Source organism: Girardinichthys multiradiatus, chromosome 13 (genome assembly GCF_021462225.1).
Source record: "Girardinichthys multiradiatus isolate DD_20200921_A chromosome 13, DD_fGirMul_XY1, whole genome shotgun sequence".
Taxonomy (NCBI): domain Eukaryota; kingdom Metazoa; phylum Chordata; class Actinopteri; order Cyprinodontiformes; family Goodeidae; genus Girardinichthys; species Girardinichthys multiradiatus.
The window spans coordinates 20,400,200-20,501,759 of NC_061806.1; the positions used below are offsets into that span (position 1 = coordinate 20,400,200).

A 101,560-nucleotide genomic window follows, 5' to 3' on the forward strand; every position below is an offset into this window, starting at 1 on the left:
ACTTTGCTCGATTTTGATCAGCACCCTTGATGCACAGGGGCCCCAGCTCTCCCATTACTCTCAACAACTGTATCACCAGGATGCCTTATATTTGCAGTAGTTGTGCAAAACAGTACTGCTGTGAATGGAAGAAGCTTAAAGTCTCACTTTTCCACGCACAATCAGTTTTTGGTGCTGTGTTTAATTTGTTTGGGCTGGAAATGGCATCACACCCAAGTTTAGAGCGTAGTAGTTGCAAGTCAGAGAACACTGGAATTTGTTATTTGTCTTAGTGCTAACTAACTTCAGGCCACTGACCTGCCAGACAGAGTCACATTGATATCTTTGATTTGGCTTGTTATATGCAACTAATACTGATAGTTGAAGTTATAGGAATATTTAGCTTTATAAAATAAAAAGATGAAAATTACAATTTTCTCAGTGTTTAAGCCAAATGAACAACAATTGTAGCGTATCAGTGTTGTGACCTCCCTTTCAGCCACTATAAATGCAGGATTAGCTTGATGCCACTTCTTAGGGCCAAATGAAATATTATTGTGAGAAAAGTAACTGCAGACAAACTTATAGAGATTGAGTGGATTGATAGACTGTTTGAAGCAGGTTTGGACATGTACAGGAGTTGGACAATGAAACTGAAACACCTGTCATTTTAGTGTGGGAGGTTTCATGGCTAAATTGGACCAGCCTGGTAGCCAGTCTTCATTGATTGCACATTGCACCAGTAAGAGCAGAGTGTGAAGGTTCAATTAGCAGGGTAAGAGCACAGTTTTGCTCAAAATATTGAAATACACACAACATTATGGGTGACATACCAGAGTTCAAAAGAGGACAAATTGTTGGTGCACGTCTTGCTGGAGCATCTGTGACCAAGACAGCAAGTCTTTGTGATGTATCAAGAGCCACGGTATCCAGGGTAATGTCAGCAAACCACCAAGAAGGACGAACCACATCCAACAGGATTAACTGTGGATGCAAGAGGAAGCTGTCTGAAAGGGATGTTCGGGTGCTAACCCGGATTGTATCCAAAAAACATAAAACCACAGCTGCCCAAATCACGGCAGTATTAAATGTGCACCTCAACTCTCCTGTTTCCACCAGAACTGTCTGTCTGGAGCTCCACAGGGTCAGTATACACGGCCGGGCTGCTATAGCCAAACCTTTGGTCAATCATGCCAATGCCAAACGTTGGTTTCAATGGTGCAAGGAGCGCAAATCTTGGTCTGTGGACAATGTGAAACATGTATTGTTCTCTGATGAGTCCACCTTTACTGTTTTCCCCACATCCGGGAGAGTTACGGTGTGGAGAAGCCCCAAAGAAGCGTACCACCCAGACTGTTGCATGCCCAGAGTGAAGCATGGGGGTGGATCAGTGATGGTTTGGGCTGCCATATCATGGCATTCCCTTGGCCCAATACTTGTGCTAGATGGGCGTGTCACTGCCAAGGACTACCGAACCATTCTTGAGGACCATGTGTATCCAATGGTTCAAACATTGTATCCTGAAGGCGGTGCCGTGTATCAGGATGACAATGCACCAATACACACAGCAAGACTGGTGAAAGATTGGTTTGATGAACATGAAAGTGAAGTTGAACATCTCCCATGGCCTGCACAGTCACCAGATCTAAATATTATTGAGCCACTTTGGGGTGTTTTGGAGGAGCGAGTCAGGAAACGTTTTCCTCCACCAGTATCACGTAGTGACCTGGCCACTATCCTGCAAGAAGAATGGCTTAAAATCCCTCTGACCACTGTGCAGGACTTGTATATGTCATTCCCAAGACAAATTGATGCTGTATTGGCCACAAAAGGAGTCCCTACACCATACTAATAAATTATTGTGGTCTAAAACCAGGTGTTTCAGTTTCATTGTCCAACCCCTGTATATTTCTGTGGTGCAGCTAAACCCTCGGGAGTAATGGTGTGCTCTTGTTTATTTGAGTGCCCAGTTGGAAAAACACAATAACGCCTCCTAAAGTCAGAAATCCAACTGGGAAAGTCAGATCTTGCCTACTGACCCCTAGTTTTGTACCCAATATGTAGCGAGAGGTACAGCTATAAATTATGAGTACTTCCAGTGGTTTGTATCATGTTAATCTAGTAGCAAACATAGTGATGTAAAAACCCTATTTATGAACATGCTTCTTTAGTGTTTGAACACATAAAATGGAGAAAATATATTGCTATGATGTCATTGTGTTTGGAGAGCCTGTGCAGTCACGCACCATCCTTATTTAAAAGGAACAATGAATACGATGGTCAATGGGGCAGGGAGATCTGAACCATCTGAACCACACTTTAATGCCTTTAAAATGAAAAGTTCTTTAGTTTCTATCATAATGATATCATAAGGGGAGTAGCACTGACCCGTGTCAGTCAAGCTCTGAAGTTTTACACTATAATAAAGTGCAACTAATGATTTTTAGCTAAGCGATTAATCTGTCTGGTATTTTTCGATTACAAAAGGGGCTGAATACAAGATTTTTTACAGAATTTAAACCAGTTGGAGCTAAAATTATGCCACTTGAGGAGTTCTGAATAGAACATATTTACAGACGTATAAGATGTTTCATCTTAAATGTGAAATGTATATATTTTTTATAACATTTTGGCCTAATTACTACTCTTAGAGGGTTGTTCTTTCATCAAACGGCATGTTTTAAAGGTCTGTATATTCCAGTTAACGTTTGCTAAATTAGATGACAATTATTTCAATAATCGATAAAGCACGATTAATCCGATTAACTGTTTCAGCCCTACTATAGAGAAAAGCAAATTCTAAAATTATTTGTGAAAATAATGAAATTAAAAGTTTAAAATAGATTCCAGTTCAAACTACAAACTATTTTTGAAATACTTCTTGCCTTTGACTTTTATGATCCAAATAAATTTGGCTCAATAGCATTCAAAGGTGTATTGTTCTTTTAGCAGCTGTAAAACAAAGCTCTTCAGTAATTTAGAGGTGGTACGCGTGGTTTTGAACTTTCTGTGAGACCCAACAGTAAAAAACTCCAATATTGTAAAACATTGCAGTCAGTCAGGCTTTTAGTATCCAAAACGTCCTCTTTCTGCAGCTTCATTTCGACTTTTATTCCTCCCACAGGATGAACCCCAGAAGAAAGGGAGAAGTGATTTATTTGGATCCTTCTTCCCTTCCATCTAATGTTGCACTTTTTACCCCAGCTTCACGTCAAGTCTTCTCTCACTACTCGAGGCTGTTGTTGGCTTGTGTCTGTGTTATTGCATGCAGACTTCAATGACCCTGATGTCTATGGGCCTCATATTAAAGTTGAAACTGTCATAGGATGATGGCTACACAGGTAATAGTGAATTAAAGGTAACATTGATTTCAGAAATGATTTTTCCTTTCAATGTAAATGTATAAACTAGAGGAATTCAAAGATTAATTCTGGTTTTAGCCTTTGCATATATGAAACTGAAATTAACTATAGGCCTGTGTTTTAGGTTCAAACCTAAACTAGTTTTTAAATGTTTCAGATATACAGTAATGCATACTCAGACTGTTCGCATGTTTTGCATCTAACAGGTTCAGACTTGCCACAAACCTCACAGTTTCAGTTTTTCAGAAATGAACAACAACTTGCAAAAGTAAAGTGATCTGTGTTTCACAAGGGAAGTGAAAGTAATGAACAAAAAAAATCCACTAATAGAAGACCAAATGAAAAAGCTTGGGTGGTTCAATATATATATATATATATATATATATATATATATATATATATATATAAATCAGCACTGAAGGGCTCTAATCTTCAGGCTTTAGGTGGTTATTGCATTAGAAACAAACTGGTTCCTGAAATCTAAACCCCTGCACTGGCTTGAGCCTGTTATAAAATGTCTAGAAACTTCACGGTGTTTCTCTAAGACTTTAAACACCCATCTTGTGGCTGAAACATTGCATGCTTGTGCGTATGTAGACATGTACAATGTTTACAATCCACATCTTCACTGTCAGCCTGAAAAGGTTAATCTTGACTGCTTCAAGTAGGAGTGTCTAATTTCTGCTATAAAGAGCAGAGTGTGTGGTGTTCAGTTTAGGGGAAGTAAGAACCTTGAGACAGGAAGCTTTTCAATCACTTCTTTGGCAGAAGGTAAGAATCAATACATTTTGACATTTTCCCTACATATAACTGTTTAATTCACCATAATTTACAGTTAGGGTGAAAGATTTATATAATAACATCAGTGCTGTGAATGTCCTGTTATTTTCTGGCTTTCAATTCTTTTATCAGGTTGACCTGAAACACAACATACAACGTTCATTCATTTTTAACAGCAAGAACTGGATCTACAAGGTTGAATTTATTGTGAATTTACTCTGTACATGTTTAAAACTGTACTTACACCCCTGTGTACATATACCCCCTATATGTGGTTAAATGTCTCTTGGCAAGTTTCACTTTGACTGCATGTTTTTTAGTAGCCATAAGAAAGCTTCTGGCATATTTCTGCCTGGATATTTAACCACTCATCTTAGCAGGGGGTACATTTAAACTGGTTGACACAGACCTGGCTCTTATGGCTTTAAAGTATATTCAAGTAATTATCAGCTGGCATGAAGCCAGGATCACTCCAGAAGCTTAATGTCAGCCTGTTTTATATGTTTCAAACCATGTTTGGGATCACTTTACAGTTGGAACTCCATTGTTCAATAAACCAGTACCACTAGCAGCAAAACAGAACCTAAACACGCTGCTACCACCACCATGCTTAACAGTCGGTGCAATGTTCAGAGATTTGAAAGCCTTGCCACGGCTCCTTCGAACATAAGGTAGCTCAATCTTTGACTCATCTGGCCATGAAACATTTCTACAGATATAGTTGGATTGTTGATGTGGAGTGTTAAGTCGAGTTCAGAGTGGATGATTTTGGTGCAGGTGCTTCTTTCTTGTCTCACATCCTCTTAGTTTATAACACTTGGAAACTGGCATTAAAGTGGACAGTGACAGTAGTTTTCCTGCAGTCTATTTGCATTTTAGACATTAACTCATTCTTGGAATTTCTTTTTATTTAAGGGTGATAGTTTGGTGTAGTTTGGCTAGTTGGGTAAACCTTGGAAACCTTGGACAAATGATCCCAAACACTAATGAAAACTGGCTTCTGGAATGACCATCTTAAAGCCCTGAACTAAACCCTACAGAAGATTTATAGTCAGTGCTTTAATGTTGAGTTCTTCTTCATCCGGGAGGCAAGCAAGTAAACCATTCCTTTCTGAGCAGGTCATGTATCATAACTTTGTAACATGGCTAGAAGCAGGGTCTGCAAGGATCTCTGACATGTTTAGGAATAGGAAATAATTTAAACCATTTGAGTCATTATGAGCTGAACACCACAAACCAAATATCAGCAGACCCACTTCTGTGTTGGGTTGAGAAGGTTTCTGTTGCTCTGAAAATGAGGATGTGATTCAGCTCCTTTTAATGCTAGCGAGGAATACATGAAAGTGTAATGGGTCAGAAATGGGTTTTTGCAGTTAAGGAGCTGGATCCTAATAGGGATACACGTTGATCTAAATACAAAATGAAAAAACAGGAGCAAGAAAATAGCAGAGTAAGCAATTTCTTTAGAACCACCTTTAAACTCAAACGGGCACCTATCACCCGTGCCCGCTAAAGTACCTCAAACAGATGTCATTAAGAAAACTGAATAATGAGTAAAATTTAGTTTAGACCTGCTTTATGTGAGTGACCTTGGTAAAGAATGTTGGAAATATTGTGTCATATGGTGAATATGATGGTTTCCAGAAGGACATAGGTGGTGTGGAACTGATTTCCATTTTGTAAACCTTACTTCCCATCCATCCCCAATGTTTTAGTTTAATTTAGATCAGGGGAACATGCAGGATGGCCCAAAAAAAGAGTTATTGTCCTGCGAGGAAGTCTTTGTCAGACAGGTGTTTTGCAGCTTTGTCCTGTTGAAAAAGAGAAACAGACTAATTTCTTAAAACCTGCAGCTGAGCGTGCTTAAAAATGAATACTGACTCTCTCTCCATTAGATGTTGAGGATCGCTGTATGGCTGTGTGCAGGAGTGTCTCTGTGGGGCTCTGCATTTTGCTCCATGAGATGTCCTGATGAATCTTCATGCTCTGATCTGGAAACATGTTGCCTCACTGCTCATGGATATAGTTGCTGTCCATACCCAAAGGTACATCTCATTTCTTTTACCACTAAAACATTTAAGTCACCAGTCAGGTGATATCATGAGTAAAAAAAAAAAACATACAGTTCGATGAAGGAAAACTGTCAGTTTTACCGATTCTCTCTCACTGTTTTTGTCTGGGTAAGGCTGTGTGCTGCTCTGACCTGGCCAACTGCTGTCCCTCCAAGTATCGCTGTGACCAGGCCACACAGATGTGCGTAAAACAATACCAGCCATGGATCACCATACCAATGGTGAAGAAAGTGGCTGCAGAGGTGCCAAACACCCCTGATCTGTCTCTAACCCCCTTTGAGGAGGTTGAGAACAACAATTTCCCAGAGAAATTAAAAAGCTCAGTTGTGCACTGTGACAACTTTAATGTGTGTCCTGATGGCACCACCTGCTGCAAACACCCACAAGGTGACTGGATCTGCTGCCCCTTCTCCCCTGTGAGTAGACCTGCAAACTGATGAGCGATTAATTACTTAATTTAGGAGAAATTCCTTTCAACCTGCTTCTTTGAAACACATTGACTGTTTTTTGAACACATTTCTATATACATACATTGTTTTTTGTTTTGTAGGGAAAATGTTGTCTGGATGGCTTCAACTGTTGTCCTTATGGTTATAACTGTGATCACTCTTACACTCACTGTGTCAGGGAAGGACTGGAGTATCTGTTCACCAAAAAACAATCTCTGACTTCAGTCCCAGCTTCTTATGTTTCAAAGACTAAGCACAGAAGCAGCAGGAAAGAGGTAGGACATTATAGTATGTGTGCTAAATATGGCCATTGTTTATATTGCTCCTCCACCTGGTGGCAGCAAATTCATGTAACATTGTTGAGCAAAGAATGTATTTTGAAATTCATTTATATTTAAAATAAAAAGAATAGGCAAAAAATAAAAGTCAGCTTGTATGTTTTGTTTTTTCTCATTGTTTTATCTTATTTTTGCAGAAACCAATGACAGCTCTGACAGAAGCCAGTGGCAGCTCCTTTAATCAGGGTATCATTCGCTGTGATGACAAATTTTACTGCCCAAGTGGCTCAAGCTGCTGCAAGGGAGCAAAGGGCCAGTGGAACTGCTGTAGCTACCCACTGGTATGTCTTGTGCATCTGTTCAGCTGTTTGAAAACCACTGGCTTGCACTTAAATAACCTTAGAGTTGAAGATGCAATGGTACCAGTATCAACACAGTAAAATATAATTTGGGAAATAGAAACTCTATCTGTTCTTTCCAGAAATATATAACTTAATCCGCTGATCATTTGTCACTATTTTTGTTCTAACACTGTGAATGATTTTCAGGGCGTGTGCTGTGCAGATGGTCAGCACTGCTGTGAGTACGGATACCAATGTGACCCCTCTTCAGCCAAATGCACAATGTAGACCACCTGAGGACTGCTGTGACACACCAAAAGCACTGAAATTGGATTATTCAACTGTTCTTTGACTGTTTTACACTAATTTATGGTCAGCATTTCCAGTAAAATCATCAAATTCCTTATTATCTCATTTAGGTTGTAGACTGGGTAAAACCTGTCTCCAGAACAGTTAATGGGTAATTGATTTGTTCAGAACTACATGAGATTATTTTTACTATAAAGGGTCTATCTGCCTTTAGGTTCAGGTTAAAGTTTTTGATTGCAAATATGGAAATATGATATATATTGAGAATGTTATACCAGCTTCTTATTTTCATTCATAACTGTTTTTAAGCTTTATCCTTCTCATAATGATCTGCTTTTTGAATTGGATTGACATTAGAAATTTACAATTGAATTTAGTTCATTTTTAAATAAAGTTAAAATAAATAACTTTTTCCCTGGAACAGGTAAAGCAGAGGGATGTTTATTTTGGTTCATAAGGTAGTGAACTTTATTGAGACAAAAGTAATAGTGGACCAAAGGGAGATACATCTTGGTTCATGGACAGATACTAGATACACCAGTGATTTTTGCAATGTTTATGCTCCCATTGCAGATGATTTTTTTTCGTAATTTATCCCAGCTTCTCTTGATTGTAGATAGGACACAAATAATAGTGGGTGGGGACTTCAACCAAATACTGGACCGAGATCTCAATAGATCACTTCCTAGGTGCGGCACAGAGAGCAAGTCTGCAGTTGCCATAAGGCAGTTGGCCTCTGACATGTAACCTGCAGGATATTTGGCGGATAATGCATCCAGTCAGCAGGGAATATTCTTTTTTCTCCTCTCCCTATAATGTTAATACTAGAATTGACTACTTTCTTGTATCAGAAGCATTACTGAATTATTTTGTACACTCAAGTATTGGTAACATAGTAATCTCGGATCGTGCACCAATTTTTCTTTGGATGAAAAACATCTTACACACCCCTAAAAGCCGTAGATGGCGCCTGAATGTAGTCCATGCTTTGGGACACAACATTTACTAAAATGATTAGTGATGAAATAAATTTTTTTAAGCAGTCAAATAATCCAGAGGACACTACATTCGCTACTTGGTGGGATGCTATGAAAGTATATTTGCGAGGGAGGATTGGACCTTTCATTATCACACCAAGGATAGGTCTGCATTAAATACATTTATCACAGTTAAATATAAGTTAAACACACTGTATAATAAAAAGGCAAAATATTTTTGCTTAAATCAGACATATTGGGAAATGGTGAGAAGCAAGGCCGGCTTTTAGCATGTCGTCTCGAACAGTTAAACAGTAGCAATCATATTCCAGGTATTCAAAAATCTGAAGAAACTATTTTAACCTCATCTAGGCAGATAAATAATGGATTTCAAGCTTTCTACAATAACCTTTGTTCTTCACAAGGTGATTTAGATTAACAAAATTTTAAAACATTTTTCACTGATCTAAATTTGCCAAAAATTTCAGGTAATGATCCTAAGTTTTTGGAGGCTCCAATAAAGCTAGAGGAAATCTTTTGGGCTATTAAGAGCTTGCCACTAAGTAAGGCTCTGGGATTAGATGGGCTACCGCTGGACTTTTATAGAGTATTTGAAGATGTGTTGAGCCCTTTATTGCTTGAAGTTTATAATAATGCTTTCAAGGCGGGTTCCCTACCTCAGTCAATGCACTCTGCACTTAAAAATGTATTCACAAATCAGGGAAAGATGCTTTGGATCCGTGTGGCTATAGGCCTATTTCTATGCTAAACTGTGACAAAACAATTTGGCGAAGGTACAAGCAGGTCGATTGAGAACAGTAATAGCAAAAACAATTAATGCGGATCAATCTGGCTTTATCCAAAAAGATTTTGGATCTGATAATATTAGACGTTTGGTTAACCTACAACACTATGTATATGATTCAACACATCCCACAATTGCTTTATCACTTGATGCTGCTAAAGCCTTTGATTGTGTTGAAAAGGGATATCTGTTTAAGACATTAGAAAAGTTTGACTTTGGTAATCATTTTGTCAGATGGATAAGAACCTTATATGATACACCCTTGGCTTGTGTACTGACAAATGACTACAAGACAAGGTTGCCCGCTAAGTCCTGGACTATTAATGACTGCTTTAGAACCTTTGGCAGAAAAGTTGAGAAACGATACAGAAATTCACGGGATCACTGTTGGCGATAGTCACCATAAACTTCTATTATATGCTGATGACATGTTGGTGTCTCACATAGCTTGTAAAGTCAATTCCAGCCCTGTTAAAATGTAGAGAAGATTTTACAGTCTTATCAGGATATTGTGTTAATTGGGACAAATAGCAGGTGATGCCCATGTCAGGACACTGTGCTTCTACATTGTTTAAACAGTGGACATCTTGGTGGTCCTCAAGTGGTCTTAAATACTTAGGTATTCAAATAACTTCTGATTATAACAATATAGTTAGAGCAAACACTGGGCCAGTGCTTGGAAAAATAAAAACAGATTTCAGTAGATGGTTCAGGATATGTCTCTCCTTATGGGGTAAAATCAATTGTATTAAGAAGATGACTGGACCTGTGTTTTACTACTTGATATCTAATATCCACTTATATAGTCAAGATTCTTATTTTAAGGAACTAGATGCTTTAATTTGACACTTTCTGTGGGGCAATTCACCGTCCCGCCTGAGTCTTGAGAAGCTCCAAACATGTGTAAAGAGAGGGGGGTTCTCTCTACCTAACTTTAAATGGTATTACTGGGCAATGCATGTAAAGCAGCTGAAAGCATGGTTGCTCAGTAAATGAGATAAACCTACTTAGTTGCAAATAGAGAAAGAGGTGAATAACAACATCTCTGTTTGGCTAAGGTTGTTTGGTCCCAACCATAGACTTAACAACCCTTTAATTACAACTGCAAAATTAATATGGTGTAAAATACACAGGGAAGGTCGCTGGGACTTTATTAAATCAACCTTTGGCACCTTTGGTGACTAATAAAAAAACTTGATTGGAGGGACAGTGGTTGACTGTGTGCAGTGGCGTAAAGCTTGTATCTTTCTTATATCTCACTTATTCAATGGTAAGACCAAACACTTAGCTTTGATCGGATTGTTGAAATATATAATCTACCACATAACCACTTCTGGAGATATGTCTTTATCTAAATGGCTAAGAAGCCCTCTCAGTTGTCTTGCATATAATGCCCAAAGTCCAACTGCAGCATGTCTGCAGGCATTCATGTAAAAAATCGTACACACACAAACCAGTCAGGTATTTCTGCACCAAACTCACTCATCTATGTCTTTATGGACTTTGCACTGTGCACTGGTGCACAGTTATGACAGAACAAGAAGGGCGCATTCCCAAAAATGTATTGGTATGTTGGAGCATTAATATTTCCTAATCCTGAAGAACCGCCTCACACTATAGGCCCCCCTGCACCAAACTATACATTTGACACAATGCAGTCTGGTATGCGACATTTACTTGGGGAGACGCATGACTGGTCACTCCAGAGAAATAAATGTCTATAGCACCTTTTATGAATAAAAATCTAAATGTGGTACACAAAAACCAAGCATGCATGTTAAAACATGACTAAAAAGGCCAAAAAAAAACTAAATTATACAGTGAATTTTCCAAAGAATATAAAATATTTACATAGATCTTTAGGAAAGGTACATTTGAGTAGGAATGAATTCAGCTGCCTTTTGATTGAGTCAAGACTCTAAAAACAATATAAAAATAAAGGAATCTTGTTCTTCAGTTGCAACAGTCTGAAAAGAGAAATCTGCTCATGTCAAAATGAATAGGTAACCAGTGCAAAAACATTAAAACGGGAGTGATATAAGGTAGGTTTCTGTTTGTTCCAGGTAAGAGTCATCCTGCATAGCTTTGGATCAAGTGAAGGTCATCAAAGGCATAGTTGGTATGTAAAAACTGCTTTACATTAATCTAGACCAGAGGAAATAAAAACATGAATATTATCTCAAGTACATTTTTTGATATAAACCTGTTTATTTTGAAAATATTTCAGATTTTTTTCCTCCAAGCCTTACTTGATGATTTGAGGCTTGAATGCAACTGCTCTGCCATGGAAACCCATTCTGTGCATTGTGCTTGTGCTAATTTGAAGGTTATATGAAATCAGGAGGTATGTATATGTTGAATCTGCAGAAAGTTGGTCTTTAGGATCTACCAACTCTTCCACTTCAAGGCTGAGTTGCTGTCATTCCCCATTGCTTCCACTGTATTATAATACCACTAACCATTAGTTGACTGTGGAGTCTTTTGTAGCAAGGAAATATCATGTGACAGGAGGCATCCTGTCACGGTACCACACTGGATGTCGCTGAGCTCCTGAGCACGACATATTCTTTTACATATGTTTGTTGAAGCAGTCTGTATCCTTAGGCGGTTGATTTTATACACCAGTGGTCATAGAAATGTCTGATACACCTGAACCCAATGATTTGGACCCATGTACGTTTAGCATTATAGTGTACAAATGTGTGTATTTGGGCCTTAAGAGTGCTTGACTGGCCTAACCTTCAGTAACATAGACTGCTTTAACAGGCTGCAACTCATCAATACTTGGCACATCTGCTTTATGTGGGAAGGACTCTCAGCTATAAAGGTAAAGTTATCAGATGTCTTGATAATACTTCCTGCTCTGACTCAGCCACATGTTGCCTGATAGCTTAACTATATGGCTGCTGTCCAAATGCTAAAGTAAGTCGCGCACCTTCAGCCTTTGAGCCGAGATTGTTGAAACTCTGGTTCTTGAGGGCTGGCATCCTGTAACTTTTAGATGTATCCCATGCTTGAATCAAAGGCTAAAAAACCTTTTCAGCAAGCACTTAAGTTTGTCCCATGACCTAATTATTTGATTCAGGAGTGTTGAAGCAGAGCGATTTAACGGTTGCAGGATACTGGCCCCCTTGAGCGCTGAAGTTTGACATGTGTGCTTTAAGCCTTCAGTATGATGTAATGCTAAACTGCCTTCAGGCTGTGTGCTGTGCTGGCCTGGCCCAATGCAGCCAATCAGGATTTCATTGTAGCCTGGCCACAAAGACATACATGAAAAGCCAGCCTGGGATGAATATATCAGTAGTAAAAGAGGCTGCAGAGACTCTACAGAGACCCCTAAGCTGCCTCTAACCTAATCTGAAGGGGTCAAAAATGATTTCCCTGACCAGATAAGAAGTAAAGTCTACTGTGAACACAAAAATTATTCTCCTGGACGTACTAAATTTTGCAGACACCCAAAAGGTGCCTGGTTTTGCTGCTATTATTTTCCTGTGAGTAGACCTGCAAACTTGTACCAGATTTGTTTTTCACCTTTTAAACTTTATTGCTCCCCTACAGGGAAACTGTTGCCTGGATGGCTACCACTGTTGTCCATATGGTTATGACTGTGATTTCACTTACGCTTGCTGTATCAGGGAAGGCTTCAAGTATCCATTTTCCTACAAACCTGCTCTGACCTCAGTTCCTGCAGCTCTGCTTTCAGTGAATAAGAACAAAGGCAACATGCTGGAGGTAGAATACCCTGTTTAATACATCTATGATAATAGGTTGTCTTATGCTTTTCATTAACCTCACTAATTGATCAAATGTTCAATTAAGAAATAAAAATAAAAAAAACTATGCAAAAGTGGCAACTGGGTGCAAGCAACATGTTACATTTTAGAAAAACATGCAGGCCACATTGGTGGTTTGCCTTTCTCCTAGTGTGTACAGACTAATGTGTTGCTTTAAGATTTATGACAAATGTACTAATTGATAAATTGGTGTACTTGAAATTAATAAAAATTGTTCTAGTTTTGCAGACACTACTGATCATGCTAGCAGAAGCCAGTGGGAGTTCCTTTGAGGAGTGAGTCTTCTCTTGATGGACCCCCAGAACACCCAAGTTGACCGGCTCACTCATTGGTCAACATTTCCAGTGCAATTTTACAATGCCCTTCTGTGTCTCATCCTGCTTGTAGACTGGCAGTCAAAGCACTTTGGGTTAGCTTTTCAGGGCACTTTTAAGTGAAATGGAACAAGCTAAACTTCACAAAGATTTGACTCGCAAACATTATCAGCTTAAAACATTCTGAAAGCATTTTAATCAATTAGAAAAATGCAGTTGATCCAAATGACTAAACAGAAGTATTGCAAATAGTGTTTCAGCCAGCCACACACATCCTTGATGTGTGTGGCTGGCTGAAACACTAACTGAAGCGGCAATCTTTTTAAAATTCCCAAGAAGGCTGTGGTTCACTTTCAATATACACTTGACTTTAGATAATGCTGGGATACAACACCCTTAAGAGCTTTTGTTGCTTACCCTCCTTGTGAAGAATCTAAAGTGTCTAAATTTGTCTGATTTTTGTAGGCCATAAAACAGCAATGTCTCTGAATTGAGTTTCAACGGTCATGTTGCTTTTCTGAAGCTGAATTTGGTTTTCACTACCTGCAAAGTTCACCTGAAAGTTTTGGTGATGGAGGTTAGAGCTGTTGGATTTGGAAAATGGTGACTTGTATTAGTTTTGTAAATATATAAAGTGTCAATCATTTAGCTGACTTGCAATCAATTAATAAAGAATAGAAAAACTTTGGATTCCAAAACATTCAGCAACAGGACGATAACTGTGCTTTAAATTAAAAATTGAATAGTTTACAGTTAAACATCGGGATAGAAGGGTTGATTCTGAAAAGTGCTCTCATCCTAACTTTGTTAAACCTAGTAAGGCTTCATGTAATGCTGAAAATTACATTAGTTTGACTAGTTTGTGTAAATTCAAGTCAAAAAGCAAAGTGTACTGGCTCAGACAAATTATTTATCACCATATCAAACTGGTCCTAGAAAAAAATCAAACGTGGATCTTAAAGTATGAGATGTGAATTTAAAATGGTGTTCTAAAAAAATAAGTCTTTCTATAGAGAAGTGTAATAAGCCCTATATCATTTAATATCTCTAGTGACTTTTGGATTTAAAGGAGGCATGTTCATGATATGAAGATGACAGGGTTGGATGACGTTAGGAGGAAAACAAATGTAATCAGAAATAAGGAACCTCTTCTCAAAGAACTGATTGTTTTTTTTTAATGCAATTTAAGAATAGTATATTTTTCCTGAAAAAATTTTACTCAAATGACATGTTTCCTCAAGGAGTCATAGACGGTGATGGCCAGGATCTCATGCAGTGGCTTGTTTCAATGTGCCTCTGATTAGACCCACTATTTTTGTAACCTTGTGAAGAGGATTCTTAGGGTTCTGTTATATTTAATTTAAGAAGCATCCTTCTCTCTACAATCAGCTCCAGAATAGAGCGAGCCTTCTTTATTGGCTTAACTTTTTTAAGTTACTTGTGATTGGGCATTTAATTTGTCAGCGTTAAAATCTTGTTGCATGCTTGCTACAAAGAGGGGTAAAAACTAACATCCTTTGAACTGATATGGACGGTATAAGAAGATGGTTAAAGGATTTCATTACTTTGGATCATGGCTTGAATAGACTATTTGGAACTTGCATATACATTTGAAATTCAGGGCTGTAGCAGGATATAACAAGGGTGCAAATAAACATTCCTTTGGTTATGAAGTATCGATCTGTAACTAAATCCAGTGAAATCTGTACAAAAAAGGATTTGGATGGAAAATTTAAAGTAATTCAAGACATGCTGTCAACTATTTTTGAGATTTTAGGAGGTGTGGATTTGGTGTGTGACAGACATAGTGGCTAATAACTCAGGCCTTGAGTGTGTTTTGTTGAAGAAAAACTTTTAACACCTCTTTTAACAAAAATGAACTCAAATGGAATTGATGTATGGTTTTGCTGCAAAGGCAGTAGGAGAAATGAGAACTGAAAAGAGCAGAAAGGAGGATTTATAAGACTAAGATTTAGACATACAAGATTTAATTATACTTTGTTTTTTGTATACATAATCTTAATACAGAAAATGGGACCATGGGGGGGGGGATGAAAAAAGAAGAACATCTCATGCTGTCAGAAGTATGAGCAAGAAAAGATTTGAGAGTTTAAAAGGATTAAAGTGTGATTTAGGAAACGCATTACAAAGGAACTTGGAGATCAAATTGATTGACGGGCTGGTCTGAGTATTTTAGAAACTGCTGATCTACTGGGATTTTCACGCACTACCATCTCTAGGGTTTACAGAGAATTGTCTGAAAAAGAGAAAATATCCAGTGTGCGGCAGTTGTGTGGGTGTAAATGTCCTGTTGATGCCAGAGGTCAGAGGAGAATGGCCAGACTGGTTCAAGCTGATAGAAAGGCAACAGTAACTCAAATAACCAATTGTTACAATCAAGGCATGCAGAAGACCATCTCTGAACACACAACATGTCAAACCTTGAGGCAGATGGGCTACAGCAGCAGAAGACCACACAGGTTGCCGTTCCTGTCAGCCAAGAACAGGAAACTGAGGCTTAGTACCAATTGAGCATCATGTCAACGCCACAGCCTACCTGAGTATTGTTGCTGACCATGTCCATCCCTTTATGACCACAGTGTACCCATCTTCTGATGGTTACTTCCAGCAGGATAACGTTCCATGTCATAAAGCACGAATCATCTCAGACTGGTTTCTTGAACATGACAATGAGTTCAGTGTACTCAAATGGCCTCCACAGTCACCAGATGTCAGTCCAATAGAGCACCTTTGGGATGTGGTGGAACAGGAGATTCGCATCATGGATGTTCAGCCGACAAATCTGCAGCATCTGTGTGATGCTATCATGTCAATATGGACCAAACTCTTTGAGGAATGTTTCCAGTACCTTGTTGAATCTATGCAATGAAGGATTAAGGCAGTTCTGAAGGCAAAAGGGAGTCCAACTCAGTACTAGGAAGGTGTACCTAATAAAGTATACACACACACTTGAGAAATTACCATGATGAACCACACTCCATACCAGTGGGTGGCGGCAAGGAGCAACTTAAGTTCTTTTTCAGTTTTTTTTTTTTTTTTTTGCCAACCGCCTATAAAAAAGAAGAAAAGCAGAAATAGTTTGTGGCGTGACATACTCTTGTACAGTAGGTGGCGGTATGCACCTTAAGCTGTTTGCAATACGCCAGTAAAATAAAGGAAGAAGAAAAACAGAAGCGCTCCTGCTTCAGCCGCTGCAGAAACATTCTTGCTGCGTCCCAACAAAAGTTTAAGTGTAAAAACTCTGGGGAAAATGAGCCATGTGGAAGAGCTGAAGTTGTTTGTGGCTGCGCGGCTACATGCTGCCGCCTCTGAAATCCTGTCTGTTATCGTGAAAACAATAAACAATTACGAGGAAGAGACCGCCCGGCTGAAAGAGGAGAATAAGCGTCACTCGTCTCTGTTGGAGATTAAACTAAAAAAAAAGTTGCCGAAGAAAAAAGGTGATATTTTTTTCCTTCCAAGGGTAAAACAGGAAGTATGATTTTCAGGATAAAGTAGTTTTGAAGCATTTAGCTTAACATAACCATTCCATCGTCTCGTTTCAGCAAAAATCATTTTCGCATTCTGTAGAATGAAGCAAAGAATCAGATGTGATCCAATCAATATTTCTGTCACTCATTTCACAGAAAGGGAAACTCGTTTATGGATTTAGTACACACGGAGTGAAATATTTCAAGCCTTTTTTGTAATTTAGACGATTATGTCTTACAGATATTAAACTCTAAATTTAAGTTATCGTAAAATTAGCTTATTGAGGAAAAAGTGAAATATTGGAAACTTATGATGTCCCGCCCTAATAGGCTCCAAACACCTACAAAGGTTTCCTGAGCTATTAAATGACGTCAGCAGCGCAATGCATTTCGGATTTTTAGACGCAAGAGGTGGCGGGCATCTACAGGTCCTTCTCAAAATATTAGCATATTGTGATAAAGTTCATTATTTTCCATAATGTCATGATGAAAATTTAACATTCATATATTTTAGATTCATTGCACACTAACTGAAATATTTCAGGTCTTTTATTGTCTTAATACGGATGATTTTGGCATACAGCTCATGAAAACCCAAAATTCCTATCTCTCAAAACTAGCATATCATTAAAAGGGTCTCTAAACGAGTTATGAACCTAATCATCTGAATCAACGAGTTAACTCTAAACACCTGCAAAAGATTCCTGAGGCTTTTAAAACTCCCAGCCTGGTTCATCACTCAAAACCCCAATCATGGGTAAGACTGCTGACCTGACTGCTGTCCAGAAGGCCTCTATTGACACCCTCAAGCAAGAGGGTAAGACACAGAAAGAAATTTCTGAATGAATAGGCTGTTCCCAGAGTGTTGTATCAAGGCACCTCAGTGGGAAGTCTGTGGGAAGGAAAAAGTGTGGCAGAAAACGCTACACAACGAGAAGAGGTGACCGGACCCTGAGGAAGATTGTGAAGAAGGGCCGATTCCAGACCTTGGGGGACCTGCGGAAGCAGTGACTGAGTCTGGAGTAGAAACATCCAGAGCCACCGTGCACAGGCGTGTGCAGGAAATGGGGTACAGGTGCCGCATTCCCCAGGTCAAGCCACTTTTGAACCAGAAACAGCAGCAGAAGCGCCTGACCTGGGCTACAGGGAAGCAGCACCTGACTGTTGCTCAGTGGTCCAAAGTACTTTTTTCGGATGAAAGCAAATTCTGCATGTCATTCGGAAATCAAGGTGCCAGAGTCTGGAGGAAGACTGGGGAGAAGGAAATGCCAGAAGTCCAGTGTCAAGTACCCACAGTCAGTGATGGTTTGGGGTGCCGTGTCAGCTGCTGGTGTTGGTCCACTGTGTTTTATCAAGGGCAGGGTCAATGCAGCTAGCTATCAGGAGATTTTGGAGCACTTCATGCTTCCATCTGCTGAAAAGCTTTATGGAGATGAAGATTTCATTTTTCAGCACAACCTGGCACCTGCACACAGTGCCAAAACCACTGGTAAATGGTTTACTGACCATGGTATCACTGTGCTCAATTGGCCTGCCAACTCTCCTGACCTGAACCCCATAGAGAATCTGTGGGATATTGTGAAGAGAACGTTGAGAGACTCAAGACCCAACACTCTGGATGAGCTAAAGGCCGCTATCGAAGCATCCTGGGCCTCCACAAGACCTCAGCAGTGCCACAGGCTGATTGCCTCCATGCCACGCCGCATTGAAGCAGTCATTTCTGCAAAAGGATTCCCGACCAAGTATTGAGTGCATAACTGTACATGATTATTTGAAGATTGACGTTTTTTGTATTAAAAACACTTTTCTTTTATTGGTCGGATGAAATATGCTAATTTTGTGAGATAGGAATTTTGGGTTTTCATGAGCTGTATGCCAAAATCATCCGTATTAAGACAATAAAAGACCTGAAATATTTCAGTTAGTGTGCAATGAATCTAAAATATATGAATGTTAAATTTTCATCATGACATTATGGAAAATAATGAACTTTATCACAATATGCTAATATTTTGAGAAGGACCTATAGTTGGAGTTGCGATTTTGTTTTGGATAAACATTCTTAAAAAAAGATACAATGGCAAGTCTCATGACCAATTGTGGCAGTGTATTAAACTTTAAATGTTATAAAGAAATGTGATAGTAATAGGAATTGCACATCAAACATAGATGGGAACAAATGTAGAAAACCTTGACAGTTTCAATGCAGTGCACTTAAAGATCACCAGTAAATAAGGAATACTCAAGAGGCATTAAGTGCACAAGTGAAAATGTGGCCCTGTAACTTCAAAAGTAAAACTTCAAAACAAAAAATTAAACTGTAACAGCATTACTGTGCAAAACATTGGTGGTCTGAGGTAAACATGTACCAAAGAGTGGCACTGCAACAAAGTCTAACTTCAAAAGAACGTCCCCAAGTGTATAAACTCTATCAGCTACGGCAGAATTACTGAGCCAGATCATCATATATATATATATATATATATATATATATAATATTATATTATTATTAATAGTGACCTATATGCATAAGTGTAATGTATACATATAGGATGCACAAATAGATTTTATATAAATCTGGAAAGACTGCTCCACTGGAGAAGTCAATACTGTGTCCAATCTCTGCGTGAACTTTGTTGACATTACTGGTCATCATCCAGTAGGTTGGAGCATCAGTCACAGTTTTAGTCCCCCTTCAATTTTTAACAGGAGAAAGCCAACATGTGTATATGACTCTGCGATGCCAGCCATGCAGGTGCAGAGTGCAGAGTCCACTTGTCCAGAAGTACTGATGACAACCCATGGTTTCAGTGGAGTTGCATTCTGGTGCAGAGAGCGCAAAACCTAAGACAACAATGTGCAAAGTTAATACTACAATTAAAATAAAAGACGGGAATGTTGATGCTAATAGCAACAATATTAACAAAGTAATACAATAATGACATGAAATTATGCTTTTCTGTCTGCGGCATGGGAATGTGGCAGATAGTGTGAAGTTTAAATCTAAAGATCACATCTAGTGAATGCTATTAACATAACACAGTGTACTCTGTCATATTCAACATAATATTGCAAACAAAAATCATAATGTTTTTCATTGTTTGCACTTGTCATGAGAAACAACACATAACAGTACTGGCACCAAACGTGTAATGGGCTTAGAAACGTTTGAGAGAGACATGTTTTTGCTCTGCTCACGATCCATTGTTGTTAAATGGAGCTTCTGTTAGCGACGCTGGTGTTACCACAGAAAAAATGGCTGCGGCAATCCCAACATGCAGTGCGGTGTCATTGACACTCTCCACAAGGAGCATAAGCCCCAAACATTGCTGATCATTGCTAAAGAACCTGGTTTGGTCACACAGTGCTGTATCTAAACATTCATAGAAAGTTGAGTGGAAGGAAGAAGCGTGGTAGGAAAAGATGCAACTGAGATAACTGGAGCCCTGATTCAAGAATTCTGAGGAGCTTCAGAAAGAGTGGACTGAGCCTGGAGTCAGTGCATCAAGAGCCCCTACACTATTACACATCTGACTCAGAATAAAACTTTATTGCCATGTAATGTTTCACACGTATGAGGTATTTGCTTTGGTGGTAAGGTGCTACACATAGACAAACATACAGCTGACATAAATAAATTTGTAAATATGTAGTTAGATGAATCCTATCCTGAAGCAGGAGACAACTTCAGAAGCAACTTACCTTACAGAACTGGACAGTTGCTCAGCGATCAAAAGTCCTCTTTTTAAATGAAAGTGGGATCTTGATTTCCAAATGAAATGCAAACTTTAGAGTCTGGAGGAAGAGTGGAGAGGCACAGACTCTACTTTGCTTGAAGTCCCGTGTGACGTTTCAACAGTCTGTGATGATTTGAGGTGCCATGTCATTTGCAGGTGTTGGTCCACGGGTTGCGAGATTTTAGAAAATGTGATAGCGATAATATTGGTAAATATTGCAATGACAACATAAGTTGTGATATTTGCGTATTTTCTTTTTTCTCTTTCTCATCTGTGCTTCTGTCACTCTGTGACCTTTGGTTTTTTGGGCAATGCCTTTTGTATACAGTGTGAGCGTCTGCTAGTGGGAGATTCTGTCCAGCTGGCTAAACATTACATCTGCATGTAAAATACAAGTTCATAACTGATGGAACATATTAACCAAATCTTCTGCACTCCAAACAGTTCTTTGTGATATGAATATTGCACACACTAATATTGCCATGAAAACATAGTCCACTGTATTTTCTGAAGTGTAATATTATTGTATCAACATGTCACCCAATATTGTGCTTGTGGGTGAAAGAGATGCATAACCTATATTCCAGTACTCTCTTTTGATCCTTTTCCCTCTATTAATACAAACCCCAAAGACGAGACCTAATCTAGTTGGACCTTGTTTATGTTATTTTGTAAAGTCAGATCGAAACAAAACAAAACGGCAGCTTCAACATAAAAGTTGTTTAAACCTTTTTGTATGACTATTGCAGGTTTTTTTGTTGTTGTTGTAGGTACACTGGTTTAGGGTTGGAATAATTAATCAAATCAATTGTGATTAATCGATTATTAAATAATTGTCACTACTGGAGTATACACTCTAAAATATGCCATTTGCTGGAAGAACTCAGAGCAATAATTATGCCCAAACTGCAACAAAATATATGAAATTTGGATTTAAGATGAAAAGCATTATTAGTCTGTAAATATGCTCTATCCATAACTCCTCAGGAGGCATAGTTTTAGCTTCACCTGGTTCAAATTTTGTCACAAAACAAATCTTCTATTAAACACATTTTGCTATTAATCAGTTAATTGAAAAATAGTCAAGAGATTAATCTATTAGCAAAATAATCGTTGGCTGCTGCCCTTCTCTGGTTTCCTCTCACAGTCTGAAAACTTCAGGTAAGGTCAATTAATTGGGATTCTGTGATGGCAAAGCAAGGCACACCTTCTGCCTGCTACTGCTTAGTTTCAGTCCAGAACATACTTAAAAGTGTACTCTTCTGTTCTCATCTCTTCCTTACAGCTTGTCATGTAACCAACAGTACCACTGCTGAGGTCGCTGCTAAGCCCACCATTGACCCCACCGCTGACCCCAGGAACAATCCAGATGCTGAAGATTCTGCTGCTGGCCCTTCTGCTCTGGACTTAGGAGATATTTGCAAGACCAAAAAACTCATCTTCAACTCCAACATTGGTGAGAATTGTGCTAATTCTGCCTAATTTCTTTTAATTTGAGTAAATAAATTTAAAAAAAGCAAACTCTTAACACCTTGTTAATACTTTAATTATTCCAACACCTGTGTGTACCTCACTTGGTTCCTTTTTGGTGTACCCTAAATTGGAAATGGTTTTTCCACTTCATGTTTCTAAGCATCAAAAATGTATTTGCGCCTCTATTTCTGGGGGGCAATAAATAAATCTGTTCTGTTCTCGAAAGAACACTTCCTCAAGTTTTCAAACGTGAGGAACTGTTTGTTCTGTTTCAAGCAAGTGCTCGCCACAGAGGAACACCTGATGAAAAGGCATTATGATATAGCCGTTCATTTTATTAAAGATGGCATTGGTAGGTTTTTTTTTTGTTTTTTTAATATCCAACATCCAAACATCACATTGGAGAACACTGTTCTCTCTGAGAGACCTTTTTTATATAATGCTAATTGCTTGCTGGTTGCTTGGGACAGAGTATGAAAAACTCATGCTGTACTAATATTATTCATCTCGAGCATCATTTCCATGTAATTTTCAAAACATTTTAGTTTTTTTATGGACTAATTGATATATTTTCGTAAGCGATGCATGTTTTAATTATTCACTCTAATAAATGAAACTGATTAAACATCCTTACCACAGAGTTCTGTTATTTTTATAAGAACGTTGTATGACTGTTAGATAATGGATTTGTTTTCCTTAAACTGGGCGTTCGCCCTCATCAGCAGACCTTTTTTTTGTCTATTTGCAGAACAATTTGTGATCCCCTGTATGTGTTCAGAAAAAATCCAGGACAGAAGTCATTGGCACTGCCCGTGCTGCGAGAAGATCATTTATCGAAGATGCACCTTGAAAGTCCACCTATCAAAACAACACAGTAGGTGTAGTTAGAAATGTGTATTTTTACTTCAGCATCTCTTATAGGGATGCAACTAAATGTGTGTATAATGTTTAATACTGTTTTTACATAGAATTGTTTTTGGCTTGCAGATTTTACTGTACTGCATCCAGACCAAGTGACAGGTCTGTATTGACTTACTTAAATGATATGTTCCTTTGTCTTTCCTGTGTTGAAGACTGGCTAAGAGACATTGGCCTCGGTGTCGTTTCATATTTCTTACCCAGAAAAACAGGAAGTCTCTGATTACTAAATAAACGTTCCCTGACATTCAGATCAATTTGAAAAATATCAATTTAAAAAATTGTTTAGAGGCATTTATTTCCTTGGGGTTGGCAGGGGTACCAATAACTGACAGATCATTTCCTAACCTGGAGCTTTTGTCCTACAGAACAGATGTACTCTAATAAATGACAAGGTTTCCATAGATTTTTCAGTGTAAGATTTGGGTGCTGTAGCGAAATATGACATTCTTTGAAGGATTTTTACACATTCTCTCTAGGAGTGCCATATCTCTTGATTTACTTCTGTACCGGTTGTTGAATGTATCTTTATTGCATTTTCTTAATGGATACAAATTTAAAAGCCTCTATTTGAATTGGATTGTTTTTATCTTAATAAAAGACCTGTTTAGTTACAATTGTAACTTATATCGGTGAACAAACACTTTGAATGAGATATAATGTGGTGTAGCTTTCATTCTGAGATGAGATAAACCTCTTTTTGTTCTGTATCTTCAAGGTTCTAAATGACAGCGAAATGTCATAAGTTATACTGATAACAATATTCATAAATCAGATAAACAAAAAACATGGATCATAAGATTGCCCATAGTTGGTAATCTCACATTTTTAGTTTTAATGGTAAAATGTGAAGTCAAAACCAGACAAATCTTCAATTCTTTGTTTACTATTTCTTTCAATTAAAGGAAATATGTCATCCCAGCTGACTAATATGAAAAGACTATAATCATGTTTTTTGTTTTTTTTATTATTATTGATTATTAATTTAGTTTCTCTTCTGCCCAGACAAATGATGGTGTTTACAATTTGAATTTATCTAAATAATTATCCATATCTGTATTTTGTCAAATAATGAAATATTTAAATATTCAAAAATGTATTTACACATTCTTTGAAAGTGCAGCAGGCTGGATTCTAGGTGTACTGGTACATTGTGTTCCCTTTGTTCCTGCTCTCTTGAAGCTGAAATTTGTTACTACCGCTAATAGCCCTTTAGTTTTATTGGGCACTACAAAAATTGCATAATTGGCTGTTTGTTGATATAATGAGCAATATTGCAATGCTTTTCACTCTAGGGAACCATCATATGCCTTTCAATATCTCATTTGAAGAAGAGCCTTTCAGTCTTGAAGACTTGCGTCAGGAAGAGTTTAGCAGTCCAGAACAGCAGGAAAAAACAGCTTCACTGCTGCTTCCAATGCAAAAAAAAGCAGCAACAGGTATCAAATATAAAATATGTCAAGGGCAAAGCTGCATGAACACTCCATGTAAATTTTTTCCTTTCTTCATTTCCTCAGGGAGATGTCTAAACGTGGTGGATGCCAAACATAACAGTCAACCAGAACAATACAGTTTTCACCAAAATCAAGCGCCAGAAGCTGGAACAGACATCTGTTTGGACACCCGCATCCAAGATATGAGGGAAGTTATCATTATGGAAAATAATACCACTCAGGTTATGGAAACTCGTCAGAATAGTGGGGTTGGTAAGGTGCTGGACTCAGCTGGCAAAATGCAGCACCCAAATTTAACCAGTGTTGTGACAAAGGGCAAATGCTTCAGCAACACTGGAGAATCTATGGCAATCCAAGCTGCTTCCTCAAGTTCAGATGGTCTTTGTCCACCAAGCAAAAAGCATGCAAAAAATCGATCAGCAGACCTGAATTTGAATACGGTGAAAACAGAGTTACCTGCCAGTCAGGACTGCATAGAATCTTATTACTGTACGGCATGTGGAGAGATTTTCCATTACATGCACAAACTGAAGATGCACGTTCAGAAACATGTAAGGGACAAAATCTGTATTTGTGGGATTTGTGGAGAAAGTCTGGAGCGCAGCAAAAGTCTACATAAACACCTGCAGAACCATAACAAAAACATTTGTGGCACATTTGGTAGGCAGTTTTCAAGCAACTCCCGTCTGCAGCAGCATAAGAGCTTTCATCAACCAAAGACACGAAATACAAAGTCAACGGCATGACCACACAGATGGGTGAAATTCTGCAGGAATCAAATCTACCGTGATTGTAGTCTTTCAGCAGTAAAATCTTCTCAAATGTATCTTGTGTTGTACTGATGGAACTGATATCAAACTGTTGCAGTGTCTCGTTCAGCAGTAGCCATCCGTCCAAATAAAACGTTTAATTAACAAATGTTTTATCTTTTTTTCTTAAGTGTAGATTCATTTAATCCTGATGCTATGTTGTGTAGAAAACAATGTGCACTCTGTTTACCTAGTTCTGTGTGGTGTAACTCTCAGATGCTGATTTGTGCTGTTGATTCATTATTCATCAGAAAAGTGAGAGTACCTTTTTAGAAAACTGCTAGTTTTACCTGTATTTTTGGGTTGAGGCATACAGCTGTGTTAAAACAATGCCAAGACTGAGATATCAGTAATAACCACAGCCAAGTGTTGCTACCCATTAAACCAGTGGGGTTATTAATAACTGGAAGTCTGTCGTTCTGCAATGAGAACAGTTATTTTCTAGTGGGAAACATTTAGGACAGTTGCCAGTCTTTCCAGGAGTGGACGTCCCAACATATTCGCTCAAAGTTTAGACCGCTTTGCTCAGAAAAATGCAAAAAACCACCCAGAATTCTCTTTTATTCTACGGGCTTCGGTTAGCATTTTAAGTATTGAAGTTCATGATTGTACAATTAGAAAAATATATACGACAAAACATCCAGTTAGAGGCTTTGTTCGGACGCATTGCCAACACGTGAATTTTGGGTGGAGGTTTTCACAGAGATAGTCAGTTATGGGGGATAACCTAAATTATTTCCGGTGAAGACATGTAAATAAAATCAGTAAAATTAATATCAGGATAGTATCGATTGGATCCCCTTCAGGCCAGTCTGCTGGGGCTCCGGGCTGACTGGTACGTAGCGTGTTCCCGTTCTGTCATTTGCTATAATAATGTGGCGAGTTTATTCCTGACAGGAAGAGGGGGTTAGCTGCTCCGCTCCAGAGACTTTTCCCTTTCACTTCTCCTCCGACGGGAAGTCAATTTACAGTAACTCCTCTGTCAGTTCCTCTCCTTTTTTTTTTTTTTTTACTTTCAGTCTGGGAAATATGGCTGTGTTAAAGATACACGACCAGGTAAGCTCACACGTCGAGCTAACATCTGGTTAGCTAACGCGAAGTCGTCTGGAAGTGATACAGCAGTTTATTCGAGTATTTACACACACATTGTTCCTTACCATCATGTCCAGTATATTTAGCTTATTTTAATCATGGCGTCAATTAATCGACATTATACATTTTCGTTAGTTCGTTTAAATTAATTTAAAAACATTAACGTGTAGCGGCTAAGCTAATGTACCGCTTCTATCATTTAACTTTAATATCTGACATGTTAGCTAACTAGCTAGCGGTAAAATGATCATTGCAATCATTTGGAGGTGAGCTAACATATCACCTGTTGCCTTAAGTTAGCCGGACTTTCAGAGCATGTTTATATATATCGTGGGCTATTTTATACTTTTGATTGTTCGGAGTGCGTATTTGTTCTGTGTGTGGTGGCGATGCACCAGTGAACACAGCTGGATAGCTATGACTGAGAGGTTATCTGTGTGGCTAACCCTCCTCTCATATTAAAGCAAGTATGCCACGTATTTCTTAGTTATTAACGCAAATTAACTCGATTAAAGCCGGTTCTTTGTCTGCCCCAGGAGTTTGCTTTGTCAGCTGCCTTGCTTCTTCTCTGGGCAGCTACATGGCCAGTCGGTCACCTGTTGCTGCAGATAAGAAAGGCTGTCAGACTGAAATAGCAGGTGAAGTTCATCCAAAGACTGCAGCTGCGTTCACAATTCAGGCACAATCCACGGGGTCAGCAGCTGCTGCTATGAGAGCAACGGTTGCCTGGTTCATCTAGAGTTATAATGGTGGATTTCTGTTTTATTTACTCAAATCAAAAGATTCTTATAATTGGATCTTGAGCATAGTGAAGGATGCGTGATGTTTTGGGCTTACTTTGGTGTATTTTTATTTTAGGTTATATCTGATTTAAAACCTTTTCTTCGACAATTTATTTAGGAGATTAGAAGGGCTAACTGCACAAATATACCAAATACAAAGTAGTCATTGCAGTCACCTAAAAATTAGGGGAAACTTGAATAGAAAAGAATAACGTTGTAACATTGCATAAATTGACAAGATGAAGGATCCTGAAAAAAAGAGACAAAAAGTAACTTTTAGCTTCCGTTACTGAAAATGTAAGTTGACAGCTGTGACTGAGCTTGGGATTTTTCAAGAGGATAGCTGTTGTTTTTAAAACAATGTTGCTGCATGAACCTTGACTGTGTGTAATTAACTGGTGACTATTGATGTAGAACATTAAATACCACAAGACCATGACCAGTGAGTCAAGAGGGTCCTTGATCTAAGCATTCTGTATTTCTTTCTTCTTTTTTTTTAATGCAGAGTGATCAGCAGCATTTCTGTTTATATCCTCTTCCTTCGTATGTTATTTAGGGATAATGGCATAGTTTAGAACTGAATTCAAAGGAGAGATTCGCCTTTCCATGCTGTTCATTTTGGCCAGCGGGCAATTAGGGGAGCTGTACCACAGTGGTTCTGAAAGGAAGATAGGTTTGCCTTAGATCAGCTGGAGTAACTCTGTTGTGGTCACCCAAAAAAAACAACATTATTTTGGCCTGTGGAGTTGAGCACAATATTATGCTGATGATCAGGTTTAATCAGACACTAACTTGAGGGTTTAAATAATTTTCAGCAGTTACGCTATTAACACATTCCACAAGATGTAGTATAGTACATTTTCTGCTTTGTTAGAGTCAATAATGTTTTTATTTTTGTGGCAGTAGTGATCTTTATTTCACAGTCCACAGTGTTTAAGTTTCTGCAGTTAAATCTCGGTTAATCTCATAAAATAATACTGTAGCACTGACAACACGGTTACCAAAGAGCAATTAGCTTAGAAACGGGCAGTCGGTTGTTAATCAAGGAATAAATTATTAATCCCGGGTCCTGTATCAGATCTGTGATAGATTGGGTTTCCCCTTATTTCTATTTCATTATATGCGTTTGTAGACAGAGTTTTAGACCTAAAATGTCTTCTATTTTCTCCCACTTGTTCACTTCCATAATAGGGTTTGGCACATGGTCAGGTAGTAGAAAACTTTGAAAAACCTTTCGAGAATCTGCAGAGTTAAGACCACTTGGAGGGATAACAATAAGCTCTGTCTTCTTGACAGCAAAGTAGAAAGAAACCATGGGTCATTTAACGGTTTTGCAAAGTACAGTAGGTTTTTATTTTATCAGTCGTTTAACAAAGACCATCTTCTTTCCTCTTTGTTGGGTCTACCACTAGGTGGTGTACAAGGGGAGAGTAGAGAGAAAAAGAGGGAAGATGGAGGAATGTAATAAACGATGTTACTGTACTGCTCAGTGAGATATGAATAAACGCGGTTAAGAGTTCTTTGTCTGCTTGAGCTTCTACCTTGTCCTACCTACCAAACTTAACACTCTTCACCTTCTAATATTCTATTTTAATGTAATAAATCAGTAAATTGAGCGTGTGTTAAATTAAAAGTAGTTAAGTTCCCAATAGAAAGAGAAAATTCTTGAAGTATTTATAGTATTTATACACTATGACATCCATGACTTAGAATTCCTATGCTGATGGTTAATACTTGATATACAGGGGTTGAACAATGAAACTGAAACCCCTGTCATTTTAGTGTGGGAGGTTTCATGGCTAAATTGGACCAGCCTGGTAGCCAGTCTTCATTGATTGCACATTGCACCAGTAAGAGCAGAGTGTGAAGGTTCAATTAACAGGGTAAGAGCACAGTTTTGCTCAAAATATTGAAATGCACACAACATTATAGGTGACATACCAGAGTTCAAAAGAGGACAAATTGTTGGTGCACGTCTTGCTGGCGCATCTGTGACCAAGACAGCAAGTCTTTGTGATGTATCAAGAGCCACGGTATCCAGGGTAATGTCAGCATACCACCAAGAAGGACGAACCACATCCAACAGGATTAACTGTGGACGCAAGAGGAAGCTGTCTGAAAGGGATGTTCGGGTGTTAACCCGGATTGTATCCAAAAAACATAAAACCACGGCTGCCCAAATAACGGCAGCATTAAATGTGCACCTCAACTCTCCTGTTTCCACCAGAACTGTCCGTCGGGAGCTCCACAGGGTCAATATACATGGCCGGGCTGCTATAGCCAAACCTTTGGTCACTCATGCCAATGCCAAACGTTGGTTTCAATGGTGCAAGGAGCATAAATCTTGGGCTGTGGACAATGTGAAACATGTATTGTTCTCTGATGAGTCCACCTTTACTGTTTTCCCCACATCCGGGAGAGTTACGGTGTGGAGAAGCCCCAAAGAAGCGTACCACCCAGACTGTTGCATGCCCAGAGTGAAGCATGGGGGTGGATCAGTGATGGTTTGGGCTGCCATATCATGGCATTCCCTTGGCCCAATACTTGTGCTAGATGGGCGCATCACTGCCAAGGACTACTGAACCATTCTTGAGGACCATGTGCATCCAATGGTTCAAACATTGTATCCTGAAGGTGGTGCCGTGTATCAGGATGACCATGCACCAATACACATAGCAAGACTGGTGAAAGATTGGTTTGATGAACATGAAAGTGAAGTTGAACATCTCCCATGGCCTGCACAGTCACCAGATCTAAATATTATTGAGCCACTTTGGGGTGTTTTGGAGGAGTGAGTCAGGAAACGTTTTCCTCCACCAGGATCACGTAGTGACCTGGCCACTATCCTGCAAGAAGAATGGCTTAAAATCCCTCTGACCACTGTGCAGGACTTGTATATGTCATTCTCAAGACGAATTGATGCTGTATTGGACGCAAAAGGAGGCCCTAAACCATACTAATAAATTATTGTGGTCTAAAACCAGGTGTTTCAGTTTCATTGTCCAACCCCTGTAAGATTTGGGAAAAAAAATCAAAGGTCTGCTTTTCTGTTTTCTTTGCATTTTCTAACCTTTATCAGCATTTTTTATTAAACACAGAACATAGTTCATCAAACATACAGTCTTGATGTGTTTACAGACAGAAAAAACATGTCAACAGAAATCTGAAAATTTTAGCCTTTGTCCGGTTTTGCTCACTGGCTGATTTGATTGGTGCATCACTAATAAGTATTGCTGCCTAGTAGGTCATTGATTTTGGAGCCTTGCTTCCTGTCCTGAACTGACCAGTTTTAATTGTCAGAGATCATGCAACATGCCGAAGGCTTTTTATGATCAGTTTCCACTTTCTATTCTTCACTGTTCTCGGTGTTGCTTGCTGACAGAGAATTGGACATGGGGACAACGATTTTGGAGATGTTGGTGACTTTTTGAAAAGCTTAGATTTGTTTTGGCCTCTAGAGGGCATCCTATTATAAAAAAAAAAAACATACTTTAATGTCTTGAATGAGAGGAAATGCTTTTAACATTTAAAGAACCCATTGTCATCACATTATTTGCCACACAGTAGTTGGGGCTTCTGAGATGTCTGTCATTCATGCATCTGCAACATGAATCATAACCAAATAATTTCTAAGTGCCTAACACTATTTTGGTTTTGGTTTATTATATATATTTTTTTACTGTCCGGAGTATTTGCTGCTTTATTCACGCTTAAAATAGTCGATCATCTTTTCTTTATAGTTAGTTGTCTGGATAATCTCCTAAAAAGAAAATGAGATTTATTTAATTTTATCTACTTTGGTCATTTGCTATCTCATGTGTATCCATTGTTGGGAGTTTTACTGACAGATTACGGGACTGCGGTACTAGTGTGAACATAGTTATAAACATAGTGGGTCAGCTAAGGGGCTACTACGATGAAGTTGCCCCTGCATGGTGCTACCCGTCTGCTATGGAGCTGAGTGTTTTCAGGGCCTATTTTCATTTCCACGGCTTGAAAAACTAATGACCGAATCTCGTCTAAGTGTTTTTCACACAATGATGTTCATGTACCCGTGTGTGTGTGTGTGCTCAACTGTATCCTTATGAAGCAGGAGAAGAAGTTTTTCTGTAAGTTTGTCCACATGCTATTGACTGAAACTACTTTGAAATATGATAAGAGCCAAATAGTGAAAGAGTCATATTAAAAAATTTTTTAACAGTTGCACCCCCCCCCAAAAAAACAAAAAAAAACCCCAGTTTTTTTCCAGCATACTGTAGATTAAACGTCGCTTTGTTTACAAGCTCTGCCTAAAAACCGTATTAGCATAGTTGCTCTATGATTCTATCAGATAATACAGCTGATATTAAGTTGTCCTTTTAAACAAGTGAAGGTGCTGGTTAGTTGGATGGAGTCCAATTGTCTACTTTCCAGCATCTGTGTTGCTTTTGTCTTTGAGACTGTGTGGACCAGCCCAGACAAAACACGCTGGCCGACACGTGCTGGCTTTTGTGTTTCTGTTGTAGGATTGCATTTTACACACACACACACACACACACACATAATACTGCATCATGTGGCAGGGGCAGAGCAGAGGTCAGGGAGAGCCTGCAGGCTTTCTGTTACACATGCTCTCTGTCACGTAAAGCTTTGCGCGAAGTTGTCAGTGAGTTGATTGCATTTGCTTTGTCCGATGAAATGCTTTGTGCCATTTATAGGAATCTATACTATCAGCTTGAATGGTTTAGAAACATGAGGGTTTTAGGCTTGGTTTGTAAATGGGGAGTTTAGGCCTACAAAAAACGATCCAATTCACCTCGCTCTTTATTTGCCCTCGTTTTTGCTGTCCCTCCCTCTGAGTTAATGGGGTTGTGTGGCCTGGCAAGATGGCTCCTTTTAGGATCTGGTCTGAATGAGAAGAAGACCGAGACACACACACACACTCACAGCCAGGCACACACAGAATGGTCTTGTTAGCTACCCTCACATTCCCTGGAAAAGCCTGTTTGTTCCAGTTTTATAATGAGATGGGGAGTTTTGAAGCTGTGCCACCGATACACCAAAAAGGATACTGAACCACACATACATGAACACGCTCCTACTGTGTATCCATTGGTATTCATAAGTCCTATAATATTTAAAGAGAGCCTCTTTATTTGGACCAAGTTTTAAATCTGTAAACGTTATATAAATGTTGTACCATACCAAACTATACAACTTTATTATAAAGCACATTAAAACAGCAGCAAGGCCAACCAAAGGGCTGTACAATAAAATGAACATGTTTGTTTACCACATTGTTGTGTAACTTTTATTTAAAAGCCAAGCTTTGTTGGTTATAGCTTTTTAAATGCCATAAGTGTGTCGAGCTAAAGTATAAAAAGCATTTTAGGGCTTCATATCTGACTTTAGTGTATAATAACGAGAGTTTGATCCATGCTGGTTTGGCACTAAACTCATAAAACAAGGGTCAGAAGAATCATGTTCTAGTTGCAGAGATTTTAACATCTGTATAGCTCAGCGAAAAACATCTTGGTTGGTAGATTTTCAAAGCATTGTTTTTGACAAAACAAATTGTTACAGTGAAAATGCGGGCAATACCCCTAGATCATTACTACAAACCTTGGTCTATCACATAAAAACACATTAAAATAAACTAACACAAAGTGGTGCTAAATTATAAAGTGAAAGGAGGATACATGGTTTTCAAATTATTTTCCAAATGAAAATCTCACCTTGTAAAACAGTTGTTTTTTTTGCTGTTGTTGCAGCTGCAAGTCTTTTGGGGAACAACTGTGCTTGTAAACAATAATGGGTTTCAATTGTCTTTCAAAACATAAACACAGCATGCTCAAGATCTCTTGGAACCAGCAGTTGAAAAATAAATCGGACAGTAAAAATAATCGTCCCAAATCACACCATCAGTTTCTCAGGATTGCAAACAATTCATGTTTTTAATATTACACCATGGCCAATTTCAGTCTCTCTGTCTTAATTCTGTTATAATAATGTTAAACAATTGCAAAATTTGCCAATCCTACTTCCCTCAGCATGATACCATCTCCACCAAACACTGGTGATGTTGTATTCAGATTGCTCTGCATTGTTTTTGACCTCACAAAAAGTACAGTTTTGGGCTCTTCTGACCAGAGCACTTTCCTTCATATGTTTGCTGTGTCTCCTACATGGGTTGTTGCAAACGTTAAGTGGGACTTCTTATGACTCTTCTTCAGCAATGACTTTCTTCTTGCCACTTCTTTAGAAAAAGTTAGATTTGTGGAGAATGGCTAATAGTTGTGCTGCCAAGACTTCTCCTTATCTTTATCCTGAGCTGTCTGCTGTGTTCCTTGGTCTTCATGATGCTGTTTTTTCACTAATGTTCTCTAAAGAAAACCTCTGAGGCCTTCACAGAACAGCTGGATTTATGTTGAGATGACATTACATACAGGGGAACTATGTGTACTTATTGGGTGACTAATTGCTTGCATTTTATTTGTAAAAAAAAAGGAAAATCAAACCATGTATAATTGTCCAATTCTAGACTATTTTGTTATAAGTTATCTCATATAATCCCCTCAAAAGTGCATTGAAATATGTGGATTTGAAGTGAAACATGCAGAAACGTTCAAGGGGTGTGAATACTTTTGGAAGGTACTGTATATTCAGTAATCTAAGCAGAGATATATTTATCATTTTTCTGCTAGAGTTAAAATAACTTTTAGGGTTCACCCTTCTCTTCTTTCTGTTGCTTTCCTTTAGATGTTAGTATTAGCCTGTCAACCAGATTGCACCCTTTATTGTCTTCTGCTCCAGTCATTGTTACATTTCTTTGTGTTTTGTAGAGCTCCAAGCACCTGCCTACGATTATCTCTCTGTCTGTCTTTCGTTTTCTCTAACTCTTTGATTCCCCTCCCCCCCCTCCCTCTCTTCTGAAAGAGCTGGCTTCAGCAGTCTGAGCGAACTGAGCGATGCATTCCCACTTATACGCCGGGTGCCGCTGCCCAGTCCGAGCTAATCGCAGGGTCTGTGTGCGTGTGTGTTCCTGGCTGCGGCTCAGCACAGAGGACATAGAGCTTCCTGCGTGCTGCTAGGCAGCCCGGACTCATTCTGCCGCATTCATGCCTCGTACCGCCACCATTACGCAGAGGAATTCCCTACTGTCTCCTCCACTGCTCCTCACAGGCAGAGTGAGTGTGGTTTAGAGAGAGAGAGATAGAGGGGAGGAGAGGAGACGGGCTGCAAAGCGACACTGACAGATAGAGGACAGAGCTGGATTTTGTGTTGGATGTTTACATGACGGTGCGCGGCGTTTGTTTATGTGGAGGAGACTTTTTATAGGCTTTACTGCTGACCTCTGTGCCATGGGACTGCGCGCATATTTAAGAAGGAAGAACACTGTGTATTTAAGCATGCAAGTGAGCGTGTGAGTGTTTGTTCCTGATGCGGTCAAAACGGGCCAGCCGTGTGTGTATCGTGGTGCTGGAGGAGGTGGAGGAGGACGAGCCCTCTCCTTCATCCCCACCTCCTCGGCCCAAATCGTCTCTTGAGCTGAGGTCTCATCAAGTCTCTCGAAGGGCTGCTCTGCAGGATGTTAAGGTGAGATGGGAGCTTCTACTCAGTTTTCTTTAGAGTTTGACTATTTTTGTTGTTGTTGTTTTTGTTTTTTACAGGTTCAGGCTTCACATCGTTAAAGATTCATCCTCAGTTTTATATGCAAACCAGTGCACTTTTCATACTTGCACGTCCCATTGCATAAATCTACAATGGACTGCCAGCACCTGTCATCCAGCACTAAAATAGCACAAGTATATTCCGGGCCCATGAGAACAACATGGGTTTGAATGAATGATCAGCAAAGCCTGGTCTTTGTAGTCTCTTGTGCTCTGTGTATAAAGGGCAAGGCCACTGCTGAAAGTAGGGGAAGAGCCTTTTTAAGCTGCGATAGCTGCTCTATGAACTATGCGCTGAGAGAGGGAGGAAGACAGAAAAGATGTGCTGTCTCTAATGACAGCATTGGTGTGTCGCATCATTGTATAGCAGCATGTCTGCCGTTGCTTTTGTTGTAATCAGTTGAAAACGCAGCAAGCAGATCCTTACATAACTGGGTGCTTAGGTTTGAAAAGGAAGGCGCACAGGAAAGTAGGCATACGCTGAGTGTATGGCTTATTAATGTACCACCAAATTATTAGATTATCAGAAGGCTGGATTTAAGTTTAAATTAATAGCATTTACCTGTCACAGTAACTTTTTATAATATAGTAACTTGCCAAAGTATTCACATCCCTTGAACTTTTTCACATTTTGTCACATTACATTTCTAAACTTTCACGTAATTTTTTGGGACTCTGTGATAGACCAACACAGATTGAGGTGGGAGGGAATTAATACTTTCACTGCAAATACAGCTGCGAGCCTCCGTCCCACATTCAAAGTCCTCCCTCAGATTCTCGGGGGAGTTGGGATCTAAATACCGTTGGACCGTTTTAACTCATGGCTGTTTGTTTTGGGTCATCTTGTGCGGAGGTGAACCTCTACCTCTCTCTGAACTCTTTTGAAGCCTATAACTTCCAGTATCACTCTGTACTTCATCCAGCTTCTCAGATCCCTGCTAAGGAAAAGTATCCCCACAGCATGATGCTGACACCACCATATTTCATAGTGGGGAAGGTGTGTTCTGGGTAATGTGCAGTTTTTTTCTGCACAAATAGAATAATGCATACGGGCATAATGCATAAAGTCACGTTTTGGTATTAATCTCACCAGGGTTCCTTCTTCCTCTTTCCTTTGACCGCTTCATGGCTTGTGACAAAATGCAAACAGGACTTCTTCTGGCTTTCCTTGAACAACGGCTTTCTTCTTGCCTCTTTTCCATGAAGGAAACAAGGGAAAAATGACCATGGGCTTCTGGCTGCTTCACTGATTATTGTTCTCCTTGCCAAGCCTGTTAGTTTAACTCAAAGACCAGACCTTGGTGGGTTTGCAGTTGTACCATACTGTATGGTTCGTGTCCCCTGGTCCTTGATGCTGGTCTCTATTGTTCTGTAACAAACCTCCAAGAACTTTGCTGAACAGGTGGATTTATTCTGAGATTGAACTACAAACAAGTGGACTCTATTTACTAATTAGGTGACTTTCAAGTGCAACAATGGATTTTTTTTAGGAGTATCAGAGTAAAGGAGCTGAAAACAAATGCATTTTCCGTCTTTGCAATTTTCCACCACTTTGTTGGTCTATCACAACTAATCCCAGTGAAACACATTAAAGTTTGTGCTTTGGATATAGGTTAAGAATTGTTTAAGGCTCAATAACTTGTTTTTAAGGTACTGTTGGAAAAGCGGATTCTAATATCCTTTGTCGTAAAAGCATTATTTCAATATCTTAGGTTATTTCTAAAATATAACCTAAGGCAATCTTTAAAATAATTTACCCTGATTGTCTCTGAGTTTAAAGTAATGCTTCACTTTTTATTTAAAAAATCTTATAATTAAATGAGTCCTTGCTTGGGCTTACTTTAGAATCTCTTGAAGGTTTCTCATGACTGCAGGGAAAAGCTTTTTTTACAAAGCAGCTGCATGCTGTGGTACTCATGCCAGTACTTCTAAGTGTGCTGCACTACCTGGTGAAGGATGGTTGCCCTGACTGTGTTTGTGCACTTTCAGCGTCCTCTTTTCTAGTTTGTAAAAGTTGTCTAAATTCTCTGGGATTGTTATATATCTTTTCCATATTTGACACACCTTTTCCATAGTATTTGCATTTTAATCTGCTCCTCTGGTTTTACATGGCGAGAGAGTACAGCTTTGCTCGCAGCCAGTCTCAAACAGCCACAACGTTTTAAAATAGTTTTTCTTTCATGTGCTGCATCCTGCAGCTGTCACGAAGAGGTGATCTACAGCCCCGTGGGGCCTATGGCTTCGTCCCAGCCTGAGTGTTACCTGTCCCATCTTTAACTCACATAAATGTGACCCAAGCATAGAAAATGTCTGCGTTTAAAATGAAAGGTTTATGTTTTGTGTCTCTGAAGCCATCTCTGCTTAGAGCCATCTTTAACGTGGACCCAGATGAAGTTCGCTCACTTATCTTTAAGAAGGAGGATGTCAACATTCAGGCAAGTCGAAATCTTTTTCCTTATATTTATCAGAATTTTAAAATATTAATGAACTAAAGAGTATTTCAGAACTGGGCTTTACTCAGTGTCGCATCTCATGGAGGTCTCAGACTGGCAGGACACAAGGGCATGACCTTCACCTGATATCCCTCTTTTTCCTCCCAGTACCTTTTCTCTGTAGTTTTAGTGTTCCGTTTCCATTTTCCCAGTTTATACCCGATTATTTTCCATTCCTTGTTCCTGCACCCTGTGCTTCTGTCCCTCTGTACATATATATTGCTGCTGTCATCACACTGAACTCTCCAGAGTCAGCAGCACCAGCCCAGACCTCTTGCAATCACGTGACCTTTGCTTATTGCCCCACTTTGCTGATTACTCTTCACTGCACTGAAAGAGAGAGAGAGAGAGAGAGGGGTGATGATGATGCAGCAGGCCGTGTTGATAGAGTGAAGAATACAAGTGAAGATGAAGAAATTCTTCTCCTTGTGGCTTCAGTCTCATGTTTCCTGTGGTCGGCAACAGTGTGAAGTCTATAGATTTTGCTCTCACAGCAGATGTGTGCCAGTGTGACCTATGTTAGATTAAAAAATGATGTTACTGTAATTGATGTGCTTTAGGTATTATCTACCCTTATTTTTCTTGTCGTAATGTCGCCGCAGGACAATGAGAAACGGAGCCCACTTCACGCTGCAGCATACCTTGGAGACGCTGAGATCATTGAGCTGCTCATCCTTTCAGGTAAACGTCACAGGCCTGCTGACAAATTTGGCGGTCCATTTAAATAATTTGTCCTCTCTCTATAGGTTTGGTATCTGTTATCTCAGCTGGTCAGGCTTTCAGTAGCCATTCTGATGCATCTTGTGACCATTTCGGTCGCTTCTGTGTATAAACCTTGCCTGGCATAAGCATTCATGTCTCGAAGTTTTTCACAAGCCACAAACTTTCATGTATTTTATTGGGATTGGACTTTAACGCAGCCATTCTTATACATACAGTATCTCACACAAGTGAGTACACCTCTCACATTTTTGTAAATAGCTTATTATATCTTCTCATGGGACAACACTGGAAATGTGACACTTTGATACAATGTAAAGCATTCAGTGTAAAGCTTGTATAACAGTGTACATTTGCCCTCCCCTCAAAATAACTCAACACTCAGCCATTAATGTCTGAACTACTGGCAACAACAGTGAGTACAACCCTAAATGAAAATGTCCAAATTGTGCCCAAAGCGTCAATATTTTGTGTGGCCACGATTTTTTTTTTTTCCAGCACTGCCTTAACTCTCTTGGGCATGCAGTTTACTAGAGCTTCACAGGTCTCCATTGGGATCCTCTTCCACTCCTCCATGACAACTTCACAGAGCTGGTGGATGAGACCTTGCTCCTCCACCTTCTGTTTGAGGATGCCCCACAGATGCTCAGTAGGGTTTAGGTCTGGAGACACGCTTGGTCCGTCCAGGACTTTTTACCCTCAGTTTCTTTAGCAAGGCAGTGGTCGCATTGGAGGTGTGTTTGGGTTCATTACCATGTTGGAATGCTGCCCTGTGGCCCAGTTTCCAAAAGGTCTGCTTCATTATGTCACAGTACATGTTGGCATTCAATGAACGGTAGCTCCCCACAGCCAGTAGCACTCAGGCAGCCCCAAACCATGACACTCCCACCACCATGCTTGACTGTAGGCAAGACACACTTGTATTTGTAATAGGATTTTTTGACAGAAATGATGAGCTTTCTTTACAAGACAAAATGTCTTATAAGATCATGTTAGTTCTATCAGTAAAACTCTGGGAATACGTCAATAAATAGAAAGCTACATAATTAGGTGCTCGTCCTTTTTGCCATAAAGGTGCAGTTATTTTTCTTCTCAAATGAAATCTGAGCCATCCAGCTCTGCGTTGTTCGTTACCTCCCTAAAGGATTTGTCGTGTCATTCATTCACATAAGTTGCCCCTTAATCTGTAATTCACTGTCAACATCATGATGTAACTGTCTCATGGTGATCTCCTGCTAGTTATCATTTGATAGGGATCGCACATAATGAGGGGGGGCTGCGTAACACAGGAGTAGGGGTAGAGTGACTGCGTTGATGTGTGTGTGTGTGTGTGTGAAGAGCTAGCAACAGGTGCAGCTTTAGGGCTAATTTAACCCCCAAGCTGTGCCAAAAAGGATCAGCTGAGATGTTTTGCCTTCAGGGCACCGCTGGCTCTCTCTTCCTAGAAGCCAAGTGAGCCGTCTAAGTAGATTCAGTTTGTCCGCAGTTGTTTTGTGTACTACGTTTAATGTTTAGATCTTTTTCTTTTCTAAATAAATTAAAATAAAATAAAAAATGGGGCAAATAAAATGGAGACTTCTTTAACGTTTCATTTTTCCACTCTAATCTGTTCTCTTATTTAAGGAGCCAGAGTTAATGCCAAAGATAACAAGTGGTTGACTCCTCTCCACCGTGCTGTGGCTTCTTGTAGTGAGGTAACAGTTTTATACAGACGCACTTGTTCATGTGTTTGTTTTAGTTGAATCCCATTTTGTGACAAACAGTGAAATTTACTGAATAGATCGGGGTTATTTTACCTTTTCATGGAGAAATCATCATTTGACCTGAAAAATGTAACCCATTTAGGAGATCCTCTTGTTTAAGCATGCATGCAGACATTAATTAAGTGGTATATCTTGTCTAATAAAGACCGATGTAGGATACTTATACAGGCTGTATGTAGCTATTTAAACCTGAGTATGTTGGATAAGCCATAAGAATTTCTATGATTGTTCTTGGTCATGGGCAGCATGCCCACACTAACACAGGCTGCTCGTATTCTTTCACTTTCTTTGTCCTATTCTAAGCATGAATGTCCCTAAGAATAGCAAAGAGTCTTCTAACAATGACACAGCCACCTACAAACACCGGCATGTATTCTGTTAGAGTGTCACCCAGCAAGACCCTCTGTCCTCACGGCCTGACCCCATGACTCGCTTTATCTTTAGGATGCAGTGACGGTGCTGCTGAAGCACAGCGCAGACGTAAATGCTCGGGACAAGAATTGGCAGACGCCGCTGCACGTAGCAGCCAGCAACAAGGCGGTCCGCTGTGCCGAGGCTTTGGTCCCATTGCTGAGCAACGTGAACGTATCTGACCGCGCAGGACGCAACGCACTGCACCACGCCGCCTTTAGTGGCCATGTAGAGGTTGGTTAGTTTTCTTTGGTACGCACAGACAAGAATGCAAAAACAGTTTATTTTTAGTAAAGGTTTAAGGATTTTCTGAAATGCAACAAATAATTAACTTGTTTGGAGCTTGTTTTGACAGACACACGTACAAAATAACTGAGGGTTTTTCTGGCTTCACTCAATAAATATCAAAAACCATCAAAACCAGTTGGGTGAAGCACAAGATAACAATTTATTTATATCAGGCTTCATTTTAAATTATACATAAAAAACATTTGGAAGGATACTAATTGTGGCAAAAAGACACATGACAGTTTTTTCTTACAGACCAGTGGTCATGTGGACTCGTGTAACCATAGAACAAGGGTTCACTGTCTTTCAGTCTGTCTGGGATGACCTTCTGAATTGATATACGGCTTCCATTTTGCATAATTTAGCCCGAGGTTACATTTCTGGATTGACGTTTTGTAAAAACACCTTAAGCTTATGGTGAATGCTGCTTTTATATCCGATCCTGACATCTCTGCCTGTCAGTCTGATGATTGAAAAACCTTCCAAAATAGTGTTAATGATCATATTCTGTAATATGTTTCCCTTCCTATTTGTCTTAATTTGCCCAAACCAAACACAAATGATCTGATGTACAGATGCTGCATTTAGTTACTTTTGCCATTTGTATTCATTAAAGAAAGCTGCAAACTACTCAGTGTACAAAGTATTTTTGTTGCAATGTACAATGCTTCTTCTCTATCTGCAAATGGGGCCTGTACATGAGCACTTATTAAATTTAAAAAAACATCTATTAGATGGTGAAATTGCTGCTCTCCAGAGGAGCCAACATTAATGCGTTTGACAAGAAGGACAGGAGAGCCATCCACTGGGCGGCCTACATGGGTGAGATTGTAGAAACATTAATTGGTACTTTCTGAGCTAGATGATATTTATTAAATTTCAAAAAAAGATTTTCTCCTCACCTCTGGCCGATTTGTCTTTCTCAGGTCACCTGGAGGTTGTGAAGTTACTGGTGGCCAGTGGGGCTGAGGTCGACTGTAAGGACAAGAAGGCCTACACGCCGCTTCATGCAGCCGCCTCCAGTGGCATGAGCAGCACGGTGCACTACCTGCTAAGCCTTGGTGCCCATGTCAGTGCACACAAATGCATACGTGCTTCAGCAATATTGTTAAAATTAAATTAAATAGTACCGAAGTATTGTTCCTCCCCGCTTAGGTAAATGAGGGTAACACCTACGGCAACACGCCGCTCCATTTGGCCTGTTACAACGGACAGGACGTGGTGGTGGGCGAGCTCATCGAGGCAGGAGCTGATGTAAATCAAGTGAGTGGGCATGACTCCAAGAGAAGCTCCATATTTACTCGGCTTGTTTCCCTTAATTGTTTGGTACGTTACCTAAGGTGAACGAGAGAGGGTTTTCTGCACTTCACTTCGCTTCGTCTTCACGCCAAGGTGCGCTGTGCCAGGAGCTGCTGCTGGCCCACGGAGCATGCATCAACTTGAAGGTTTGTCAATATTTAGCCACACTTTCATACTAATGCTTAAACACACAAGCTTAGCCAGAACGCTGTGTTTACTCTACGTTTATTTAACTGAAACAGTTTAATACAAACATTGCACTGTAGAATACAAGTTACTGATTTCCACATGTGCATCTGCAGCTTTTAAAGTCTCATACCTCTGGGGAATTTCTTTCACATTTTGTCACCGTATACCTACAAACTTTATTTTGCTTCATTACCAACACAATATAATGCATAATTGTGAAGGGAAAAGATGGTTTTAATAAATTTGTTTTTTACAAATAAAAATAAGAAACAAGTGCTCCGTCTATTACTCTTATGCCCCTGAATGTCAGCTAAACTGAGCTGTTTAGCTTGCATGCAGTAAGCTGTTTGCAGGTAAGCAAAACGCAGTGTTCTGCATAGTTTCTGCTTCGTGTGGTAGAAAGACTAACTCCGCACATGGGCAATGACGCTAAACGTACAACCAGGGCAACAATGGCATGGTTTATATTCAGGCATATTCATAAGTAAAAATGGCCCAGTCAAACTCCAGACATAAATCCAATGAAGAAACTGTTTATAGTAACTCGGTTTGGGCTGTTGTGCAAAAAAAGAAAAAACATTTCTATCCTTAGACGTGCAAAAATGGTAGACCATAAACCATATAGCTTCCTTTTCAGAATTATGTGCTGTAGTCTATCACCAGAAACCCCAATAAAATACCGGAAAGTCTGTTGCTATAATGTGACAAAATTAGCATGTTTTAATACTTTCGCACTGAGCTGATGTCTATTCTGCTCAGTGTTGAGCAGAAAGCTGAAATGACAGTTTGCTTAACACTTTGGTTGCAGTGATGGAAAACTGTTATCAGTGTTTCAGCAGCCTCAAGATGTGAGACCATATGGTAGTTGCAGGGGGAGGAATGGCTGCCCAAGGCAGAGAGCTGCTCAGACATTATGCGTGTGTGTGGGTGTTTGTGTTGTTCACTAGGGATCCATTTGTTTGTTCAAAGGATGAGTCCTAGTATTTTACTACCTCTAAACATCTCTTTCTTGTTTTTTAAATGCATCTGTCCAGAGTAAGGATGGTAAGACCCCCCTTCACATGGCAGCTACGCATGGACGCTTCTCCTGCTCCCAGGCCCTCATTCAAAATGGTGCGAGTGCTTTGTTTTTTTCCAGAGATTAAACTTTATCTGGATATCAGGTTAGTTTTTCTTCTTGTTCTTCTTTAAATATTTGTATATCTGAATTTTTTGTTGTTGTTATTGTGTACATAGGAGCTGAGACAAACTATGAAGACAGAAGCAGAAACACTGCCCTACACATTGCAGCCCGCTATGGCCATGAGCTCATCATCACATCGCTCATCAAACACGGAGCCAACATTGCCAAGTCAGTTATGCTGACATTTAACCATCTGTGTATTTTCCCACAGTTAGATTTTTTTGCTTTAGTGATAAAAGTAAATATCCACTTTGATGAGATGCAATGTTTAGGGCCTTCACACCTTCTCGGTCATACCTGTAAGAACTTGTTTTTCATATTCTAGGAGAGGCATTCATGGGATGTTACCGCTACACCTGGCAGCTCTCAGCGGCTTCTCCAATTGCTGCAGGAAGCTGCTGTCCTCAGGTAGAGTCACGCTCAGACCATCCCTGCCAGCAGAATCACCTGCTTGACATCCAAATTGATGCTGACTGCATATTTGTACAGGATTTGTAATAGACACCCCTGATGACTTTGGAAGGACGTGTCTGCATGCTGCTGCAGCTGGAGGGTGACTATTTTTGCTTACCGTGTTACGGGGTCTTTTTTATTTTATTTTTTTCATTTCGCTGGATTTTTGAGTATATCAAAGTCGTACTTGTTTCAGTTTAGTGTTTTTTGTTTATTGTAAACCAGCATTTTTCTGGTAGTCAATTGTTCGCTGGTTTATCAGTTTTAATCATCTTTTAAAACAGAAACCTGGAGTGTCTGAACCTGCTCTTAAACACAGGAGCTGACTTTAACAGGAAGGACAACTATGGAAGGTAAATTCAATTGTCAAAACTAGGGATGCTCTGATCAGGTTTTATGCTGCCTATTGTGATACCGATCACCCATGAGTGCTGATCACTGACGATCACCGATACCGATCACATGTATTGGATGTAAATATTTTGGTTTACATATAAGTGCTGCTGACTATGTCATCTGGAACATGTTTTTACTTTTTCAATACAGAAAACGTGCAGGCACAATGCAGCAACAATTCAGTCACAAGCACAACTGAAAAATGTGCTATCAGTAATACAGTCTTGAAGACATTGGGGCTCTCAACAGGCTAAATAATGCAGGGCTACGTCTGAAATATTTACATCCCAGTAGCACGTAGCGGGGTTGAGAAAGGCTGGTCATCTAGCCCGATGAACTCATTTATTTTTCGGGTTATTTGCCTTCTGAATGTCACACTCATATGGAAGAGTGTTGGCAATTGTGGGCTGCGTTACCTGCCGTCTGACTGCTACAGGTGTCTTCTTTTTACTCTCTGCAATGAGCCTCAAAAACTCACCATAATCTGCCAAATGCTTAACCTTTAAAGCCGTATAAATTCATTGTGAAACATTTTGACGTGCTTCCCCTGTGAGGTATTTTTCTGTTGCATGCGGTGCAGGACACAAACTTTACTCTAACACAGTGTCGAAGTTGCTGGACCTCTACAGGCTGCAAAGCTTTAGGTACAGGTGATCAGGTTTTGTCGGCAACAAAATGCATTGATCAGCATACACCGATTACATAATTTGTCACGGAAAGTTGCAGATAATGATCGGTGGTCGATCAATCGGAACACTACTAGTCAAAACTATGTTACAGGTTCAAATGCAGTGCCAAAATTGCCTTAAGAAAAGCGCTAAAATGAAAGGAAGTAGGAAAGTTTGTTCTCTTTTCTTTGTAGTAGACAATAAAGCCCTCACTTGCCTCAGCTGTGGTTGGTTTTAATTTTCTGACTCTCTCAGGGCTCCACTACACTATGCATCAGCCAACTGTAACTACCAGTGTGTGTTTGCTCTGGTGGGCTCTGGGGCAAGTGTTAATGATCTGGATCAGAACAGCTGCAGCCCTCTGCACTACGCCGCTGCTGCCGACTCAGATGGAAAGTAAGTTCATCTTTCTGTTTTTAATAGGAACCACTCGTATATAAACCCTGGGTATTTGCATGGAAAAAAACATCGTCTTTGGTTTTAGATGTGTGGAGTACCTGCTGAGGAACGATGCTGATCCTGGAGTAAAGGACAGACAGGGTTACAATACAGTGCACTATGCCTCAGCGTATGGGCGCACGCTTTGTCTGGAGCTGGTGAGCAGAGTTCCTGCAGTCAGTGGAAATAATTTCAAAATCAAGTGCAAATTCATATCTGTTATTGTTTTGTTTCTCCTTTAGATTGCCAGTGTGAGACCTCTTGATGTGGTAAGAAAAGCTTACTAAGATCTCAACTAGCAGAATAACTTCACTAAATATTTTGACGTGCATTGATGTGCATATAAACTGGCAGGATAAAGTTGTTTACTTCATGAACATTGTATGAAAATGATTATAAATATCATCTGGGGATAAAGGATTTTTAAATCCAATCCAATGTCATGATGAAGACCTGCACAAGTCTTTTGTGAAGAGAGAGATAAGTTCAAAAAGTCAGATTTCGGGACACGATGAACACTTGTTTCACGAAAGTTAGCTCAACCTCTGTTGTATTTTAAGCAGCCAGATGACCAGTGTGGATCTGGATTTCTTTCTGTTTACAGCTGGATCTCTTTGCTTCCTTAAGAAGTGTTTACAGCTCTGTTCTTTAAGGTGTTCATTTTCGATCAAATCATCTGAGATGCATGTTTGTATGCAGGGTGAAGACCAACTGAAAGGGTGTACAAAATGCTTCCTAAATTATCTATAAACTTCTTGTTCTAAACATAATAAAACCTCCTCAGTCAACTGTACTACAATCCTTTTACCAAATTTTAAGCACATTACATTTCTGGGGAACTTTATTGAGCCAATTGCTTGCCATTTGTGTAATCTGTAAACTGTTTTTTGTGTTTCAGTTAATGGAGACATCAGGAACAGACATCCTGAGGGACTCTGACAACCAGGCGCCCCTAAGTCCACTCCATCTGGCGGTTAGTTTCAAGATTTGAGATAGTCTTAAGTGTCTTTTACATCCACAATTCAGTTAGCTTTTTGTATTTCAAAGCCAACTGTATGTTTGGTGTTTACTTTTCATTTATTTAAGGCTTACCACGGACACTGTGGGGCATTAGAGGTTCTCCTGGCATCCCTGCTGGACGTGGACGTGCGCAGCCCGGACGGACGGACCCCTCTAGGTTTAGCCTGCTCCAGGGGCCATCAGGAATGCGTGTCACTGCTGCTACATCACCGCGCCTCTCCCATGACCCGTGACTACATATACAAAAAGACATCCTTACATGCTGCAGGTAACATCATCAGGACATTACATGCACACACAAGCTTAACTGGGAGAATCTTCACATCACATGAAGTAGGCTGTTGTTGCAAAAAATGAAACCCGTCTCTCTCTGTCTGCTGCAGCTATGAATGGCCACCCAGAATGTCTTCACCTGCTTCTGAGTAGCAACAATCAACACATTAATGTGGATGCACAAGACAACAACAGACAGTGAGTTTTATTTTCCGATTTTTGTTCAGAAATGTGGTCTGGAGTTAAAAAATAAATGAAATACTCGCGCTTACTGAGCTACTGCTTATTTCCCCACAGAACTCCTCTGATGTTGGCAGTGCTGAATGGACACACAGAGTGTGTGTACTCTCTGCTCAATCAAGGAGCCTGTGTGGAGACTCAGGACCGCTGGGGTCGGACAGCACTGCACCGTGGGGTGAGACCATCAACCACATGCTCTAATGTTGGTACTTTTACTGTCTGTTTGTGATGGGGCTTCATAAGACGAAGCGGTAGAGGGCAAAAGGCTTTGCATCTTTTGCAAAACGGGGTTTTAATTAATGCTACAAAGATCTGTAATAATTATCCCAAAACCCTGTTGGTGCCTGAGGGGGGTGGACTCACTGAGCTTTGCCTTGCTAATTTATTCATACTACTTGAAAATTTTGCTTTTTCTTCCACTTTAAAATTAAGCACTACTTTATTTATTAAAGCTTAAGCCTCTTTGTAGAATCAAAATATATACCGTACAGCAAAACAAATTGTGTAACGTTTTAACATTCACCATCTGAACCTCTTGACACGGATCTTTACTTTTGTATTTTTTCATTGGTGTTCATCTCATTGACCTCTTGTGTTTTGTTAAGGGTGGTTTACATGACGCAGATTATAATAGAACGTTTGCTCATTCTTTTGATGCTGGCCATGTATATTTTGCAGGCCACCACAGGCCAGGATGAGTGTGTGGAGGCTCTCCTCCAGCGAGGGGCCAGTGTGTGTGTGAAGGACATTCGGGGCCGCATCCCGCTGCACTTAGCTTCGGCTTGTGGCCACGTGGGAGTCCTGGGAACTCTCCTGCAGACCACCACCCCATCCGATACTCACCTCACAGACAACCAGGGCTACACACCGTTGCACTGGGCCTGCTATAACGGTACTGGAACTCAGCATGCCCTCATCTCTGTCTTGCTTGAAGTTCCTACAGAATAATAACATTTGTGCCATAATGTCTTTCCTGTCTAGGGTATGATGCATGCGTGGAGGTTTTGTTAGATCACGAGGTGTTCAGGAAGATTAAAGGAAACTCCTTCAGCCCGCTGCACTGTGCTGTGTAAGGCAGCTGCTGTTTGCACTCCTGAATGCTGATGTGTGGATAGATGTCGTCTAAAGGTATTTGATACAGAGTGTTTTTGTGTTTCAGTATAAACGATAACGAGGGGGTGGCTGAGATGTTAATTGACTCCCTGGGTGCAATAATCGTCAATACCACAGACTCCAAGGGAAGGTGAGAGAGGATATAAGGTGCAGGTTTTTTTATTATTATTTGTGAGCAAACTCATACTTCAGTATGAAACTCTGTTGTTGTAGAACCCCCCTCCATGCCGCTGCATTTTCTGACCACGTGGAGTGCATTTCTCTTCTTCTGAGCCACGGAGCTCAGCCCAACGTCATCGACAGACTCACACACAAAACACCGCTAATGATGGCAGCTCTGAACGGACAGACCAACGCCGTGGGTGAGTGTATTCACTCACGTCTACAAGGACACACCATAGACCTGCGTATATATATTTTTCCTGTTTACATGTATTTTCCTTTTTTTTTTATTTGATTTATGTGTAACAGAGGTGCTGGTGAGCAGTGGCAAAACAGAATTGTCCCTGCAGGACGTAAACCGGAACACTGCGCTGCATCTAGCGTGTAGCAAGGTAAAAACCCTTCACATATTTTAGGTAATCCATTAATTTTCTAAATCAGCTTAATTCTTACAGGGTGACAGGGGGGCTGGTGCCTAACTCCAGCAGAAGCGGGTTCTCCAGTCCGTCACAGAGCAGCCCAGAGACACAGGACAGTCATGCATGCACCTTAAGGTCGATATAGATAGACCAAATAACCTAACATGTCTTTGCACTGTGGGAGGAAGATGGAGCACCTGGAGAGAACCCATAAAATGCTCAGGGAGAACATGTAAAGTTCAGGCAGAAATGCTAGGATTTGAACTCAGTTTGCTGCAAGCAGTTTGCAGTGCTAACAGCTGTGCCACTGCAGCCTCATTCCTTTAGTATTACAATGTTGTCAGTAGTTAGTGGGAAGGATGACACTGACAGATAATTGGGCATGTAAATGGACGTTTCTTCCACGTTTCATGTCAAAATACCCCACTTTTACAGACTCAAATATTCAGTGTTCTCCTTCTGGTTAAGCTCAACAATAAATACAAATTTTAGCTTAACTTTTATGGTCAGTTAGTCAGGCTGGATAGTAAGTATGAAACCTGCAAAATGAAGGGAGGGAGGAAAAAGAAATGGATGATAGATAGATGGAGCCGCATTTAACTCTTAAATAGCAAATGGCAGTTTTAGCTGCTTTCTAAATGGTTCCTAGCAATATTTGAATATAATTTCCACAACAATATGAGACTGTTATACTGAGTCTTTGTTGTTGTTTATTGCTGTTATTAGGTTGCAAAATATGGACTTTTTCTTTGTTTTACATCAATATAAAACTTTTAATTCAAGAAAGTTTTGATGTTTTTCTTTGCCTTCAAACCATCCATCCATTTTCTATACTCACCTCTACCATCCTGGGGGAGCTGGTGCCTATCTCCAGCAGTCTATGGGCGAGAGGCAGGGTACACCCTGGACAGGTCGCCAGTCCATCGCAGGGCAACAAACAAACAACCATGCACACACTCATTCACACCTAAGAGAGACCAATTAACCTAACAGTCATGTTGTTTGGACTGTGGGAGGAAGCCGGAGTACCTGGTGAGAACCCACACATGCAGGGGGAGAACATGCAAGACCACGATGAAAGCCAGGAGTCGAACCCAGGATCTTCTTGCTGCAAGGCGACATTGCATTGACCCAAAAATAAAAATATGGTTCTCAACTGGAAAACAAAACAGATTATATATAGTAGTTACCTTTTTATTTAAAGGGTCATGAAGATTTTTTGCAGTTCTAAACAAATGTGTTAATTTGAAGATGGGCATAAACCTCTTTCTGCAACGTAACAGTTGCTGATCATGGATCTATCGCTTTCAGAGTTGGTGGTGGTGGTGTTGCTGTTTTCAGCTACTGAGAAATAAAAGACAGAACATTTATATTATTATATATTACATTTATAGTCCCTGCACATCTGTGTTGATCTAAAGATGCTAAAGTCAGTCAGGTTCTCTGTAAAACCTTAAAGAGGGAACCGTATCGCAATGCAGCTGCAGACAGTGTGATGCTCCAGATGACATGAGTTTTGACTCGTTTTATTGTTAACTTGCCCTCACGTTGATGTTTTCTGCTCCTTTCAGGGTCATGAAACAAGTGCCTTGTTGATTCTTGAGAAAATCGGCGATAGGAACCTCATCAACTGCACCAATGCTGCTCTCCAGACGTATGTAGTTAACAAAAGCTGAACACAGTTGAGCTTCAATTGGACATATTTTAATTGTCTTCCCCTTATAGGCCGCTGCATGTAGCAGCCAGGATGGGACTAACGGTGGTGGTCCAGGAGCTGTTGGGAAAAGGAGCCAGCGTGTTGGCGGTGGATGAGAATGGTCAGCATCCATCTCAGTAATTTCCCTGCCTCCACATGCAATATATTAAATATATTTTCTCTCTTCTTCCGTATATTCTCAGGTTATACTCCAGCTTTGGCCTGTGCCCCGAATCGCGATGTAGCCGACTGCTTGGCCCTCATCCTCAACTCAATGATGCCCACCTCCCCCACGGTGACGATAGCAGCCATACCCGCTTTGTCTCTCACCCACACGGTCATCAACCATCACCCGACATCAAACCACATCTCCAAAGGTGTGGCGTTTGATACCCCACCCCCTCTGAGACCTGACCACGTCTCATACTGCAGGCCGGAGAGGCCGCTGTCCTCCATGTCTGCAGACGATGAACTGAACGACTCGGACTCGGAGACCTACTGAGAACTTTTGGAGACAGTCTTCTAATACTGGCAGGCTAGCCAACCACTCAGGAGCCTTAATAGATAACTAACTAAAAGATGGAGAAAGTAGAGCAGATAATCTTTGGTGGAGCTTCCTCAAACTTAGAAATAGTCTTTTATTCATACACTGCCTTGCAAACATATTTCTACCCCTTGAACTTTTTCAGATCTTGTCATGTTACAACAAACTTTAGATCATTTTATTGGGGTTTTATGTGATAGACAACACAAAGTAGTGCAAAATTGTGAAGTAGAAGTAAAGGATACATCGTTTTCAGTTTTTTTTTTATAAATGAAAATTTGAAAAACATAGGATGCATTTTTATTCAGCCCACCTGCATCAATTCTTCAGAAAAACCATCTTTCACTGCATTTACTGCTGAAAGGCTTTTGGGGTATGTCCTGACCATCTTTGCACATCTAGAGAGTGAAAGTTTTGTCTGTTGTGCTCTGAAGAATAACGCAACCTCAATCAGACTGGATGGAGAGTGTCTATGAAGATCAAATTTCAAGTCTTGCCACAGATTCTCAGTTTGACGTAGATCTGAGCTTTGAGATAAATGCACTTTGATCTGAACCATTCGATAGCAACTCTGGCTGTGTTTAGGTTCATTGTCCTGCAGTGAGGTGGACCCCCAACCTGGACCATCTTTTGCTTTGTCTGCTAAGGTTGTCCTGACCAGCTTCCCTGTCCCTGCTTAAAAAAGGTATCCACACAGCATCCAGTTGCACCACCATGTACAGGCTGTTGGTTTTCTGCCAAACGTAGTGTTTTGCATTTTGGCTAACAACTTCAATTTGGGTTTGATCTGATCCGATCAGATCATCTTCCTCCATGTTTGCTGTGTCCCCTACAAGACTTCCTACATTTTTTTTTTCCCAACAATGACTTTGTTCTTGCAATTCTTTCACAAAGGCCAGATTTGTGACATGCATCACCAATAGTTGTCTTTTTAAAATGATTCTCCCACCTGAACTGTGAAGCTCCTCCAGAGTTACCATGGGCCTCTCGGGTGATTCTCTGATTAGCGCTCTTCTCTCTTTGCCTGTCAGTTTGCAGTTGCTTTGCATTTTCAGATGCTGGATTGAACAGTGCTCAGGATATGTTCAGAACTTGAGAAACTGTTTATGACCTAACCCTCCGTTAATCTTCTCCACAACTTTACTTGACCCGTTTGCTCTGTTCAATTATTTATGATGCTGTAAATGGGGCCGATGACACTTTCCCTTCCACTTCATGGTTACGCAGTACCTTGTGTTGGTATATTGCACAAAATCCCCATAAAATGCGTTGAGGTGTGTAGAAAATGTGAAAAAGTTCAAGCGGTATGAATACTTTTGCAAGGCTCTGTACTCGTTTCCTTAAGGTGCATACCCATACCCACTTGGGGTAAGGGCATAAACACTACACCTCTGAGAAAGCACTGTACGGCCAGTAACCTTTTAAAATGTAAAAGCAGTATTTTCCTTTAATGAGTTAAGCTTCTACTGTATATAGAAACTCCCGCGAGTGATTTTTAACTCTTTTGAAAGGGTTAGTTTTCCTCCAAAAAAAGCTTGAAGTGTCGTCAAGCTCAGAGGAAACGTGGGAGAACTTTATGGGACCAGCTGACTGTACTTGAGTTTGTTTTTACTCGGTTCTTTGAGCTATCATGGTAGACATTAATGATCGTCACTCATGACCTTTTCATTTCCCAGGAGGATAGCATTGTTATTGAATTTGTATTTATTTTCAAGTGTAGACTCAATCTTTAAGCAGGTGGATATCAGACCTTCTTACTGTACAAATGATTCAGACTTCAGTTGACTGACAGGCTGAATGAACGGGCCCTTTGAATCTTGCAATGATGGAACTACTTAATGTTTGTGCTGGAGACGGTGTGTGAGTGCATGTTGGTGTGTGTAAGAGGTAAAGACATGACTAAATGTTGCCTTTTCAGAAATATGCAAAGTTCAGACAGAGGTTGAAGGCTGTTTGGTGTAATGTTTGTAAAAATTTAACTTACAGATGAATAAAAAGATTTGTTTTATTTACTTTGAACACAAGAGGATGTGAGATCCGAATGTCATCCGTGGTCTCAATCAGAATTAAATTTTAGCACGACTCTGTCATTCCACAGCAGGTCATTCATTATCCAGGTGGTACATTCGTCCATACAGACAGGCAGTGATCAGGCCCCCGCTCAGCTTCGAGTGCTTCATAGCCACCCTCCCACCTGCAGCTTTCTCCAGCTTCTCAGGCTGCTCCAGCACCATGCGGTTCACCAAAACCGAAGGGTACACATATTCGGTCTGAAAAGTCGCTTCCAACATGAAGTCCATCTCAGACTCCGCCTCCTCCACTTCCTGTCCACAGGAGCTGGCCTCCAGCCCTGCGCAGCGGACTGCTGCACACACCTGTAAGAGGGAGGAGAGGGAAATGCAGCTGCACTTCAGTGAAGTTCATTTATTACAATAATTCAACTTAAATGGTGGAGATCATATTTTATGGCTTAATTACACACAGTGATACATTTCCAGCATCTAGTTTTGTTAATCTTGATGATTATGGCTAACCGCAAAAGAAAACCTAAAATTCAGTTTTAGGCAGTCACTGACACCTTCTACAAGGAGGTTGGGCCACAGAAGGTCCTTGGCTGGCTGTTGTGTACTAAATCCCAGTTTGCTGTATCCATTCATATCAATGGACAATTGAGTGGAACGAAAAAGTATGGTTGGAAAAAGGTGCAAAAATAATAAGGATAAGCACAGCCTTGAGAAGATTGTGTGACAATTATCACACTTCTTGTGTTAAGCCACACCTGAACCAGAGCCAACGATAGAAGCCTTTTACCTGGGCTAAGGACAATAAGGACTGGACTGATGCTCCGTGGTGCAGATTAAAATAAATTTTACATTTCATTTGGAAATCAATGTCCTAGACTCTGGAGGGAGAGTGGAGAAGCACAGAATCCACGTTGCTTGAGGTCCAATGTAAAGTTTCCACAGTTGGTGATGATATGGGGAGCCACGTTATCTGCTGCTGTTGGTCCACTGTTCTTTATCAAGTCCAAAGTCACTTAATGCTTCTCTCTGCTCATGAGCTTTATGGACATGCTGATGTCATTTTCCAGCAGGACTTTGCACCTTCCCACACTACCATAAGCACCATTACCTGGTTTATTGACTGTAGTATCACTGTGTTTGATTTGCTGCAGCCTTATCTGACCTAAACCTTACAGAGAATCTATGGAGTGTTTTCAAGAGGAAGATGAGAGACAACAGTGAACAATGCATCCTCTCAGAGACACAGGCTGATCGCCTCCATGCCACACCGCATTGATGCAGTAATTCATGCAAAAAGAACCCCAACAAAGTACTGACTGCATTTATTGTACAATACACAAACATACTTTCATTAGGCCAACATTTCTGCTGTCAAAATTATTTCATGTTGGTCATATGTAATATTCAGATTTTCTGGAAACTGAATTTGGGGTTTTCATTTGCTATAAGACATAATCATCAAAATTATCAGAATTAAACACTAAGAATATATCACTATGAGTTTAATGAATCTATTCTATATAAGATTGCAGAGACATTCTGATTTATTGAGATGCACCATTCCTACCTGCAAGGCATAACGTCCATTCACGGTGTGCAATCCTGCAAATGCTCCCAATGCATACAGTTCTTTCCTTTCGTCATGTGCTATCCACTTGTACTGAAGATGGCAGCAGAACGTACCATCACACACTGTGAGGTTGCCCTCTGTCTCGTTTATAAGGACAAATTTAAATGGGTCGTGCATCATGAATGCAGTGAAGGTAGGGTAAGAGGAATGAGGTGAAGAAGAAGCTGCACAGCTCTCTTTGTCGCGGTAAGCAGACTCTGTAGGAACAGAAGATGTGGATTCAGCCACATCATCCACCCCCATTGGATCCAAGACTGGAACTCTGGCCACAAGCAGCCTGCCCTCCTCTGGGTCATCCTTCAGTGCATGGTGAAAGGTAGCAGAAAACGGGGTGAAGATACCGCTTCCTGTCATGATGAGCCGGTCATTACGAGTGTTTGCAGACAGCACGGTGACGTTGGCCCCCAGACTGAAAGCCCGGTGAAACTGGATTGAATCCAGCAGGGGGAGTGCATTCATCCAAGCTGTGGGGAAAATCAACTGGCGCACACCCTAGAAAAGAAGCAAAAGGGGAAGACAGTCGGCTCAGTTGGACACATCTGTTCATGTGTGTGGGTAAAGTTTCCTACCATTTTGACCAGGGCTACTGTGGGATCGTGGAACAGGATGTCAAAGCAGATGATGAGGCCAAACTTCCCAGCAAAAGGTGTATCAAATGTAATAACTTCAAGCTTTGGAGGCGTATCAAAAGACTCCTCAAAGTACAGGTTCTGTTTATGGTAGCGTGCTACCAGCAGGCCATCAGAACTGTGTGACAGGGAATGCCCATAGGTATGCATCAACTTCAAAAATGTTTTTGTGTACTTGTTCATTTTTGTATTTAAAGTGTTCCCAGCACCTGAAAGCCACATTGGTGTTAAACTGCCAGCGTCCATCAGGAGGACATGAGGATGGGGCTGTCTTCATGGGACACGGTTGCAGGTCAGGCATGTTTGCCACCAGGTAGAGGTTGTGGCGACGGGCCATGCAGCTCAGTTGCTGAAGAACCTAGAAGAAACTCAAAAACCTGATACACACTCACCTTTGATGTAAGATTATTGGTGTCTTAATGTCAAAGCAGTTTTTTGACCACAGAAGTTTATGTCCAAATTAGAAATGTTTCTAAATGTCTATCTCTTAACCTCAGTGTTGTTGTATCTGCCAGGCTCGGTGCAGGGGTTCCAGCTCTCCTGCTCAGGGTCGGGAATGGTTTCCAAGTATCCGGAAATGGATGAACGGGTGAAGTTAAAACCGTGAATACCATCTTCTGGAAACACAAGTATCTGGGCACCCTGAGAGACAGCAGAGAAAGCAAATAATAATCAGAAATTGTAAGACATAATGCTCAGTTTATCCTTTAAAATAAGTAGATCCACAGAAGGTGAATGTATGAAGTATAAATTAGTGTGCATTACTTCACATCAAAGGAATTCATCCTAATCCAAGCTCTTAGGTATACTGCCTTTTTCACATTTTTTACAACCACAAACATCACATTTTTTTTTTTTTTATTGTAGGTCGTATATCAACATAAAATAAAGCATAATTGTTGTCAAGTGAAAATAGCATGGTTTGAGTTTTTTTTTTTTTTGCTTATAACAAAAAATCTGACAAATGTATACAACTGCATTCAGCCTCTTTAGTCTCTAAAAGCTTTGCACATCTGCCAAATCACTGCAAAATAAATCTAGACTTCGACTGGTCCATTCTATCAGATTAATATGCTTTGATCTCTCTGGCTGTATATTTAAGGTTGTCCTGATGAAGGTTAATACTCCATCCCAGTTTTAAGAATTTAAAGCTTCTAACTGGTTTTGCATCCACCATATTTCACCAAGGGGATGGTGTGCTCAGAGTAATGTGCGGTGTGTGTTCCACCACACATATTAGGCTATCCTACATTGCATGTAGGTCTTCTTGGTCTGGAGAAGTATTAAAAAAGATAACATGGGAAATTAGATGTATATCTAGACTTTATTCCCTTTTCAATGGGCTAAATCTTCCTTTCTTTTTTCTTTCATGCCTTCCAGTTCTTTTCTACCTGTCCTTTCTTGTGCCCTTTTCTCTTCTTTTACTTCCTGCCTTCCTTTCTTGTGTTTTTCTTTTCTTTTACTATGTTATATTCCTTGGATCCTTCCATTCTTCCCTTCCTTGTGTCCTACGTCACTTCCTATTTTTTCTTTCTGTCTTTATTTGCACACATGTACACAAAACATGTCCTCAGCCACTGTAGAAATATCTGCCAAAACTTCATGGTGAACCTTAGCGCTTTTTACTTTTAAATAAGCCCAAAAGACTGAGAACTCAGTCCAGAAAACTTTGGAATTTTTACATGAAAGATGCGTAGGAACCCTGTACACGGCTAGTGGCAAACTACAATTGGGTATTTTAATGGCTTTCTTCCATGGGCCAACCATCCAGCAACCACAGTGCAAAAGCTCCAGGGAGCTGCAGCGATGAGCCCACAGGCCCTGCCGGCAGCTATCTTCACCGGAGCAGATCCAGCCATGGATCAAGAGACCCAAGACCCTACGCCCCCGCCAAGCAGCCACCAGTAATGAGCCGACACACACCAAAGCACCCAGCTCTGGAGACCGAGAACCCCCAATACACCAGCGCGCAGAGACACCGATCACCGGCAGGGAGTGTGGCAGGGAGGAAACAGGCCCCACATTTGATGGGGGGCCTAAGATGATGAGGAGAGGGAGCAGGCCAAGACCCAACCATACAGAAAAACAGGCACCCACGGTCACTATCACACGTTCCCACCCTCATCCGTACACTTAAAAACACTCACACACCCAACGTTAAGACACATAACAATGGGCACCGTACTCTCACTCGCACTCCCCATACATACGTCACATTCCCAGCTCTAGGTACCAATATCCAAGAGGGGTAGCTGGCCCCCGGACCAAGGAGGTGGTCCCCTTCATTCTGGGGTTGATCGAGACAGGCAGACTGGCCAACCCACCACTTCAGACTAGTGCTGGCAGCACTCGAACCCGAATGACCCCAGCCCAGACCCTGAAGAGGGATACACACGGTCCAAACGAGCCCACCGATCAGAGCTGTCCCAGATAGAAACAGTCCCAAGCCCCCAATGAATTCCTATCTGGTGACCCTGAGCCCACCCCAGTCCTACCCAGGAGCAGCATGGCTCATTAACCTATGTCCGCCGGCACAAGGCCTCTAAAAGCATTGCATGCACCCACCAGATGTCACCCCTGAGAGCTGCTAAAGCCCAACCCTGCCACAGCCCCCAGTGCCGGCCCCTCCAGTGACCCGAACCCACTGCCACCCCAGATGCCCCAAACCCAGACACCCCCCCTATATCAGGAACAATGACCTGCAGGATGAAAAAAAGGTCCCCCAGCCCCACTAAGTGATGAAGCCGATCAAGGGAGCCCAGAGAGAGTGATGTGATGTGGAGGCAGAGGCTGTCTCTATACTGTTTAATACTGAGAAAAATGTTTTCCAATTCATTAGGATAGTTTTCTTAGTGATACATAAGGCAGTGAAAAGCATTTCAACTGAATTTGTCTCCATTGTGACATTATCTAAATTGCCCAACAAGCAAGCTGAGGGGGAAGGTGAAATATGACATCTCAAATACTTTGATAAGTCTTCACATATCCTGCACCAGAAACTCTGAATAGGTGTACATAACTATACAGGTCCTTCTCAAAAAATTAGCATATTGTGATAAAGTTCATTATTTTCCATAATGTCATGATGAAAATTTAACATTCATATATTTTAGATTCATTGCACACTAACTGAAATATTTCAGGTCTTTTATTGTCTTAATACGGATGATTTTGGCATACAGCTCATGAAAACCCAAAATTCCTATCTCACAAAATTAGCATATCATTAAAAGGGTCTCTAAATGAGCTATGAACCTAATCATCTGAATCAACGAGTTAACTCTAAACACCTGCAAAAGATTCCTGAGGCCTTTAAAACTCCCAGCCTGGTTCATCACTCAAAACCCCAATCATGGGTAAGACTGCCGACCTGGCTGCTGTCCAGAAGGCCACTATTGACACCCTCAAGCAAGAGGGTAAGACACAGAAAGAAATTTCTGAACGAATAGGCTGTTCCCAGAGTGCTGTATCAAGGCACCTCAGTGGGAAGTCTGTGGGAAGGAAAAAGTGTGGCAGAAAACGCTGCACAACGAGAAGAGGTGACCGGACCCTGAGGAAGATTATGGAGAAGGGCCGATTCCAGACCTTGGGGGACCTGCGGAAGCAGTGGACTGAGTCTGGAGTAGAAACATCCAGAGCCACCGTGCACAGGCGTGTGCAGGAAATGGGCTACAGGTGCCACATTCCCCAGACCTGGGCCACAGAGAAGCAGCACTGGACTGTTGCTCAGTGGTCCAAAGTACTTTTTTCGGATGAAAGCAAATTCTGCATGTCATTCGGAAATCAAGGTACCAGAGTCTGGAGGAAGACTGGGGAGAAGGAAATGCCAAAATGCCAGAAGTCCAGTGTCAAGTACCCACAGTCAGTGATGGTCCGGGGTGCCGTGTCAGCTGCTGGTGTTGGTCCACTGTGTTTTATCAAGGGCAGGGTCAATGCAGCTAGCTATCAGGAGATTTTGGAGCAATTCATGCTTCCATCTGCTGAAAAGCTTTATGGAGATGAAGATTTCATTTTTCAGCACGACCTGGCACCTGCTCACAGTGCCAAAACCACTGGTAAATGGTTTACTGACCATGGTATCACTGTGCTCAATTGGCCTGCCAACTCTCCTGACCTGAACCCCATAGAGAATCTGTGGGATATTGTGAAGAGAACGTTGAGAGACTCAAGACCCAACACTCTGGATGAGCTAAAGGCCGCTATTGAAGCATCCAGGGCCTCCATAAGACCTCAGCAGTGCCACAGGCTGATTGCCTCCATGCCACGCCGCATTGAAGCAGTCATTTCTGCCAAAGGATTCCCGACCAAGTATTGAGTGCATAACTGTACATGATTATTTGAAGGTTGACATTTTTTGTATTAAAAACACGTTTCTTTTATTGGTCGGATAAAATATGCTAATTTTGTGAGATAGGAATTTTGGGTTTTCATGAGCTGTATGCCAAAATCATCCGTATTAAGACAATAAAAGACCTGAAATATTTCAGTTAGTGTGCAATGAATCTAAAATATATGAATGTCAAATTTTCATCATGACATTATGGAAAATAATGAACTTTATCACAATATGCTAATTTTTTGAGAAGGACCTGTAGTGCGTGGATGTAATTGTCAGGTATATTGCCTGTGCACTGTAAGCAAGTATTAGATGGTGCAAAACCCATCCTGAACATCTGTTGACCTGTGTAGTGTGCTCTATGAAGGATTTTGTATTGGATTACTTGTAAAGTGGGGTTACCAGTCATTTTAGAATGTTTTGGTCAATGTTGATTGATCGGCCTCCCATTTCATAATAGGAAGGGATATTGATTCATCTATTTTAGACAGTATCCTGTGTATTAAACAGTAATTAAACAGTAATTTTGGGGGGTTGAGGAACTCTAACACACCTGATAGAATTTGTAACCCAACCTTATTGAGCCTAAATTTATTATATTTATTTTATTATAGATTTAAATTGTTCTAAAAATTTATTCTTGCCCATCCCTTATTGTATATTTAATCTGTTAAATGGGATAAAGTGAATTCCTTCATATGTTCCAAGGATTCAATCATTTACTCCTCCAATCTGGAAAGTTTATCATATTTTTTGTAGGATATAACAGTTGTTCCAGATAGGTGTACGTCTGTATGTTATTAATGAAGTCATTTTTAGATACTCCCACCATGCGGTCAGAGAGGAGTTAATATTAATGCTTTTAAAGCATACATGTTTTATATTTGAGCTAATAAATGGTATGACACCTTCATATTATTGCATAGTGTCTGTTCTGCATCTAGCTAGGGTTCATTTAGATGTATTGTAGCCAATTGGCCAAAAAGTAATGCTGAAAGTTTGGCAGATCTAGTCTAAGGAGGCTTCCTTGCCTGACCTGTCAGATAAGATGGGCAGCCATTTCTAGGTGGGCATTCACTAGGCCCCATACACTTTCCATTTTTGGACAGTGATTTGAGATATCCGAAGCTTGGGATAACATAAACCTTCTCCAAACTTCTTGACAATCCTTGTCTGTTGAGTTCCCTGGGTTTCAGTCACTCAGTTTACTAAAAAGATTTTGGTTGCACTGAATTTTCTTTGAGGGTGTCAGGGTAAAGGGGACCAGATACAAAATGAATGGCACACTTTTCAGATATTTATTTGGAAAATTGAAATCTATGTATCATTATCCTTTCACGTCATACTTGTTCCCTTGTGTTGGTCTGTTCCATAAAATCTGGGTAAAATGCATTGAAATTTCTGAATGTAAGGTGAAAAAATGTTCAGATGTTGTAGGGGCATTAATATCTGTATTTAAAGTGGCACCAATTTACATCAAGTGTTTCAAATTTATGTTTGATTTTAAAAAAAAGTAACATTTATAAAAAATGTGTCACTGATGATGTAAGACTTTTTCTTTGTAGTTGCCATTTGTATTGATTTGGCAGCTTGATGTGTGGCCCTTATGTTGGATCCTCTTGAGCCAACCCAATCCACCCTACCTGCAGTGCAGCTCTGGCAGCCTGCTCCTCGTAGATGTCCAGGTTCTTCTGCATGTGGATCAGGGCGTCGCGGCGGGACACGGGGACGCCAGGGTCCGGGTTCAGGATCACTCTGTGTTCGTACACGGCAGCCACGTACGAGTCCACGGCGGAGTCTGTCTCAACGAGACAAAAGACGAGCAGAACCAAAGCCAACATCTTCCCCTGTTTCAGACCGAAAAGGTGTTGTGCGCTCTATTGGGTCAAAAGTCCAAAGCTGAGTAAACACAGTGTTTTTGTTTGTTAACCCTTACGAGTTCTTAGCTTTAGTATGGAAACCCATTATCTCATAATTATGAGATACAAGTTTGTTTGTTTTTTCATCAGAGTGGCGGAAATGGGCTTCCATACATTTGTGTTGTACCTGCAAAAATCTGATTCTTTTCAGCTGAAGTTAACCAACCAATACGTTTATTTTGAAAAGAAGGGGAACGGAAGCAAAATAGAGCGCGCGGCCTTATTATCCCGGAAACACTTTGTTAAATCGCCCTTCGTTTTAGTTTCGCCTATTAAGAGGAATTACTACAAAGTCTGGAAACAAGTTCTTACTTAATCTCGCAGTTTTTATTTAACCGGGCTCTAGAAGCGGACTTTAATTCAGACAGACCAGTGTGGGTTCGAACCCGCTTCATGGTACTAGTCGTTTTTAGCTGTTAGCATTAGCACACACGCTGCTCTACGCCGACAATGTCAACAGCTCCTGAACCCACCGCCGCCTCGTCAAAGTCCATTCAGGCCTTTAAGAACTGCTGGAGCTGCAGAGTCATCTCAGGAGGGGGTCTGATCCTATCTGGAGCTTATGTGTTCAGCGCAGCTCGGAGGGTGATGCGGCAGGGGGCTTCCATCTCCATGGGGACGGTGGCGCAGATCACATTCGCTGCAGGTAAGTCTTTACAACATCCCGACATGTTGGTTTACCTGTTACAGTCTAAAGTTATGTTCCATGGTGACTCGCTGCCAGGTCTGGCCGCTTGGGGACTAGTCATCATCACCGATCCGGTAGGAAAAGCGCAGAGGAAGACGACATGAATGAAGAGCTAACGGGACGAAGCCCAGATGAGGACAAAAAGAGACGTCACCTGAGCACCTGCAGACATATCGATTGGAGCAAAAATGCTGCTTTCTATTTTTGGACCATGTAAATAGTCACTGCATAGGAGCTTTACATTCAACTTAAGCTTGTGATGATTATTTATTATGTAGCCACGTCGACAACCAATAGAACAAGAAAATTACTACCAGAATAATGATCGTTCTCGTTTTTTTTTTTTTATCAACACCATGCTATTCCTAAGTTCAGTTAGTTTACAGCATTAAAACAGACAGGAACACAGCATTTCAAATGAGTATTAAATATATAACAAATTAAATATCTTTCTATAGGTGCATTTGACATGGTATTCTCACCAGATGTTGGTAACAGTCCATCCAGTACATTCATGCAAAATCCATCAATAGGGTGTCCATAAATTATATCTAATAAAATAGAATGACAGGAAATACTGTAATACTTCATATAAAAGCCACTGTTGGTAAAGACGGCTTCAAAACACCTCCTGTATGTAGATACTAGTCGAATTGCTAATTTAGTCCTATTTTTCCACTCTTGCCATACGTTTTCTGTTGTATGCTTCCTATGGCTGTTGCTGAATCGCCCGCCATAGGTTTATAATCATCCCTTTAGATGGCAGTAGATTTTTTATTTATTTATCAAAAACGTCTCAGTACATTTATGCATTCCTTCCCTCAAATACTTGCCCCACACCATGATGTTCCCACCTCCAAACATCACTGCGTATGGCGTTTTTGTAGCGATATGAAGGCCTTGTCCTGTTGAACTCCAAACATGGTGTGAATTATATTCTGGCTTTTACAGGCTTGCCTTAATGTTGTTCAGCAAATTTTAAACGTGCTTCTACATGCACTCTGAGGGTTTGCTTGTACCTGCTAATTTGAGGTCTTGCTGTTTCTCAACATAAAAGGTTCTTTGTTCTTGGACAACTCTTCTCACTCATCTGTCTGGAACCCTGTGAGGAGCACCTGATGGTGGCTGGTTAACAGTGTAATATAGTGTGGAGTGGGTGGGTTGACAGTGAGAATCTCATGTCAGTTGCACTTTTAGAAATATATTTACTTACAAAAAAGAATGACGTGTTCAATATTTACCCACTGTACCCTTTTTATGAGCTTTATGATTAGAAATGAGATGTTAAATTAGGTTTGGAAGAGAAAAGGCAAGGGTGTCATATTTTGTTTAGCAACTTGTGGAAAACGCCTGGCATGGGCTGTCTGTGATTTCTCAGGGTATAACCTTATGTTAGAAAAACAATTTCATCTTATTTAAACAAATGTGTATAACTTGATTTAACTGCTTTAACTGGGAAAACAATATTATTCCTGATACTTCTAAAATAATATAGATTTCTGCTTAGAAGACTTAAGCAAAAATGTAGAAAACAATTTTGTAGTTTTTAAGTCCTTATTGAACAGAAAATATCCTGGTGCTATTTTGCTTTATAGAGTAGTAGGTACAACAAGTTCATATTAGCTGGTTAATTAGTCAGGCCATCTGCACATGTTGAGAATGCAGTCAGCTAATTACCAGGCATGGTTAATTATTAGGTGGCACTCTTTTAGTCTCCACACCACGGTTCTACATGTTTTGTTTTTTCAGTTGCAAATATTTCAAAAGAGTTGACGTGGTCTTTCTTGTGAGTGAGTGCAAAGGTTAAGTTGCTTTCTTTCAGCGAGCTGACTATCAGTGGGCAGCAATAGGTGGGGAGGGGCAGTAATACGTCACTTTAAGGTCCATAGAGACTGAGAAATACTCTGGCACGTCCTCTGTCATCTTATGATAAGGAGTTTAAACAATAGGAAAGGTGTGACTTTAAAACTATGCCCTATGGTGATACTGATAACGGGCTCATGCCTAATAAACACACATTAATTTGTAGAGATCAAGACATTTAGTATTACTAACATATGTTGAGAAAAGACTGGCTGTTTCTTATTCTGTTAACTGAAAAGCAAAATACGACAAATTAAAATAAACTATTCATGCATTTATGCCTTTAGTCTGAAGGCAGAACAGACGTTCCTTAGTCTCTCCTGAGGGTGGGGATGGGCAATGCAGTATAATCAGGATACCTAAAGTTTGGTGATTTCAAAAGAAATCATTACTGATAAGATTTAATATTATATGTCTTCATCAGATGATCTGTTACTTCATTAAATGTTGGTAGGTCGTTCATATAAGACTACTATTAATTCAACAAGGGATTTCTCAGATGTTTTATGAAGTATTACATCACAAATCTGATGCAACTCTCTATGAATGAAAGCAAACCCACTGAAGACAAATGGAAATATGGCTCATTTAGTCTGAGTTACATTTTATTTAGTGTTATACTGATTTGAGCACAAGTGCTCACCAGGAGAAGTGTGAGTATGATTAAAAAAAAACAAAAAAAAAACAACCTAAAATCCCAAAGCGTTTTTCAGTCTCGTAAAAGGATCATGACGTTCTGATTGACTTTTTTCTTTTCTTCTTGGGTGAAGAAAAATATGAAAATAGAGTTGACATTACATTTAGGCACACTATTAACACAATGTACACAGATATGCACACATTTTCTGTATCAGATTCATATATACTGGGGTAAAAAAAAACAAAAAAAACCCAAACACTTCCTGCATGGAGAGTTGTGCAGAATGTTAAAGGTGACATCTCTTCCCAAAAATAGATGCTTTGCGTCCTTCTTGCTCAGCCAATCAGAGTCCACTGGCGCTACCAAGGGCAAGCAAATGGCAGCGGTGGAGGGAGTCAGGGCCCGGTCTCCCACAGTTGCTACAGTAAGTGCTTATTAGTAGTGACTCTATTGGCCACAGTCACTTCTGTGATTTTGGTGGACCTGATTATAGAAGGGCTTCACACGCAATAGGCAGTGGAGGCAGTCAGGTCACAAGATCTCTGCACTCAGCCTGACAGTCTGGTACAGATTGGAACGCCACGTAGAAGGCTGAAAGAAGCAGTTGTTCAAGACCACCTCTGAACTAGCTGTAGTGCAGGAGTTGATGGACTACTGATTACTACTTTACCGATTCCTGCAGCAGACATTCTCTGATGGTGAGTATGGGACATGTGGACAATACCTTCTGTACACTTAAAAAAAAACAAAAAACACCCAAAAAACAAGTCGGACTTATAAAACAAGTCTGTAAAATAAACATTTTACAACAACGGAATGTTAAGCTGTTGGGGTAAGAAGACGTCTTAATGTTTTCTTCTAAATAAAAGATTACGAATGACCATTTTTAGTACACCATAAATCAAAATGCACATGCATCACACAAAATATATTGCACCAAATCAAAAGATTTTTTTTTCTCTCAGAATAAAAGTGATTAGGGATAATATCTCCATTCCTCCTTTTGATTTTCTTATAAAGTCCATTTCTCGTGACAGAGAACTCCCTCTGCTATGCATCTCTTGGCCAGTTTACACTATATATAGATTTAAGGATGGTTCACTCACTCACACTGGCACAGTTTCTGACCAGAAGACAGCTGCGTCTTCCAGCTCAACGCACACACACACGCACACACACACACACATACACAACCTATGCGACCCAACTGCGACGCAGCCCAGAGCATAGATTCTCCTCACCTTTTGGCTCGTTAAAGGTTTCTTTCTTTGCATGATCTGCAATAAGAAGCGAACACACACACACACAGAAACAAACAAACAGCATGAGCTTTGGTTGTCGCAGGTAATGACAGTTGCATTAAAGGGGGTGTGGCCTGTCCATCGAGAGAAGAAAAACTGATGGGCGAAAAAAACAACAACTTCCAACCCATTCTCGTTCGCTCACATTTGCAGGACAGCGCCTCTTTAACCCAGTGCTTCTGACATTTGTTTGGTTGCAGTGGAAAGAGGAAGATGTGCTTCTGCGTGATGGTATGCGTGATTGCAGCTCTGTGGCTCCACAACATAAAGGACTGAAGCGGGAAAGTAAGGCAAGGTGTGGGTCTGCTCTATTGAGTCCTGCAGTTTAAAAACAAAGCAGTATTTTATGATCTGCTCGTCTGAACCACAAGAAAGCAGCATTGGCTGGCCAACATAAAGCTTAACAAAAGTAAAATGTCCAAACAGAAGAAAAAAATATAGAAACTAGAACAAAACAAAAAAAAAGACAGTCCTGTTCAGTCTCTTGGTGCAAATGGTATAATTTGTGTTAGAACGTGTATTTCAGAGCTGCTCATCCTTCGGTTCTGTTTCAGTGGAAACAATCAGGAGTGTTTTCCCCGATAGGAGTGTGTGAGAGCAGGTTAAGGGCAGCGATCGCACACAAAACACCCCCTTCTCACCACACACACCCTCACTTCCAGCTCTCGGGTCTCTGCATGTCTGTCGTTGGCCCGTGTCCTGATGCCGCCGGCCTTTCCTGTCACCTCTTCAGCGAGAAGCATTGGAGTTTCTGGCTGTATCTGTGAATGCGCGGCGAACGGGAGTGCAGCTTGACAAACAGCTCGGGGAATTTGTACTGAGGGAACATGGTCTCCAGGAAGCCCTCCAGGAACACGTACACTAGGCGCCGGTTCATGGGTTGGTACTGAAACATGTCAAAGACGCGGAGGATGCCCTTTCTAGTAGTGTCTGCTCCGATAATGTGCTTTAGCTCATCTGAGGGAAAAGAAAGAGATATGTTGTGGTTGTATGTTGAGATTAAAAGCAGGCAGAAGGACAATTTTCATATGAATTTGACTTATTTTTAAATATAAATTAGGACAGGAACAATGATCAACAGGTCTTGGAGAGCCAAAAGAAATTCCAAATGTCTGAGCAGTGCATAACAACATAGACAAGCATTTAAGAAAGATATAAAACCTGACAGAGATAATGAAAAGAAGAAGCACTCTTGCCTTGCTGGAACGTTTCTGCATTTTTTCACGTTGCAATAATAAACTGCATTTTTCTTCAATTTTATGTGAAAAGTCAACATGGCATGAAGTGAATGAGAAATTATACATGATTTTCAAATGGTTTCAGAACCACCATCTTTTAATCCTTTGGGGAATGTTTCTACCAGCTCTGCACATCTAGAGACCGAATAGCTCAAGCTCAGTCAAACTGAATGGAGAGTAATTAAACATCAGTATACAAGCCCTGTCTGTGGTGTTCATTGGTCTTCATGATGCTGTTTGTTCATCAATGATTTCTAACAAACCTCTGAGGCATCGCAGCACAGAGGATTAACACCAAGATTAAATTAAATGCCACAGGACATATAAAGTAACTTCCAAAGAACTGAATTTATTTCTAGGTATCAAAGGTGGATAAATGTCTTAATTGAAAAATATTATGTAAACCGTATATAGTTGTCTTCTACTTCACATTTATAGAAACCTTTACTTTCATGTAAAATTCCCTAAAACACACTGATGGTAGCAGCGACTTGACCAAATGTAGGAAAGTTCAAGTGGTGAGAATAGTTTCCACAAGGCATAACCTACAAAGAGAAAAGATGAAGAGTGTTTTATAGAGTGATGGTTTTCACCTGGCATGATGCCTAGGAGGCTGGTCTTGGCAGCTACCCGTGTCCTCATGCGGATGCACTTGTCCCTGCGCGGTGGGGTCTCGGCTAGAATCCCATTAGGCCAGTAGGAATCCCTGAACAGATATGGAAGCACACAGTTACCCCAAATTCCTCCGAAAAATCAAGACACATCAGCAACAAAATGGGATCAGGTTACCTGAACTTTTTCACATAATCTGCCACCTGTTCTTGAGAGGTCATGTAGTCCACGTGATCCACGATTTTCCTTCAGAAACAAAGAAATGTTGTAATTGCACTCCTTGGGAAGTGAATTATGTACCACAACCTCTTTGAAGGTTTAGCATATCTCTCACCTGTTGATAGTGTCTCCGTAAGTGGCTCTGATGAGCTGCTGCAGCAGGTTCTTAATGTTCCTGCGCAGCCATTGGTTTTTCTCTTTAAGGTCGAACACCTCATCCATCAGCAGCAGCATGACTCGTAGAGGGATATTATCATCCACCTGGACACGAAGGGGACAGGTTTTACTCTTTTACCTAAACTCTAAGACGGGTCAAATAAAAACGCAGCAGACTCACATTGTCGTCCAGCTGGGCAGAGACTCGACAGTGTTCTGGGTCGATGTCAGACTTTGGAAGGAGAGGAGGCACCTTTGAAGAAGGTTAAGGTTAGAAAACCTTAGAAGGAAGTAGGTCACAATTGGCACATCTGTTAATATTAAATACTTAAAATGCAAAACTGCAGGTAAGAGATAGATAAAAATACTTTAAACAGCTGCTTGCATCCACTCATAATGGAAAATGAAACAGTAAAAACGACAAGAGTATAGAAAGCATAACATACAGTACAGACCAAAAGTTTGGACACACATTTTCATTCAAAGAGTTTTCTTTATTTTCATGATTATGAATATTGTAGCTTCACACTGAAGGCATCAAAACTATGAATTAACACATGAGGAATTATATACTGAACAAAAAAGTGTGAAACAACTGAAAATGTGTCTTATATTCTAGGTTCTTCAAAGTAGCCACCTTTTGCTTTGATTACTGCTCCGCACACTCTTGGCATTCTGTTGATGAGCTTCAAGATGTAGTCACCTGAAATGGTTTTCCACCCCATCACTCTCCTTCTTGGTCAAATAACCCTTACACAGCCTGGAGGTGTGTTTGGGGTCATTGTCCTGTTGAAAAATAAATGATGGTCCAACTAAACGCAAACCGGATGGAATAGCATGCCGCTGCAAGATGCTGTGGTAGCCATGCTGGTTCAGTATGCCTTCAATTTTGAATAAATCCCCAACAGTGTCACCAGCAAAGCACCCCCACACCATCACACCTCCTCCTCCATGCTTCACGGTGGGAACCAGGCATGTAGAGTCCATCCGTTCACCTCTTCTGCGCCGCACAAAGACACGGTGGTTGGAACCAAAGATCTCAAACTTGGACTCATCAGACCAAAGCACAGATTTCCACTGGTCTAATGTCCATTCCTTGTGTTCTTTAGCCCAAACAAGTCTCTTCTGCTTGTTGCCTGTCCTCAGCAGTGGTTTCCTAGCAGCTATTTTACCATGAAGGCCTGATTCACACAGTCTCCTCTTAACAGTTGTTCTAGAGATGTGTCTGCTGCTAGAACTCTGTGTGGTATTGACCTGTTCTCTAATCTGAGCTGCTGTTAACCTGCGATTTCTGAGGCTGGTGACTCGGATGAACTTATCGTCCGCAGCAGAGGTGACTCTTGGTCTTCCTTTCCTGGGGCAGTCCTCATGTGAGCCAGTTTCTTTGTAGCGCTTGATGGTTTTTGCGGCTGCACTTGGGGACACTTTCAAAGTTTTCCCAATTGTTCGGACTGACTGACCTTCATTTTTTAAAGTAATGATGGTCACTCGTTTTTCTTTACTCAGCTGCTTTTTTCTTGCCATAATACAAATTCTAACAGTCTATTCAGTAGGACTATCAGCTGTGTACTGTATCCACCTCCTGCACAACACAACTGATGGCCCCAACCCCATTTGTAAGGCTTGAAATCCCACTTATTAAACCTGACAGGGCACACCTGTGAAGTGAAAACCATTTCAGGTGACTACCTCTTGAAGCTCATCAACAGAATGCCAAGAGTGTGCGGAGCAGTAATCAAAGCAAAAGGTGGCTACTTTGAAGAACCTAGAATATAAGACATATTTTCAGTTGTTTCACACTTTTTTGTTCAGTATATAATTTCACATGTGTTAATTCATAGTTTTGATGCCTTCAGTGTGAAGCTACAAAATTCATAGTCATGAAAATAAAGAAAACTCTTTGAATGAGAAGGTGTGTCCAAACGTTTGGTCTGTGCTGTAGATACATTTTTATTTGTCAAAGCGGAAAATTAATTTGAAACTTTCTGAACAACAAAGAAAAGATTGTAAATCAGGATTCTGGCTTCTTCTTCCACCTCATGTGTAGAATTAGCTTGAAGTGACTTTTTAGGACCAACAGATGTGAGAAAACCAACAGTGGATGTTTTGATGGAGCTTCAGTGATGTGACAGATGGTGTCCTCAGAATAATGTTTTTAGTGCTAGATTACAACAAGGCAGTTAGGTACGGGTAAAACAGGCACTCTTTTGAAGAATAATGAGACTTCCAGCTGCTTCCATTCACTACTGAAATTAAAACATATACCTAAATGTTGAAAGACTTTCAGGTTTTTGAACTATAGTTTTTGTCACAAGTGGTAGTCTACTACTGTGGTGAATTACAGGCAGACCAGGCATGCCACAGGGCACTTTTAAATCTCCAGAAGGCTTGCAGGTCTGTTAGGTCTCCAAACTACTGCTTTAGAAAACAAATCACCATCTAAGTCTTTCCCTAATGAGCTCAGATTAGAGCTGGAGACTTTGCAATCACTGCTTTTATCTTAGGTCGCCATAATGTTCTACAGTGATGCCTGACATAGATGTTCTGTACATAACCTCATCACTCTTAGGCAACTTTTGCCTGTTTTTTTTTACACTGCCTTGTACTCATAATCCTTCACACTGTTCTTAAAACATAATTTTCACTTTCGGACATGAACGTTGTAAAAGGAAATGATATATGTTCTTTAATAAGCATTATACAGACCTTCAAAATGTTCTGTTTGATGTCTTGACCAAGTCTTTCTGACATGCGGCCCATGTTATCAGAGACTTTATTCATTCCCTCAGCCAAACTGTCCGGCAGAGATTTTACTGCGTTGGACATGTTCCTCATGGAGCTCCGCAAAGGATTCACAAATGTGTCTATCTGAAGATGATTAACCAAAGACACAACACCTATATTTACTATTAGAAAACCAGACAGAACATATCGCTTTACAAAGTTAAGACACGAAACAAATCAAATAATTTTCATGTGAAGAAGCGTACAGACCTTTCGTGCAAACTCTCCTTTGCCCTTGCTGTAGGCCTTATTCTCTAGGAAGTCATAGATGTAGGGAATCAAAGTTGGACAGGCCTTCACCATCTCTGGGTTTAGCAGCAACTGGAACACACACACACTTATTTACACGTGATAGAACAAATTAAAAGGTAATGCAAGCTGACATATTCTTCAATTAAGGGTTCCTACATGTTTTTCACTTAAAATTCCAGACTTTTCTCAATTTGGATGGATGGATGGATGGATGGATAGATAGATAGATAGATAGATAGATAGATAGATAGATAGATAGATAGATAGATAGATAGATAGATAGATAGATAGATAGATAGATAGATAGATAGATAGATAGATAGATAGATAGATTAAAGAAAGAAAAAAAGAAAAGGTCTGAGACAATGTAGAAGGTAAGGACAGATGGAAGGGTGGAAGGACACAAGGAGGCAAAGGGCAGAAGAAAGAAATGAAGAAATTGAGCAATGAGAACAGGACGGGAAGGAGGACACAAGGAAGAAAGAGAGGAAGGAAGGAGACAAGAATTAAACCATAGAAAACGGAATAAAGTCTGGAGATACAAACACTTTTTTATACACTTATTTTCTTTTTCCAAACTTATCCAGACCTGGGAAATACTGAAATCATATTCTTGACTGTGTAGGAATGCTGGCAATTACCTGAAGGTAAGCATTGAGGTCCTTTTTTCTCTTCTCCAGGAAGTCTCTGTCCATGTTGTTGAAAGTTTTCTTTCCTGGAAGCTTTAGGATCGACGTCAGGTTCTCAAACTAAAACATACACACCATATTTATGTAAAGAAAAAGCACCAATGTTTCTGCTGCACATTTCAAACACTGCAGGGAACTACTTCCATCACCTGCTCCGTTATTCTCATGTGGAAGTCATGGAAGTCTGAGTAGCGACGGTACGTCTTCCAGAAGTCCTCACTGCCGTCTGGGTTGCGTCTGAACACGGTGACGGCGTAAAGTGCGTAGGTCTTACCATGATCGTTGCAAACCCCTGTTGCACCCCAGAAGCCAGGAAGAAAAGAATCAGCTACTTCGTCCGGGAAAACATCCCAAATAAGAGGAGTCAGAATATGAAGGAGGAAAAAGAAAGTAGTGGAAGAAAAAAATGTAGGTGTAAAGATGAGGAGGGAAACGGGCGAGAGAAAGAAGAGCAAAATGTTGAAATGAAATAAAAGGGAGGAAAAGTAAGGAAGGGAAAAGGGGGAGAACAGAACAACATTGAAGGTAATGAAATGAAAGAAATAAAGAATACTTGCACAGCGTGAAGTGAGATAAACATGCAGATGAACAGAACTAGGAGGTGAAACGGTAGAGAAAATGCAGGGTAGGACTAGATGGAGCTTAGGGAGAGAAACTGGATGCAGTCACACATTATTATGCATCTGTAAACATTCACACACGCCTTTTATTCCTCATTCATCTAAAATTTACATTTCTGAAAACGCTACAAAATAATCTTGACCGCAACAACAAAGCTGCATTATAAGAGGTTAGTAAGCATACCCGTGTCAGATATGAAGGCATGTAGCTGCAGAAATTCATCATGGCAGGAGTTGGTCAGGTCATCCAGTGACTGAAATCAAATACAATTCCTTATAAAACCACCAAAAATAACACAACTACGCTGATCTACATCAACTAGAGACACAAAAACCAAGTGACAAGTAATCTACAGCTCTTTTGAATTATTCTAAGCATTTGGATTTGATTTGTACCCTTTTCAAAGGAAGAAACTGACACAATAAAAGCCCCCTTCTCAGCTGTCAGATATGTTTAGTTTGTTTGTCACCCTGTTAAAAGCACCCTGATTGGTGTATCTATATGTACCAGTAACTTTAAAATAACCCCAGAGAAGTCACGTAGATGAACCAAAGCATTGAATCAAATCAAATGAAACCTAAACAGAGAGGAAATGTGCTTCTTACCAGGTTTAGGCTTCCTGTGGGAGAGCCATTGAAGGACTCTCCATCCCCATCATCAGATCCTCTGTAACTTGGCTCTTTCAACATGTCCAGCTCTGCGAGCATGCGGACATACAGGGGACTCTGCTTGAAGGACGGGTAGAAGCGCTCGTCACGTAGCATCATGTCGTACACCTGCGGTGTAGTCCGTACAACTGGTTAGTAGGTGGAAGACAGTTTATAGAGTCTGTCTATGCAAATAAGATGCAACATTTCAGTACCTTTCTCTGAACTTCATCAAATATATCAGGTGTGGGGTCTTCTCTCTGCAGCTTCTCTCCCAGATTTGTTACTAACTCCTTGTCCACCTGTACCCTGGGAGATGCCTGTTAGAGCAGATAATTAAAGTCAGTATAACCACATAAAAATGTGTTTATCTTTCTATTTTTAAAATGAAGCTGTCTGAAAATGTTTGATCCGGGGAAAGCCTCCTACCTTGTCAGAAAGGTACTGTTCATAAACCCCCAGTGCAGCCGCCTTTAGCAGCCCCTTGGTGGCCCCCGGCTGCTTCTTGTCATCTTTCTGCCAGCCCTGCATCACCTCCAGCTGCTGCTGGGCTGTCACCCTGTATCCCTCCACAGTGAGCCAAAAGAACAGCTCTGCCTGAGCCCCTGCTGCCTGCATGAAGTCTGGATGGAAGGACAGATAGCTTGAAGGCATGTTACCCACCCTCAGTTACACATGCATAAATAGTGCCTGGACATGAATACTAGTGCCACACATTTAGCTGCAGTGTTTTAATCCCTCCCTGCATACATACACACGAGATCGTAATCTGATCTGTAAGTGGAGCAAGCTCCTAAAGTCTGTGGTGAGGTCAGAATGGAGCATGCGAAAAGACCCAGGTTGTGTGCCAACCTCATGAAAACTGGGATAAATCATGAATTATAAGGATGATTATCAGCAGTGTTTCATGTGAGTGATGTGTTTACCCATGAAGAACTGCAGAGCTATGTTGTGGACGAGGATGTGATCCAATGGGATAACGCACAGCTTGCCAAAACTGGCTGCCAACTTCAGGGCATCGACCTCCTACATGAAAGAGAAACAAGATGAGCAAATCTGACACAGAGCAAAACTAATGAGGCAGCACAACAATCTATACACACAGAATACAGCAACATAAACATTATTTTATACTCCGAACTGATTCACATTTTTACATTACAACCATAATGTATTTTACTCGTACTCGTCGTCGTCCGCTTTATCCGGGACTGGGTCGCGGGGGCAGCTGACTCAGCAGAGACGCCCAGACGTCCCTCTCCCCAGACACCTCCTCCAGCTCCTCCGGGGGGAGCCCAAGGCGTTCCCAGGCCAGCCGAGAAACATAGTACCTCCAGCGTGTCCTGGGCCGTCCCCTGGGGCGTGCCTGGAACACGCCGTGGAAGGCGTCCAGGAGGCATCCGGTATAGATGCCCGAGCCACCTCAACTGGCTCCTCTCGATGTGGAGGAGCAGCGGCTCTACTCTGAGCTCCTCCCAAATGGGCGAGCTCCTCACCCTATCTCTAAGGGAGTGCCCGGCCACCCTAAAGGAAGCTGATTTCAGCCGTTTGTATCTGGGATCTCGTTCTTTCTTTCATGACCCAAAGTTCATGGCCATAGATGAGGGTAGGAACGTAGACCGACCGGTAAATCAAGAGCTTCGCTTTTCGGCTCAGCTCTCTCTTCACCACAACGGACCGGCACAGCGCCCCCATTACTGCGGCAGCCGCACCGATCCGTCTGTCGATCTCTCGCTCCATTCTTCCCTGACTTGTGATCAAGACCCCGAGATACTTAAACTCCTCCACTTGAGGCAGGAACTCTCCTCCAACCTGAAGAGGACAAGCCACCCTTTTCCTGTTGAGAACCATGGCCTCTGACTTGGAGGAGCTGATCTTCATCCCAGCCGCTTCACACTCGGCTGCTAACCGCCCCAGCGCATGCTGTAGGTCTTGGCTAGAGGAGGCCAGCAGGACCACGTCATCCGCAAAAAGAAGAGATGAAATCCACTGGTCCCCAAACCAGACCTCCTCCAGCCCTGGGCTGCGTCTAGAAATCCTGTCCATAAAAGTTATGAACAGGACCGGTGACAAAGGGCAGCCCCGCTGTCCAACATGCACCGGAAACAGGTCCGACTTAGTGCCGGCAATGCGGACCAAACTCCTGCTCCGCTCGTACAGGGACCGGATGGCCCCCGATTCCATACTCCTGGAGTATTGTATTGTGTGTAATGTATTTTAGTGCAATTTAATATGATAAACCAACACAAAGTAGTGTGTAACTGTGAAGCAAAACAAAAGGATACCACCACCCCTGCTTATGGACTGCCCTGTATTCAGCCCCTCCCATCTCCTAATCAACTTTGACCAGCTTCCCCCTTTCTGCTCTAGAAAAGCATCACCATTGCATCAAACTGCCACCACCATGTTTCACCGTGGGGATGGTGTGTTTAAGGTGATGTACAGTGTTACATTATTAGCCACACAGTTGAATGTTGGTCCAATTTGACTAGAGCACCTTCTACAATATGTTTGCTGTGTCCCATGCATGGCTCATGGGACACAATAAAAAAAACAACTTATTGACCCTCCTACAGAGCAGGTGCTCCATGAGATATGTAAAGCTTGGGATACTGCTTTACAAACTAACTCAGCTTTAAACATCTCTAGAACTTTACTACTGACTGATCTGCTGTGTTTTTTGGTCTTTAGGAGCCTGTTTGTTCACTAATGTTCCAAACAAACCTCTGAAGCCTTTCACAGAGCAGACATATGTACACTGAGATTAAATTACAAACACTTGAACTCCACTACTAGTTGACTTCTGAATCCAATCGTTTGTCACAGATTATATTAAGTGCCATCAGAGAACAGGGGGGTAAATATTTTCACATCACATTTTAAAGGTTTTGATTTGTGGAAAGAATTTGGAAACCATCTATCATTTTGCTTCCCTTTCGGAATGACATAGTATTATGCGTTGGTCTGTGACATGAAATCCTAAGAAAATATATTGAAGTTTGCAGCTGTAAAGTGGCAACATATGAAAACAGTCAATGGTGTGAATATTTTTGCAAGGCAATGGATGTAGATGAAGCTGTGCTGCAGTTTCTCACCTTTCCTGACTGTAGTCTCTGGATTCTGGTCTCACACACCTTCTTCACAAATAGAAGACTGTTAATCTGGTTTTTGATCACATTGATGTCTAAAGCACAGAGATACAACAGGAGAATAAAGCAATCCATGTATCTTAGCCAGCATTAAAGCAAACAAAAAAATTTGAATTATCGATATGACAAGTTAATCAGGTGTGGTCATGCGAATGCAGAAAAGGACTGGGAACCCACCATCTCCAGCTGTGTCCAGGGAGCGGAGATACTGCAGCTCCTCCAGCACCTTGCCTTTAACAGCTTCAAGTTCGGCAGGCTTGTCCGTCAACTTCAAGATGTTCATGAAGGCTTCATAGTTGCAGCTGGAGTCCCGAATCTAGAAACAAACATTTTACATCAAGGGGTTTAATCCTCTCCAATACAGAATTAAACTGGTTTTCAGATTGTCTCTTGGTTTGGATTCTCACCATCCAGATGACAAACTGGTTAATATAATCCGGATCACTCAGCTGGTTGATCAGAGGAAGTAGAACTCCGTATGCCAGCACCTCCTAAACAAGAGTGGATTTCCTCGCACAATCAGCAAGTGAGACTTAAAAAATGTCATTACACAGCATTTGTAGCATCACGGTTAAATCAGGATGACCAGCGGAAGTAGCATGATCCATTCTGTGACAACATTTTTGTTTTTCTTTTCTTCAATTTGCATCTAAGACCAGATAACATCCATTGTGAGCTCACCCTCAGGAAGTATCTCATGCTTTTGTTGTGGAAATCTCCAGGAGGTAGTAACAGATACAGAAGTAACTCACACAAGTCTCGAAGAAAACCTGAAAATGCACACACACACAATGTTAGTTTACATGACTACAGCCCGAACTTGACATATATTTAGTATTAAAATGATCATGAATGCAGAAATGCTGCTCAAGTCTGCTCACCTTCTTCATCTCTGTGGGAAGTGCAAACTACGTCTCTACATATTTTTCTTTCCATCTCCACTTCAGCCTCAAAAAATGAGTCAACTAGCTCTTCTGTTATGTCTCCTGTGAAGAGATCTGACTTATTACTAAATTCGCTTCCTGCCGTCATCAAATATTTACAGAGCCTTGCAAAAGTATTGATGCTACTTGAAATTTATCAAATTGATAGACTAACGAAGTAGCAGATTATTGTGAAGTAAAGGCTAATATAGTTTTTAGCATTTTTACAAAAAGAAATTAAGTGTGGCATCCATACGTATTCAGCCACCTTTACTTTGATAGCATCAATGATAAAATTAAAATGAGCTCCCTTGTGTGTAATCTAACCTGATTAATCTCAATACAGCTGTTCTGTAAAGGGCTCTAAGGTTTGTTAGAGAACATTTGTGACCAAACAGTATTGAGATGAGCATCATCTGAAAACTGGAAACCTGCCAGGGCCGGCCACCTAAACTGACAGGCCGGGCAAGGTAAGCCTTTTTCAACGAAGCAGCCAAGAGTCCCATGCTAACTCAGGAGGAGCTGCAGAGATCCACAGCTCAGGTGGAAAAATCAATTGACAGGACAACTGTAAGTTTTGCACTCCACAGATTTGGCCTTAATGGAAGAATGGCAAGAAGAAGCCTTAAGTAGACCCATTTGCAGCTAGCCATGAGCCATGTTAGGTAAACAGAAAACATGTAGAAAATGGTGCCTTTCTTAGATGAAATGACAGTTGAACGCTTTAGTCTAGATGCAAAAGGCCGTGTGAGGTGAAACACCAACAGTGTGCATTCTCCTGAACACACCACCCTAATTGTGCAATATGGTGGCGGCAGCATCAAGCTGTGCTAAGACGTAGCAATCACTGGAGAGGTTGCGAAAGACTTACACTGCTAAGAGGTTAATGTTCGCCTCAGTTTCAATTACCCTAAAAAGCCAAAGCTACAATGGAATGATTTCAATCAATGCATATTTATGCGTTAGAATGATCTAGTCAAAGTCCATAGCTAAATCAAATTGAGAATCTGTAACAAGACTTGAAAATTGCTGTTCACTTGCATCAAATAGAAGCAACACCTTTCTGATCTTTATTTATAAAAACAAAACAAGGAAAAAGTTTACAGGGTGTGAATACATTTACGAGGCCACTGCATATCAGCACTATAGCTACAATAAATGAGCAAGACAGGAAGGCTGTATGATCATGTCTTCATACTTTGCTTGTCCTCTCTGTCGGCGAGGCGATCCTGGGCTTTTCTAAAGACACGTAAATGGGTGGCGAAGTCGTCCACCAGGCGGGTGGTGAAGTAAGGCTGCCAGTCCACCTCTTTGGACCTTCAAACACAAACACACAAATGGCATAATATGTTAAATACATTTTAAAATATAGCCTTAAGAAAGACAGCAAATGTGCTTTAATGTACCGCGTGGAGAACTGGATGAGTGCATTCTGCAGCGTTTGTCTGATCTCCAGCAAAAAGGACTCATCTTCACTCAGAGTGTAATACCAGTACTGGATATAGTCTCTCAGCGCAAACTGGATCACCTAAAAAAAGATATGAAGCATTATGGAAGAGGACACAGATACGTGGTGGATTGATTAGACTACCTGGTTATCATGGCCAACATTACGAACTATATAAAGCATGTTGGGGGTGGGGAGTGGATTTCTCAAAAGAAACTGTGCATACATGAGAATTTACGAGAAAAACAGGCAGCAAAAAAAGATAACACGCATTTACCGGAAAACATGACACAGGCTGCATTTAACTCAAGGTTTACATGCAGGTGAAATGCCAAGCATGTATTCCCAGGGGTACACTGATAGTCCAGTCCAGTCATTGTCAGCTGATCCAACGTTAACTGCTGTGTCTGCACTTAACTGAGGCAGACTGACAACAACTTGCTGTCATTTTTTTCCCCAAACTGCCAGTATTACAACCACAGGACAGAGTGCAAAAAAGACAAAAAATAAGATGACCAAACAGAAACCACTCATTATATTTACAGAGGTAACCACCAACAGACTTGAGAATGTCAGCAGCGCAACAGTCATTACTTTTCACCCAAGTCAGCAATTCTCCTCATGTTTCAATAAGAGCAGCTCATTTTAACTAATATCAGTGACTTTTCAACTCACAAGAAGGTCTCAAGTCTTTAGAGTCAAGTCATCCCAAGTCACAAGTCAGGACTAACAAGTCACAAATCAGGTCCAAGTCCAGTGGTGTAATTTTCAACTCATTAACAAGTCATAATGAGCTATTCCTGAAATACTATCCACATACAAAAACAAAACTTTGTTTAAATGTCATAAAGCATTTAAACAAATGCTTTCTATAAATGCTTAACTTCTTCCTTGAAGCTTTTCAGCCTGCAATGGGCTGGCAACTTTCAGCAATCTGTACCCCACTTTTTGGTTGTTGGCAGCTGGCATAGGCTCCCTAACCCAACTGCCTTACAAAACCCTAAATATGTTGTAGCAGAAGAAAACTAATGGATGAAGGCAATTATAAAACAACTTTTAAATGCCAATAAAAAAAGCTACATTTACATAGTTGTTGGGACCCACAGCCATGGTTACAACATGAAAGGCCAGTACAGACTTTCCTGGAACTTTCAAAATAAATTGCATTAATCGCATCACCATGGTTACGGTAACGTGTAGTTCGGCCGGCCGACAGAACAGCCGCCACTCCCCACAGCTAAGGAGGTTAGGCTAACCGTTTAAAGACTTTGGACATTTCTTCAAACTTCGCCGCCTTGGACGTTCCTCACCACAGTTCATGAGGTTAAGTGTTTGGGCAGAATAATATAGAAGTGATTTAGATTGAAATGATCTAAACGTTTTCCATTTTATGAAGTTTGGTTTTGTGTTCTTTGTTTGTATGTTTTAAAGTTAAGACAAACTTTATTTAAAGGGTGATTTTAAACAGAAGATTGATCATAACGCGCCGTCCGCACTTATGCATTTTAACCCTTTTATTGACAGTATTTTTAAAAGTGTGTGTTTGATTCTGGTGCAAAGCTATCAGCTTCTTTGTTAGTTTAACTGCTAACAGCTAAGGACACGTGCTTACTGCCAAATAATATTTAACAGAAAGGTGGTTAGTTTCAAGCTAGTAAATAATAATTCCCTAAACATTATTTTACTAAATCTGATAACTAAGTAAACACCATTAATCCCCATTTCTCCAGAAAGATTTGGCTCCAAAATATTCCCTTAATAATATTTCTTTAAATATTATTTTAATAAATAAAGGCAGCTAATGAGACACCGTTGAGAATTAGTCATCCAGAAGTTTGGTTTTATTCAGGAGATCATTCTTTAAAACATTATTTTATTCAAATAATATTTTATCTGATCTTGCATTGTGAATGGTTGTCTAAACGTTTGCTGATTATTGCCTAAGTTAGTTCCAAGACTAACTTAACTTCATTTCCAGATTCTTCAAGATAATCCTTGGTTCTCAAACATAAACATTGTATGGTAATGTTGCATCACGCTTTTTGGTCATGATTTCAATCATCTTTAATCAACTTGTTTATATTGTACATAGCTCATTAGTCTTTGTTTCATTTTTCTTTAATTCTGCTTGGTAGTTTAGTTGGATTATTTTAGCATAGTAAAGAGTTTGTTGATTGAAATATGTTTGACTTTGAGTTGACTTATTTTTGTTAATAAATTCTTGTATTTTAAGAAATTGTGTGAATTCATTCCATGTATGTGCAGAGTTTATGCTGTTCAATAATGTCAGAGCTCATCTCACACCTTTCTATTCTGTCCTAATACCATCGCCTTACTGGGCTGGTATTCACAGGACAACCCTTAACAAACCTAAATATTATTTGATAAAATATAAAAATTAAATATTAAATAATATTCTGAGATTCATAATACTAACATAGTAGTGTCATAATTCCAAACGCCATCACCTAGTTGGTACAACTTTAATGACGTGAGGAAATAAATGATGTGGATAAATATTTTATTTTTACTATTTTATTTTTATTTATTTAATTATTTTGCATGGTAAATTTTTGGCTTTAATTAGAGCATCAAGTCATTTCAAGTTAAGATGCTCAAGTCCAAGTCAAGTCACAAGTCAAATTAGAGCCACAAGTTTTTTCTAATATAACCAAGTCAAGTCTCAAGTTTATGTGACTCAAGTCTGACTCGAGTCACATATATCACTTATATCCCAGCTTGGGTTCTTTCTGCATACAGTTAGCATGTTCTCCCGTGTACAGGTTCTCTCTGGGTACTTGGGCTTCTTCCAGCGGTCCCAAAACATGACCTTAAGGTTAACTTGAAGCAGATTTCTCATGACACTGACAGCAAGTGAACAAAAAGGTGTAAATAAAATTTGATTTTGATTTGAAATAATCCAAAGTAATTTATTACAGGTTTCAGGTAGAATATACCTGTGTGATCATTAAAGGTTTAGCTAAGATGAACAAAATGTCATAAAACAATATGAGCTCACAGTCTGCAAATGTCTCTGGCTAATAAAACACATTTTGATAGGGGAGTATGTGAATCCCTCTCTGAGCTGTGTTCTTTGGCATAGCTACCAGCTTTCTTCCACTCAAATACATGACGTAAAGAATATTTGTGAGACTCAAGTCTCATACCTAGACTCGCAGTTAAATCTTGAATCTTTAGAGCCCAAGTCAAGTTTCAAGTCCCTGTGCAATTTAGGTGCAAGTCTCAGAATCAAATCCTCTGAAGTACAATCAAACCTGGAGCAAAGCTGTGACTTGAAAGGTTTCAACTGTATGGGTGTGTTCATCCATACAGTTCTTTGCTAAAATCTAACACTCCCTTTAAACCACAAAGATGGCAATGCCCAAATGTTGACTGAGAACATTTTTTTTATTTGACCTTATTTGATCGCTACACTCCTTCTCTTACCTCCTTTAAACAAGTTAAGATTTGATTTACACAACAGCTATAAAGTCTTGGCCCAACAATGCCCTGTGAATGTTATTATTTGTCCTATGAGTATTCTCTCTATCGTCACTCTCACACTTGGGGTTTCAGTACCGCCATCGCAAAAATAAAGACACGGGTGCCAAATTAACACAAAGTAGCGCTAAAAATACAAAGAAAATCTACAACCCACCTGTTGTAGTGGTTCATCAATGAAACTGGATCCAGTCAGTCTCCTGTCAATCTTTATTGACTTTACCTCCAGTTTCATGTCATCCAGCGTCTGAAAGAGCCAGTAAACCAGAACAACAGAGGTGATAATGAAACTTATTGAACAAAGCAACTGGACAGCCTACTTGATTGATATATTTGTTTAGGACAGGTCAAATATGTGTGTGGGTGTATTTATGGCGTGGCTCTTACCTTCTGTATACCAATTTGTGTCGGTGGTAAGTAAGAGTGCTCGCATTTTTCCAGGTGTTTCTCTGAGTTTATCTTTCCATAAAGCAATGTGACTGCAAAGCCACTGAAAAACAAATGTACAGAGGAAAAAAAAAATATTTTAGGAAGAGTTTTGATAATGATTAAAGGCGGTCTAATCACTCACCCTCCAATAAAGCAAAAGATATAGAAGGCCAGGTAGAATATGGCAAAAGGTCCAAAGGTTATGAAGAATAGCACAGCTCCAAGACCCCCCCATCCCCAGATGGACAGACTGGCCTGGAAGACAAAAAAGAACAAAAACAATTCAAACTTTCCATTTACTTCTTGTTAAACACACAGGATGCAATTTAAGAAGTTTTAGTCTATGCCACAGAGTATGTGTCAGTCTTCCTTCAGAAGAGCGCTTGCAGTCCTACTTACCATTAAATTAAAATGAAAACAAAATGTGGTTAATAAAAGACTTTAAGTTGGCCGTAACAATTTCCACGGTACGGAGATTATAGTTCATCAAGAAAAATGTAGTCCTAAAAAAAAACTTTAAAGAAAGTTTCCATCCGCATCAACCACCTGTGCTAATGGCCCAGATTTTCTTTTTCTTCAGCGCGAGTTATAAACAGTTCTCTAGCAAGACTGAAAAGTTGAGCAAGGCTGAAGACAACAGGATAACGGCCGAAGAAAGAGAGCCATTGGTAGAAAACAGAGGTGAAACAACTTCAATGGTGTGGAAACATTATGAGTACGCAGAACATGTAGCAATAGTTTGCAAACAGCTGCACCACAGAGTAATATAAACCAAAGTTACAACGGTTATCAAAGTTAATAAATAATATTGGTAAATAATCGAGATCTCAATTTCAGTCAAAATAAACATGATTATAATTTTTGCAATAATCGAGCAGCCCTACTTTGCAGGTTGGAAAAGATTATCAAATTAACAACAGAGGCTGAGCAGTCTATAAAATACAAATCACCTCTTGTTGGATTGGGATCAAAGTAAGTCGCAGAAACTTCCTAAACACCTCAAAAATTGTGTCAACTTATCAAGAAAGAGATTATAAAAAGTGAATATCTCTGTTTACTGTATATGTGAATTACACAAGATCTTGCCTCAGGAAAACATTCTTAATAAAGACACACTTTGTACTGTTGGGGAGTATCAGACACAAAACTGTGATTGTGTGTGTGACTTCCTATGGGTTTCCTGTTATTGTCATTCCAGGAAAGCAAATTCTGGTTTTTAACCAATATGTTAATGGTGAAAAGTAAAATACCTGCAGATTTACCATGCAAAGACACTCTGTCTCTGTCTGACTGTAAAGTCACATAGAGTCAGTGTCCAGCATGACGATCAGTGGCAATGATCTTCAGCTGCCCTACATACTCACCACAGTACCTTAGATAAGAAGCTGGGCTGATGGTCCCAGACAGGAGTATGTGCAGCTTCCTCAGGACACTGACCCATTGTTCTCAAAGTCAGCTACAGCAAGGGCGGATGACACACATTATACAAGCTGCCAACCCTGTCACATTTAGAACCATGGGCCAGTCAAGCTCCTGTGTATGCTATGCAATATAGTTAAATATATCTCCGTCCTGAAGGAATGATACATTCCTTTAAAAGAGGGTGATCAGATTGGAAAGCATTCCCAAAGCTTAAAGTAAAACTCAAAACAGAAGAGAGTGCAGCTGGATGTCAAATCTTCCTTGCAACATTAACAATTTTGTGCACACATTTTTGTTTTGTACAGAAAGACTGTAATAAAAGAAGAAAGGAGACGAAATGGTAAAACTGAGATGATAAAACATCTATAAAATAAAACCATTATACTGGTATTTTCAGCATGATAAGTATTCAGATTACACAAAAACTAAAACATTTTCTCAACTGCGTTGTACACGGCTAAACAATATATTGAAAATTTATAGTTACCGAAATATCACTGTATGCAATATCAATAGCACAAATAACTGCTAAGACAGCAATAAATATCATTTCAGTAACATGCACTCAGGAGCTCTATGCTAGCAATATATTTGATGTAACTGGTTTAATGTAGCATAAAAATAGTTTAGAGTGTAAACAGATCGTAAATTCATTACAAAATTATATGTTGTGCATGTTTGCAGTAAAACCAGAGCAAAAAGACATTAACATGGTTAAACCTGCAACAGGTAACTGTTGTAAAAATGTATTTTTTTGCATATCTGTTAAAACTGCCACTATGTCCTGACAGTAGAATATTAAGCTGATTATCTGTGAAAAAAAAAAAAAAACAAGCTCCTGGTCCTACTGCCATTTGCAGAAATACACCGCTCCCAATCAGAAACAACCAATCAGAGCCAGGAGGAATGTCTTAGTAGTGTCAATTGCGCTCATGCACGCAAGGCTCAAACCCACTCCTTCGCACAGCACGTAACGTCATTCAAGCTCAAGATTGCCGGTGTGCTGCAGCTCTGCTAATGGAGGAGAAAAAACCTAACCTTACAGGAAAACTGCCAATTTCACAAGTGGCACCTACTCAGAAAACAAAAAAAGACTGAGGAAGACCAATGATGAAAATCAAGCTGTGCGTTCACGACAGGCTCCGCTGTGGAGGGGGTGCTGTAAGTACAGCAGAGAGCATGTCCACGGTTATCTCAGAACTCCCTTCTGTTCCTTTAAGTATTTGACTGTTTAATGCAAGTCATATTGTTATCATGACATTCACCATTATCGCACATCTTATGTTTTTCTAATATCGTGCTGCCTTAATGTTGCGGTCATGGGTCATGTTTTGGTCAATCAACTGTCCCAAGATAATTGTACTGGTTAATTATGACCATATAGACCGATGAGTAACAAATAAACAATGAATCTCAGTTTGATCAGGTGTTTTTAACTGACAACACACAATGAAATGGCATCATCTGCACATGTGTAGATATTATGATCATCAAACCAACTACAACTAAAGCAAAAGTCCACAGAAAACATAAAGCCTGATGTTTCTGCCTGCGAGTGAGAAAGAGCTGCAGTTTAATCCAGCACAAACCAGCAGGTATAAAACCTGGTCAGAATATATGCACAGCAAAATACAAACTCTAAAAAAAAATAATTGTAGAACAGCATCGTCACTAAGCATAACTTGAAACTAAAGCTGCACAATCAACAACACAATATCAATATATGCAATATCACAATCACAAACATATACAGGTCCTTCTCAAAATATTAGCATATTGTGATAAAGTTAATTATTTTCCATAATGTCATGATGAAAATTTAACATTCATATATTTTAGATTCATTGCACACTAACTGAAATATTTCAGGTATTTTATTGTCTTAATACGGATGATTGTGGCATACAGCTCATGAAAATCCAAAATTCCTATCTCACAAAATTAGCATATTTCATCCAACCAATAAAAGAAAAGTGTTTTTAATACAAAAAACGTCAAACTTCAAATAATCATCTACAGTTATGCACTCAATACTTGGTCGGGAATCCTGTGGCAGAAATGACTGCTTCAATGCAGCGTGGCATGGAGGCAATCAGCCTGTGGCACTGAGGTCTTATGGAGGCCAGGATGCTTCGATAGCGGCCTTTAGCTCATCCAGAGTGTTGGGTCTTGAGTCTCTCAACGTTCTCTTCACAATATCCCACAGATTCTCTATGGGGTTCAGGTCAGGAGAGTTGGCAGGCCAATTGAGCACAGTGATACCATGGTCAGTAAACCATTTACCAGTGGTTTTGGCACTGTGTGCAGGTGCCAGGTCGTGCTGAAAAATGAAATCTTCATCTCCATAAAGCTTTTCAGCAGATGGAAGCATGAAGTGCTCCAAAATCTCCTGATAGCTAGCTGCATTGACCCTGCCCTTGATAAAACACAGTGGACCAACACCAGCAGCTGACACGGCCCCCCAGACCATCACTGACTGTGGGTACCTGACACTGGACTTCTGGCATTTTGGCATTTCCTTCTCCCCAGTCTTCCTCCAGACTCTGGCACCTTGATTTCCGAATGACATGCAGAATTTGCTTTCATCCGAAAAAAGTACTATGGACCACTGAGCAACAGTCCAGTGCTGCTTCTCTGTAGCCCAGGTCAGGCGCTTCTGCCGCTGTTTTTGGTTCAAAAGTGGCTTGACCTGGGGAATGCGGCACCTGTAGCCCATTTCCTGCACACGCCTGTGCACGGTGGCTCTGAATGTTTCTACTCCAGACTCAGTCCACTGCTTCCGCAGGTCCTCCAAGGTCTGGAATCGGCCCTTCTCCACAATCTTCCTCAGGGTCCGGTCACCTCTTCTCGTTGTGCAGCGTTTTCTGCCACACTTTTTCCTTCCCACAGACTTCCCACTGAGGTGCCTTGATACAGCACTCTGGGAACAGCCTATTCGTTCAGAAATTTCTTTCTATGTCTTACCCTCTTGCTTGAGGGTGTCAATAGTGGCCTTCTGGACAGCAGTCAGGTCGGCAGTCTTACCCATGATTGGGGTTTTGAGTGATGAACCAGGCTGGGAGTTTTAAAGGCCTCAGGAATCTTTTGCAGGTGTTTAGAGTTAACTCGTTGATTCAGATGATTAGGTTCATAGCTCGTTTAGAGACCCTTTTAATGATATGCTAATTTTGTGAGATAGGAATTTTGGGTTTTCATGAGCTGTATGCCAAAATCATCCGTATTAAGACAATAAAAGACCTGAAATATTTCAGTTAGTGTGCAATGAATCTAAAATATATGAATGTTAAATTTTCATCATGACATTTTGGAAAATAATGAACTTTATCACAATATGCTAATATTTTGAGAAGGACCTGTATTTGGCCTGTTGAATAGACTTTCAGTGACATCAACATGATGCATCTTTAATTCAACATGCCAGAATATTTCAAATAGCTGACTATTATTTCTTGAAAACCTTTTGTGTCCTTTCAATACAATGGGTCCAAACTTGCTGAAGTCTGAAGTCTGAATAATGAAGTCACAAAGAGCAGTGCTCAAAGAGAAATAAGACTGATCAAAAACATTATTACAAGTGTAAAACCTCCATGCAATGCTAATCAACGAATTCGTAACTTCCACAAACTTAGAGCAGTTTAATTAGACTGCAGGGTCCTTAAATGCAAATATACACTGCCTGCCCCCCAAAAAAACACACACTCTAATATTTTGTTGGACCGCCTTTAGCTTTGATTATGGCAGGCATTTGCTGTGACATTGTTTCGATAAACTTCTCCAATGTCACAAGATTTATTTCCACCCAGTGTTGCATTAATTTTTCACCAAGATCTTGCATTGATGATGGTAGAGTCTGACTGCTGCGCAAAGCCTTCTCCAGCACATCCCAAAGATTCTCAATGGGGTTAAGGTCTAGACTCTGTGGAGGCCAATCCATATTTGAGAATGATGTCTCATGCTCCCTGAACCACTCTTTAACAATTCGAGCCCAATGAATCCTGAAATTGTCATCCTTGAATATGCCCGTGCCATCAGGGAAGAAAAAATCTATTAATGGAATAACCTGGTCAGTCAGTATATTCAGGTAGTCAGCTGACCTCATTCTTTGAACACATACTGTTGCTGAACCCAGACCTGAGCAACTGCAGCAACCCCAGATCATAGCACTGACCGCACAGACTTGTACAGTAGGCACTAGGCATGATGGGTGCATCACTTCATCTGCCTCTTTTCTTACCCTGATACGGCCATCGCTCTGGAACAGGGTAAATCTGGACTCATCAGACCTTATGACCTTCTTCCATTGCTCCAGAGTCCAATCATTATCAGTCCCAATCCCTTGAGTTCCCCTCACATTGTGCGTGTGGAAATGCTCTAACTTTCACTATTAAACATAACTTGGAGTTATACTGTTGTTTTTCTTTGATTTGATTTCACCAAATGTTTAAGTGATGCCCGATCAATCATTCAGGATTTTTTTCCGGCAACATTTCTTCCTCGAAGACGATGGGTCCCCACTATCCTTCCAGTTTTTAATAATGCGTTGGACATTTCTTCACCCAATTTTGATAGTTTCTGCAATCTCCTTAGAAATGAGAAGCAACTCATTGCACCAGTTGGAGTTAAATAACTTGTTGCCAGCTGAAACATAATCACCCATGCAGTAATTATCCATTGGGAGGCTCGTACCTATTTGCTTAGTTAAATCCAGTTGGTGACTTATTTTTGGCCAAGCAGTGTAAGCCAATTATACCATATTGTTAGCCACATTGTTGGCATAATTTAAAAGGAAATCAAATAAAATGAAATTGTAATTACAGCCTCAATGGAAAGGTGGAACTACGGGAATAAATAAAAAAGATTCATCTTTTATCTAAACAGTAAATCCACAATAGTAGTTCCCTTTAGGGAGTGGTCTTGGAGGTTAGGGTGAAGCTTAGAGGTTAGGGATTTCAGCTAGATGCCAAAAGCCTTTATAATACAAAAGCCCTTTCAGAGGTGAGATATGCAACATTAAGTGCTTCACCAGTCTATGAAAGCAACACCAACCAGTGATTTAGGCTTCTTTAATTCTGCATAATTGTTCTTTACGGATTCATTCGCCAAAGTGACTGAATGGGCCCCAGTGCAGGCATGATAATGGCAAAACACTAGCCATATGGTGAGACAAGAAGGACATAAAGCATATGGAGAAAATGTATTTGGGGGAAAAATATTCCCTTTTCCACATTCAAAGGCCTTATCTGACCATTATGGACCTCGTTTAATTGTTTAAGAAAAATATTTCGACAATAGTTACACAATATGGCCAGAAGTATTAGTCCACTTTTACATATACGTGATCTTTGATGACATCCTATTTTCTTTCTATATGCTCCAGTTTGTTGATGGACCCACCTTTGCCAGCAATAGCAACTTTAACTATTCTGTAAACATCTTCCTCAAGGTTTAGGAGTGTGTTCATAGTTAGATGAGAAAAGCAGAACTGCAGCCTACACTTTAATTCATCCCAAATGTGTTTAAGAAGGTTGAGGTCAGGACTGTGTGCAGGTCAGTCATGATTCTCCACATCAAACTTTATACACCTGCAGCCATGCAAGTGATTGGAATCCTGGAATTCATGGATTCGGTGGTGGGACCCAATACTTTTGGCAATATAGTGTAGCTAAAAAAAAAAACATGAAAAAAAGTTTGACAAGGAAATAGGTGAATACACGCTTAAGCTCACCAACAGGGGCAGCATAGTGGGAAGAGAGCCGAGCTGTAAAAACTTAGACCATTATGGTTTTAAAAGAGAAGAAGTACAGCTAGAATACTGCAACAATTTCTTTCTGAGACAGACCGCGAGAAATTGAGAAATTATTATTACAGCTGTTTGGACACATGAGGTGGTGCACCAGTACATGTATGAGCTACAACAAAGAAAAGACGGAGCTGACTGAGCATCTGATTGAGCAGCCGACTGCCTAAACCCTTATTCCCACTGATTATGTTCCTTGTCTGCTCTGTCATCTGTCGCAAATTGTGCCATGCGGTAATTCACACTAGATGTGTTTAAGGATCAGTTCCTGCATCCAACAACGGGGCCGTCCTGCGTGAATTTTATCCCTGTTGAAATTCAGATGCAGACAGCAGTCTAGCAAGTTTGGACACATTGTATTGAAAGGACACAAAAGGTTTTCAAGAAAAAATAGTCAGCTGGATGGCGGAGTCAGTGTGAATTACAGGTCAGTGGCCAGGAAAGTTATGTTGTCTTGTCACAATTGTAGTGATTCTGCCTATCATATGAATATAGATGGGTATTTTATAGGCATTTAGCAGAGCAATTCACTATCTGTGGAGGTTTTATGTTTTGAGAAGTCATTGCTCATTCTTTTTTTAATCGACACATGCTAATCTAAACCAACAGCAATGGGTCTCCTGGTATTTAAAATTTGCTCCTCAACTCTATCCTTTATGATCACAAATCTAACAGGAATGCACTGAGAATGATTATTATTCTTGGTTGCTTATTATAATAAGACTAAATGCATGCTCAGTGTCAACTTGTCGCTGTGTTCCTTCCCACGTAATGTTTGTTCTGCAGATAACAGGACTAATTGTTTTGATCTTCAAGTATTATCGTAGCATGTTTGTCTGCGCTAAAACATACCTCTGAAAATCAGAAAGGTGCTACTTTGGCATCAGAAGATGTGACAGATACTGAATGGTTTGAATATATTGACACTTCTTTTTAATGTTCCCACAAAACTGGTCAGCAAAACATTTTGGAAAATCTTCAACAAAGTGAACAAGCAAGAATAAAAAAATGACTATTTTTGGGGATGTAACTAAAAGATCTCATGCTGTGCTAGCAAGGTAGGTTTTGTCCTAAACGTTTTCAACATTCACCTCGAAACTCTGTGAAAAATATAGTTTTTGACATACTTATCTTTGTCTAAACTACACAATTTCAGATATGTGTTCAAGTGAATTTTTCCTGTTCATTTACAACTGTGTTTTAGTGAAGAAAAAAAAAAACGCTGCGAGAAACAGATCATGCAACACTTCTGACAGTTAACCGCACAACAATAACAGCGTAATTGTTATTAACTGAAGACCAGTTTGATGTTTTAGTTCACCAGAAGACACTGGATTGTCCCTGCTATTTGATATTCAATTAGCGATCACAAAACATTAAATATCTCTTAAGTTCAACATAAATTCATATCCAGCAAAGAAATATATAATCTATTGTGTTAAACATATTTACATCATGACAAGCTAAAAAAAGCAATGCTGCAGCTGCAATATAGGTAAAGTAATCATGGAGGATGGTCTAAATACATGATCATGTGGATTTTTTCTAAACAGCCAATCAGAAGTCAAATTCAAAGTGACTGTTTCAAATAATAAAGACAGGCATTAATCAAGAAAGAAGCACAATTAGCTGCTGTTCATTTTAATAAAAAAGGAGATTTAATCATTGTTCGGCCTACAATAACATAAAAGCAGCAATGCTGATTACTGATTCTTGCCAACAGAACCGCAGCTTTGTGATAAGTTAACAAACCTTGATAAGTCGGTTTTCAGAACACGAGGAAACCAGCTACAGTAAGCTAATTATCTGTAAAATATATTCCAAAGGAGCAGCAGTTTCCTCCTTTTGTATTTGGATATATACAGTGTTTTGCAAAAGTATTCATACCCTATGAACTTTCAACATTTGGTACAGTATAAACCCAAACCTTCCATCTGTTTTTATAGGGTGTAGGTGATAAACCCACACAAAATAGCGCATCATTTTGAAGTGAAGAAAAAATTATATACGCCTTTTAATAGAATTTGAAAAGTGTGGCATGCATTTGTATTAAGCCTCCCTTACTCTGATACCTATGAATAAAACTGATTAACTTCAGAGCCGGGAAGCCCATGCTAACTCTGCAGGAGCTGCAGAGAGTCAGTTGAAAGGAAAACTCTTACTCGTGCACTCTACAAATCTAGCCCTTATGGAAGAGTGGGAAGAAGAAAGAAGACTATAAGGCAAATATGTGGAAGAAGGTGCTCTGGTCAGATAAGGCCAAAACTGAACGTTGTCCTACATGCAAAATGATGTGGTGGAAAACTAACACTAACCGTACAGCCAGAGTCACGATAGAACGTGTTAGATGAACGTGCAGATTCCTGTGTTAGAATGGCTCAGTCTAAGTTCACGTTCGGCACTGAATGTGGAGGCTATCAGAAGTGCTGTGAGATGAGACTGACCGAGGAGGTTGGGCTCTGACAGCAGAGGCGGTACCTGACACTCCTGAGTCATTAAAACTTACACGTGGTTTTAGACATGAACCACCTGTTCCAGCGATTAACACCCGGGGCCCATCAGGGCACACACAACAAAATATCAGGCAAATAAAAATGACACAATACTACATTGGAAATATTCCGTTTGAAGATAGTGTCTTACATTTACAGGGGTTGGACAATGAAACTGAAAAACCTGTCATTTTAGTGTGGGAGGTTTCATGGCTAAATTGGACCAGCCTGGTAGCCAGTCTTCATTGATTGCACATTGCACCAGTAAGAGCAGAGTGTGAAGGTTCAATTAGCAGGGTAAGAGCTCAAAATATTGAAATGCACACAACATTATGGGTGACATACCAGAGTTCAAAAGAGGACAAATTGTTGGTGCACGTCTTGCTGGCGCATCTGTGACCAAGACAGCAAGTCTTTGTGATGTATCAAGAGCCACGATATCCAGGGTAATGTCAGCATACCACCAAGAAGGACGAACCCCATCCAACAGGATTAACTGTGGACGCCAGAGGAAGCTGTCTGAAAGGGATGTTCGAGTGCTAACCCGGATTGTATCCAAAAAACATAAAACCACGGTGCCCAAATCACAGCAGAATTAAATGTGCACCTCAACTCTCCTGTTTCCACCAGAACTGTCCGTCGGGAGCTCCACAGGGTCAATATACACGTCCGGGCTGCTATAGCCAAACCTTTGGTCATTCATGCCAATGCCAAACGTCGGTTTCAATGGTGCAAGGAGCGCAAATCTTGGGCTGTGGACAATGTGAAACATGTATTGTTCTCTGATGAGTCCACCTTTACTGTTTTCCCCACATCCGGGAGCGTTACGGTGTGGAGAAGCCCCAAAGAAGCGTACCACCCAGACTGTTGCATGCCCAGAGTGAAGCATGGGGGTGGATCAGTGATGGTTTGGGCTGCCATATCATGGCATTCCCTTGGCCCAATACTTGTGCTAGATGGGCGCATCACTGCCAAGGACTACTGAACCATTCTTGAGGACCATGTGCATCCAATGGTTCAAACATTGTATCCTGAAGGCGGTGCCGTGTATCAGGATAACAATGCACCAATACACACAGCAAGACTGGTGAAAGATTGGTTTGATGAACATGAAAGTGAAGTTGAACATCTCCCATGGCCTGCACAGTCACCAGATCTAAATATTATTGAGCCACTTTGGGGTGTTTTGGAGGAGCGAGTCAGGAAACGTTTTCCTCCACCAGTATCACGTAGTGACCTGGCCACTATCCTGCAAGAAGAATGGCTTAAAATCCCTCTGACCACTGTGCAGGACTTGTATATGTCATTCCCAAGATGAATTGACGATGTATTGGCCACAAAAGGAGGCCCTACACCATACTAATAAATTACTGTGGTCTAAAACCAGGTGTTTCAGTTTCATTGTCCAACCCCTGTAGGTCTGTTTAAGTGCAAATAAGTTCACCGTCAATTTAGCTATACCATAAAATCTAAAATCTTCTGTCATTTCCTATAACTATAAAGTGAAAACATTAAAACAAAATGCAGCAATTTGCAAATGAATACCATAAGGTATTTAAACAAATGAATTATAATTTAAATTCCTATACTCTACGCAATTTGTGACATCTAGTTAATCAGTAACTACTTTGCAATTCATATAGTGTTAATTCAAATCCATCCATATAATTATGCCCATAAACAGACAAACTACTTTGTGGTGGATGAAGTTGTTTTTTAGTCAAAACTAGAGTTTGTGATCATTCTTTAAAAGTTTTACACTTGGCTAAATGTTCCACTTACCTGCAGATGTCTTTCAATCTGCTGAGTGCCAGTTAAACATGAATGGTAGCTGACTTCCTCATGTTGGACATGGACAATAACACATTTATAACTAAGCTGTGGGGTTGCAATACTTTGAGTTGCAACAACACAGCTTTGATGAAATCTAACTGAACTGTTCCACTTTAAGTTCGTTTTTTCTAAAAAACGTTTGACTAAAATCTCACCCGGGGCATTTAGTGTATTTCATCATCTAAAAGGTGACCTGCTTCCTCTTGTCAAATCAATGAAGAAGGGAGTGGCGTGTGGCGTAGCGGAAGAACGTGCAACCCATATACGGCGGCCTCAGTCCTCGACACAGCTGTCCCAGGTTCGAGTCCCGACCCCCGAGGCCTGTGCTACATATCTTCACTCTCTCTCCACCCCACTTATTGTCTGCCTTCTTTTGAAAAATAAGAAAAAATAAAGCCCACTAGCACCACAAAAAAAAAAAAACTTTGGGTGAATGTTAGAAAATAAATACATGTAACAATGTTACATAACATCTTATTATATAACGCACCAAAAAACAATAAAAATGATATATTTTTATATAAAGTAATGGAAAAAATATGGAATGATGAATGAACAGCTTATTTGAAACACCTTGAACTTCCTTGATGATAAACAATAATCTTAGTCATTCCGGTTCTAATTCTCTCATGTAGCTGCTGACATATCTTCTCTGCAACACAGATCATTGCCATAAAGTAAATGTCTAGTCAACGTCCACTATAAATTTTAAACAGATGGAAGTCCAAACGGCCTGGTCATTGAAGTGCATTTTTTTTCTCCACAGAATAAGCTGTGCTCTTTGGCAAAATGCGTTACAATCCTTTTTCTATAATTATACATCTTTCTTTTTTAAATTCTTTTAACACCCATGCAAATGCTGCTGATGCAATGACTACCATTACTGGAGAAGAAACACTCATCTGTATGTGTTATTTATCCTAGGTTCCTCAATCATCTCTTAACTAAAAGCAGATCTGTGATTCATCCCTGAATATCACTTTCATACCATCTCCTACAGAACTCAGCTGCTTCTTGTTCAAGCAACCGGAGCCGTGTTTTCATCAGAGTAGGAAATATTAATAGTTTACATTTGGATCGGACTATGTGATCAGACTGTATTGAAATGATGGGAATTGAATTTGGGCCGGTATTTATTCCGTATAACTGGATATGAATAAAACCCTTTTCTCTTGAAAATGCCTTGGTACCGTGGCAGGACGCCACCCGTGCACAAAGTCCGGTCATAGAATGACTCCATGGCCAAGCAGCTGCATTCAAGCTATAGATTTACCAAGTGTAATGCAAAGCTTTGAATGCAGTGGAAAGCAACACATGGTTGTCACATATGGTTTTAACATATGTGACAACCATGATAATAAAAATTTCAAGTCTCAGATGCTCAGTTAAATAATCTTAGGGAATTATCTTCAGCCTGTCAGAACCCTTTCTATATTTTTAACACATTTCATAACCGTCACTACTTGCACACAAAACTTTGACAAGCTAAAAGTAAGAATGAGCTGTTTAACTACAATTTTAAATCACACTGTTTCTGTGGTTTTAGGTCATTTTAAATGGATGTGAGAGAAAGTGCCACAATGACCAGATTTTTCTCAGGTTGTCTGGAGGATACAGTAACACAGAGCTGCCCCTCTGACCTGCTGCGGTGCAGTCAGTTGGCTTAAAGAAGTCAACTACACTTTTCCACCACTTACAATAATGACAAATGCAGATGTTTGGAAAAACTACCAGCTGCAGAAAACACAGACATTGAGTGGAAACAAGAGAAAGGCCACCCAACACTCTTACAAAGGCTACACAGATTTAAAGCTACAGCTGGCAAGCTACAAGCAGCATTTATGTAAAGCAGCTGACTGCAGGCTGGCTATCAATCCATACATTTTCATCAATAAATAACATGTGTTGTACTTGTGCATCTACACAGGACAGAACATCAAAAATGAATAACATTCTGCACAATAAGCACTTTTACTAGCAAACATTTAGTGGTTGTTTATTCTACATTTTTGCTTTGTTCAAAAAAATGTTTTAGACAACTTTATTATAACTGCAATAATGGATTTGGTATAGCAGTTGTTGAAAGACTTATAGTCTTTGTGTTTTAAAGCGACAACTCCTCTTTCGGTACATGTCAAGATATACCAAGGTTTCAAAACATCCAAAAATTTCAATTGCATGCCGTTTCAAATCTGTTTAATGAGATACCAAAGAAAGTAAGTATATCCACTTGTTGCTGCCGGTCAGCTGGCTGAAAGAAGGTTTCTACAATATTCTCTCGTTTATAAGAGACAAATCCGGGCATTTGTAAAATACTTCCAGTCACAAAAATTACAGACAGCGATGGACAAGAAACGGTGCGCAACCCATCAATCTTATTAAAGTAATGTTTTTTACAAATATATATATTTGGCAAGCTCTAAGAAGCAAGAAAAACATAACACAGCTACAAAAGAATTAGATTGTGTAATACGTTTTAGTTATTGTGAAAAATGTTGTATTTGTACTTTAGGTCATAGCGTGAAAATCTCATCCTTGTCTAAAAACATACCCCACAATTGGCCACTGCATGACTTAGCCACACTTGTGGATACATAAAAAAGAAACAGGTTTGACCAAGCCTTAACTGGTAGAAGCGTCAGGTTGTTTGGCAGGCTACCCAACCTTAAATGAGAGGAGGAAGGCAGGTGTACCAGGTGAAAAGTAGACCTGATGTGACAGCACACTGGCCTCAATGTCGAGCAAGCTTTTGATTAAGACGGCTTAATCAGGTTTAGCCAGCTGTAAAAAGCCACCGACAAAAGTATGTCTGCAACATCTAAGCCTTGGAGATAAACTTCAACACCTAACTTATTCATAAAACGGAAACACAGACACACAGGAAGCACTGAACTGGTTTCAATGCCTGCACATGCTATGACCAATAACTTGGGTATTTTTTTTCCTGGTCTTTCTCACAGGAAGAGAACCAGTGTGGATCGTGTGAGAATTGCAGCAAAACACATGTAATTACACGTCAAGCAGAAACTCTCGACACCCACTGATCAACAACAATGCACTCATTCAAATCATTTTTTAAATTTCAAAGCATTCTGTATGTTAGGGCAATTTGCTTATGACTGATACATTTCAATGGGTTCCAAAGAACAAGACATTCCTCGAGATAAGCGTACAAATAATTAACAATAATTAGCCTTACCTATTCACTATGACCAATATATATATATATGATAAACACGGAGTTTGACAAGCAACAGCTGCTCTGCTAACTGACTTTCTTATTAGCGCCCCAGGCACACAAACATAGCTAACGCCCAGCTCACCTGTGTGTACTGTAGAAAGGTAGAAATTTGCTGAAGAGGAACCTTAAACATAGCCTAAACGCATACTACCGACAATGCCTGTGTCCAGCTAACTCCAGCGCAGTGTTGACAGGGCGGATATCTTAAGCCTCTTGTATTAACGCAGTGTTATCTGTGTAATCCGTGGCTGGCAGCCACTTATAGCTGACAGCCTCTCTGGAAGCCCAGCGTGCCGTCCTCTCAGTCTCTGTCCGGGCTCTGTGTTTACCTGTGGAGGGGACTGACGCCGATGCGCTAGCCACTCCGAGCTAACCAGATATGTACACCTTTTAAAAACAAACTATCGTAACGACACAGGGCTTAGTTTGACCGGCGCCAACTTACCTCTGCAAACATGGTCTAAAAAAGCTGTGCGCGTCGTGGCTTCGGCTAACCCCGCCACATCGTAACTGGCGGTGTTGAGGTTATTTTTTTCCAGCTAAAAAGCGGTCGTTACTTCAAACCTCTGTACTCTCATCGGAACGTCGCCATGTTGGCAAGGTTTACGTCTTCGGAGCGTCGTCTCTGGACGTCGCCGCGCCATTGGCTGGAAGACGATGACGCAGAGTGCAGCGTAATCAAAATGACTGACCTAAATAAAAGATAAAAAACTACTACTCAAGTGTATACTTGATAAAGTCATATTTTGTTTCATTTTTTTGTTTTTTGTTTTCATTTTTCATATTTTGTTTTTATTTTACTAATAATTCAAGTTTGTGTATTATTAGGCAAGTTCTATCAAACAATAATTGAAAAAAATTTAAAATTCCTACGCAACCCTAGTTCAGGTTTGTACTGAAATATGTACACTGCTCCCTGACTCTTTGTTTATATACTTTGTGTATTTTTGTGTTGGTCTGTTTTTTTTTTTTAGCAAGATCATAACTTGCTCATGTTTACAGCGTCCTGTTCAATAAACAAGAACAATTCTAATAATTGATATCACAATTAGTGCAACATACAATAAATCCCCAGTTGGCATATTTTTTATTTAAAAAAATGAACGAGTTAAGTAAAGTCTTATTGTGCTATGTCATTTTAAACATTAGGGTCTTATCAAGACAAAACTCAATTACACTGAAATATAAATACGATGAAATGGAATGTTCTAGTATCCTTGGAAAAATGCACCTTTTAAAACAAAAACTTTTGCCCAAACTTATGCCTACAAAAGAATAATTGTTACCTACTTATAATAAGATCAAAAACCAAATAAAGGACTGCTCTTTTAATGAAAAAGATCATTTACACAAAGTGTACTTTGCTAATTGTCAGTATAAATTAAGAGGATCTTAAGCTATATTTTACACACACTGAAATACAAGAAACGTTTGTTTCTAAATAATAATGGTGGTATTTGTTAAGTTTGGATTATTGATTATAAATACAGTAAACCAAAGGGCTTTTATAACCTAATCTGGCAGTGGTTTTATGAGGCCCAAAACAGAATTAGTTTGGGGCCCTAAATTGACATAGTTGGCATTAAATGTGACCCCAGCTCGATCTAAAGCTGCATAAATTATTAAAGTAGCATTAAAACATGGCTGAAAACATAAATGCAAAAATTACAACGGAACCCACAAAAGGGACCCAAGGAGTTCATTGTGCCTCAGGCCAGCGCTGTTTTAAATAGGCTTTTTAGATGCATCACAGCAAATCTGAGATGTCTGGACATTCTTCACAGCACAATGTATGGCAAATCAAATCAGATCCAAAAACAAAAAACAAACATACACCTAAAAATCCACTGAATTGGATACTGGACCTAGCAATATAATACTAGATATAAAAATCAAATACCAGAGATACAATCTACGTGGCACATAAAGACCCCACCTAAAACCAAACACAACATAGCACACCACATATCAGCAGTATATGGTGGTGACGACATGAATATCTGGGTTTGTTTTTCTGCCACATGACCTGATTAGCTCACTCTCAATTGATTATGACTCCATGGGATTACCATAGTGTTTTTTATTCAGCTCTGAGCCCAGAATACCAATCAAAATGTTCTCTCTATCTACAATTTACTCTTTAAACTCTGATTTAGTTAAAAACAGAACATTTTATTGCTATCCAGAAACGTATTTGTGCAAAACTGACTTGAGGCTTTTATTCTATGCAACACTTCAGACAGAACAAACGGACAAACTGCAGTCTGATCATTTGGTTCACCAGGGAATATCAGCAAACCTGATGTTAATGAATAATTTATTGACATGTATGGCTTTCATTACCCTGAGCTACACTATACAATGCCTTTCAAACAAGAAGCAACATACATTTGAGCCACAGCTGAAGCAAAACAAGGCCTCTGGCTCCTACATGGACAGTGGGGCGGAGTACACACAACAAGCTGTCCATTCGTTTAAAGTCCAAATTCATACCAAGGAAAGTGTCCCTCTTCTCTCATGTTTGTTGGATCTTGTATTGTCTCTGCTATTTCTCCCAACACTGCCAAGCTCTCATGCACATAAACTGAAACACACAAGTTATTAACATTTAACTTTATACCCACGTTTTATGATTCACAGGGGCAAAGGCAAGTGAAGGGCTAGTTGTGGTTTCTGTTTGTGTAAATCTGGATTAAGTATTTGTATTTTCTGTACGCTTGAACTAAAAGAAACACGATGATTAACCTTTTCAGGAGAACATTTTGTTGCATAATGTCTAAATTGCTTTTGAAACAGGATTAACAAAAAAAAAATAAACAGAAAAAAATAAATCAGACCAATTTTTAACACCTCTGGCTTCAGCAATGAGCTTTTGTGGCGGTTTAGGAAACGTCAGTCAGTCATTTTCTACCGCTTCTTCCATAGTGGGTTGTGGGGAAGCTGGTGCCTATCTCCAGCAGTCTATGGGCGGAAGGCAGGGTACACCCTGGACAAGTCGCCAGTCCATCGCAGGGCAACACACAAACAACCATGCACCTTAGACCAATTAACCTAACAGGCATGTGTTTGGACTGTGGGAGGAAGTCAGAGTAACCAGTGAGAACCCACGCATGCATGGGGAGAACATGCTAACTCCATGCAGAAAGACCCAAGGACAAACCCAGGACCTTCTTGCTGCAAGCCAACAGTGCTACCAACTGTGCCACCGTGCAGCCCGGTTTAGGAAACATGCATTTGTGAAATCAACTGCTCCAATCGTGCAGTGTTGTATCTTGATCACTAGGGGTCAATGTCCACCAACAGTACATAGTACTCTTGACAGAGATTTAAATAAGGCAATGGTCTTTTACGACAGCCAGTACTTTCCCAAACGCCAACAATATAACTCAAAGTATTATAGAGAAAGTTACGTATTTATGTGAATAAAAATTAAAGATTAGACTTCAAACTACATGCATAAACTGCAGGATGTGACATAGTTGTTTATTTACCTATCAGTCCATTTTTTTCCCCTAGAGCTTTAAAACGCAGTTAAATCAGTGTTTGCAACTTCTGAATGTCTTTTCATTATTCTGGGCGACAGAAGTTGCAAAGATTTATTTAAAAAGGTTGATTTTTTTTCTAACCCAATAAGCTTTAAACTATTTTAATATGCAACAACTGAGCAAGCAGAAGTTGTGCAGCAGTAAGTTGAGTTGTGGCAATGTTTAATGCAAGACTGCATTGGTTGTTAACCTGCCTAATTGCATGTTTGTGTCACCATCAAACAGCACATTATGACGTTTCACGGAACTACTTTCTTTTCTTTCAGTTTGTATTTGCTTCCACATCATTATAAAAAACTTACAATTAATCAGAAAACCCTTAGCCTTCCCCTTTAGTATACAGACAGAGCTATCTTTGGCCCTTCGTCTTTACACAGAGTCACGAGTCCTCTTCTCCTCAGTTAACCCTTGTGAGATTTAATAGGATCTAGATTTGGGGCCTGAGATGACCATGGAAGAATGTTGATTTTGTGTCTGGTGAACCAGTTCTGTGGTAATTTGCCAATACTGTATATTTGAATCATTAAATCACTGAAAAACCAAATGATGACCAATTTTCAGTTTACTATTAGATTTAATCAGATTTTTATTTAAAATGTTTTTCTGTGAGTTCCTAAGCATCACATGTTTACATATTAATCCTGTGTTTTACCCAACTGAACTGTTTGTTTCCAAAAACTTCAATTGTTGTCTAGCCTGATCAAAACACATGGTTCTAGCTTAGGTCTTATTAGTATTAACCAGCTTTATTCATTTTAATGTTTATGGTTGAAAAATAAATGCATTTTCCTGACATCATTCCAAAACAACTAGTTGGCAGGTAATGGCTTTCTACCAGCGATGTCACCCTTTACTGCATTTTTAACCTCCTTTACCAAACCGCTAACTGTGAGTGGCAGTA

At 40.2% G+C, this 101,560-nt stretch overlaps 6 protein-coding genes across 12 annotated transcripts; 4 read left to right on the top strand and 2 right to left on the bottom strand.

The window, feature by feature from the left end:
- Positions 1-3,176: 3,176 nt before the first annotated feature.
- LOC124879788 (progranulin-like) lies at positions 3,177-7,999 on the top strand. Of its 3 annotated transcripts, none has more exons than XM_047384517.1 (6): positions 3,177-3,320; positions 6,017-6,166; positions 6,307-6,609; positions 6,744-6,917; positions 7,118-7,261; positions 7,469-7,999. In XM_047384517.1, exons 1-6 carry the CDS (start codon positions 3,306-3,308, stop codon positions 7,547-7,549), a joined length of 867 nt encoding a protein of 288 aa, XP_047240473.1. In that variant the 5' UTR covers positions 3,177-3,305; the 3' UTR covers positions 7,550-7,999. The 3 variants fall into 3 exon arrangements, with proteins under 3 accessions (XP_047240473.1, XP_047240474.1, XP_047240475.1); XM_047384518.1 differs by lacking the exon at positions 3,177-3,320 and adding an exon at positions 3,967-4,112; XM_047384519.1 differs by lacking the exon at positions 3,177-3,320 and adding an exon at positions 4,254-4,316.
- An 8,410-nt stretch (positions 8,000-16,409) lies between these two features.
- On the top strand, positions 16,410-25,426 carry LOC124879643 (zinc finger and SCAN domain-containing protein 12-like). 2 transcript variants are annotated; one of them, XM_047384340.1, is made up of 6 exons: positions 16,410-16,921; positions 21,974-22,144; positions 22,940-23,035; positions 23,149-23,181; positions 24,375-24,518; positions 24,597-25,426. In XM_047384340.1, exons 1-6 carry the CDS (start codon positions 16,732-16,734, stop codon positions 25,277-25,279), a joined length of 1,317 nt encoding a protein of 438 aa, XP_047240296.1. In that variant the 5' UTR covers positions 16,410-16,731; the 3' UTR covers positions 25,280-25,426. The 2 variants fall into 2 exon arrangements, with proteins under 2 accessions (XP_047240296.1, XP_047240295.1); XM_047384339.1 differs by having other exon boundaries at positions 16,414-16,921; positions 22,910-23,035.
- Positions 25,427-26,282: 856 nt separating this feature from the next.
- On the top strand, positions 26,283-52,666 carry LOC124879399 (serine/threonine-protein phosphatase 6 regulatory ankyrin repeat subunit A). Of its 3 annotated transcripts, XM_047383951.1 has the most exons (29): positions 34,181-34,791; positions 37,217-37,300; positions 37,960-38,038; positions 39,701-39,771; positions 40,285-40,485; positions 41,274-41,361; positions 41,466-41,608; positions 41,695-41,802; positions 41,880-41,984; positions 43,062-43,140; positions 43,264-43,378; positions 43,536-43,618; positions 43,700-43,763; positions 43,948-44,016; positions 44,983-45,123; positions 45,212-45,323; positions 45,408-45,434; positions 46,064-46,138; positions 46,252-46,453; positions 46,569-46,656; positions 46,756-46,873; positions 47,377-47,590; positions 47,680-47,767; positions 47,858-47,941; positions 48,025-48,173; positions 48,283-48,365; positions 49,964-50,046; positions 50,118-50,209; positions 50,292-52,666. In XM_047383951.1, the coding sequence occupies exons 1-29, from the start codon at positions 34,636-34,638 to the stop codon at positions 50,588-50,590; spliced, it is 3,300 nt and encodes a 1,099-aa protein (XP_047239907.1). In that variant the 5' UTR covers positions 34,181-34,635; the 3' UTR covers positions 50,591-52,666. The 3 variants fall into 3 exon arrangements, with proteins under 3 accessions (XP_047239909.1, XP_047239907.1, XP_047239908.1); XM_047383953.1 differs by lacking the exons at positions 34,181-34,791; positions 39,701-39,771 and adding an exon at positions 26,283-26,398; XM_047383952.1 differs by lacking the exon at positions 39,701-39,771 and having other exon boundaries at positions 34,660-34,791.
- Positions 52,620-61,287, bottom strand: btd (biotinidase). The gene is made up of 6 exons (XM_047383956.1): positions 60,895-61,287; positions 55,408-55,557; positions 55,125-55,273; positions 54,856-55,033; positions 54,224-54,778; positions 52,620-53,007 (listed from the first exon to the last, which is right to left on the bottom strand). The coding sequence occupies exons 1-6, from the start codon at positions 61,090-61,092 to the stop codon at positions 52,735-52,737; spliced, it is 1,503 nt and encodes a 500-aa protein (XP_047239912.1). The 5' UTR covers positions 61,093-61,287; the 3' UTR covers positions 52,620-52,734.
- Positions 61,288-61,388: 101 nt separating this feature from the next.
- dmac1 (distal membrane arm assembly component 1) lies at positions 61,389-62,177 on the top strand. Its single transcript, XM_047383957.1, has 2 exons — positions 61,389-61,816; positions 61,895-62,177. Exons 1-2 carry the CDS (start codon positions 61,621-61,623, stop codon positions 61,960-61,962), a joined length of 264 nt encoding a protein of 87 aa, XP_047239913.1. The 5' UTR covers positions 61,389-61,620; the 3' UTR covers positions 61,963-62,177.
- A 2,118-nt stretch (positions 62,178-64,295) lies between these two features.
- On the bottom strand, positions 64,296-97,726 carry snx13 (sorting nexin 13). 2 transcript variants are annotated; one of them, XM_047383955.1, is made up of 25 exons: positions 97,560-97,726; positions 82,472-82,584; positions 82,288-82,390; positions 82,058-82,147; positions 78,359-78,480; positions 78,151-78,269; positions 76,911-77,015; positions 76,711-76,799; positions 76,437-76,520; positions 76,207-76,345; positions 75,976-76,064; positions 73,807-73,906; positions 73,310-73,503; positions 73,096-73,200; positions 72,839-73,009; positions 72,417-72,486; positions 71,762-71,904; positions 71,565-71,672; positions 70,882-70,992; positions 70,594-70,755; positions 68,069-68,140; positions 67,847-67,992; positions 67,690-67,758; positions 67,494-67,606; positions 64,296-66,619 (listed from the first exon to the last, which is right to left on the bottom strand). In XM_047383955.1, exons 1-25 carry the CDS (start codon positions 97,569-97,571, stop codon positions 66,384-66,386), a joined length of 2,865 nt encoding a protein of 954 aa, XP_047239911.1. In that variant the 5' UTR covers positions 97,572-97,726; the 3' UTR covers positions 64,296-66,383. The 2 variants fall into 2 exon arrangements, with proteins under 2 accessions (XP_047239911.1, XP_047239910.1); XM_047383954.1 differs by having other exon boundaries at positions 71,762-71,940.
- Between the last annotated feature and the right edge of the window lie 3,834 nt (positions 97,727-101,560).

Bases quoted from the DNA above. Each gene is read 5' to 3' on its own strand.
- snx13 (XM_047383954.1), bottom strand. The intron at 73,010-73,095 runs GTACTGAAATGT...ACTACACCGCAG, and splicing joins TTGATGAAGTTCAGAGAAAG to GTGTACGACATGATGCTACG. The intron at 71,941-72,416 runs GTATGCTTACTA...CGGACGAAGTAG, and splicing joins TGCCTTCATATCTGACACGG to CTGATTCTTTTCTTCCTGGC.
- LOC124879643 (XM_047384339.1), top strand. From the start codon at position 16,732: ATGAGCCATGTGGAAGAGCTGAAGTTGTTTGTGGCTGCGCGGCTACAT. The intron at 22,145-22,909 runs GTGAGAATTGTG...GTCTATTTGCAG, and splicing joins CATCTTCAACTCCAACATTG to AACAATTTGTGATCCCCTGT. The intron at 23,036-23,148 runs GTAGGTGTAGTT...TTTGGCTTGCAG, and splicing joins CCACCTATCAAAACAACACA to ATTTTACTGTACTGCATCCA.
- btd (XM_047383956.1), bottom strand. From the start codon at position 61,092: ATGTTGGCTTTGGTTCTGCTCGTCTTTTGTCTCGTTGAGACAGACTCC. The intron at 55,274-55,407 runs GTTAAGAGATAG...AGTTTCTTCTAG, and splicing joins GCAGATACAACAACACTGAG to GTTCTTCAGCAACTGAGCTG. The intron at 53,008-54,223 runs GTAGGAATGGTG...TCCCTCTTACAG, and splicing joins ATGGACGTTATGCCTTGCAG to GTGTGTGCAGCAGTCCGCTG.
- dmac1 (XM_047383957.1), top strand. From the start codon at position 61,621: ATGTCAACAGCTCCTGAACCCACCGCCGCCTCGTCAAAGTCCATTCAG. The intron at 61,817-61,894 runs GTAAGTCTTTAC...ACTCGCTGCCAG, and splicing joins GCAGATCACATTCGCTGCAG to GTCTGGCCGCTTGGGGACTA.
- LOC124879788 (XM_047384517.1), top strand. The intron at 6,918-7,117 runs GTAGGACATTAT...TTATTTTTGCAG, and splicing joins ACAGAAGCAGCAGGAAAGAG to AAACCAATGACAGCTCTGAC. The intron at 7,262-7,468 runs GTATGTCTTGTG...AATGATTTTCAG, and splicing joins ACTGCTGTAGCTACCCACTG to GGCGTGTGCTGTGCAGATGG.
- LOC124879399 (XM_047383951.1), top strand. From the start codon at position 34,636: ATGCGGTCAAAACGGGCCAGCCGTGTGTGTATCGTGGTGCTGGAGGAG. The intron at 46,454-46,568 runs GTAACATCATCA...TGTCTGCTGCAG, and splicing joins GACATCCTTACATGCTGCAG to CTATGAATGGCCACCCAGAA. The intron at 46,874-47,376 runs GTGAGACCATCA...TATATTTTGCAG, and splicing joins GGACAGCACTGCACCGTGGG to GCCACCACAGGCCAGGATGA.